General features: G+C 40.1%; 2 protein-coding genes and 1 long non-coding RNA gene across 3 annotated transcripts; 2 read left to right on the forward strand and 1 right to left on the reverse strand.

The window, feature by feature from the left end:
* Window positions 1–5,975: 5,975 nt before the first annotated feature.
* On the reverse strand, window positions 5,976–9,770 carry UTP23 (UTP23 small subunit processome component). Its single transcript, XM_065832046.2, has 3 exons — window positions 9,536–9,770; window positions 7,360–7,534; window positions 5,976–6,472 (listed from the first exon to the last, which is right to left on the reverse strand). Exons 1-3 carry the CDS (start codon window positions 9,721–9,723, stop codon window positions 6,089–6,091), a joined length of 747 nt encoding a protein of 248 aa, XP_065688118.1. The 5' UTR covers window positions 9,724–9,770; the 3' UTR covers window positions 5,976–6,088.
* An 87-nt stretch (window positions 9,771–9,857) lies between these two features.
* Window positions 9,858–16,093, forward strand: LOC139827337 (uncharacterized). Its single transcript, XR_011737851.1, has 3 exons — window positions 9,858–10,015; window positions 12,082–12,244; window positions 15,978–16,093. It is a non-coding gene; the product is annotated as an uncharacterized lncRNA (long non-coding RNA).
* A 4,079-nt stretch (window positions 16,094–20,172) lies between these two features.
* On the forward strand, window positions 20,173–107,495 carry EIF3H (eukaryotic translation initiation factor 3 subunit H). Its single transcript, XM_065831317.2, has 8 exons — window positions 20,173–20,329; window positions 40,698–40,854; window positions 90,472–90,639; window positions 92,134–92,233; window positions 93,630–93,779; window positions 101,745–101,865; window positions 104,473–104,605; window positions 107,235–107,495. Exons 1-8 carry the CDS (start codon window positions 20,210–20,212, stop codon window positions 107,330–107,332), a joined length of 1,047 nt encoding a protein of 348 aa, XP_065687389.1. The 5' UTR covers window positions 20,173–20,209; the 3' UTR covers window positions 107,333–107,495.
* Window positions 107,496–144,179: the final 36,684 nt, after the last annotated feature.

Here is a 144,179-nt window from a genome sequence, read left to right on the forward strand (position 1 = left end):
CTAGCATATGTTTCATAACAACATAGGAAATAATTTTTTTACAGAAGAAGAATAATTCACTGGAACAACTTCTCCAGTGACATGAAGTCCCCATCACACTATTCAAGATGTGATTGGACAGGGTGCTAGATAATCTCATCTAGATTTCTTTTCCCACGAAAGGCTGGACCAGATGATCTTTTGAGATCTCTTCCAACTTGGGCTGTCCTATAATTCTATCCAAATTATAATTTCCATCCGTAATGTAGGGTACAGGTTTGCAACCATAAATCTCGTGTGTGGCTGAGTTTTATTTAGCATTTACTGTGTATTAGGGTCTTACAACAGTGTCAGCCCAGCAGCCAGTTGACTTGTGCGTGCTAGTGATCCCAACCTCTGAACAGCTTGTGAGCTCAGGGAAATACTTACATCATCATTCCACAGGCAAGAAGCCAAGATGCATCCCAGGGCAATGGTATTTAGCTCAGGCAACCAGGGAGCTGGTGGCAAAACAAAAGCTGAATGTTCCTGTCCTGTGTCTTTTCTCACAAGCCTCTTCTTGTCTATGCTGTTCCTTGAAGAACATCCAGCAGAAAGCAGAGACACTCTGGTCTTCTCAAATGGGCTTGAGTAAGTTCAAATCTGTTTTCCTGTTAGGTGCTGCTATTTGGAATGCAGAAGACCTTTCAGTCTGGAAAACAGACAAATGAGGGGAAATATCACAGAAGTCTATGCAGTCACGAGGGGCATGGGAAGGGTGACTAAGGAATGACTGCTTAATGTTTCACCCATTACTAGCGCTAGCTGGTAGGTAGCACATTCAAAATGGACACATGAACGTATTTTTCATAAGATGTGTTCATGTTCAAGTTGTGCAACACATTACCACAGAGAATTAGAGGTCTCAAGGAGAGACTGGACAAATTAGTGAAGTGGAAAGTCATTGTGCACTGTTAAAAACAAAATGTTTTTCCTGGGTCAGGAACTCTAACAAATTGTCAGCAAGTTGGAAAGTAATCTAGGGAAGTACCAAAAAAATGTTTTGTCTATTTTCATCCCATTGCTGAGGAACAGCTTTCAGCCACTATTGGAGGCACGATGTTGGGCTAGACAGATTTTTGGACCATCCCAGAACAGCCCTGCTTGTATTCTCGGGAACTGACAGAGAGGTCTGGGGATGAAAGACGGAGCCAGGAATTCTAGAAAACTGCTCTCTTCATTTTTTCTGAAAACCTGCCTGTCGAAACGGGTGCCAATTCACAGAGTGAAAAATGTCCTCGGTGTTTCTCCAGGACGGTCTGAAAGAGTAACCGCCCTGAAGAGTCAAATCAGTCATAGCATCTTTGGCCCCAGAGGAATGAACATGGCAAAAAGATCATCCTGGATCAACTAGAAGTCAAGACTGCAACAAGAAACTTTGAAGTCCCCTACTGAGTTCCTGGAAGGAGATTAGACTTAAAAAACTCCACACCATGCTTCGGGTCATGATTTCCACAGCCAGAAGAGTCTCAGTTTATCCCAGGCTATTGCTGCGAGTACCTTCCGGAGCAATTAACTACATGGATTCACCCTATCAATAATAGCATGAGTAACGTTGCTCCTGGATGTAATATCTGCGTGCCGGGCAGCGAGCCACCTGCAATGTCAGGCGAGCTCTACAGAAAAAGGATTTGGCGGCAAACCTGCCAGTGCCGCAAAGTGTTTGATATTGAAAAACCATGAAGACAAGGAGTGTTTGGCATTGTGAGACCAACACTCTGCGGGATCTCTCGGGCTACCAATGCGGGATCTGTGAGCAGGTTAGTCAGTCTCCTGCTTTGGAAAGGCAGAAACTGAGCCAGAAAGGGCAGTGAAGTTTTCTTAAGGGAATCAGGAAGATTTTTTTATTATTTGTTTATGGTTATGGTTTATTATCCTGCTCCCTACTCGCCTTCACTGCTAAACTATTTCTGGTTCACCTTTTGCTACTGATCAATTCTTCCCTCTAGTTAACACCCAGAACCCACCCCAAATATTTTTCTCTCTTCCTTGGTTTCTTTTAAATCCCAGTGACTAATCTGCTATCTCTTTCTTTCTCCTAGCTTTTGGCTCTGGGTTGTTTTTAATTGGACCCTTGCTAACAGCTTTGTTGTTTCCCTGTATCTGTACAAGGAGTGCAGCTGCACGCTCTCCCTCTCCACTGCAGAAGAAATCAGAAAATAAAGTAAATAAAGTCCCTCCGAGAGAGCCCAGCCTGTCTGTTCTCTAACAAGCTGAAGCAACTTTTGCAAAATGACTGCCTCCGTGGGCAGACAGCTGAGCTCTCCAAGACAAATTTGGGGCTCAGAGTGCACAGACATAATAATTACCAGACATACATCACAAGACCCTCTCGCAGCGTTAGTTAGGCCCTGCCTAAATCACAAGGTGCAGTCTCTGTCTCACTCCTGACTCTCTGGGTACTCAAACTTTTACTTTCTGTCATTCTCTCTTGGTACACTGCAATCTTTCTCCCTGAAATTGTAAATGATAACACCTGCTGAGGCTCTTATTTGTTCATTCGCCGTATCTCCGTCTGCTCCCTGTGTGAGATATTACGCCCACACAGAGGTATGAAATATACAGTAGCTGCTTGTGAAAGTTCTATATGAAAGACGCAATGAGTATAAATAATGGTATTGTTCCGACGTTCTTCATCTTGGATCTGACAGAACATGTTCAAGAAACTCCAGGAACACTCTAATGCTGATGGAGAAGTCATTCCCACTGTATCAGTGTAGCTGAAAACAAATGAGCAGGACTGCCCTGGACATCCTATTTTCCTTTCACTACCAGAATGTATCTATTTTTCAAGTCATACCATATTCATATTTACTTTAATGATTCATAAACATCACAGGTTCCAGAAGCTTCTAATTAACTCATCTATTTAATGTTGTTAACAGATGCTCAGGGAGTGATTTATTGTACAATACCGGATCACACCAGTGTATAAATCCAGCCAATTCAATTGGCAGGCAGTCTGGGTAAATATCTTCTGCTGCTGGTGGATGAGACGCTGTCCTGAATTCAGCATTAATGCTCTGCAGACTGTGGCTGAAGCATTATTGTTTTCGTCTATTACTCTATACATAGAGCATACATTGTATGGTACAGCATGTGTTATTTCCCTCTTTTAAAAAAAGATTTAGTGAGGTACTGCATAGGATGCAGAATATATATTTATCCTGTCTGAGAAAAAAAGGAAATCAATAGCCTTTTAATTTACCTCTGGCTTTCTGTAGTTTCAAAACCAAGACCAGTCTCTTCATAACGCTACAGCAAAACGATCCTAAACTTAATTAGACAAGTCATGTCTGGAACCCTGTCTATACTAGAGATGTGGCCAGATCTCCAGACCATTAATTGATAAATAAGGGGCTGGCCACCACAGCTTTGGGCAGCACATGGAGCTGAACACCTACAACAGCAGACGTGCCTCCTGGCATCACTGATTTCACTATACCATGACAGCCTGGCAACTTTGGCCTGGCAGATTTATTTACTTGGAAACTAGGGCGTGTTTTTTTATATATATATATTTCAAAATGGTAACACCACAGGGCCTGATTGCCTCTGCTTGTTGCCTGGGCAGGAGCTCTCTTCCAAAACCGAGAGACAAGTTATTTCCCTCGCCGGAGGAGAGCTGCAGCTATGCTGCAGACAAATTTTACAGCTTTTCTCTTAAGAGCTCACTGCCTTTTCTTTCCAGTTTTTCCCAATGGCGACACTATGACTCAGTTTGTGGTAACAAAATACTAAGGAAACGCAGATAAATATTGTTTTAAATTCCTTAAGGTGGTTGCTACTAGAGGACTGTTAAAATATTCCTTTTCGCAGTAATTATGTTTCTGTCTATTGTCTTAAAAAAAAAAAAGAGATATATTTAAGCTTTGTGTCTCAACAGCACTGAAAGGGGCTATTTTAAATAATTTTCTGCTCTATTTTTGAAATATTTTTAGTAAAGTTACTGGGCTTTAACGTATTTCCGACTCTGAATGAAATTTTGAAGATGAACCACCTCTGCTGTCTGCTCCAAACTTTACTTACAGCAGTGCTTTCTGTGGGTGTGTTTGGGGAGGGGGCAGAAACATAAGCAATATTTAGAGGGAATGGGAAGAAAACTACATTAACATGGCATTGTGCCCAAGTAAGTGAAGGAGAAGGGAATAGGACAGCTTGAGAAAAGTGATATAAACAAATAGGCTGCATTAAGGAGTTACTAAATTTCTCCTCAGGACTCAGTATTAGCAATCAATGTAGGAAAAATACCACAATGAGCGGGACTGTTTTAAATTCTTAAGTAAAGCTTTGACCTGGAGCACAGTACCCTTCACTCTCACACTCAGTTCCCAAGGCACACGTGGTCTCCCTGATGGCACCATGAAGGCTCAGCACCCTCCCAGCAGCTGTGGTGCGAGCACTGCTGTCCACTGGGGGCTACATCAGCGTGTCCCACACTGCAAGTGCCGAGCACACCAACCTACCCCACCAGCAGATTCTACGGAACAACTCCACGGTTTCCACTAAGACTGGCTAACTCCATCACTCAAACCGTTTTCTCAGACTCTGTGAAACAATTCTCCTTATAGTTTGAAAAGCCAACAGAAAGCATCATACATTATAGCTGTGTATGTGCTCCAGATCTTCGAGAGCCTGTGCAGATAATGTCACTCACTTCTGCCTCCTAAAGCCACGAAACATGCAAGGTTCAGGAAACCACTACTAAAGAAAATCAGGTATCTGAGACATTTTTGGCAGTTCCCTCCTTCAACACAGTTCTATTCTGTTAATGATCTTGCAGAACAGTGACACAAGTCCCAATATCATCAGCTGGTGGTGGTTCAGGACTCCTCCCCAGCTGTGCTGTATTGTGATGGCATTAGGTGTCGGCCAGTGCTTTGATTTGGCATTTTCAGCTTGTGTTCTTCCTATTTAAAAGGAAGAGTAAACTGGAGATAAACAGGACACACCAGAGATGCCATTACCATGTCAGGAATATCAACACTATCACACACCTTTCAGGATCTTCTTAACAGATAACAATCATGAACAACAGACGTATTGGTTCACTTGGACTTCACAGAGTAACTTAGGCTGGAAGGGGCTTCTTGACAGCATCCAGTCAGTTTGCAACAGTTAACTTTTGAATACAAACAATACAGGTAAATAGGATACTCTGCTCTTTTAGGTCAGTTTCCCATTCTGTAATAGAATTGTCAAAACTCATTTTAGTAAGAATAGCAACCGAGATCGAGGAAGAAGTCTAGAACTGTGTTCAATTTTGCAGCCCTCACCACAGGAAAGACATTGAGTTGCTGGAGAGAGTTCAGAGAAGGGCAAGGAAGCTGGTGAGGGGACTGGAGCACAAGTCTGATGAGGAGCGGCTGAGGGAACTGAGGCTGTTCAGTCTGGAGAAAAGGAGGATGAGGGGAGACCTTATTGCTGTCTGCAACTACCTGAAAGGAGCTTGTAGCATGGAGGGGGTTGGTCTCTTCTCCCAAGTAACAAGTGATAGGGCAAGAGGAAACGGCCTCAAGTTGTGTCAGAGGAGGTTTAGACTGGATATTAGGAAAAAATTCTTCCTGGAAAGGGGTTGTCAGGCACTAGAACAGGCTGCCCAGGAAAGTGGTGGAGTCACCATCCTTGGAGGTGTTTAAAAGATGTGTAGATGTGGTACTTAAGGTACATGGTCTAGTGTCTGTGTTAGGTTAGCAGTTGGACTGAATGATCTTGAGGGTCTCTTCTGATCAAATGATTCTATGATCCCACCAAAACCCATACGAAACCCAAGAAGCATTTCTAGAAACTTTGCTACTGATCATGTGAACTCTCTGGCAGGAATCAAGATGCTGCAGAGAATAATGAAACATGAGGGTTCCCAAATATTTTGTCATAAACTCAATTACTAAGCAACAGAATAAATTATTAGGAGAATAACCTGCAAATATTGAGATGCAATAATAAGCAGCACCACCTCATAAAAATAACTTTTAATATTAACAACTTGATTTCACATGACTGCCTATTAATCTTTCTTTTTGCAAAGTTCAAACAATGTTCGAGTCCTGCATTGTTTACAAAGATGGGTTTATTTTTCTTCATTCTGCACTGACTGCACGGCTTCTGCTTTAACCCTAATTCGCTTTCTTTTTCTTCTCTTCTTCTTTTCAGCAGAAGGCTCCTGACCCTCTTGTGTTTTCTTCTTTTTCTTCTTCAGACAGCTGAGAGGATTGGGGCCACCTGCCCTTTTACGTTTTCTTCTCTTTTCACCTTTTTGCTTCACTAGCCCTTCTTTTTCTTTAAGCTCAACAATACTTTGTTTTTGGTGCTCTGGAACAAGCTGATTCATCTGTAACTTCTGAACAAACGCCAGAGATTTAGGAGAAGGTTTGTCTAGCACCATAGTGTTCTGAATAATAAACAGGAGAGGAATGCCAGCCTTCTTTTTCACTTTGTTTGCTAAATCCTGGTCCTGCAAAATTAAATACTTTAGTCAATATTTTGGGATTAAATCTTATTTGCAATTCAAATGCACCTACTTTTAACACAAAACTATGAAGATAAATTATATTATGAAAAAGATAAGAAACTTAATCTAGCAGATATACATGGCAGTGCCTATCAGAGCAATTTAAATTTCAATTTCTCTCTTTCTGATTAGCTGTACTTCTGATGGAAAATTTATTAATGCTTCCTTTTTTCATGCATGTATAATCATATATGCATTTTTTGAGGAAAAAGTCCCAGTGGATTGGTACGCAGTACACCACAAGAAGATAATTTTTTTCCATAGCAAGTAATTTTAAACTCCTTGTATCTTACTAAAACATCTTTTACTGTAAACCATTTTATATATTGTGTATATAATTCACACATACAGTGCCCAGAACAGACCTAAAAAATCCCTGCCTTCCTTATTTGTACACAAGTCCTAACTTGATTCTCTAGTTAAAACCTGTAAAATTTCTTAAAATTGAAGTTATACGGTCATTTAATACTTGATTTCACTTTTCACACTACTGTGCAAAACAGTTAAGGGCAGGGGATGCACACACAAGCAATATGCAAATTAACAGTCATCAGTTGTTTTCCTACATGTCAATAGGTAGTATGTTTTCTACACTTTCTGCTAAACTAAGCAATATCCTGCTAGGGTCAAAGATCCTACTTGTTCAAGTAAGACAAAAGATTCTCTATTTCATAATTAGCAAATACATTTAAGAATGAGTAAGGCTTTATCGGATTAATTTCCGCAGCTATTTAAAATCTCATAATTGAGGTTTCTGTAGGTTACCTTACCCTTAGGTATCAAAGGATCACTTCAAATGAAATAGAGTTATGTCCCCCATAAGCATTTACCTGTGTAGCAATGAAGAAGTGGTGAGGGTTGCCTTCTTCAACCATGGACAGTAAACAGGCCAAACCACTCACAGGATCCTTGCGGTGGGAACAGTTTCGAACTTCAAATCTTTGGGCAATTAATTTTGCTCCATACAATGCTTTCCCCAACGATTCCAGCTCTTTCAGAACACATCTGAAAACCAAAAGCAACAGTGGTTTCTAAACGAAGAAATAACTACATATCTTTTACAACGGCGAAAGGCTGATATGAGTTAATTAGGAATGAACAATGGCCAGTTGTTCAGGCTCCATGATTTGTAAATGGCACCTAGTAATCTGAAAGCAGTAGCCCATCCCCAGGTAACCCTTGACTTCAGCAAGATTTCCTCTGTTTCAAACAAGAATAAACAGTAACCACACAGTTATATCAAATGGATTTAAAAACATTTTGTATCAGTGACAATATTAAGTCATTACATTTATGCTTGGACATCACCTAGTATATGAACTACTACGTCACAATTACTCGATTTAGCAGAAACTGATTAATTCTTGCATTCAAGTTAAACCTTGTATTAGCATCCATCATATTACTTCAAACTTGTTATCAGAATCCAACCGACTCAAGCAAAAAAAGACAAAAGACTTCCAATACGACGAAAGATCTGGCAATTTATGGCTTAACAACATTCCAGTTAAACAGCAAAACACAAACCTAAAATCCTCCTCTTAGCAGCACTTAGAGCAGATGTTCAGTACAGCCTATGAGGATGCTAGCTCCGATACTCAGAGGTGAACAGGAGATGAGACCTAACTTAGTTCAGCCACTGAGTCTTACTGTTAAACGCGGACAGTGGTAGGAACGCATGGACTTGAAATACTGCTTCAAGGATATCGCAGTATGGTGATCAACCAGAAGTGAGCACGTCTAGAAATCTCTTCGGAAGTTTACTTATTTTAAAATTATCTCCAAAATAACTACAAGATATTAAACAAACTATTTTTCTTTTCCAGAGAAGAAAGTTTAGCCTTTGAGGACAGTCTCTGCCCAGACTTGTGACGGATCTTTTTGCAAGGACTCTCACAACAAGCCAGCTCATTTCCTCAGGGAAGCTCTGGTCGTGCCAAGAAGGTGCTGCTTCACCAACCTGCCATTCTGACAGCAGGAAAAATGAGTCGGTTCAGCTGCCTTAAATGAAAACAGGTCAAAAAGACCAATATTGCTGAAAGAAGGAAACAAAAAGTGACATTCAGACATGACTGGAATAGTTTGGATCAAAGCAATGTCTGAACCTTTCACAGGTAAAGTCATGACTCGGTACTTTCTCCTGTTTAGAAGTACAGGCCAGTTCTGTATGCTTTGCAATATGGCTCAGTGTTTAACTTTTGTAGCCCAGGGTATACATTACCCTGATACTTTGCCTCCAAGATGGGCAGTTGCTGTTTGGTCATTGCAGAAATCAAAGTGAGACTTTATCATGTGCAATATACAAAGTTAAGTTGAAAAAATGGCAATTTCAAGGCAATTTAGATATTTGGTGTGCACGCTTTAACTCCATGCTCTTGTCTAGCACATCCTTGTACTCCTCTGAGAACAGCGACTTTGGAAACTATCCCTTACTGACAGGCTGAAACTCCAAATACACAGTAACGCCCTCGCTGCCTGATAGATCTGAGATTGTCTCTGTTCACACCTCACCAAGAAGGCAGCAGGCACAGGCAGAGGTCCCTCTCACACCAGGGTCACCCCTCGACCCACCTCATCCCTCAACAGTTTCTCCCATCTCAGAAAAAGGCAGCTGGTATTGAAAGAAGCTCCTGTTCCTCATAGAACAATCTGGGTTGGTAAGGACCTTCCAAGTTCATCCAGTCCAACCTCCTGCCATGAGCAGCTACATCTTCACCCAGATCAGGTTGCTCAGAGCCCCGCCCAGCCTGGCCTGGGATGTCTCCAGGGATGGGGCATCTACCTCTGTGGGTAGTTAACTTTTGCAGGTTAACTACAGCCCACAGCACTCTCGCCTCACCACATCTACCGCCCTCAGCCCCTCAATCACGGCAGCACCCACCCCACGGCGGCTGAGGGGACCCTGAGGCACCATGCGGCCGCCAGGCGCCTGCGCACTGCAGCCCCTTCCTCCAACCCCCGTCTCCCCGCGCATGCGCATGCGCACTGCGGCTCCGCCGGCCCTACCGGGTGGTGCAAAACTGCACGGCGCCGCCCAGGTACCCGGGCAGTTGCTCGCGGATCTGGATCTTGTTGCGCAGCGCGGCCTGGCAGAACGTGCCGTCCAGCAGCACCTGTAAGGGCTCGCGGAAGTGGAATTTGTGCTTGTAGAAGCCCATGATCTTCTTGGCATGCTTCTGCCGCGTCACCTTCATGGCGCCGCCGCCCGCCCTCAACGCCGGTTCCCCCGGAAGCTGCGCCGGGCCCGGCAACCGCGGTGGGGCGGGGCTTGCAGCGAGCCCCGCCCCCGGAGGCCTGAGGGGCGGGGCCGGAGCAGCGGCCCGGCCGGGCTGGGGGCTCTGTGGCTGGCTGTGCTGCTGTCCCTGGGGACACCGCCTGGTCCCGTGTGCCCGGGTGGCCAAGAAGGTCAACAGCATCCTGGCTTGTGTCAGGAGTAGTGTGGCCATCGGGACAAGGGAAACGGTTGTCCCGCTGCACGCGGCACTGGTGAGGCTGCATCTCCAATCCTGTGTTAGGTTTTGGGCCCCTCACTGCAGGAAAGACACTGAGGTGTTGGAGAGTCCAGAGAAGGGCAACAAAGCTGGTGAGGGGCCTGGAGCACAAGTCTGATGAGGAGCAGCTGAGGGAACTGGGGCTGTGCAGCCTGGAGAAAAGGAGGCTGAGGCGGAGGCCTTATCACTGTCTACAACTACCTGAAAGGAGGTTGTAGTGTGGTGGGGGTTGGCCTCTTCTGAGTAACAGGCACTCGCCATCTAGCGCTTCACGCTGATCACCTGAACACCCGTTCATGACCCTGTGCTGGCTCCTGCCATTTGCTGAGATCAGAAATACACCGGAGATACCTTTTTCTTAACTCAGTATAATGGTTAAATTACAATTACTGTTCTGACACTTCATTGTCAGTACTGCTTATCATCCATCAGCATGTTTTCCTCAGGAAGGCTTATTCAATGCCTGATTTTATTGTTTGCCTGTATTAGGTACATCAACTTAAGCTCTACGTGCACAAAGTTCAACACAAAGTTGAAAATCATATATTCTACATTTTACTACTACTTTTTTTTTTCCCCTATGGCAAATAGAAAATTTAATTTCACTGTAGTCTGGTGAAATAGCTGTCATTCAGAAAGCTGAATTTCACGAACACCTCCCTGTTCATCAGAAAACCTGAGCACGCCAGACATCTGGCAGTTAAGAAACTGAACTTAATGCCTGTACTTTAGGCAGGCAAAGGGATGTGGTATCTTAACACCATCAAAATGGTAATTGGAGACATCTGTCTCACTGTGCAGGTGCAATGACACACATCTTTCTGCCAGGGACAACAGTATTGCAAGCAAAATTTGCAGCGACCTGCCTGTGAGCTCATTGTAATCAGGCAGACTGCTCTAAGGGCATTTAAGCAAATACTCACCTGTCATATTGGTCTTTCTGCTACCAAATAGACATGGGAAACATCTGCTTCAAAGCAGGTTAGCTAGTGGTAAGAGAAACTGAATAATAATGTATTTAATTGCTATTCTAGAAATTGAAATGTTTAAATGGGATGATATTTTAAAGTGGCTACAGGATGAAAAGTGGGAAGAACAGGTGACTATTTTCCATGGGATATGGCTGTGCTGTCGACAGTATATTTCTGTCATTAAGTAAATCCTTCTTTCCAGCTGCCTTCAGGGCACAGTTGTGTGTGCTCATGAGTGTCATGCACATATAAGGATACACGCTTTATTCCATGAGCTAAGTGATATGTTGAATTCATTGGTCTTTATTAAACCTCAGTCCTGTGGCCAATGTGTTCCAATACTGGCGTGGTGTCTCAGATCCCCTAACTTCATAGTTTCGTTATTTAAAAAATTAGACAAAACCACTCAGCAAGACTCCAAAGTAAAACCTTATTAGAATTTTTTTTTTTTTTTCAACATTAGCTGCCCAAAGACAGATAGTTATTTCTTATTAAGAACACTTTGCCAGCACATCTCACAGTGGACTTGCCAGCTAGAATGTGGAATCTGCAATGGTAAGAGCTGCTATTACAGAACAGAGATAAAAAGGAGAAAAAAGTAAATGAGAGCTTGAACTAGCCACCATTTTGAACTAAATGCAAAGTAAGATATAATCCAGAGTAGGTTGTTAAATGCCATTGTGATGAGATACACCTTTGCTTTTCATTTGTAATGCAGTTGTTCTGGTAAAATCTGTTCGGCAGGCTGGCTAGCAGGCAAAACAGCAGCACAGACTTCTCCTTCATGGTGCAGAAGATAGTGTTAATTGTATGATAAACTACTTGCAGTACCATTCTGTAAAATACATTTAACTTCTATGCAGTTCTTTTAAAAGTTTATTTTTAATAAATTTTAAATGTTACAAGTAATGTCTGTAAGAATAGTATAGCAGTGCAGAGAAGTAGAATTTTTTCAACATTTTCTTTGATGTTTTGATAGTATTTTACATATAATAAAATTCATAATTTTCCTTTTTAGTTCAATTATTTTACTATTCCCATGATCAATCTGTAGAATGTTTGTTGTTGCTGTTGCTGTTTTTCTTTTTAGATAAGTTTAAGAATCGTATGGGAGCTGCTGAATCCAGTGGTCCCCAGGACTGGCGGGTTGCTGAAGTCCATCCATGTACATGCTTTGGATCTGGGAGGGGTCTTAGGCTTGCATGTGTCCTGGACAAGCATATGCACAGACGCACACAGAGGGCACACGTACTGTAAGTATAGACAGTTAAGTGAACCACTGCCTGCTCAGGTGTGACCCCCCCCTCCTCCCATTTTCCTACATGTCCCCCTAGATCCACCTAATCCTTTCTTTCTCTGCCTTGGGCCAATTCTGTGAACATCCCATAGTAAGTTTTGCACAATCCCACAAGCTCCTGCTGTTATCCCATTAAAAGTTTTGCACAGTCTGATACATCCACTCAAAAATGTCACAGAATTCATTATAATCATGTTTTCTCCATTGTAGCAGGGACCAAGCTCAGGTTGATTGTCTTCAGGGTGGCTTCCTCAGGAGCTCCTCTAATGGCCTGAAGAGTTCTGCTTTTCACTGTTGTCTTTGTTACCACCTGCTCATTTGGCAAACTTTGTGTGTCTGTGTGTGTTTAATATATCACTTTCCTTCCTATTTCTTGTTTCTTTTATATAGAATAATCCTTAACCAGATGACTTTTAATTAGCCAAATGCTCTTACACTCCACATAGGCCTACAGAAACTGTCACACAGTAAAGCTTGTCATAAAGCTCAGAGGAAGATCCCTTTTTGAAATTACTTGCTATTATATTTTTAATGAAGAAGTTTCATCAGTTATCTGGCTGCATCACTAAAAGACTTTGAGTTTGTTTTTTTAAGTGACTGTTTTATTGAAGAACTAACACACCACTCACAGGATCAGTAGATTGCCCACCAGCAGTAGCGCTGTGGAAACGAACCTGAGGAGGAGAGTGGAAGGTGTTGAAGCACTAACTTTGTTAACCTGACTTGGTTTTCCAAAGACAGAAAGCAGAATTTGAAATGAGCGATTTATTTTTCTGAAACACAAGTTCCTGATCGCTGCTGGACAGGATACTGGTCTAGGGTACAGTTGGGATCTAACAAAACAGTTCCTGTGACTTTATTAATAATGTTAATGTCCTGTGAGTAAATATATGGTATTTATGAAAATAAGCTATCACAATGAAGGAGATCTTCTATATATCCAAAGTAAGTTAATACAGAACTTATCAAATCTGAGCAATGACAGGCATCTTAGGAACCTGGCTCTACTCACTCTGCTGCCCACAAAACTCGATTCAGCAGAGTATCAGCTTTTTGAGACGAGACATCTCTTGGCAAGTTCAGCTGCTTTTAAGATATTAGGTAAAGCAGCAACAGAATTAAATAACAGAAAATTGCTGTGACATGTGGATTACTTGAAGCAAAAACTGTTCTTTATCAAAAGAGCTTTGATGTTGGCCTAATAATGATTTTCCTTAATAGCTGGGACTTGGCAAATGCTTGTAGCTTGGTGAGAAAAAAATCTCAGCTCCTGATTCTCCCAAACTTGTCCTGTGTCAGACCTTTTTAATCTGTGTTGCTCCTGAGCAAATGTTGTGCTCTGTGGTTATCTCCAAAAAACCTTAGCAACAGACATGCTTAAATATAAAAATTGAACTGATTTACAAAATTTAAAATGGTAGGGTTTTAAATTACCAGGTTTGGAAACAAAACTCTAATTAATAAACACAGGACAGTAAAACATTATTGGAGTGTGACTGAAAATACTTTCCTGGGTGTATTTTAGAATTTTTCTGAAGTATGTATAGGCCACAGAATAAGATTCACCAGCATTTAATATGCTAAGTTAAATTTGTCAGGATGTCTATTATTAATTGCTGGCTTCTCCTTTCGTCGCTTTGGTGCTGGTTTTGAGCTTTTGAATTTTAGCCTTCATCATGTACATTCATCTTTTACAGAATGTATTTTTCTGTTACCTCACTGGAATGCAACATCTGGGTTTATAACAAACATGGCTGTGACAAGCCTTGTTTGTTCCTTATGGATTGGTACAAATTCAGAGGATGAGAATTTTGTATATGGTAAAGCTTTCTGCACCTTTCTGGCTCTACTAGTACCAACCTCCTTAGCTAGAAAATTATTTCAGGTTTAAATTCCATAACTGCTCATTGCAGTATATCCCACATTAACTGTCTTTTAAATTCTATATCATAAAAAGCACACATTTTATGTAGAAGTTAGGATATTTAGTTTCACTACATACTAGTGACTTCCATAGCAAGAAACAGAATACAATGGATTCATACAGGCTTTTAAGTGGCTGTTTGCAGGCAACTTTAGCTTTCTTAGTAGAGCTGAAAGAAATTATGGGACTGAAACCAATAAGATTCTTGACAGCTTCTCAAAAGTCATAGCAGCTTTTCTCTCTTTTTTTGACCTTGAGCTAAATTCACGCGAATGCTGAACAAAATCAGATCCTATCTAACTTGACTAAATCGTTTGTCTTTCTGGATAGATACACATCACTGATAGACATCATTTAGTTCATGCAGCATTTTTGGTTGATGCAGCTATATAAGATGGACTTGTTAAACAGCTGGTTTCATGCTGCTGAAAGGACAGACAAGGGCATCCTTTGGAGCTGTTTTCCAACAGGCAGATATCTTGCCAAAGAGTGATGGTGTGATAGCTGATGTACTGGGTGGATCGAGGGGAAGAACAGAATGAAGCTTTCCAGCTTGTCTCCCATTGTGCCTTTTCCTCCTTTTAGCATTTCTGATAGAAAGTAAATATATCAGCTCCGTTTTAGTTCATTTAATCAACTACATAGTTTTACTTTGGAGATTACAGGAAGGTGGAAGACATAAAATATTCTGGATTTTTGGCATGTTTGCTTCCACTTCTTTCCTCATTTCGTGTTCTCCTTAGAGAAGGTTGCTACCTTCCACATGTGATAGCTTGCTTGTCAACAATTAGAAGGTCCATTAGTTGATTATGAAGATAAGGCAGAACAAATCGAACAAATCGAACAAATTACTTTGGAAACATATTTCAGACAAGAAATTAACTTTATGGCCAAAATTCTGATTTGTGCAACATAATTCAGTTCAGTTGCCTGAGATACTACATATATCTTTTCACCTTTACATTGATTTCAGGGAGAAATCAGTAACTAGGAACCTTTACATTGTGGTAATAAATGATATATACTCTCTATGCTTACATAATTTTCTAACTTGATACTATAGCAAGAGTCTGTCTCTCCTTAGAAACATATAATAATTTTGTGCAAATAACTTCTCTTTGTTTTACAGGCCAAAATTAGCACTTTAAATGTCTCAATCTTTTTTATCAAATACATTTTCCATTAGGCAATTTTACTGTTAATTCCTGTGTCATTTTTTCCCTCCTAGTTGTATGCTAAAGGTTTTGAGGTACTATAGTAAATGATCCATTGATAATAGAAAATATGTCTAAACACCTGGAATGTAAAAACAGTAGATAAGAATAAAAGGCAATTGAAAACATTTATTGGAAAATAATTACGGAAAAAAGCAGAGAAAAAGCTGAGCAGTGAAAGTCTCCCCCTCATCCCGCTTTCCTAATAAAAGAGCTTATATTTTTAAAATGTTTCCTTAATGTGCAGAAATACCTTACTATGGTGGTGTCCATGATAGCTGCTCCATTTTTGTTACAGTAATGCTTTCACATTTCGTCAAGCAAATGCTAAAAGGTTGCCTGTCTAAGAGCATGGCTGAAACCACACACCTGGCCTCTGAAACTTCTGTTCTCAAGGAAAAGAAATTGGATTTTCTTTGCTCACATTCTGGTCCCATAGTTCCTTTATGGCATTCAGTGTGTGTCCCTGGGGGTTTCTATTCTGTTGCAGCTCCCACCTTTACATTTTTATATCATTTCTGCACCTTATTACTTTCCATTTCATGTTTCAGGTAAAAAAATCCAATAAACCCAGTTTCTTCTCTTTGATTCTCTTGAAGAAAAATAGAAAAAAATGTGGAATGAACTTCAGTATCAGCACCAATAACATCTGAAATCACAATTAGCCTCATGACAAATACTAGTAATTAAAAATTCTTTGGCACAAAATGCCTGTGCAGTTACGTAGCCTGATCTTGAATTTTCACACTGAGCTCCTCTGTGGAAAGCAGTAAGCACTGGATAAATACCTGACATTTCAGAAGATTATAATTTATCAGTGAAACAGAATCTTGTAGATGCTGTAGAAACAAGCATGCAAGGGGCCTGGCTTCAGTGACTTGCATCTGGTGAAGTGATCAGCAATATCTGAACAGAGCGGGTGTAGAACACTACCTTATTTATCACGGAGAACCTTCTTAACAAGGGTTGATAGGCCAGGGGCAGTTTAATTTCCTTTAGATATAAGATGCTGCAGTCAGCAGAACAGAAATGGCTGAAAACCCTGAATTACGCTGGGTTTATACACAGTTCTGCTTCCTGAAGCTGCAGTCAGCACTTGTGTTGCCTGCACATGGCAGGCAGTGCTACTGGATGTTACTGGAGTTGATGGAAGGAAGAGTAATGCATGCACTGGGTGAAACTACATCTAGTGGAGAGACCTGAAGGTTCCTGATACATCTTCTTCTGACCTCTTTTTTTTTTTTTTTTTTTTTTTTTTAGAAACAAAGGAAACAAAAGAATGAGCACCAAAAAGATTTTGTCTGTTCCATGGCTTCTAAAATACTACTCCCAAATGTTCTTGTCTTCCTCCCATTTTCTCCCTATCCAGTGGGAGAGGCAAGTGAACGAGAGGCTGGGTGGGTGTTTGGCAGTTGTCCGGGGTCAACCCACCGCAGACACACCTGACACAGAGGGACCTTCTCATCGGGAGGATTTTCACCCTCCCTGTGGGATATGGAAGTGGTATGTAAGTGAGAGGCTGCTACCAAAAGGTGTGATGTGAATTACAGAGGGAGTTCAAAAGGAGCAAAGAGCCCCTGCCATATATAGAATTACATGGAATAAGCTCTGTATTGAAATGCAGGGATTAAGCAGAGCCTTATATTCACTACAGTTCTCCCAAATACAAGGCTTACTTTACAAAGAAAAGATGTTACATACTTACTTCATTTTTAAGCTGTGCACCTACCTGCTAAGGCAGAGTAGGTTCATTACCTATAACGGCACACTGAAAAAGGTCAGTGATATATTCCTAGGGAGATGTGCCAAGTGCTTGTGTGTCTGAGGTTTCTGCGAGAAATCTGGGCTTTTCTGAACTTGAAACTTCTGTATGGTTGCAAGATATTACAAGGTAATTTTGAGTCTATGTTAGGTGAATCCATCAAGTTATGGAGATTATTTTACTGGAAACAATTTCTTTTTGTAGGTAATTAATGTTGTTTTAGGCAATTGTAATTATTAGTGCAACTTTGTATTTGGGGTGCTGTTGTGTCTCAGTGCAAGTACAGACTGCTCTATGTGTATCCAAAGTGATTCTTCCCTATTCCTCTATACTGTGCGATAATGAAATTAAGGTCTTCATTATGCTTAGAAATATTTGGAATTGCTGAGGGGGTAGAGAGGAAAAATACACAATTCAGACATGACCCACTTACCAGGTGGTAACAAGTCATTGCAGGTTAGCCCGTCTCTGGTAACTTTTCATGTGCATGGTCTCAGCCTGCAGCACACACAAATGCGATTCAAGCTGGTTTATTTAGCCCTTAAGGTAAAGTTGGTCTGACAATTTGGGAGGGATTACATCTTTGAACCCTTAATCAGATAATTTCCACTTAGCAACGCTACTTCTGCTCATAGCACTGGTAGGGTGCAGCAGCACTGTAGAGATAAACGACACATCTGAATTCTGCCAAGGTTTTTTACTTAAGCAGGACTGGGGAACAAAAGGGTTTTCTTTGGTTGCAGCTGTCTTTTGATTTAGAATATCGTTTAAAAATGATTAATGGAGTTTGTGCACTACTTGAATTTTCTGAAATATTTTGTGATGGAAGTCTTCTGTTTTGTGGTTTTCCTGAGTAGCCTGGGCAATGTTACTAAATTTTTTCAGTCTGACATCCTTTTTATGGCCTCCTTTTCAATAATTCAGTATTTCAATGGTGACATTTTCTATGGCCTCTTGCCTGGATCTGGTGAGTTCTGTAAAGTAGAAAGATGATATTTGTGTTTCATTTTTCATGTTCATCATAAGTAACCAAATTGACTGAATTATTCTGGCAGTGCATTAAGTAATGTGAACCCTATGCCAGTCCCTCAAATAAGGTTATTTTGGGTGCCCACAGCAACCTCTTTGAATATGCTGATGTTCTGTGCTATAGCTACTTTTTGTTTCTTTCTTTTTTTTTTCTTCCTTTTTCAATTACATTTAGTTTCTATTAAAAAACTGATAGGCAGGCATAACATGTCACATTTGTCTTACCCCAGGAGTTTTCATTCTCTTTCAGATCCCTAAGAATTGGCCAGTGGTAAAGCACTGTGCATTTACTGACAGAAGGCATGTTTTTTTTCTGTTTAAATACCTTTCACCAACACCTTTGAAGTAGCCCACAGATCTCCAGCAGTCCATGGAGCTGAAAACCACTGTATTACCATAATCCTGTTTCTTAATCTTAATTTTCTTTAATTAAAGCTGTTTGATCATATTTGCAAAGTTAAACTATATATGCATATGCATATGTATATAACATCGAAGTGAAATATTGACTCAAGCGACTTTGTTGTCTAGAAAATCTTCAAAACGCAATACTAGTGGGAGTGAGATGTTCAGTCATGGAAACCTGTGAAGAGTAGGATGCAGATTTGCAGCTCCTGTGTGATGGTTGAGCTCATTGGCCATGGCAATCCTGCCTTGAAACTCTGGCTCATTGTTGCATCAGCCTCTCTGCAAACCTATTTTTTAGAACAACTCCCTAATGTTGCTGCATATACACCCTTCAGTTTCTTTGGGGCACATTTGAACTCAGCAATGCTGCAATTGTGCGTTTCCCCTTCAACCTCCATTTAACAGGTTTTACCCAATGGAACATGTAAAGTGCAGTTAATCTCACCCAACTTCAGACATCTATTGCAAGCTGTTCTTAGCTAAGCTGGGTATCCAGGTTTCTTGTTGGTCAGTGCAGATCTAGTCAGTGAAATCAGTGGCATTTAGGATACGATTTGCATGGTGGTCATCATTATTGTACTCGATTCTTTGCTTGAATTTGTGCCAGCCCCGATGCAGGTGGCTGGTGGGGAATATACTAAGTGATGTTAAAGCCATTTGTAGGCACAGACAATGCTGGATGTGTGTCAGCGGGAAAATGCAGATACATCGTCGTATCAGCGCTGGTTGGTACGTTGTCCTCCCCTAGTTAGAAATTGTCAGCTACATTGTTGAAAAGGTAAATTTTTACGAGGTCACATATTAGGCATAGTGCTTGGACAGCTTTGGGGTGTTTGGTATGCCTGCCTTTCACAGCCCATTTCATTTTTCAGAAGAATGTGTAGAGTTTGAAATACTCTAAAAAACAAATGAGAGGAGAAAGACAAGAACAACAGTTAACTTTTAATACAACACTTAAACCTTTTCCCGGGAACATCATCAGTAGTTGATAGTTCAGCGTTTTGTTTGTATGTAATGATAAGATTTTGTATCGCCTCTCAGTGCTCTTGATCATAGAATCACAGAACAGTTCGGGTTGGACCTTCAAAGGTCACCAGTGCAACCCCTGCACTGACGGCTCCTTGTTCACGCTCAAGACGGACAATGTTCACTCCACACCACTCTGCTAAAATCCAAAGCTTTCAATTATCTGATCTCTTGTATCTAGCTCGTATCGAGCTGGTTTAGGAGGTGTAAAGCTCCACTGAGCGGGGCATCCCTTGGTCCCGCCGGGATCCGGGGTTCCCGGGCTCACACACAGTTCGCCAGCTGCCCCCGCCATGTGAGGAGGAGAGTCCGGGCCTGCTCAGCCCCTCTCCCGTCCGAGGTCGGGGGAGCTGTGGCGGTCACCGGCGCCTGGCACAAAGCATCGGGCTCCTTCCGCCGAGCCGGTGACGAGGTCGAGTGGGGGCCGCACCTGCACGTCAGGAGCCGCCGCGGTAGCACCGCGCATGCGCCTCCGGCGAGTTTCTGCCCGGAGCCCTTTCCCTGCGTCTCCACTTCCGGTGTTTCATTTTTCCCTTTCCGGCCGGTGCGAGGGGAAAGATGGCGTCGCGCAAGGAAGGCTCTGGGGCTGCCGGCAGCGGCTTTGGCGCCTCCAAAGGCAAAGGCAAGGCCGCCGCCACGGGGGACTCGGCCGTCAAGCAAGTGCAGATCGACGGGCTGGTAAGCGGAGGGGCCGGGGCTGCCGCTGGCGGAGGGGCGGGCGGGGCGGGGCGGCCGCGTGGAGCCGCCGGTGGGGCCGGTCCCGTGTGCGGGCGGTGCCGCGGCCGGGCCGGTGTCCGACCAGGGGACAGTGTCCGAACCGACAGGCAGGAGCGGTCCCGTCCTCGGCCCGAGCTCCCCACCCCACGACCGGGCTCCCCGCCGGCCCATCCCGGGAGCGGGTTGTGGCTCCCAACCGGTGTCAGCGCAGGGATTGGTTGTTTTCAAATATTCCCGTTTTCCTTCAGTTCCGCTGCCTGGTGCTCTGGTTTTCTGTTCCCATCTTTCATAGCTTAGACTATCGAAAACTGCACAGGTGTAAGAGGTGGTGAGCACGGTGGGATTTTCCTTCATCTGTTTTGCTTTTTATCTTCTCTGTTAGGGCTGTGAACACCTTTCGTTTTTTATTAATAAGAAATCGACGGATTGAAGAGGTTTAGCAGAAAACGAAGCCACCCTAATAGAGACGATCCATGCTGACCTTAAGTGAAATAGTGTCTCCTAAAGTGGGTTCTGGGCTTTGCTGCTGGATACACAAGTCTTATGAGGACTGGCTGATGGAGCTGGGGCTGTTCAGCCTGGAGAAAAGGAGGCTGAGGGGAGACCTTGTCACTGTCTACAACTACCTGAAAGGAGGTTGTAGCATGGGGGGGGTTGGTAACTCCTCCCAAGTAACAAATGATATGACAAGAGGAAATGGCCTGAAGTTGTGCCAGGGGAGGTTTAGATTGGATATTAGGAAAACATTATTCATGGAAAGGGTTGTCAGGCATTGGAACAGGCTGCCCGGGGAAGTGGTGGAGTCACCATCCCTGGAAGTGTTTAAAATGCGCATAGACGAGGTTCTTAGGGACATGGTTCAGTGCTAGAGTTAGGTTATTTTTGGACTCAATGATCCTGAGGGTCTCTTCCAACCAAAATGATTCTGTGGTTCTATGCATTTGAGTCAGTTCATGTCTCATACAATTGATACTACTCATAATGACACAGAGTGAAGATAAATAGTTACTTGAGTTTCTTAAGGACAGAATCATTGTTTGTTACTTCTTGTCTTTCCCAGCTGTCACTGGAACACTGTACAGCTGAAGCATGAAGGAGTCAGTGTACTGGTAATGAGAAGGAGGATCATAATTCTGCGGCAAGCTTTGAAGCCTACTCGGTGTTTATTAGTGATAGTCTCCAGTCATTATCCTGGAGTTACACAGTGTAGTAAATGTTTGGGAAGAGAAAGCATAACTTATTTGTCTGTAGTGGTTTTTATGAAAGAGTCTATTTGAATTCATTAGTGGATTTTTGCAGTATTCTGTTCAGCTGTCTGCATATCTGTGCCTTTGGTGCACATAGCATTTTCAAAGAGTGGTGAAAACTGACCAGTTTTGAAATGGAGCCGACAGCAGGCTGCTGCCGTTGCAAGCAGGCTAGAGCCAAATGGACAGTGGTATGTGTGTGACTTTTTATTAGCAAGTTTGAGGAAACAACGAAAAAGGGAATAGTTAAGAGCAGGATATAGGTTGACGCCTTTAATTCCATTTCTGTGGGTGTCAAACCTGTTTTATCAGTTTTGGACTTAGTAACAACTGTTAAATTGGATTCCTTTTGTTCCTACTTCAATGAAAGAAAGAGAGCAGATGTTTCAAAACTGTTCTCTACCAGATGTGTAATCTGCTTTGTGAACTACTATTCGTTCAGATCAACTGTGAGTGGCTCTGATGGGCCACTTCTGACAGTCCAACAAGTACCTGTGAATTCTTCTTGCTTTATGTTTTTTATGTTTGTTTTTTTTTTTTTTTTCTGCTTGTGTATTCTTCTGGTACAGCACACGCGTGCCTCTTGCATGGAGTCTGTGTGGAGGAGGGTAACTTACTGAAAACAGTGGAAAGCTTTCACCTTTCCACCTACCGAAGATGTCTGCCAATGGATCTTACGCAGAGTGTTCTCAGGACAGCCAGTGTGGTTCACAAACTTCCATGACAACTGTGGTGAAATGTTTACATAAATTTGCTTGCTTTGCGAAAGAAGTGACTCCCACTGCAAGTCCTTAGAATGTCTTACTGAAATTCTGCTGAGACATTCTAATATCTTGCTGATTTGAATATCTCATCTGTGCTCTCACAAAGTAACAAGACTTCATCAGTCAACTGGATGAGGACCAGGGTGATCATGTGCCAAAACTGGGGATGAATTTTGGTGGGTGTCAGGGCAGTTAGCGATCTCATTCTGTTCACTGGTGCCCATCTCTTGGCAGTGGCATAAGCAATCCTTTCAAATGGGACTGCTTTGAAAGCAAAGGTGTGCGATGGATGTTGCTTTTAGGTCTGTGTGCGCAAAATAGAAGATGCATCAGTCTTCTCTATGTGTGAGAATGTGAACCTACTTTTAGAAAGCTTGTTATTTCAGAGAAACAGTAAAATAAAATATTAGTAATGAAGAGAAGTTCTGAATGTCAGTATGTTAGCTTAAAACATATTGCATAATTCTGCAGCAATACCTGCTTTTCTGGCCTCCTTTTAAATTTGGTACAACTATAGAGCATCCTGCAGTTAACGTCTTTTAATCTTATTCCTAATTTTGTTACATAATGGTGTAATTTGGATTTAGATCAAGTACAATTTTACTTCATGTAACACAGTAGTAGAATAAAAAGCACTGCTATGGCAAGAGTAAAAGCTAACTTTTGCTTATGAATGAAACCCTAACTAATAAGACAGGCTAAATTCACATAACTTTGAAAAATGTTAGTATTATTGAGTATTCTACAAAAAATAATAACATCAAAGTTTAAGAAGATTGAGGAGAACTGTAGATATTTGGTAACTTGATTGATGTACCTGAATGCTTGTTTATAAAATGCTTCTGAAATTAAATGTGAACGTAGATTTCCGGTCTTCACAGTTTGACAAGAAAGAGGTGAAGATACAAGTCTGTACCTTTTTCTGCTAGCTTTTCTACTAGATAATTAAGGTATCAGTCATCAAATGATACGTATGGCTATCTACTCTGTCAGCACCATTATGTGATTCCAAGTATTCTATTCTTGATAGCTTCAGCATGGTTTTATTTTCTGAATAATTTTTGCGAGATCAGTAGCAGACAAATTATCAGTGTACACAGTTACATAGGCAGTTTCAAATTAACAATGTCTTTCATAAAATAAAATAACCAGAAGTGGGTAGTATCTTTCATCCAGCTCAAGAATACAAGGAACGACTGCAATATCAAAGAAAATTGACTCTGTCCAGTTACTTTTACAACACAGAAAGAGATGCTTATTGCACATGGATTCAGAGCCACTGATGTTGAGGAGATTTGTTAAATAAGGTATCTTTGAGGTGCTCCCTTCTTGGAAATGGTCATCTTCTGGATTATTGAACTGAGTGGGTATTGCAGTTTAGACTGTGATGAATAGAAATACAAGATTTCTGTTATTCCTTCTAAGACAATGTTGTGATCTGCTTTGGGTTTGTTTAATAATAAAGATGAGTAGTGGCAGCCTATGATTGTCCTACATGTCACTGTGTTTTGCTCATCCCTAGTGAGTAGGGATATGTACTCTATATAAGACTTTGTACCACTAAGGGATAACAGGCTTTTAGTTGCGTATTATGGAAAGTCCTAATATGTCACTGGTTTATGCCATCATAAAGTGTTTGTACTGATTCAGTTTGTGTTGGTTCAGCCAAAAAAGTATCCCATGTGTTTTAAGTTTTTACGTTGAGCTTTTGTTGATATAGCACTGTGACAGAAAAACTATATGTGAATAAATCTACAGTGAAAGCAGTTTCCAGTGTAGGTGGTCTAGTCTTTCTAAGAAATTAGAAATCAGAGGGTAAAAAAAATAATCCTCCAGAAACTCATATTTATAATGTGCTTTTTCTTTCAGATGAGATGTAAGTTTTCACGTATTTGTTTTTGGCCATCCTGATGAAAAGATCAGCAGATGAGTGCAATATGTCATATTTTGTTGTCTTTTCTTCCTGTTGTAGAAATTTGAATGGAGATTCCATTGTGTTCTCTCCACTCAAGTAGCCCAAAGAAAACTTCTGTTCACAGTAGTGGTAATCACATGCCTAGGATATTTGTCTTTTTTTTTTTTTTTGCCCCTGTATGGCTGTGGGTAAGCAGCCTTTTCATATTTCTGCTCTTTTTGAGAGGTTAGCACTTAACACGATCACTCAGATGTATGATGATTATGACTACAAGGAGCTTCATGAAGACTCTTAAATGCCTTCTGGAGTTCTTAGAAACAGTAATTGTAAATTTTATAGTGAGTGTCCACCTGTGATAAGCACAGAAGAACAAATTAGGATTTTAATATAAGAACAAAAAAAAAAGAATGAATGGATCTTTGCAGCTTGGTTTGCAGTAGATTTTTGGACCTAATTAGAGCTCATACCCTCTTAAAGCTGTTTGTCCATCTGGAGAACTGTAAGCTTTTTTACCTTGTGCGGTTTGCTTTCTGAAGACATTTTTAGAATGTGAGCGAGCTTAGCCTTCAAATAGTCTCTTTACTCAGCTATCTGCTTGCATGGAGGAAAGAAACAGAGTTCTCTTGAAATAAGTTAAGTTTCTTAAGTTTAGTAAAACCACCAGCAACTTTGGAAGTACAAGTGGAAGAACATATATGAGCATGGAAATCCTGTAAGTTTTCCTTCTGTAGGAAACTAGACTAATAATTCTACTGACTCAGTGTCTTACTGGAATGTACATTACTGATGTGGTCACCTCCAACTGTTTTGTAGTCGCATTTTAAGAGAAGTACGGGGTTAAGATCACTCTATGATCATCTTTTGCTGCTTGCGAATGTAAGTTTAAGGAGAATTCAGACCTATGAAGACTAAAAATTACTTTGGTTTATTGGTAGTTCTGGAGCTTCTGCTGACTCTCACCTACCTGGTGTTAGAGCAGGGCAGCTAGTTCCAGATATACTGGCTGCATTCCCAGTTGACTGCAACTGTATTTAAATAGAAAATTTGTGATCGTGACCAGACATCGAGGAATCTCTTGCAGACAATGAAATTTTGTCTCTGTTCACTTATTCGTGGAAAGGAAGGATATATAACATAGGCTTTTTCTAAGCTTCCTGTAGTGGGGAGAAAGGGTGGCACAGCTCTGGTGTGTGTGTGTGTGCGAGGAATGCACGGAAGGAAAGAACCTGGGACTTTCTTCCCAGTTGTTTGCGTGCAGCAGATTGTCCCATTGTTTTTTCCTGCTTGGTGGGGAAATATCAACAAATAGGACAAATGTTGTAAAGTGTAGCATTTACTACACTTGCTGGAGGCCCTTGTGATTTTTTTGTGTAGCTGGTGGGGTCCAGGTATGTAAGAGAAGCATATTATAGCTTCAACGATTTCTGACAATATCCATGGACGTAGTTTAGACTAGGTTGTGCATGGCTTTGTGCGATGTTTCTTCAACACTTATAAGCTTGCTGGATTTTCAGTTTCACAGTTGTATAACCCTCAAAAGCCACTCAGGATCTTCCCCAAAGGGGTAATAATTATCACATGCTGTCTGAAATAAATGTATAGCAATGCTGTAATTTGCTTACCTTTTTCTTTTTTTTGCAAGAGGTGTTGATGGGTTCTTGTTTGTTGTACTTCTAGGAATTCTTTAGTGGGGACTGAATCTTTTTGGAATTCAGCTGCTGAAATTAATCAGATTTGGTTCACTGACATAATGTATTTTTCCTTCAGGAAGGTACAATAAATTTCAGACTGCAAGCTGATAGATTTTTAGAACCTAAGCAGTAGTTATTCCTTTGAATGGAAAGAAATTTTCAGGTTAGCTGAATAGATGTGCCAATTCTGTGAGTAGCTACCTGTACAGTCAAGTGACCTGTGTTAATCTACATAAGGAAAGATACATGTATCTATGAACTAAAATGAAAAACTGGAGTTTCTCCATGTGGTGAACGATGGGTTGTTTTTGACCACTAGTATGTATGTAATGGGTATATGGAAACTTTTTTTGTGAAAATAATATAGCTGTGGGTTGGGAGACTGGGATCTTTTAGCAAGGCAGGTGCCTTGCCTTTGGCTGCTAGGCCAGATAAGTGTTTTTTATTAATCAAATTTGCCTTCGGAGTAGTCAGAAGGAAGCACGTTGTTACTGGGAAGCTGTTTAATTCTCTGCAAATCGTCTGCAGGAGGATGTTCTGGGAAGGAAAGTAAAAGTAAAGGAAAATAATTCCTTATCCAACTAAGTCCTTAAGCACCAATATATGACTATTTTTATTTTTTTTCTTTTTTAAAAACCTAACCCCTTGAATTTATGTGTGCATTTAAAAATTTATATCCAGTAATGCTTTGGAGAACACGGTGTTGACTGACTGAATAAAGTTTTCTTATGGATTGCTCTTGTATAACAACATACTTGGAGCTTTAACAACATGCTAAAGCATTAATATGCACATTGCTCGGATTATTTCATTACTGGGAATGATGTTTCCTTTTTTATTAAACCACTGCATATTAAGTCATTTTACACTTACACCCATTGCACACGAATTTTACATATTGTAGAAAGTAGTAAAAGCTATGTAGGCTTCTCAAAACGACTATAGGTTTCTATTCTTTATCTTCATAGCTGCTAATGTGGAAAGGCTCAATACTGGTAGCCAATTACCACCTCATAGTTAAAGGATATTGCTGGAGCTTCCAGCAGAAACCTTTATGGACAGCAGTGGATGAGGTTTACCTGAATCTTCAGGCCATCAAACTGAGGTGAGGGTTGGAGGGCATATTAATACTCAAGGTGATCTTCTAATGCCACGTAATATTTGTTTGAGGTACTTAATTCTGTGAGTCTTTGAATATGTGTTTAGGTGTACCTGTTAAAATTTGTGTCGAACTTATGGTAAACCTTAAGGTGTCCTTGTCAGTTTATTTATATTAAATACAAACATCAATTGGCTAAAACATGAATATGTCAAGAAGATGGTTAGATGTTGTAGGCCTTGTTTGCCTTTGTATTTGCACCAGTGTGCTATCGTGTAGATGCTTCTCTTGTGTCAGATATGACTGATTTAATCAAAGATTGTTATTCTCAGCTTGGTTACATCATCCCTGATTTGGTGGTGGTGTAGTGTGCCTAATGGTTTGTATTCTTATTTACGGCATGTAGAGGGCTTTTTTTTTTAACATAAACAAAAACATGCGAGTCTATGTTTTTAAAAACACCCTAACATGATTAATTGTTTTTCAATAGTTACTCTGCTCACAGTTATGGTATTTAAGTTGCTTGTGCCTTGTTTTCTTATTACCAGCCATTTTTGTCCTAAAGGCTTACAAGAGAGAGGACCATCTACCTGGCTGTTCATAGGGAAAGCTGGTTGGCTTCTTGGGTGTGGAGCTCTTTGGTACAATGAAATAAGGTACCATGTTTACTGACCATGAGTTCTTGAGACTCATCTTCCAAATGTTTGCTAAAACACTTTTTAAAATGACAACTTTTGGCACTCTTGGAAAGAAAGCAATCAATTTCCATGGTATTTGAGTAATTGGTAATAACAGCGAAGTCTGTATTGAATTGGCTGAAAATCTTTGACATTTCTTAAGTTGTGAAGATTGCACTTTTCCTAGCTTTTATTATAATTTCTTTGCTTCTCTTTTACTCTTTTTGAAGACTTCACAAGAGTGCTCAGGCTGTGTGTTCTGCCTGCTGTTCTCTGTACAGTTTCTTGACATTGCAGACCTGTAAAACAGGATTTCAGGATATAATATCCTTCAGGCTGTGCTTTGTGTGTCCTCTGGAGGAGTTCAAGTGGAACTTTAAGTTGAAGTTTAATCCATTTGACTTTTCTTTGACATGTTTCCCTAAAAATTTAGATCAGATTATACTGGCACTGAGAGTTAGTGTGGGAATTGAATCCTAGCTTGATGTGTTCATGGATACCTTGAACCATGGAGAAGACAGAAGCATTTTTTTAATAGCTGGGTGGTATGTATATACTTTCCGTTCATCATCATGTACTATGAGTTGCATGAATCTAACCTGACAGGAACTTCTGACATATAATCTGTGCTTGCATTCAGAAGAGAAAGCGTCGATGTGTATTAGCAAGTTGAAAGGGGAAGAACCTCCTTGGAATATAAGATTGCCTAAATTTCAGGCTTAGTGAGGTTGAGCCAGTGAAGTTCTGAGGCATCACACTGTGTTGGCTCTCTTACCCCAGCTGACTGCCTCGTTCGTGACACTTCAGCAGGACAGTTAATAGCACTTGATGGAAAATGTCCCCCAGTGCCTGACCTGCTGGATTTTATGACTTACCTTTGTCAGTTACCAGAGTAACAGTGGTACAAATCAATGTGGTAAAGAGTTGAATGAAGTGTTCCAAGTAAACAATCTGCTCTTCTGTGTTCTTTATGCCTCTTTTTACATTGGCACGTTTCTATTTAAAACAAAACAAAACAAAATATTTGTTTATTTATATATTTATTTTGTTGCTGCTGGTTTGCTAATCTAGGGTCCTCCCTGTTCTGGATCTGTAAGTGGAAGATACTTTTTTAAAAATTATTATTTTTAATTTTTTTTTTTTTATTTGTGAACTCTTATTCTTGCTGTTGATTTAATTCTTAAATATAGACGCTATCTCCTGTGAGCTTTCTTAACCTGAAATAGTTAAAAGTACCCACATCATGGTGGTTTTAGGATTAAAATGTCAGTGTGTCTCATCAATGGGTAGCAGGTATACTTGCTAACAGAACACAAACTTTAAATGATTTGTAAGAGTGCACTGGTGCATTCAGCATCTACTGAGTGTCATGATAAGTACGCTCTAGTGAGGCATTTAGAACTGGAACATCTGGTATCACTTCATACCATGAAACTAGTGTGCTGACAAAAGGAGTTAATCTCAGTGTGGAGGTGGTTTAATGTGTTGAACAGTGTTACACTTCAGGACTTGAAGGGGAAAATATTATTTCAAAACACCCTTTTTTGCTGTGGGCAAGGAGAAATGATGTGTTGCCTTCTACACTACTGTCATTAACGGTTACACTTCTCATTATTTTTTGTTCCTGTTATATGCGTATCAAACTGGTCTCTTGCCTTGTAATTATGTATGCATAGCTGTTGAAAACTGTAAATCATGCTCTTGTGGTATCTGTTTGGCTGTGTTAATATCAAGGAAAATAATATTTCCAACAAATAGCTTTCAAATAATTTACTACATTTTGATGATGTAAATGTTACATCAGAAGCAAATGAGATAATAAGCATCCCTTTTGTTTCTTATTTAGGTGTAGAATTTGACTCTTGTATCTACGAGTGTGGAGGTGACAGCCATTGGCTTTGCTGAGACAATGCTTTATGTCCTCTTGCACACTGAAGTGTTCTTAAATATTCTCCTTTGGTTTCCAGTTCATGGTAACAGAAGTAGAGCTTTGCAGCTGACGTGCAGCTTGGTGTGGGTTAGGGCAGCCTGCAGCAGGTCACAGGCAGAAAAATGACAGATACAGATACAAACACAACGGGCCTTTCAGTATAAAATGAACATTTTTTTATGCCCTATTATGTCTTGGGACTTCTTCTCCTGGCTTTTATCTAAATCTTACAGATTTTATGAGAGGCCTTGTAAGAAGAGGAACAAGTCTTTTGTTTTCTCTAGTCTTTAAAAAAAGATAATATATTTTCAACTTATTGTTGCTTTAGTATTTTTTTTTATTAATATTTCTTTGCCAGAGGCATTTTTTGGATATGATTACTTTGTGTTTTTTTCCCATATTTACACACATGCTCAAAATGTATTCTCAATGTACAGTTTTGAGCAGGCTGTTCTTTCATATTTGTTAATCTTCAGGCAGTGTTAAGATTACAGAGATGTAATACCTGCTTTAAAAATAATGCTTAGCAGTTATGTTACCGCATGTCAAGTGTATCATAATGGAAAGTAAATAGATTGTTAATGTAAGAAATTGGAAAATTTCATGTCTCTATATTAAGAAATCCTATTAGTATTTTGTAAGACTATCCAATAACCTGAAATCAACACTGAAAAACAAAGACGATATAACTGGTTTAGCTTTTATGTCTTTTGTAGCCTACATAGAAAAAGTTATTTTATGTGGGTGCATATTTAAAATAAGCATTTAATTCACTTTTTTTTTTTCCCTTGACTCAATCCAATTTTAAAGTTAATAGAGAGGTTTATTTACTCACTGGAGTTTGAAGATGCACCTCAATTTTGCTGCGTGCATGCAATAACAGGCTAATTCTCTTTTTGAATATTTGGTCTTTTACTGGAAAAGGGGGGTTAGGATGGCGCTTTGAGCGCATAAGGCTTGTCAGTCTCTGCCTTTGTTCTTCTGAAATGTTGTATCCTGCTTTGCAGGCCATTTGCTGCACATCCTTGCCATTCAGTGGAGCTCCATATTTGTGCAACAGGCGATATAGAGTATTTGTGTTAAGTGCAGTGCCCATGTGGTGTTTAGGATCTTAGTTGGAGGTGTAAGTCACTTCTTGTCAATATATATATATATTTTTTTTAATGCATACCTGAGAAAAACAAGCAATCTCATTGACAAAATTATTCGTTAACATAGGGCTGAGTTTTGAACACTTAAAGCTCAGTTATTTTTTATGATTACATTTTTATCAATGCAAAAACTGAACGTTTTTTTCAACTTTAGATGTCATATTGGGTATTTATTACAGCTATCATATTACTTTTTGGGAACAATCTGAAAGCCATGCTACCTTATTCATTGGCACTCTCAGTGATAAAATTAGAATAATTGTTTTTAATTTCACTGTCACAGTAGCTGTTATTAGAAATGGAGCTCTTCTGAAAGTGGTTTTCACATGACTATGTTCAGATTGGTGATACAAAGGCAAGTCTTTATTTGAAAGATGGAAAAGCTGAAGCTTACCAGCAGCAACTTAACTTTCATATTTTTTTCCTCAATTTTCTACTTTAAGTCAGCAGGAGAATAGACTCTGTCCAAGCTCAGTTCTCTGGATTGCACTACCTGTGAGGAGGAGGATCTGTCTCTGCCGCAGCCCCTTCACACATAACCAGGCATTTGCCAGAAAGGATAAGTGCTGGAGTGTGGAAAAAACTGTTGCACAAAGGGTTATAAATTATTAAAATGACATGGAAGTCATGTCCAGTAGGGATTTTACTGGTTACTTGGAAGCATCTGTTGACTGCATATGGAAGTCATGATGTGAAGACACACCCTGAAATAGTGTATGTATTCCAGTTCCATTGTGCAGGGTGTGGGCTTTGGAAAAGATCTGCAGTCTCAGATCAGCCCCCACTCCCTCCTCCCCATTTGGCTCTGCCCTATTGTACTAATTTTTGAAGGTCAAATAGATAAGTGTAGCTGTCTTGCAGTTTCTCTTCAGCTTCAAAATGATGATAGTTTGGCACAATCTGATTACAAAATAGGCTGTTAAATAGAATTTGCTGCTGCTGCATTTGGCTGTCATCTTTAAATCTTTCCAGAGGAAGCTGCTAGAAGTTGATGATGAAGAGAAAACCTTTTGCTTGCAAATACGCTACTAGCTCCATGAGCACGGCGAATATTTGAATGATGGTGATTCACTAATACACAGGACATACATATCAACTGTGTGTTGAAGTATAACCATAAAGCTCTGGTGTATCAAGTGGAAAATGTTGAAACTGTGCCTGCCTTTACTGCTTCTATATAATTTCCATATGTTGTACTCTAAAGGAGTATATTCATCTGATTTCATTCTTGAGATGACGGTTGGGTATTGAATTCATTAGAAATAATAAATATAAATTGTATCGACAATTTACAAAAATTGCCTAAAGTACTGAATGTTTTCAAAAGATTTGAGTTCAGTGAGATTTGTGAAATAGGAGAAATAATATACTAAGTAGTCCTGGGGAAATGCTCCATCTCACTTGTAGAAGAATTTTGGATGTTATCACAGCCCTATTGCTGCCTCCTGACAGTGTGCTAATAACATCTAAAGCGCTGCCGCTCGCAGGGCTGAAATCCTGGGGCTGCCTTACAGAAATGTTTCTAGAAGAAGTGAGTCTGCGGTGCCTGTGGCCCTCATGGTTTCCATGGGAATGAGCATGAATCCATGTACTGTGAAATGTGTTATGAAATTTTGTATTGCAGCAAAATACGTTGTACCAGTGTGTGAACAGGGCAATGGAGAATTTAAATACCGAAATGTAATGGTGTATTTTTACTTCAGGTTGAGGCAATATTTAAAGTGTGCTAATGGCTTGTGAACAACCATGGAGTTGGTTGTTAACCTGAACTGTTGTGCAGTCTAAAAATGAATGAAAATATAGTGGGACAAAAATCAGGAAGAGATTGGTCTGTTGGGTAAAACACACCTTGATTAACATTCATTTTTTTTCTGTGTTTTAATAAAGTTTTATTTTCTCCACTATTTAATGAGTTTTGGTGCACTACAGTTTGTGTTTAACTTATTCCCTTTGCAAAACAAGCAGCTCACTTGGACGTGAGTAAAGAAGTGATTTAAACAGATGTTTCATGGTACCTGTAAGACAGCAGTTGATTAACCTAAGTTCCTGATGCAGTCAAGGAAGACCACAGCCTGTGAAAAACTAACAGACCTTTAAGCAAAACCCAGTAATATCCCCTTCTAATGTATTTGTACAAAAACAGACTTCATGTCTGTGCTATTTCAGTTCTTCAGGCTGAGTTCCCACCTGCCTGTTTATGTCAGTAGCAAAATCTTTTCCATGTTATATTTTAGATAAGGTGTTTACTAGTTTTAGTTCTAGGTGTTAACTAATGTTTTTTTTCATGTTCTATGTCTGGTTTTATATAAATCAGTGATTTTTTAATAATTTGGAATAGAGTTAGGTGTGTGGTTTGTTTTGTTTTGTGTTTTTTTTTTTTTTTTTTTGTAGGCTTTATGAGTTTGTTTAAATCCCTACAGCTTTTGAAGTGTCCTAGTAATAAAATGAGTGAAAAGGGAACCCATGTGTACAACACTGATATGCTTCCAGTAAGTACCGTGTGTGTGTCAGTCACTTGGTGTCTGTATAAGCCTGGCCTTGTGCTCTGTGAGCCACCCCCTTTGCTGGAAGACGCTATCGCCAGAAAGGCCCTGTTCTTGTTAGACTGGGCTTTCTCGCTTGCTTGAAGGGAAATTCTAGAGCTCTTGAATCACAGCAGTTTGGAAGTAGTTCTTAAAAAGACAAATACCCAAGCAGAAAGAGCAGATACTTATGAAGTATTTAAATGGAGTATTTTCTGGTGGTGGTTTAAGCTTTGGATTCAGTTTGTATTGAACATGTTGCTGAGGTAGACAAAATCTGTGTAACAGAGTTACAGAAAGTGGAAAGCAAACCAAGTGTTTGCTTTTTCTAGAGTGAACTTCAGGGTAAGCAAGGTACAGCTCTTCGACCGTGCCCCAAAGAGTGCACAGAACCAGTTGATGTTCAGGAAAGAAAGATAAAATGGGCCTGTCACTGTCTTTGAGTTGTGCTTTGAGTCAGGCACTTACTGAGATAAAGTGGCAAGGTATATTCTGTTTGACTTAGTGTTGTGAATAAATGTTACCACTGTCTTTGTCCTCTTGGAAGACACAGGAAGGTGTTGAGTTAGATGGCTATAAGAACTTTATGAGGCAGAAGGTAATATGGAAAATGATAGAGATTCCTATAGTTATAGGACGGTATGTTTCCTAAACCAAGTAGAAGTGACAGAAAATACCAATGTTAAATCAATAATCTGTTATGATTTGAGTAGTTTTCTTCAGCTGAACGTGCATATTGTGGAGCTGAAGGTTACTGATGTTCTCTTTTGTAGTTAAATCATCTGAAATCTTCAGGTTTACAAACTAAGCTGTTGATATGGTACAAACTGGTGTAATAAGTCACCCAGGGAACAAAAAACTTTGGATGCTCTTCATATGCTTTCTCATACTCAAAAGTATTCAGATAATACAGGAGTATGTAACATCCTGCCTGCTCTGCACACCTCCCCTCCTACCCCAAAAAAAAAGCCCTACAGTTCAAGATGAAATATTTTCCATTCACTTTAGCATGGATTTCAAAAATGATTTGGTACTGAGGACCTACATGAGGCAAAACCAACAAAGTTCTATGATTTATAATTTCTGTGTGAAAATATAGGTAATATCCCCTGTTTGAGGACCACCTCAGATCAGTACACATTGGTCATAGTAGTTGAGTTCAGGCTTAGCTCCAGGAAGCATCCATCCTCCTGTAAAAAAGAGATACAGATATTTGTATGTGATTGAGATGGTATAAAATGTCATGCATCATTCTGTTATGCCTTCTACATAATTACTGTTTTTAAGCCCCAGATTTCTGTCAAGTTCAGAAATAAGATTTTAACATCTGGTGTTTATTAGCTGTTGAGTGACATAAAATGTAAACTTACTATTCCAAGAACTGTATTTTCAAAGGGTTTGTAGCTGTTGGTGTCAGGGCTCTCACCAGTCAAGATAAATGTAAAATGTTGTGGGGCATTTGAGACCTCCTGTCCAAAGGACGGTTATGGTACTTGCTAGACAGAATAGTGAGGGTTAGACTTGGTATTTCTGAACTTGCTCTTCAGAAACGACGTTTTTTAAAGTTACCTTGATTTTCAGGTCTACTCAGTCTTGTCCTCTTGGCCTTATGTTTTGTACATAATGTTCAACTGAAGTATCTTTTTGATTACTTGTCAGGGAATTAAAATATATATTTTGTTCTTTTGGCCACCAGTCATAGTTAGGATTTAAGATAGCTGTCAAAACTATTAAAAATGTTGAAGGTCTTAATAGAAAACAATTTTTTACTTGTGAGATAAAACTGGTCTAACAGTTTTAAGAGCTTTTATTCCAAAGTTAAGCATAAGGGAGAAAAGAACAAATGTTTAGACATCCATCATGTCATAAATGGTAAAAAAATCGGTACTGTTGAATAAGAAATCTAGAAGAATTCAGAAAATCTCTTCAGATTATCTCGAATATGCATCTACATGAATTCAGGTTTTGATTATCAGTAGAGATAGTCATATTTCTCAAGATCAGTATAATGTAGAAAATTCAGTTTCACTGCTAATCTTCAGTTCATCTCATGGCACGACTTTGTGTGGTGGCAGCCCTGGCGTCATGGAGCTTCATATCCAGCACCTGTTGACTTTGTACTTTTAATGTGCTATCTGTCCAACAGGGCTTTCTAGAACATGTTTCTGTGGACAACACTGATTAAGTTGGAATTTTTTATGTGCGTATGTAAACATCTGTCTGCTTAATCATCCAGAGGAGAGTGTTACGAGTATTAGACATATGTTTTCCTACTCTTAACTGTTGCAGTGGTATCTTTAATTTACTTCAGAGTTCCTTTTCTCCTGGCAGGAAAGTTGAGAGACTTTGTTACTGTGTTATCAAGTGGTGCTATAGCCAGGAGACAGATCAACTCAAAGCAAGTTTTTGCTTGGTCAGCTTCCAGAACTTGTCTTTTTTAAGTATAGGATAAGTACTTATCTGTAGTGTGCAAGAACCTCATCTGGAACTATTACAAAATGTTAACATTGCCCATGTTTCATTATATCTTACTCTAGTTCTACCTTTTTTTTTTTTTCCTAAGTATTTGTTTAAAAACAAGGCCATTCTGTGCTTACTGGAGGATTTCAGAACTGATTAATTAAATTTCATTTTTGCATAGCTAATTTGTTAAGTTTCAGCACAACACAGGTTGTAGATTTGCTTTTGGTGTAGTTTGAACTGGGGAAACAGGCAGGGCCACTAATTTAATGTGAAAATTTATGTGTAGAATTTGGTACGTCTTCATTTGGATATTACTAAACAGATCAACTATTTGCAGAGGTACCATATATGCATTTAATGTGTATCAGGTAGATGTCTTGATTCTTGAGTTTAGCACAATTCAAACTCCATTGCATGAGTTGCTAGTAATGATAGCTGAGATCTATCCATTTACACAACTGCATTAACAGTTCTCTCTTGAACTTAGTGGTAGGATTTTAGGTAAAATTGCTCATGCTGTAGTGCTTAAATGTAAACATTTGCGATGGTTTGAGTTTGAGAAAACTCCATATGTGATACGGATGTGTTTGAAATGTATTGGACGCTATTAGCGGTAATAGCTTTCAAATTTTTTTTTGCCAAGCTAAATATTAGAATCATAGAATCAGTCGTGTTTAATGTTGGGAGGATGTGGGCATCTCAGCACCTTCCACATTTGGTGCCCTTGTCGGTTGGCTGAAAAACATCCACATAACACAGAGTTATTTACACTCTGTCCCCATCCTCTACCCACATGCTGGCAATTGGTGCTAGTGGTTGTGCCGACAAAGCTTTCTTGGGTGGGAAAGAATGTTAAGCATTCCAAAAGGTTTAAATACTTGATCTAAGACTGTAAGTCAGCTTGTTACATCGTGTATCCAGTGGGCTCACAGAAGCTCCCTGTTGTTTGATGTCACATCTGTAAGACAGGTACTGAAAAATCTGCTTTCAGTGTGGTGACTGTCAGCTCTCTGGAACACGTTCATAAATGAATCTTCTGTGCTTTCATTTGCTGGTGTCTCTCTTAAGAGAAATACAGGGATGTGCGTCTTGGCATATTCGTGTTCTTACAGCAGAATCTTCCCAGGACTCCCCAAGGGCTTGTGATACTTTGTGTTATAGGTATTTCTGTAATGAAATACAAACTTTTGAAATTAACAGCAGTGATTTCACCATGTAGCCAAAGTTAAAATTTGGCATTATGCTCCTACAGCTACAGTATGTATCTTTGAAGTTTTTAATAATTTTAGAATGGTTCTTTTTTTTTCCAAAGTATGACTTCATTCTTAATGTTTGAGCAGTGCCTTGCAGATTTGAAGACTAGAAACACTGCTGGCCTGTGAACTTTTTTTTTGGTTAATTGAGGTTTAATGGCCATTAAAATCTGATAAGTGGCTATTCCAAGCGATTAAATCGATTTGGTATTTTGAACACTAAATTTACAAGACTGAGGACTCTTGAATTTGTATATACTTTTCTAAACAGCCTTTGTGTACCTAAATATTTTTTACATACCAATTGAGTTTACTAAATCAAGGTGCATGCTATTATTGACTTGTGTGTTCTGAGGTATCAGAATTTAGAAATCTGATTTTTATTTTTTTAAACGATAATTCAAATTACTTGATACATTTTTTCACTCGAGTAACATAGCCTTTCCTGGTTGGCCAGCTACATTACTTAAATAACAGTAACAGCTGAAATGTGGTTTTAGTTACTGTTAATTTCATGTAGCAACGATCTAACAGTGAAGGGTCTAAGTGCATTATAAACCAGTTATAGTTTGTACAAAGAGGCAGTGTCTCTTATTAGTTTAATAGGTGGGTTGTAGTTGTAAATAGTGTTTGGAAAGCGAATCAGCGTTCGATGAAAGATGGGTTATACTGGTACTCATTTACATTTCACTGGGATGTTTTTTACTGCGTCATGTGGAAAAATTGATTTGTATGTCTCAGTGTGTTGTGTTAGTTGCATTATTTACATTAACACTTATTTATTTTCAGACCAATAATGCTCCACTGATTCTGTTCTGATGCTTTATAAACATGACACCTTTTTTGGGAAATGTCTAGATACAAGTTAATGTTATTTTTTTATGTGTGTGTGGTTTATTTGGTATGAAGTATTGGTTTGTGCAGTCAGATCAGGAAATGTCTCGGCATTGCCATTTTTATAGTGATCAGCTCTTCCTGCTCTTCCTGTAGCAAACAAATGGAAATGACATTTCAAATGTTTGACACTGGTCTTATTATCACTAGAGAAATAATTGTACTTGATACTTGAAGGCTGTTTTTAGTACCAAAACACAGGTTCCAGTGCACGTTTTCCTCTTGGTCATATGGTAGTATTTTGATGGCAGGTTTTTCAATCCACTTTTAAGAGCCTGCTAAACTAGAGACTTGTGTATTATGTGCTAAATAAAACTCTCCAGAGCAAAGAACAAAATACAAACAAGAATCATGTGTCATTGGATGCATTGCTCAGACTTGTTCATTTATCTTTAATATAAGTGATTTCAGTAGCTAATGTATTTTCCAGTGCAGTCATAAACCTGAAGTTCTGCAGCTTTTGCTCCTCTATGTTTCACACCCGTTAGCGAGTTCATGACCTTCTCTGCTGTCTTTCTCAGACTCCGTATGAACACAAGCTTGGGGCTAGACCTGAACTGGGGCCTGTATCTATCTGAATAATATCTGCTGTGGTCTTCAGGCTGGAGACTGAAAACTGCAGACTTGTGTAATAACTTCATTCTGTATTGGGATATTTGATCAGCATTTAAGAGTGTTGAACTCCTGGTTTTATCTCTCTGAAAAATCATTGATGCTCCATGACAGCCCCATGCACATTTCATTTGCTGCTGCTTTCTGTGAGCAATTATCATCAGAAATGCCATGATAAAATTGGCACCATATCACAAATGGTCCTGGAACAGAACCAAGAGGCAAACAGGGTGCACACTCAGTGTGCATAGAAAACTCAAGAGTAAATGGGGAGAAAAATACTGGAAAAAGTGAAGCATACAAGACTTTATAACTGTTGAGAATAGCTGTGCTCTGATCTGTCCAGTTACTTACAGATTCCCTGACTGTAGAAGACAGAGCTTATGGCAAATATGTGATAAACCTTAACTTGACACACTAAATGGAGGCTGAATATTATTTACATGCTGGCTCTGTGCTAGAAGGCATCCGTCTTCTACATGTATGTGATTTCAAGCTGGTGTTTGCTGTACTGCTTTCAGCATTGTTAAATTCTGCTTCACTGCCCACTGATCTTAATTTCATTACTATTTTCACATGTAATGAGATTTATATAACCAAAGCATCTCTTTGTGTCTCTGCTCTGTAGACCTCTTTTAACAAATTGGATACAGAGTTATGGCTTTGAGGCACTAGAGGGACAGATGTGGATGTATATTGGGGTGAAACAGACTGAGAAGCTTCAGTGTGAGTGTATCTGGATGCAAGAGAATACAGCAGAAGTGAGTTGTGCTGTGAATAAACAAATCAGTAAATGTTAGTCCTGTTCAATACTTCTATCCAACTTACTTGGAAAAAAGGTGGTTATTTTCCATTCTCCTTCCACCCTTCATATACAAGCAGGATGTATATATGAAGCTCTTGTTTTCCCATTTTACCCCAAGAAGGCAGTGTGTCTGAAGGACTTATTTTCTAATCACTTTTTTGTTCCATTTAACCTATGTTGTGGTACTTTAATTCTTTAATGGAGTTTTAAAAATTGTGACAAAGTTCTGCTAATGAGCCAAGGACGAAACTAGGGACAAGTGTGTGTTTGTGAATATGAGCTTAACTTTTTGGCTTTTTCACCTGTGGAATGTTCACTGAATACCAGTATTTGTACCAAGTCTGTCCTCGAGGTGGTTGCGCTGAAACCCATTACACTGGTCTGTTTGCCAACAGACATTAGAGTCCTATTGCTTTAATGACAACATGGTCATCAGACATTTTCTGGTGCATTTTGCTTGGATGAATTAGGATTTAGTGAAATAAAACCCACTTATGCTGCGCACAGTGTAAGTCCTTTAAAGTATGTGTTTGTGGTTAGTGTCTTATCTTGGTCTGGTTCTTGTTAAGCATAAAATTTTACTTAAGTGTAAAGTTTTTCTGAAGTGTTTCTGGCAATGATTGGCTACTTTTGAGTGTCTTTGTTCATATTGTTCCAATTTACAGTATCACCTCATGAGAATTATTCAGATTCAGGGAAGGAAGTGAGAATTATATTAGAAATATGATGAATAATTTGTGGTCTGTTTTTTCTTTCTTTTATCATTCATTATTCTTAAATGTCCTATGACACATAGTTTACAAAAATATAAATGACATTATCATCTGAAGTAGAACTGCAATGAGATGTAATTTTGGAGGTTAATGCAACTGAAATTTGATGCATTTTGTACCTTTTAAAATTTTCCTACCAATTTCTGCATCATTACTTTAAAGATGTTTTGAGAGTTTCTTGTGCAATGTTTGCCTCAGGAGGGAGCTTATTGCCCCTACAAGATAGCTTTTAACAGTTACAGCAACAAGATAAACTAGAAAAGATCAATATTTCATTTTAGAAGGGTGTTTCAGAAAATTGGTTTAGAACTGCATTTTGACTGTTCATTTAATGGTCTTTTTTATTCTCCTGTAATAGTAGGATAGCCGCCTGTTTTTCAACCTGTATTAAAATTGCTGGTGTTTAAGCCAGTAGCGCACTTGGTTTGCAGCGCTCATTTATGTAACACTTCAACAATTTAAAAATTCCAATATATAGTATGAGGACAAAACAACCCATTACAAAGTCCAATTTTCTTGTGTTTGTGTTCTAGGTTGTGTTAAAGATCATTAAACATTACCAAGAAGAAGGACAGGGGAATGAAGTGGTCCAGGGAGTGCTGCTGGGTCTTGTGGTGGATGACAGACTTGAAATCACAAATTGCTTCCCTTTCCCTCAGCATACAGAAGATGATGCAGACTTTGATGAAGGTAATGATTGTAGTTTTGCAAAACTTTCGGTTAAAAAAAAAATCTGTATGTGCAAACCAGGATTTTTTTTCTTTCCACAATGACCAAAAGTTTGTATATGATCAGAGAGAGTTTTTGTTTGACTTGAGATAGCAGTGGGTTATCACAACGCCATCCTGCATATCCAACTGAAATCTTATCTATGTAAGGAAAGTTATAAATCCTGTATTATATGGACACACTTGTTTGAGAGTAAGACTTCCACACAGGAAGTTACATGAGTTTCCAGTCTGTGATTCATATAGACTTTAAAGCTTTTTATGAAAACGGCTGTGTGTATATATACATACATGTTTTTAAGTGTGTAGTGGGGCATATAGACTGCATCTCTGTAGACCTATTTGCATATCTTAAGTACTTATTAAAAGCCTGGAGAGCAGAGCTTTGTAAGTTTAAGAGGCACTTGTTAATGTGAAATCTGGGTGATATTTTTGCTTCTCCAAGTTAGGTACAAGTAGCATTGGTGGGTTCTGTCTATCTTGGTGTTTCCTTGCTGGTCCTGCTAATGTTTTGGTACTGCCACTGTAAGTCAGTATAATTGACTTGACACAGAATGGTATAAAATGTATAAAGTGAACTGGAAAGGCTTAAAATTGTAATCTTGGTAATATATATGTGTGTTTAATGGTGGTAGGAGAAACGCTTCTCTGTTGGGGCTTAAAGAGAGACAGTTTTATTTTAAGAGTAACTGAAGAGGCAACATAGTCAAAGTAGTTCCAGTTGGAAGCTTAATTTTATCTATTTTTGATAATTCAGTATGAGTGAGATTACTTCAAGGATAAACTACCTGTTCTTATTCATAGTGAAATTACTATTAAATAAATATTTAATCTTAGTATGAAAGAATATTGGTCTCTGCCTTTAGAAGAGATCATTTTAAGAAATCTTTGAAACTTGGTAAGTTTCTTAGCTGTTTGTTGCTTCAGTTGTGGGATTATACAATTTGCTGTATTAAAAAAAAAAGCAACACACAAGAGAATCTTAATTGTCCTACATTAACATAGTGCTTGAGTCAGAACTATATTTTATTAAAGCCTAAAAGATCATTTAAAGATTCCTTCTCTTCTGGAGCTCTTCAAAGGACTGGAGTAATCTAAATTTTTAATTGGAGCCCATGCTTCAATTTTTACTGTAGAAAATGGCTGAATTGTTTCCTTGCCACTGATAGGCAGGCAAGGAGTTAAATGAATTTCTTAGTTTCCAAGATGGATGTGACAACTACCATGCTGAAGCTGTAAGCCTGTGATCTTGTATGCAAGGTTCAACTCTTTCTGTTTGGGAAAAACTTTTTTCCAAAAGAGTGACTCTTGTTACCAGTCTTTCTTTTTACCTTTTTAGCACATAGGCCATAATCTTGGCATTAGGTAAGCTGCAAAAGGCAATGCTTGTGGGCATTCTCTCGCCTGGATGTCTTAACTTGTCCACCCTCTGTTCCCAGGCTGCGGGTGCAGAAAGCAGAGCAAACTCTGGCCCGAGTGGAAAGTGAACCTGTGACAGTGACGCTGATGTGTGTCTCTAGCAGGGATAGCGAATTTGCAGCCAGGTCAGGGAGCTTGTCTGTGCTGAATCATAGAATAATTTTGGTTGGAAAACACCTTTATGATCATGGAGTCCAGCCATTAACCTGATACTGCCAAGTGCCACTGCATCGTGTCCCTAAGCACCACATCTACATGGCTTTCAAATACCTCCCAGGATAGTGACTCCACCACTTCCCTGAGCAGCCTGTTCCAATACTTGACAACCCCTTCTGTGAGGAAATATTTCCTAATATCCAATCTAAACCTCCCCTGATGCAACTTGAGACCGCTTCCTCTTGTCCTCTCACTGGTTACTTGGGAGAAGAGACCAACACCCTCCATGCTACAACCTCCTTTCAGGTAGTTGAACTGTGTAAGTGAACCTCAAGAGCCATTTTCTATTGGTTTTCATCTTCCCCAGCCTCTGCCACCTGGGTCACAGAGAGGTTCTCTCAACATTCTTGTCAGTGAAATACACTTAAATAGACTGAACTGTTCAGGAAATGCACGGAGCACGTGTTTATGCTGTGTTCCCTTTACTGAAGGCTTGTTCAACTCTTTGACCTATGTGGTAGAGGTCATGGAAGATGAAAACCCAAACAAAATGGCTCTTGACATTGCCGGTGGAGCGTTAGGTACCTTTTAAAGCTGTATATTGAGTTGGTTTCTCTTTTGCCAATGTGGAAAACAATAATATTTTATAAATACTCCTTGTTTGTTTTCCCTGGAGCTGTGTTTCCCCATGCAAGCATCCTGCCAGATTTTCAAAAGATTGTTTTTCCTTCTAGATACAGATATTCCAGCAAAGAACTCTCTTGTTATATGCCAGAACCTTAATATTCAAGATGCTAGAAACCAAACCAAACAGGGCACCTCCCTCCCCCCAAGACTTGTATGTTACATCAGTATCACATCTGGCTTTATGTATATGCACAAAATCAGGTCCAGAGATATGGAAGGAAAGTACAATGGTCTTGGCACTTCAGTGCCTCCATCACCCAGGATGAAACCTAACATTCTCGTTGGTCAGAATAACATTGTATTATCTTCTTGGCTTAGTGTGTATATATTTTTTTAAATTATGTATTTCCCCCTTGTTTAAAATTCTGCAATAGGAACAATCCTATTGAGGTTCCAAGTTTCTGGGCCTGCAGAAAGCATTTCCTAGCGGACTTTGGTCACACTTGATCTTGTGTCATTGAAGGGACTGTTTTGCTGGCTGAAGGGCCATGCTACCCCAGCTGCCCTTCTCCTGAGGGGAAGAAATGGGGAGAAACCGTGGTATGGTTATCTCTTAGCAAACTCCTAATCTGCTGTGTTGAGAGTTGAATGAATACCCTGAAAAAATCCGTTCTTGTGTATCATTTTGCAGGAGCTTTATGAACAGGTCATCTGAAAAACACTTATTTGCCTTGTGGTCTTGAGGTGATCATTGTTAGGAGAACTGAACTTACGTACAGGAGGGTGATATTTGAGCAAACAAACTGTTGAATAATTGGCAAGAGACATTTAAGCTAACGTTTTCCTTTTTAATCGAAGCAAATGTAATATAAACCACATTTTTGAGCGTGCTAAGAAAATGTCCTTAATTTGGATTTGAAATAGATATGCATGACATTTAAGAATCATTTTGATAAACGTGGGTTTCTAACCTTTTAGCAACAGCCTTTCTTCAGATATGCTTAGATACACTTTTGTTATGGTGCCATTTTGTCTCTTGCTGCTAATGCCTGAGATAATGCTAAGTTTTGAGTGTTTGCTGCAACAGAATTCCTGCAAAAATGCAATTTTTGATTTAAAAGAAAAAACATGCCCAATCCTGTTCTTGTAGTGCAAGAACATTTTTTAGTGCAGTTTGACTTGGACTATTTCTAGAAACTACAGAAAACATGAGGTTTTTTTTTTTCGCTTCAAGTAATTCTTATTATATATCTGGAAGGATTGTCTACCATTTATGAATCCACAGGTGTTTTTCATCTTAGAAAGTTTCTCCTGCGGTGTTGTCTTCCTGCGATTCTTTTTACAAAGTGTAATTTTTTGGTAAGATTTTCCTGTCAGGGAAGTCTTAAACACCTAGGCTGGCCTGCTGCAGCACGAGAGTTTTGGAGGGGTGAGAGGGTTTAACCCAGCTCAGTGTTAGAAATCTGTGGGTGAAGTTGAGTTGATGATGTGTGAGCTAATGGAGGGAAATTGCCGAACAAGGGTATGTTATAGTTGAGTCTTCAGCAAGAGATTCTTCAACAGGAATGTTTGATATTCTGGGACTGCACTCTGGATTTTGCGCAGGCGTTTACTTTTTAGATAACTGTATTTCCTTATTACTAGTGCACTTAAATCCCCATAGGTGCTGAATATTTCTTTAAACACAGATCTTTAATTTTAAGAAGATAGTTTCAGTTATCTGCATGTACAGCCCCTATTCCTGTGCCCCTGCTCACTCTCATCCTCAGTCTGATGGATTCGACTCTGGGTTAGGGAAAATCAGATTTCTGCTGTAAGGATTTTTGGCTTAGGGATCGCTCTGAAATGTGGCCGTACCCCAGCTCACCTTTGTGAGGATAGTTTCCTGATACCTTCACTTTAGGGCATTCCTAGGCTTTTGTCTGAGCATAGTTTTGCTTTATTTTAGTTAAGGTTTACCAAAAAAGTGTAATGCATGAGGTATATTTTATTCTTAAGAAATAAATGTATTATTTTTGATTATATATTGTGTCTCTAAGCAACATGTTCTGTTCGGTCCTTTGCACTTCATTGTTTTTATCACTGCTATGCATTGAGTAGCTCTTTTTCCTGTTTGAAGGGAATTTATCTTCCTTTCATGGAAAGCAATAGTTAAAAATGTAGCATACATCTCGTAATAAATCATAGATCATGTAAGATGTTACTTTGATAAAGTATTTTGAAACATTTTATTTCAACCTGTACTTCACTTACAAAACCGAGATAGTAAATTAAGTGCTGTGGTAATAGTGCCAATAGAAACTTTGAGACAGTTACATAATTATACACCATAATAAGTTCTAGAAGGTTGTAACGTTTTTGGTTTTGGTAACTATACAGAGTTTTCATTAGATTCCCTCTGAAATGCTGCAGGTGAAAAGGTGATGCCCCCTTCCTCACACCCACCACCCCCAGCATGACTTATGCTTTCTTAACGGAGAAGGTTAATTCTGGTTTTCGGTTTTCAAGTTGGAAGTATCTGGATGATTAAAGATTCTAATACCTGTACTTTTCTGTGCTGTAGGCTGTATTTCATTGTATCATCAGTCAATAACAACTAGAAGTAACACAGTGCAGCATTTCCATAAAACCACCATTTTTCGTGGCTTCCATTTAGCCTCAAGTGAAGGCAGTTGCAAATCAAGAAACATGTTGTAGCTCCTACATAGTCCTTTTTCAGGGTTTTAATTGGCCAGATAGCAACAGTTCATCCTCCTGATCCTCATCTCCAGTGTTGCCAGTACAGTGACCTGCCCTGTGTGATCCTTGCAGAAGCAGAGGGCTTCAGGTAGCTAAAATGAACATGCTTAAAAAAAGTAAATTTAAGATAAAGCAGTGGACCAAGGTTGTGCTTCTGAACTGTTGCCTCCTGTGGTGGAAATGAGGAGAGCGTTGGCTGCGTTAAGGCCCTTCCTGTGTCATCGGAAGATTTGTCCTTGAGGTGAAGCCCATGGTCTACTACGTGGTGTGACATTCTAGGGGCTTCAGGTCCAAAGGTAGGTTTGTTCTTGTGCTTCCAGCATTCTTTGTCTCAGTGCACAAGCATGGTGGTGTTCGGTGGAGTGTTTTGGCTTTTTAAGACACATTTTACCAGTAAAGGCTTCTGTCTTGTAGAATTATGTTTTCTCTTTTATTAGGATGATTGTGTAGCTACACAAACAGCTTTGAGTACAACTGGCGAGGTAGTGAGAACTCTTAAGGTGCTTGAAACTGCTTTATGGTCAAACCAGAATCTCCCAGAGAGTACATATATACCTATAGGGACCAGATGGACTATGTGAAGGGTCATTTCTTTTGCTAGGATGGCTGTAGAAGTTCCAACATCGTTAAAACACAGCCCCCTATTTGTGTTGATTCATCTCCTTTCTGCCAATACTTCTGCCAAGGCTAAATTTTGTCAGTTTTTCTTGTGAAAGCAGCTTCCAGTTATTCCCATTTAAAATCTGCTAGTATTATAACTCAAAGGTCTATCATTGTTGGTATATATTTTGTTTCTCTTGTATTGTTGCAGGGCAGAACGTGAGCATTCTGTAACTGTGTTCTGAATAGGCAGATGCAATTTTAGCTGAATTTTTTTTTCTGTATGTTTTTGATTTAGGTTTATTCTCTATTGATATAACAGTTGGTAAAAATAGAGAAGATAATACGTATTGTCTTTTATTGTAAGAAAACGGAATGTTTAGGAAATGCAGAAATCCAGATATATGGAATTTAAGTTTCATTTCGCTAAGGACAAGAACAGATGACCCAAAAGCTCTTAAATCAGAGTCTTGGTTCTGGCTCCAGCTGTAGTCCATTTATCTGAATTCCTCAACTGTGTTTTTCCAAAGTTCCAATAGTAATTTAAGAAGAAAGCTATACTATGTAAATGTTGTCTTTTCAATTACTAAGTGCTGGCAAAAGCCCATCTGATTTGTCTGTGCATTTATGAAGTTTCACTTTGTGCTCTATGTAAAAAGAATATTGAATTGTAAGTTGGATTTTTTTCGTTATCATTTGGATGTAAACATTCATTAAATAGTCTGTGGACTTTGTAAGGATTAATTTATATAAGGAACTCAAATGATTATGATAGCGAGTGGATGGTCACTTATTAAACATGCAAAACAGTCTTGTCTTCCATGTTTTGGTTTTTTTCTTGTGGGTTGCCAGAATGATATTGGAATATACCGATTCACAGAGAGGCTGGTTATTAAATGTACTTAATTGTCATGTAATAAGATGTATCATGTAGTCAGGGTTCTTCAACAAAGCTGCTAATCACACCTGAGTTATTTCATACTTTACCTGTCACTGGTGCAAGTTCTTGATTTGTTTCCCAAGAAGAAACAAACCCTGGCAGTGTTCTCGTAGTTGTAATGGTTCAGTGCAGTAGCAGGCATGCAGCATATTAAATGTTTTGCATAAGCTTTCATACTGTGCAGACTTCTTTTGCTGGAGGTTTTTGTCTTTATTGGGCAAAGAAGAAGGAATTCAGATAAAAGGCCACTTTTCAAGGCACAGTCCAGAGCTCCCTGTGTGTGTGGCTACATGGACTTGTCTGCATCAGATGCAGCAACATACCCCAAAGTATGTTTTTGTAATAGAAAGTCCTACGAAAAATTGCTTTTAATTATCTGGAATGCCACAGGGGAATGCGAAGGGTACGTGTGCGAGTCCCCATCTGGATTTTGAGGCAGTTTTTGGGCTGCAGGGCGGGTGCAGCCCCCGTTAGAGGGCACTCGTCCCCAGCGCACGGCGCTGCCGCAGACCTGGGGCTGCGCACAGCAGGGACAGAAAATATTTACATCTATCTGATAAGGTTCATGTAATGTTTTATACAAACGAATTCCAAAAATGTCTTACAAAGGGCACTGAATTAAATACAGCTCTACTGACTCCATGCTTTTTTGTTTCTTAAATCAGCCAAAATGTGCTGGCTGTTCCAAGAAACTATGTAGGTTGGTAGAATTTGATTCAGAGACTTTTGTGTGTGTACGTGTATCCTAAGAGCTGGGCAAGAGGTTTCTTGTTTTGCAGGTTCTCTTCTTCACTTCCCAATTCTACCATGTATAACTAAGAAAGAGGAGAGAGGACTTGTGAGGGATCTTCTTAGACAGTTATTGGGTGGGCTTATACTGCTGGACTGTGTTAAAAACTACAGATAAACTATTCCTGTTCTGATATTATTGCGTGAAATGCCTGAAAAACTTTGTTCTTTGCATTTCTGGATTTTCAAGTTGATTTTTCCTGTAGAGGCAATGCTTTCAAGTCATAGGTAAATATTTTTGTTCAGTGTCTAATTTTGAATCAAGAAAGAAAAATTGTTTTGCTCTTTAAAGCACAAGGCATACTGAAGATATATTTAAATCCAGTTCTGTTAAGATTTCACTGCAAAAGAAGTTAGTGTAATTTGCTTTTAAAAGCAGAAATGCTGTACTTTTTATTTCCTAAGAAAACAAATTTCATGTCATTTTTCTTGAGTAATTTTAAACCTAAAAACCTTGTGGCTGCCTGCATTCTGAAAGACTCAGTCCTAGTGTTTGTGTGGCGTTTTTTTTTTTGTTTTTTTTATAATCCACTATTGCAGTGCTTATTAACGTATCTAATAAACTTTTGTGCTGAACTTTACTAAAAATTATGCTTAAGAATAATAATTTAGTAATCCTAAAAATGAAGGTAAGGAAGCATCTATTTTAAGTGATAGGTAGTTTGCTGTATGTAACTACCTTTTAGCAGCATTAGAAGGAGCTGGATGATCCTGGATCCAGCTCAGTTTTGCATTCAGCCATTTCACTATATGCAAGTTTTGAACTTGAAGCCAGGAGATTTTTACTTCGTGTTCTATCTTAACTGTATTCTTTATTTATGATAGTGATAATATGATCATTAAGTTTGCTATATGGATATTTCACGTAGTTTTGTAAAATTTGCAGAAACTCATTTATTTTTATGTAATCAGCAATATGAAACCCCAATTTCTTTTTTCATTTTCTCCAATTTAGGTAAAATATTAGAAGTGAGCTATTCTGAATTTTATTTTTCTTACTAATACAATCAGCTCAACTCTGACAACTGACCTTAATGTGCACAGGATGACCAATTATTAAATAGCTGAATATCTTTTATTATTTATCTGTTCTTTGATTTCAGGCATCAATCTCTGAATTTTCTACCTATGTTATAGTTTATGATAGTGATTTGGAAACATTAAGCCTTATTCTTAGTGTTTTAGGGGAGCGAAAATGTACAGGTACTTTTGAGTACTCAAAAGTTTTAAAACCAATATTTGTGATTTAGAATCTGAAGGTTATTTGATTTTTACAGATTAATTTAATGTATTTGTTTGGGTTTGGGAATATGAAAGAACTCTGAAACATGAAAATATTCTGTATCCCCCCACAGTTTGAATGACAAAGATGCAAATGACCTCCTGTTTATATTTTGTCATTAACTTGTGGAACTATTATGGTAAACATAATGTGCTAGTTTCTATTAAAAGCAGAGACTGACAAGAAGTTCTTTTAGCCTCTCTACTACAGACTAGTTTATGAAAAGATATTACTGTGAAGATGTGGCAAAGGTGAAACTTGCTGGCTTTGTTGTTTTGTTTTTCCTTCAGAAATACTCTGTTTACTGAGCATTTGAATTGCAGTGTACTACAGCCTAGGAGGAAAGTCTGGATATAGCCATTTGTATTTTAAGGAAAGAGTTTTATCAGGCAATGGCTGGAAGGTCTGATGGATGTCCTGGTGTGTCCTGTGTTCTCTCCCCCAGCGGGGGCAGGTGCTGGCAAAGCAGCAGCTTGGGGCTGCCTCTGTGTTTGGAGGGAGCAAAGCTTCATCCAGCGGAAAACCCAAACCCTGGAAAGATGGTGGTGTCAGTTCTGCTAAAACCTTTCGGCTTCTTCATCCTTGGTTATGACCGTGGCCGTTTCTACTGGGCTGCTCAGATCTCTCTCTGCTTTTAGTGTGTTTTGTTTTGATCTGTAGTGTGTCCCTTCTTAAGAGACCGATTCCTTGTGGTCCTTGTGTTCCCCTGTAGCTTTGGACAGTTATTTTAGCTCTTTTTTTTTCTTTTGGTAACACTTCTCCCAGTGTGGCTGAACCAAGAGGAAGAGAGTGCTCTTTTAACACCTTCTTATTACCTCTTTCCATTCCCCCTCCTTTCCTTTTTTGCTAATGCAAGTATTTAGCCATTTCCTTCCCTGAAGAATGCTGCAATAAACTTGAGGGAGCTGAAGAAAAGCCCAGCAAAATGAACAAATCTCACATGCTAATGTTTTATTTTGAGAGCCAAAATGGAGGAAATGCCTATAGTTCTAACGAACAACAATTCAAATAAGTAAGTCTGGGTAAAAAATAGTACAAACTGATGGAAATAAGAAGTAAATCAAGAAAAATCTTCTTGGTTCTTGTTTCTGGCTCTGTAATGCTTTGTAGATTTCTCAACTGCATAATCTTGAAAAATCCTGTAGCAATATTCTCTTCTAGAAGAAAATTATACATACGCGAGGTGTAGAACAAATTAAACCCAAGTTGCACCTTTATGTTTATAGCGTTTATTTTATTGATGGAAAGACAGACGTGTTGCTGGCTCGAGGATCTGTACTGAATATTGAATTGAATACTTGAGGAACAGACTCGAAATCTATTTTGCTAATAGGAACCCTACTGCAGCAGTGGAGTTGAAGGGATAAGAAATTGCTTTATAAATATTACTAAATTTAAAAGATTTTCTTGAGAAATACCAGTCTTTGATAGAAAAGAGAAAGATCCTTAGTACACTTAAGCTTTAGATCTATATTTTAGCATTATTTATTTATGATTAATATATGTTGTTAAATCCAGTGGTGAACTGAAAAAGCTCAAACCAAGCAAATCTTTCATTTTACTGTAGTGTGGTGAGCCAGTGTATGGAATCTTGATAAAGGCAAAATGTAAGGAAATAAAAACTTCTTGAAAGCTCTACTGAAAGTAAGCAGGATGTGCACAGCTGCACATGTAATAGTGTGTAGTAGGTTAAATTTATATAATTCTTTATCAGCTGTATCTAAAAATGTATTTATTGCAGATAAGGTTGTTCCCACCCATCTAACTTCAAGACTTTTACGATGTTTTGGTTTTTGGTGTGTGGATCGAGAAGTTGCTGGAGTATGCAGCTTCTCTTTTGTTTCGCTGTTTGCTGAATACACAGTTTGATTTCTTTTATTGGATTACATGCTTCAGCTCAGCGTAAATTCGTGCAGTAGAAAAACACACATTAAAATAGATTGTTTACTCTTCAGTAAAATGCTCGTATGTTTTTGTAGGTTTAGTGTGATAAATCCTTGATGCACATATTTATAGCCAACATGCAGCATTGTGGAGTTTTATTCAATAAAAGAAATGGAAAGATTTCTTCAAACTTTTAGAAAATAAGACAGGCATGTTCTTTGTGCGATATATTTAGGTCATAAGGGACATCTGCTAAGGATAATTTTTTAACACTTGCTAACAATCCTAATATAATATGGCCTATTCATCAGTCATATTGTTCCTGACTTGGCTAGTGTAGATTTTAGTGATTCCCGATGTGCATTCAGACTCTCTTAATTGCTAGTTTCTTGCTGTTCTCTCGTATTGTTTTGTAGGACAATGCATAAGCGGGCACAGAATAATCAAAATTGTTTCCCTGGCGATATTAAGCACCTACCAGAGATATATTTGCTGTGCAATGTGTGCATGTTTTTGCAAGTGGAAGTCTTGTTGAAACAAAATAAATCTTAACGGAGAAAAAACTCAGCAAGATTTGAACATGCTATTCAATATGTGTATGTGAATATATATATGCGTGTATGTGTATTTTTTTCTATATAAAAACCTAATCCATGCAATACATGTTGAAGCTTTTGCAGTGTGCATATTTGCAGCAGAGAAATGAGAGTGGTAAGTGAGGGAGGCACTGCAGACACTGAAGGTGAGGATTTCAGAGTTCTCGATCAACTGTTGTATTGTGCCAGCTTTGTGCCTCTGGTTTAGAAAGAAGAGCTGGTTTGGAGATCTCTGCAGTATAGCTGAGATCTGATCTTTTACATTCTCACAAATGTCACTGGGCTGTCAGGTGTTTGACTCCTGAAGAGGCGCATGGGCTGTTCCTCAAACCAGCAGATAGTGAGATGGGCATCACCAGGCTTGGCTGTGGAGAGGAGAGAGATTATGGTGAGTATTAGGTTTTGATACTGGTAAAACAAGAAAACTGACCAGCTGAAGTCTAGCAAAATTACTGAAAGGGATATTTGCAATTTGACTTTTTTCGCCCCTCCTTTATTTTTTTAAGCAGTTTGTACTGCCTCATACTGTGTTCTTACCTACTGATAGAGTAATACCTGTTTAATGCTTTTGGATAATTGTTCTAATCATTAAGTGTTTTATCTTAATCCAGTTTGTGCATCTCGGAACTGTTTGTGATTGTGAAAGAAAAAAAAATAGTAATTGTAGCTTTTGCAGCAGGTTGGGGGCAGCTTGCTTGCAGCTTCCTCCAGGTGTTGGATCTTGTTTAAACCAAAGTCTTATCCCTCTGATCAATTTGGGGAGGAAACAAAAGGACGTTATTTGCTGGATTTGTTACTCTCATTTTTACTCAGTTGTCTTAGCCAAGCACAACAGATGATCTTTAAAATCCCGTGTAGCTGCAAAACATGAAAATACTTTTTCTTTTTTTTTTTCCTGATTCTTTAAGGAATTTTTAGTTCCGCTCTAACAAATCGTGTTTAGGAAAATTGGTGTGGGCTATTAAAGCAATACCAGTTATCGGGAATAAATCAGCTTGTGGCTGTTAAGGCAGTTGTTGAGTACAGTTGAAAGACCATAGTCTGCACAAATGTTGATTTCATTCAGGGTTTAAATTTGTAGCTCTGTGGCTTAACTGAAGAATTTTATCGGACTTCATAGTTGTTCTCCACGTTAAATAGTTGAAAATTTGATTCATGTATGCACTGTTGATTAAAACAACTTGGCAAAAGCTTTATGTAAACTGCTTTACTTCAAGGATGCTTTATGAAAATGACATTTAGAGCACAGAGCTGGTGATTTTTCTGTGGCTGCAGCCTGGGAGGAAGCACGGAGGGAAGCGCGGTGGAGAAGGGAACTGGAGCCGCTGCTGCAGGGATGCAGTTTGGACACTGGGTGCCACTCCTGGTACGCACTGCGGCTCCAACGCCGTTCTCACGGGGGAACAACGAGCGCTCTCAAAAATGGAGCTCTTTGTTACTCAGGAAATTCTGGAGTTCTCTGTCCCCTGAGCCAAGTGGTTCTTCTGGTTGAAAAACATATTCCTGAGTCCTACAAGGAGTAACTAAAGCTACAAGGGCACGCTTTTTTTTTAATATTATTTTGATTTATTGAGAGTCATTTTCTAAACTTGATATGTTGTTCTCTAGGTATGTAGCTCTCATCACAAACAAGAAAGACAAGGTCGCAGCACCAAGTATTCAGGAACTAGACCAAATGTGGCAATTCTCCTCAGGAATAGGAAGAAAGATTTTGAAACAAACAAACAAAAAGGAATGAAATGTCTCTTTGCACGTCTTGTTTGTTTGGTGTGGGTTTTTTTTTTTTTCTGGGGGGATGTGGGGGGTGTCTTTTGGTCATGTGCTTGTTAGAATAGTACAGTGTCAAAAATCACTGAATGCTGTGGTAGTGACGGAAACCGGGTGAAAAGATGGTTGGGGATTTATCGACTTAAGGAAACTAGAACTGGAGGCGTATAGCGATGGATTCCAATAGGTACCAAGTACTGAAGATAAAAGAAATGCCGAGCAGACAGAGTAAAGAGCAGGAGTAAGAAGTGTTTAGGTGTAAATTGGACCATCCTGAGAGCTGTGTAACTATTGAACTGGGATGCACGGTGGGATTTGTGCTTCATTGTGCTCATGCCTGGAGGCATCAGCTGGCTCTGGGTGTCCTAAACATTGTACAAACATTGCTCAAGCACTTTAGAAATGGCACAGGAGGTTAGGTGTCCAGGTCTTAATGGCTTTCAGTGGAATATTGGCATCTTTACCTATCTAATTTGGAAACTGAAATTTTGGTTGTAACTGAAAGACAAATGGGGCTTTGGAGGGCTAAATGCCATAGCATTTAAAAGAATGCAAGACTTCCAAACCTGATTTCCATGCAAAAAATGTCTCCACTCTGTTTGAAAGGGAATTGAAATAGTGGGTCAGAAATTAAAATGTGCTTGGAGCGGGGGCAAAGCAAGACACTGCTTGAAATAATAAATGGCAGGGTGAGGGATTACAGAGTTCCTTGTAAAATTCTTCTTTGATGCAATGGTGTAGAATTAAAAACAAAAAGTCTCTCCATACTCAAATGCAGAAATTTGAGCTCTTGGTTTTACTTTTTAAAATGACATTTGAAAATGGGTTCTTGTTATTCAGTGCTCCATTCTGTGACGTTTGACTGAGTCTTCCAAGCCACTTTTCTTATAACAATGTTTGAAGTAAAAAATTAGTTGATGTATTTGGATGCATAAAGCACGAAGTTAAAACAAAGAATAAATGTCAAATGATATTTTTTAATTTTTGTCTGCTTGCTGTCAGAGCTTATACTCAAAGGTAAAAAAAAAATGAAAAGTAGTTAAAAATATTTACTATTTTAATTGAAACTTGCAGGCTAAGTCTGTTGAAGTTGCCATTATTTTTTTTTTTTTGACTCTCCAGGACAAATGCACTGACCTACAAAAAGCTGTGCCAAACATGAGACATTTGGTATCTCTCTTGTAATTAGCTAAGCTTTATGTAGATAGTGTATAATACAAAGCCACATTGATTTCTGAGATTTTGCCAACTGTGGCAAAAAGCCTGACTCTTAAAATAAGTATTTTTAATTTCTTTTTTTTAATTAGACTTTGTTATCAAAAGGCACCAGATATATAAGCAGAGCCAGAAATGAAAGAACTGGTAAGAAGCTTTGTTTTGTTGTCACCTGGAAGTCTGTTAAATGGGCCACTTGAAATAATGAGTATGGCATATGATAAGCTGGAGCCACCTGGGTTTTATTAGGCTACTTGATGCTTTGATCACAACTTTATTTCAAGAGTTGTCTGTTTATAGTGTCAATGTTCCTTGTCATTGCTGTGATTTAGATTTTAATCTGACACTATACAAAGAAGGGTTGCCAAAACCAAGGCAGTACTCAAATCAGAAGTTGGTATGGGAGAGATGCGAATCCGATTTACCAACTTTGGAACAAGAGCACCTGTTAAATGAGCCCTGTAAGCTGAATGTAGAGCAGTAGATGATTTTAAGCAGATGTGGGACACATCTGCATGATGCTGTGGAGAGCTGTGGTGATGACTTGGGTTTGCTGGGAGCAGGTTTTCACATGGAGCAGAGCAGAGCTCTGCTGTTCTGGATGGAGGGACGAGGGTGGACTCCATGGGACTGTGTGTGTGTGTGCTGGTGTTGCTGCTGCCGTGTCCCTCAGGAGCTTCAAGCACGGCTGCAGCGCCATCCACACAGCTCTGTGTTGCCTGTGGAGTGGCCGGGTTCTGGTCCAGCTTCATGTTCCCAGTGCTGCCCTTTGTATGATGCAGACACACTCCTTATGATTTTCATTTGCTTTCCTTTCGCACGTTTGAGTGACTTCAACAGGAAAGAAGGAATGCTTGGGTCTGACATCTAATCCTGCTCTTTCTTGCTAAAAAATTAATAAATTCTGATCCATCTTAATAACTGGAACATGGGAAGTATCTGTCTTTATTCTTAATAAAATTTTGATGAGTCCAGAGAAGGGCAGCAAAGCTGGTGAGAGGCCTGGAGCACGAGCCTGATGAGGAGCAGCTGAGGGAACTGGGGCTGTTCAGCCTGGAGAAAAGGAGGCTGAGGGGAGACCTTATCACTGTCTACAACTACATGAAAGGAGTTTGTAACATGGAGGGATGGAGGGGGTTGGCCTCTTCTCCTGAGTAACATGTGATAGGACGAGAGGTAAATGGCCTCAAGTTGCTCTAGGGGAGGTTTAGATTGGATTTTAGGAAAAGTTTCTTCATGGAAAAGGTTGTCAGGCATTGGAACAGGCTGCCCAGGGAAGTGGTTGAGTCACCACCCCTGGAGGTGTTTAAAAGATGTGACACTTAAGGACATGATTTAGTGGTGGACTTGGCAGTGCTGGGTTAATGGTCGGACTCAGTGATCATAAAGGTGTTTTCTATGATTCTATAATGCAGTTTTGCAGAGATGAAATAAAATCACTACATACAAAATGTCTAGGTTGTAACTTTTTGAGGCTTTGCAGATTGGCAGAGTTAAGAGAACTGCTTGTTTGATAGTGTCTGTGTATTTGGTTTAGTCGTGGATACTTAAGCATATTACTCAGCCTCTAACAATACTGCTTTTTGTGCTGAGTTTATCAGTTACTCAGCACTGCTGCTGAACATAACATAGATTATAACAGGATAACAGCTGAATTTTAGTAATAAGGATGGCAGTAGTTCTCCATTAGGATTTTCTTCATTTTTCTTATGTGTTTGGGAGTTCTTCAGAGTAGGATGAAGGGACATTTCATTAAGTCTCCTTTAAGAAAAAGGTTTCTCCAGGAGAACAACTGCGGTATGTTGTGGGGTTTTGTGTGTGTGTGTGTGTGTGTGTCTAAGATGGCAAAGAAGCAGCAGTGGGTTTAATTTTTACCAAGGGAGGGTTATGTGAGTGACGAGCAGCAGCTCTGTGCGGGTGGTGGTGTACGCATGGCAGGGTGAGGGAAGCCTGGGGAGGTCTCCAAGGACACGTTAGCCCAACGCTGGCTACGCACAGCGTGTAATGGGAGGAAACAGCTATCAAATGACTTCTAGCCCTGTCGCTGTGAGTTTGATATCCTATTTATCCTGAATTCGAAAAAGACTTAAATTACCAAAATCTATGTGTTTCACCATCTGTGATGTGATCGAGTTGTGTGGTAATATTTTCCCTGCACACGCACCCCACCCTCCATATGTGGAAGTTTTAATTTGTGAAGGCATTGCTGCGAAGGTGGTTTGATTTCACTGAAACGAGTTACAAGATGGAAAACTGGATTTTATATGAAAACGTCTTAAGCATTGTAGTTCAAGTATCTCAGAACACTATAAAGGAGAAATAATGTTTTACTTTTCATTATTTGACATTTGACTTCATTGTATGTGTTGCATTTTTTTCACTTTTGACAGGAAGGAAGGTAGTTGATGTGAACACAGTAAGCACAGTGTAATGTCCAAATGTCTTTGAGATCCAGCGCGTGATAAAAAAAGAACGTGTTGTTTGAGGAGAATGGCAGGGTGGATGGGAAATAGCGCAAATCCTTCCCACTTTTGATTATTTTTTTTCTTGTTTCCAGATTACATTCAAAAGTTAAAGCCTTTGTATATATTTTTTCCTGTAAAATCTGTTTTTTCCTTGATATTTTTTAGGAATTTTCATGTAAAATTTGAAGTTCATTAAATATATACAAGCAACTGTTTAATCCATATTTCTCAGAACAAATAAAGTTTAATAATTAAGCGAAATATTTAATTAGTTTTAATGTAGACTTTTTATTTTGCATAAAAAGAAATGCTGCGATCTTCGTTAAAAGAGCAGCAGGTTTGTATTTTCAGGTCATATGCATACTGTGTGTATATATCGTTCTGGTCTATTTCACATCTCCTTTCTTCAGAAGTTCTCTTCTTTGTGTCACTGTCCTTCAACTCGCTTCAGAGCTTAAGCAAACCTTTTCAAGCAGGTCCATGGGACTTGTGTGGAGCTCAGCTGCCCGTTGTGCTCCTGTGAGGGATGTGGGGATGGATCCGCCACTGCCTGTGGTTACCTGCACCTAGCCTGTGCATTTTAGAGACTTCCACATATCTTACAGAATGAGTTTATTGCCATCTGGATCAATTTTCAGATGTGGTCCTATGCTTAATGTTAAAAAGGTATTGGCCAAATAATGCAAAGAGTAGTGGTCAGTATTTATATTCAAGCATGAAAGCATCCTGTTAGTGTACACTCCCAATCCCCATTAACTGTGGGCTTTTTTTTAGGTTAGCTGAAATAGTGACACAGTTTCCACGATACTCTAAGGCTTTGTGCCAAATGTATGTGTTTAAGTATGGAAACTAGTTGATCAAATGACTTGTTTATTGTAAATATGCATTAAAATTGTGGCAGTTACTTTTAACAGCATGCTTTTGTATGAACCGCTGTTAGGAAACGTACTGCTGAGTTCTGGGCCTTTGGCTCAGGTAGACTTTGTTTAATTTCCTCACAAGGTCTTGCAGACCTTTGGCTCAGCTAAAGGCCCATCCTCATTTCTTTAAAAGCTCTTGTAGCAGTAAAGTAACACAACTTCTACTCTCATGAAAGATCACCGTCATATCTTGATAAAAATGAGATCACCATCCTTGTTTTATCAAGAAATGGCTGAAAGTGTTAAGAGAATTGCAGATGTGGTTGAATAGCTAAAGCTTTCGCTCAAGTTTGCTCATGCTAACTGTATTTTGTCTATAAATCCATTCAGACTCTTACAAGTTAATGAAAACCCCCATTTTTTATGTAGGAATGGAATTAATATCTTGTGACATGAGCAACATAATTGATCAGGTGTTTTTAAACACTTCAGCAGTCTTTTAATTTAAAAAGTATTAAATCCTTAGAAGCACCGTTGGTATTTTTTTTTCCCAGAATACTTTTCTTCTCCAGTCAGGACTTCTGTAAATGTATATGCGTGCCTCTTTTTGTCTCGGTATAGCAGAAAGGTGTATAGCGCACTGAACATCTATAAAACACTATTGCTGTTGGCTCGGTGAAAAGGGAAAAATATTCAAAGGAGACTTGGAAGAAGAGAATGGAAAAGGACCTCGGTTTCAGGCCTGGGGAACGGCAAAGCACTTCTGAGCTGCTGGAAGGAGAAAAAAAAAAGGCTTTGTTTATACTAGTAAATCATAATGAGAAGCTATAGTAAATGCAGAACTCGAGTGGATATAGCCAGTGCTGTGTAACTTTGATCATCATTATGGTTTGTTTTGCATTTCCTCCGTAGTGTCCCACCAGGCTGTCTTTGAATCGGCTTGGCTGTCACCATGTCACCCACACGTGCACACTCCGAAACTGCTGTTCTTCCGTCCTATCTGGAGCACTGCAAATGCTGTATTTTCCTTAACTTTCTGAAGTGTTTTGCTTTTTCTTCCGTCTTTTGTATGGAATACAGCCTTATGGTAAATTAATTTTTACTGTCACCTCTAAAGTCCCTCTCATCTCCCATCCAGATTATGGCATTAGAGTAACAGTTGATTTATGACTATTTTCATCGCTTTTCCTTGATCTTTCTCTTTCTTTCCCCCAGCTTGTCCTGTTAACATAGAGCAGATCTGCCCTTGCTTGCTCCACTGTTCTTTTTGCCTGCCCTTCCTGCTTTGAAACCTTTTCTCTACTTGATCTTCTGACCTGCAGACCAGGCTGATAAAAGCACAGTCTCTTTGCTGCACTGTCATTTTTGCTGTGTCTGCTGGATCCGTATCACCAGCAAATCGTGACTGCGAATTTTCCAGTGTTTATGTTACTGCATGCTCTGAAGTTAAGATTGTTTTATTAATTTAGAGGGAAATCTTCATCTAATATATTATTTAAATAACATTATGACGAATGAAGTGTAAGCGTTAAAACTGGTTATAGATCCAGTGCACATTTTGAAAAGCACGCAGTGAAAAGTTAAGCTTACAAAGATGGCCAGTGATCCTTTCGCTCCTGCTATGCTACAGCGTTTGTGTAAGTTCGATGGTATCTGACAACATATCTGTTACATGCAGCTGACAGAAGTTTCATGGATCTTGTGGAACCGCAGCCAAAACCTCGGTGTCTGTAGGCAGCTCGCAGGCTGTGTATTTGGGCAGTCTACCTGAAGCTGCAGATGTCTTGAACCAAATGCCCTGTTTTATGCAGGAAAGTGTAGGTAGCCGAACCACAAAAGTGCACTGTGTCTGCCATGTCTGCTGTGGGGAGCCCAGCCAACCTATGGAGCAGAGAGTTTACATGGTTGTAAAGCTGCCAACACCAGGTAGAAGGTGGGATAAGAGAATGATTTGTACCTGGAGTGTGAGATTAATACCCTGCACTTGCATAGCACCTTTCATTTGAGGATCTTGGCACACTTTATGATCAGTTAATTGCCTCATAACCTCTCTGTGAGGTAAACTATCACCAGTTTACAGTTAAAGAAACTGATGCATAGAAGAACTTAAGTAACTTCTTTGGGATGGCTGGGTAGTGGTGGGAGAAACCTGTGAAGTTTGTCTCATGCTAATTTTGGAATGCCTAACCTCACTACACTTAATTTCCCTAAACAAAGGGTAGTCACTGATTTCTTGCCCTTTCTTGCTCCTCCAGCTCTTCAGTTGTGTGGGTTCCTTTCCTGTGTTTTTTTCCCGTGTTCCTTTGAACTGTGGCCTTACAGGTGGCGGCTGTAGGAACTGCTGGAAGGGGAAGCAAAGTTCCCTCGTAACTGTGAGTTGCGGGTGCTGCAACTTGTCTCTCTTTTAGATTCTGCAGAGCAGAATTTTGCCATGAAGAGCACTTAAGTTTTTTGACTTTCTTCCCATTCCCCTCAACTTAGAGCTGTCTTAAAGCTTCTCCCTATATTACCTGTTGTTCTTGTCAGAGAAATCACAAACCAGTAATCCCATAGTGCCCATTACCATGCTCGTTTGCTTAATGTGTGTAACTGGACTGGGGACGGTCTGGCAGTGCTGGCAAGCTAGACATGACTAACTAGTAATGCTGGGGCAAGGCATGGCTTTGTCTCTGTTAGAACTTACAAGCATTACATAAAATTCCATTTCTGTTTTAGCATATGAACGTGCCTCTCTGTGGCTCGAAGAAAACTTTCACAGTGTATTCCTAATTGACCTTTTTTCACGTTAGGGATAAAATAATCAGAGCTACTTTTTAATTATTTTAACCATGACTGTATAAAATTCCTCCTTGTCTATACTGTTGTAAAGACAGGAGTATGTAGAATTTAATATATGCCAAGAAAGGGTACATTGGGTATTTGGTTGAAGAGGTTTTGAAGTATGAACATTAAATTTATCTTTTAGGGAAACAGTGCTACAGGCTGCATCTTTCTTAGTGGTATATATATATAAAGCTATTTTAGAAAGGCAACTGAGAGTAGTAATTCTTAAGATAGAAAAGTGCTTCAAATATTTTTGGAACTACGACAATATATATTCTGGTTTGAAGTACACATGGATGAAAATGGACACTGTCTACACACCCTAAACCCTCAAACTTCATGAAATGTGACTTCCTTGTTATGTGTACCAGTTCTTGTTAGTAGTGACTTTCTTCTGGTTTAAAGACACTGGACAGTGAGAGGTGGCAAAAGAACGCTGGTATTAGCCATGTGCTGAATCAGCAAAACACATTTTTGTCCTCAGCTTTGGAGAAGAAAAAGAAAAAAGTGACCAGGACATTACCTTAAGATATTGCAGACTTGGCAAGACTGATAATTGGTTTTAATCTTTCACTTTAGCTACTGTTGCCTCACAAGATAAAGCATTTTTTCCTCTGCTGCTTAATAGGCATTAATATAGCTCATACTGCAAGGCAAAATCATCAAGTTGAGCATTCTAGGTAGACAGTATTTTTGTTATTGACTTGATTTTTTACCCCAAACCTACTGTTTAATTGTTCTACCTTTCTGATCTGCATCTCATTTTAGTACTTCTTCCTTACAATAAGAGCAACTAGAGCTGCACATAATTTCACGAGTTTCATAAAGAGAGATCTTTTGGAACAGATGTACAAAGCCTGTATTTGTTACAGGAGACAATTTTAGAAACTGTTTATATGGCATAAGGGGGACTGTTGTGATGGGAAAGGTTATGGGTTGTTTCCAGGGAGAAAATTTACCATCTTTAACTTAAAAAAAACCCAAGTTGAGTGGTTTTGAGCTAGATGCATCTACTGATGCTGTTTTTTTTTAAAAAGAAATGCTTTTACTCCTGTAATGTGTCACATATATGTAATATTAACTGGATCACTCTGGCTTATCATCCCAACTCCAAGAAAGTTAATTAGGGTCACATTAGGTATGGTATGGCATGTTGGTAAGTGTTCAAACTGGCGTGATAGACAGCTGAGCAGGCTTAATCCCTTGTCTCCTACTTGCAAACCTCTGACCATGGCAGGTTTCTTCTGGTGTTTAATGGTCCTTGTTCTGTATTGGGGATGTAATTAAAGAGCAGGTGTTACTGGAGTACCTGTTGTTGTAGCCGCAGTGAAGTTATGGTCGCCTTAAAGAGAAGCAAACACCTTTGGTTTCTTTTCTATGTAATACAAAATGTATGGTGGCGTGGGGCTTTTATTCATTTACGTGCTTCTTCCGTGTGGGGTTTCTCTCCCAGCTGACTTACATGCATTTTTCTGTGTTGAAACGGTGCTTTCGTTGTTGAAATGGTACTGTCACCCATTTTCAGTGCTCAGTTAATTTGTCACGCAGAAGATAACTGCTGGCCATAAAACTTGTTTTATTGCCAATACATTTAAACACTTCTGATTAACTTTTATTGGGGTCATTTTATTAAATTTGATGCCTGCGAGGATCATGCTGAGGTAAAGATTGCTACTTCGGATGCCACGAATTTTATTAAATTGTTATCTGAGAGCATGGTGGTTCTTTGTTCCTGGCCCGGACATGAAGTTGATTTGGAATCTGGCAAAAGAACACATTGTTTCCTTCTTTTAAATTGGTATCATGCTAAGCAGGAGGGCCTCCCAAATGCTTTACACAATTATTTTTAAAAGGTGCAGAAAACCCCAGAAATGTGAAGAGACTTCCTTTAAAAGCCTGGATGGCGCATTTGTAGGAGAGATTTATTTATGTGCTTTGCCTCTTCTACAAAAGATTTCACAAAATAATAATGCCCAAGAAAAAGTACCTCTTTGCAGGTGTGGTGGTTTTTTTTTTTGTCTTTATGGAAAATAACCCAGCTGACCAATTTGAAACACATATTTGCTGTTTCCCTTCACAGTAGGTTGGAAATTAAGTTTTTAGTATTTAATGATTCAGCCCTGGAGGAGATTTTTTTTTTTTTTTTAAATATAAACTGAACTGGCTACTTTTAGTGCAAGTTAATTAGATTTTACTCACAAGAAGAGTAAGACAGTAGTAATCTCACTGCAGCTCAGTATTGATTTGAAGATTACATTTCATTAATTTATATGATAAAATAAATACATTTTCATTATTTAAGAAATGTTGCTGTTAGAAGTAGATGCTCTTATTTTTATTGATAATAAATAATTTTTATATAATGCAATGGAAGTTATATGATTCTATATAATGAAGACTTTATGTGGTAATTAATTGATAGCATGGCAGTCAAACAGAATTACAAGTTCATTCTGCTGAGGAATAGAGACACAGCAAACAGTTACCTACTGGGACTTGAACACACCAAGTACGTTATTAATTTTACGTAGTAAATGGGCTACTAGGTAATGTTTACCTCCAATTTATACTGGGAAAAATAATGCCTTTAATAGGCTTTTGGAGAAAATTTTAGATGGATTAGCCCCAGTACCCCATGGTAAATAAAAAGGCAGAGAAAGATTGGCAAAACATATGGGAGAGTAATGCTTAAGAGAAATGCAGAAGATGGTAGCTTGCCACTTTTATGTTTACCAGATAATAATTTACTACTTTTGTTTTTACTCAATGAGTTTTGCTTAAGTAAACAGGAAAGCTTAAGCAGCAGGGACAATGGAAAGAAATTTGGGCTTTAAATGGGGTAGGAGAGAGATCACAGCAATGAGTGGACAGAGATGAGAATTTATATGTGAAGAAATAATGTATTTACTGTGGTATGAGTTGTAATTTGGTGTTACTGAGAGTGAAATGGTGATGGGAAGTAGAAGTTATAAGGCAAAGCATTCGTATTTCTTTTTGAGCACAGTCTCTCTTTTCATAAAGATAAGGCTAAAATGGGTGGTGTGCTTCCTACGCTGTAAAAACCCAAGGATTTGATTCAGTGCATAAAAACAGCATTGGGGAAATTTGATGAACTGTGTGTTAAGTGATTATTTTACCTCCACGAGAGACCCTGAGGACCTGCAAGTTTTTGACATTGAGGGAAAAGTGTAATTCTTTAGAATAACTCCTGCTGCTAACCTAAGTAAAGAGAGAGCTTTCGTGTGGAAACCTAATATATGTGTTCTCTTAGTCATGCCAGAAATGCAGATATGGGGTTTCATGTGAGCTTTTCTGTGGCTCCCAGTAACACAACTGCTGAAAATTGAACAGGAATGAATGCATTTCACCATAAATTGGTAATAATTTGTGCTTTGGATAGAAGGGGATAGTAATCTTTTGCCTTGCATCACCTAATGTGATTTTCAGCTCTTTAGTTACATAAACACTACAAAACTGAAATGTGTGCTTCTGTTCTAGAACATTTAGTGATTTCATGTTTAATAGTGATTTCTATTTTCAGTTTGTGTCTTCTGTTAAAATACTTCTAATTTTTTTTTCTCAGACTTTCATGGACTAATTCTTTCCCTTCATCTTAAACTATGGCTTTCTTTTTCTAAAACTGAAGGAAATAGCTGTGAAATGTCCCATTTCTTGAGCATTAAGTAGTTCTTCATGTGAAGAGCTAGAGCATACCAACCACGTCCCTTTTGTTCAGACCAGGGTGCTTTGTATGCTTTTTAAAAATTAATAAAAATACTTTATCATTGTATGTTCCACCATGGTAGACTGTATTTAATGATAAACACATACGAAGTACAGATTACAAAAACTCAGTGTACTGCATAGATGTTACGGAAGGTGATCTGTCTATGTACTAGGAAAGATGTTTGCCTCTACTCGACAAAACCAGATTATTTTCTTAAGCAAGAGAGCTGTTTATACAAAATATTGTCACTTCAGGATACATATGAAGTTAATGACTAGATGAATCTGTTTGAGGTGCCATCAGATGGTGGTATGTGTTTTTGGCACACCATACTTACTAGTATTCTGATGTTCAGGCCAGATTTTATTTTAAACATTATTTATCTGGAAACTGGGCATGTATATAGCGTTCTTCCCCTCTCCCCCCGCCCCGAAGCACGCTTTTAAAAAATTTTGTCTGAGATGTTTAACTATGTTGTAAAACCAACTGCAGAACAAGACCTGAACAGATATCAGTCACAGTATGTAAAGTTTTCTCTGTCTGCTGTAGGAATAGTTTTGTAGGAATAGTTTTTCTTCACAAGTAAGAAGAGAATAACTTGCAGTAAATTACTATAGCTGGATGGCCTTCATGCAAGTTGAAAAAGGAAGAAAAACAACTGACCTGCTAATAGATTGTGTAATTTTTATGGAAAAAAAATGATGCTTCACAGCTATTAGAAGACAGTGGACAATATAACCAGCTAGAAGAAAATGGGTTAGAAGTCATTCTGAAATAAATGAAGATTGTGGTTCTTACTGTGATACTGAAGGGCACGGGGGGAGTAAAATCTTTAGAAATATTTTAATATCTTATTTTTTCTATGTTATTTGTATAAATCAATCACAGCTAATGGAAAACAAAAAATAAAACCAGCAGATTTTCGGTTATTTGGTATCAAATTCCCCAAAAGATGATGAATGAAATCTGGTAACTGCTCCTTGCAGTGGTCAGATTGAAGCAGGATTTTTAAGCATTTCTTTAGAACAAGACATCTACCTACCCAGTTCTGAAAATTTTACTAGTCTCAGATAATTGAGCGAAAGGACACTGACAAATGGAGCTGTCCCTAATCAAGTCACAACGCTGCGGACAAGAGGAATGCTCCTGTTTTTTGGACTCCTTTTTTGACTGTCTTAAATTACTTTTAAGTAACATGCAGGTTTTTGTGGTACTTCTAGGCTTTTGGGTGTCTTGGTAGTGATAGCTGCTGTGGAAGTGACGGGTGAATGCAGACCAAGGGAGCAGGGGCAGAGGTGGAGGAAGGTTGGGGCAGCAGCTTGGGAATGTCCCTTGACAATATCTCAGGGACCAAATTTATTCTGTTGAGACAGATCTCCATAGGCTTGCTTTTCATTTGTGAGAGGGATAATCTCAAAGCGAGTGTCCAGTTTGGTGGCAGGGAAGATCTCAGCTGACGTTTTACCTCAGAATGAGGAGGTGAATATGTGATCTGGCCATAATAAAGGCACTTCACTGAATGGAATTAAACAACAAATGATAGAAACAAATATTTAAAGCAGCATATAACCTGTTAAATGTTGACATTATTTGCTGAAGGAGATGATAGTTTTTCTTTCCAAGTTTATAAGGCAGCACTATCTCCCTCAGCCTGCAGGCCACGCTTCCTGGGCTGCACCAAAAGGCGCATGGCCAGCAGGTGGAGGGAGGTGATTCTGCCCCTCTGCTCCGCTCTGGTGAGACCCCACCTGGAGTCCTGTGTCCAGCTCTGGAGCCCTCAGCACAGGACAGACATGGACCTGTTGGAGAGGGGCCGGAGGAGCCACAGAAATGGTCAGAGGGCTGGAACAGCTCTGCTGTGAGGACAGGATGAGAGTTGGGGCTGTTCAGCCTGGGGAAGGCTTCAGGGAGACCTTATAGCAACCTTCCAGTACCTAGAGGGGGCCTACAAGAAAGGTGGAGAGGGACTTTTTACAAGAGCATGCAGTGGTAGGACAAGGAGTAATGGCTTTGAACTGAAAGAGGGGAGATACCGATTAGACAGAAGAAAAAAATTCTTCTCCATGAGGGTGGTGAGAGACACTGGCACAGGCTGCTCAGGGAAGTTGTAGATGCCCCATCCCTGGAAGTGTTCAAGGTCAGGGTGGATGGGACATTGTGCAAGCTGGTCTAGTGAAGGTGTCCCCGCCCATGGCAGTGGCGTTGGAACTAGGTGATCAGTAAGGTCTTTTCCAGACCATTCTATGATTCTATGTTACATCCTCACAGAAACATGCAAGCGAAGTCAAAATGAAGTAGGATAAATGGTACTTTAATAAAGACAGGAATTATTTTTTGAAAGTATAACAAACTCTCAGTGTAGCACCATTTATTTTAAAACAAGGTACTAGCTTTTAATCAAGTTTTTCTTGTGCTTTAGTTGATACCTTTTTTTTTTTTTCCCCAAATCCCTCATGAGTTCATGAGTTTTAAACTGTAATTGCACTTAATGTTATGGTGAGGTGGAGGAGACTGTGTCAGGGAGTGTTGTGTGTTTGTTTTTTAACTGTATACTGAAACAGTTTTTAAAAATTATTCCACTATTTGTGTCCTTCCCAGTGTCCAGTTTAATGAACTGTCTCCATTCAAACACAAGTATGTTTTCTCTGCTGTTTCTTATGTGCCTAAAAGCTGGGTGTCTCAGAGGTTTTTTAGAGTAATTCATAAAATACTCACTAATTTTTCACAGAATTCAGTCTTTTTCCCATAAATTACATGTAAATGACTCAGGAGGTGTAAATAGGTCCTTCAGCTCTTAGGTGAATAGGAAGGTGCACTCCTCCCTGCAACATCCATTCAGTGTTAAAACCTATATTAAAAAGGTGGCCACAAAGGGGCTGCTGTACAATTGCTTATTTGTATTAAGATATTTGTCAAACCAAAATGTGGTCACGCTGCATTTGTGTGATGCACCAATTGCTGTGTTTCCATGCTGGGAAGCATTAGTGACTTCAGCACAGGAATTAAAATAGACCTGATAAATTAATAGACTTTTATCAAAATTTCTTAAGCATCGTGACAGAGGAGGGGTTTCTCAAAGAATAGTGAGAAGGTTTTGCAGCTGGTTTTGTACAGCTCTTCGTAAGCAGAAAGGGCACTGTTCGTGCTTTTCTTCCTAAGTTTAATTGAAATACTGTGGAAAGGTAGTGGGGATAAGCATAGGGGGTGTGGAACAGCAAAAGGGAAATGAGCCTTTCAGTAATGAATGAGCATTTACATGCAACAAATGGAAAGGCAGAGAAAAGCCTTAAAAATTGAGAGATCAGCTTAAACATTTGTTGTAACTGTAACACCTCTTCCCTTCTGTTCCATTTTCCATAATGCTGTACTAGACTGTTAATGGCATTGCATAGAACGGTCTGTATCAGCTTTGTGAATTGGTACAAATTGATTATTAGTATACTGGTCAAAGCCAAAGGAACACAGATGTCAGATTTATAATCAAGAAAGTATTGAGACTGGATCATTTAATTGTCCATTTGTTGTTCCTGTGCATAGGAATGACTGTTTTAAGTTGTGATTGACTGCTCTTAAGGATGGGTCTAGGATAGACCTTGAGAGGATCCCCATGTGCTGACTGTAAACAGTGTATTTAATGAGCTTAGGTATCAATAAAAGACATTTTCCAAGGTGGGATTTTTTCAATAAAGTAAAATTTGCTTGGATTGACAAGAAAATGATCAGTAGGGTATGTCAATCTACGGAAGGAGGCCAGCTAAGGAAGAAGAAGAAAGTATACTGGCTAGTTTTTGTCAGGTGTCCTATTTAGAGAGAAAATTGAGAGTTTTTGAGAAATGGGGGCAAAGGTGACTCACACTGTTGGTACAAAGCCTGAGCTGGTGAAGCAGAATTCATTCAAGAGGAAGGTGCTCAAAGACGTCACTTGTTTAGAAAGGACACGAAGCTGTTTGCTGGTGCTGTGGGAAAACTCACGCTGTTGTGATCTAATCTGAAGGATCAAACTCAATTTGAGGACTTGATCCTGTGTTTACTGCAAAATTAAACATATGCTTCAATCCTTTTAATTGTTCTGCTATTTTACTGGGCTCCCAAGAATAGAAATCTCTATTTTCTCTGCATCACAAGAAATGCATTTCACAGTTGGAGTTTGAATAATATTCTTTGTGATTCATCTTGTCGGTATAGAGTTCTGCAGAGGGGAAGACATTTTCTTTGATGGTTCCTGTCTTGACTTATTTCATGTAGTTGTTGTTATAATTTGTCATAGAGTGCAATACAATGTGTACCATTATTTCTTCTGCATAATTTGATCCTACTCAACCTGCCGACAGCACCACAGAGCTGCGTGTATGGGGGGAATGGTTTTTCCTGCGCTGCGGGGTGGGGAAGAAAGCGCAGAATGACTTAAAGCAAGATATGTTAACATTTCCAAGCTCTGTAACTCTACTTGACCATATAACTTTTCAGAGGAACTATTTTCTAATAATTTAATTTTATATAAAAATACTCAAATCAGTAATTCTAACTCTGAGCAGCCAGTAGACCTTGAATATTAATGCACTGTTCTATGCCATGTTTTTCTATTTCAAGCTGGTTTGGAGCTTTCCTTTATCATTAGAGTACTTTTTGTATTGATACACGCTACCCTGAAAATATCTGTTTTAGTTGACAAAGCATGTACTTACCCTTTACACAGCTTTTTATATACAAGACTTTTTTTTTTAAGAAAAGATTTATTTTGATATTCCGACACTCCTTTTTAATAATTCACTGCATAAATCCTATATCCATACATAGGGCGTTCTGAGTATGGATTTGTCTCACTTTGAGCCTTACAATATTTTTTTTCAGTTTCTCATATGCGAAAAACATAGTAAGGCTGTACATATGTATTATTTGCTAAATTCTTTAAGTTCTGGATGACTTTAAATCATTTTAATGCTGTTTAAGTTGATTCCTTGTAATTCTCCGAATTAGTTACTGCTCTTGTTAGGGTGCTCATTGCTAGGAACAGACTATTTTTGCTGAAGCAAATGACCGTTGTTACAGGGAGACTTTTGTAGGTAGTGTTTAATTTGAATATGTTCTTACAGCAGTCTCTTGGCTGTTAGATTTTGTAATTCAAGCACCTGTCATTCACAGCTCACTCCCGGGCAAAGCAAATTTTAGGTAACAGAGACATTTGTATTGTGGCCTGAAAGCAGCAGCGTATTGATTAAGTTGGATGGTTTCAAGAATGGTAAATTAGTTGTACCATGTAATTTAGCCCTTCTTTGTTATTTCAGTAGGACAGGTTTTTTGAATCATGTCTAACAAAAAAAAAAAAAAAAAAAACTATCAGGTGTTTCTAGTTACGATGCTGCTTGTTCTCAAAGTGATTTGTTGTCTGCAGGTGAATTTTCATAATCCGTGTAATCTAATCCAGCAGCCAAGGACTGTGGGGGCTCCCGGCTGTTCCTCGTGTTCCTGCTGCCCCCCGAGTGCAGGATCCAGCGATTGCGGGACCACGGTGTGAATTGGATCAGTTTGTTGATCCCCTGGAGAGGGAATCCAACAAGTTGGTGCAGCTCATGTAGCTGGAGGAAGAGGAAGAATGAGCAGGGATCACCCCTTTCAGCAGCATTTTGGGGTAAAAGATTGAGTGTAACATGGAACAGCATCATTTTTGTTCCCATCTTGTTTACTTTGTTGTCTGTTAACGCAGTGGACTTCATCATAAAATGATCAAGAGCTGTAAACATAATTGGAGTGACTCTTTTTACTCTTTGCTAAATATCAGAATTACATGTTAGCCACAGTAATTCTGAAATAAGCCTGAGCAGAATATTATCTGTATCCCAGCTGTAGACTTATTTGTCAAATCACGTAGAAAATCTGAGCAACTGTTGTGTTTCTCATTAAGGGAAGACATAAATTTGAGCTCACAAAGACAGGTTAGCTGACTATTTGTCCGTTATTGATACCTTGCTTGAGACTCCTCCAAACTGCTGTATGCGGATTAGGTAGTGTAAACAGATAATGATTTATAGACCCTAGCATACAAATTTCATAGGAATATCCATCTAGAATAACATTTTAGTGATTTGTACTGGTTTTGATTTTTGTTTTGTTTTTGGTTCGGGTGTTGTTCGTGTTTCTCCCCTGCCCCCTCCAATTCCCAGCTGGTTTGAGTTACGAAAGGCTTTTGCATCACACTTGTCTTCAAGTATTTTGAAGTTATATTGCAAGGTAGACTATTTGCAGCATTGATTTGGAACAGAAGTTGAAGCTTGCTTGCTTTTTCTGAAAACCGAACAAGCATAAGTGCCTCCCCCCGCAGCCTCTCAGTTCACATTGTACCAGAGGTGGTCCCTTTCTTCATCCATTCTTCTCCTGGAACCTTTCGTCACTTTTCTACAGGGTGTCAAGGAGCAGGACACAAGCCTAATATCAACACCTAATAATTTATTATGCTTGATATCACAATTTGATTTCTGCATGATAGATTCTTGGTATCATGCGTGATTTATATCATGACACTGCTCGCTTAACCACATTTTCCGTGGCCAGTTCTTAATCTGTTTTCCCTAGTTGGCTATATTAAATTCATCTGTTCCCGGTTTTTGTCTCATGTCTTGCATTAAGTGCATGTAAAACTTTTTTTATTATTATAATAAAGGCTATTATGCAAAGGTAAGTGGGAGAAAAGGGCCCCGGACTGAGGGCGTTCTTTGCAACACAGTTTGTGTTAACGTGTGGTCTGCTCCGTGGAGAAGTTTCAGGGTTCCTGTGATGGCATTAACCATTTTAATCACTTTCTGTTCTGCCATGAAATTTTTATCCAAGAAAAATAACTTTGGCTCTGGATATCACTTCTTCCTTGACTAACCAAGTGCCCACTAGGGTTATTTATTCTTCTGATTTTTGTCCCAGGTTTGATGTTAGAATTGTTTAGTGACCAAGTTCTGTTTGCACTGTCAGTAATGTTCCTACCATTTATAACACTGTGTAAAATCCAGTCTCTCTTTCATCAGTACTAATGGAAGTGAATGATAGTATGAGGTGATGGAAACATTTTATTTCCTAAACACTTCGCAGTTTGCCGTTGATTTCGGTTACTCTGGAGGACTGATCTTTCGCAGCTGTTGCAAAATGTAAGTGGGTTTTTTTCCCTGCTGTGCAGATATCTGCCTTTTTCTAAACTCTCTGTGGCACAAAAGGGTCTTTTTAAAATGTCACAAATACAAAGCAATTTGTGTTGGCATTAAATGTAAACATTTTGCTGTCATTGTTTATGAAAGAAATTGAAAGCTGAGGAGCGAATGGGTAAAAAAAGATAAATATTGAGCAACCTTCTTACAGAAACAGAAATGCGAGTTACAGATAGTTTATTCCTTAGGAAATATCTTACATTTGTTTGTACCAGTTACTGCTTGAAAATACTCAGGGTTTCACTTTTATATAATTACAGTAACTATGCCTTTTACTGTCTACTCCTATTTTTTTATAAATAAGTTTTGTCAAATGTAATGACATGGATGAGTCAGTTGTTGTAAGTTTGCTCGTGGTCTAAGACTCATGAAAACTATATGTATGTATATCTAGCTTTGCCTAGATATACATACATGTATATGCGTACATAAATATGCCTAGATAAATGGTTGCACGTGCGTAAAACTGCCTAACACCCCCCATAGTATAAAATAATAGGATAGGTTTTAAATGAGACAACTTTTAGAAATTATTTTCCGCTGAGGGTTAGCGCTGGACCTTAATGCATACATATGGAAGCACAATGTTGATTCAGATGGAAGAGGAAATATCAATTTAGATTGAGGAATGTGCTCCCTATAATCCTCCCTGTTCTCAGTTATTCTTATAGAGCTTTGCGTAGAGTTTGTAGCTGTGGTGCGGGAATACTAACTTCAGTAGCAGATGTGAGCCTGAAGCTTATTACATGTTTCACCAGATGTTTCATTTATCTTTAGGGCAACCTTCTGGTTTGTTTTTTATATCAAACACTGTGAGAAATCAAAATTCTGAACGTATTTTAAACATGTTATGGGTATTTGGAGATAAAGGAACCCTTTTATAACCTGAAGAAGCACTGCAGTGTCTCATATTGAATGTATTTTTCTTTTGAACTATATTTCAACAAGATAATTTATAATTTCATGTATTGATCTATTTTTATTTACACTAAGCATGCTTGTAAAGATAATGTACCCCAAACTGGGCAGCTTTTGTTTGTTTATGTAAGCTCATTGCCTACTTTTCTGTTTCTTTATTAACAATTCATGCAATTTAATACCTTACATATTTGTTGTTTAAAATTTGTTTACACCTTAAAATGATCTTTTGGTTGAAGAAGCCTCAGCATTTTCAGCAATAATTGTGAATCGCAAGAAGATATCCCTTAGAGAGGCCGATTTGGGTGGTAGTTGTGGAAGGGCACTGATCTTTGGGACACTTTTGTGGCTTCTCCGTCCCTGCCTCTGTGGCCGTCGCCTCTGTGCAGGACGGGGGGTCAGAAATTCACCTCCTGTGTTCCTGCACCTGCTCACGGGCTTAAAACCATGTGCTGTCCTTGCCATGTTTGACTTACAACGTTGTCCCAAAGCTGGTGTGTGTTTGGTATCTGTTAACAAAAATTTCAGTACTTGTGACTCATGGTTCAGGAGTATAACAAAAGCACATTTTGGGAAGTTTTATTAGTGAAAATTGTAGGGAACAGCAAGTGATACATCTCTTAGAGTCTGTTTAGTGGTCTTTTTTTTTGTTCATCAGGCACATTTTATGGTGTCGCTCATCAGGAACCAATTGTTAGTGAACTTCAACTAGAAAATAAGTAGGAACCAAGTAAACACTTAAATCTGGCTTTGTTCTGCAAATCTAAATATCTCACTTGAGTCCTGGAGAATAATTGTCCAACTTTGCAAAATCAAGCAAAGATGGAATATGCCTCTCGCACTTGAAATACAGCATTGGAAAACAAATTCCTTATTGCTCTTGTCCTTGAAAGGAGAAGTAAAAGAGACAGTCATTTTATAAACACATTGGATGGAGAGTTTGTGAACTCTTGTGTAACATGGAGCAGGTCTTAACAAAGCCTGTTCTGTTTACGTACTCTTCCGTTTGTAGATCTCTCCTTTGTGGCTGTGCAAACATCTCTCCCCTTTGGGACTTAATTACAATTACATAGCCTCCTTGTAACAGTTACAATTGCTTGCACAGAAAAGTAATATCAGGAGAGTATTTCATTTATTTATAGCTATCTTTTAAAACAACAGCTGGCTACCAGAGCCAGTGTGACGTGATCAGCAATTGCTTTCCAAAACAGAATTTGCAAGTCTATTTTAAAAGCTAATTGGCATATCTTTTAGTCTGGGATAGTGTTTCTGTTCCTTCTTGTGCTTCCAAAGTAATGCCTAAGAAAGGAGGCCTTGAGGAGAGCCTTGCATTGCCATGTGGCCTTGTGGTGACAGGAGTAGAGAAGGGAGAACAGCCCAGGCTTTGCGTCGCCTTTAAAAGACAAGAGGGGAACGGGCAAAGTTTGGCTTGTGTTGGCGTGGTCATGCAGCTAATCTAGCCACCTGCCTAAAAACCTCACTGAAGGGCTGTCTGTTGTAGAAGTGCTGTAGTTTCCGCTGGACTGGGTTATGCTGAGTCCCCACTAAAGTCTGGGTTTGTGAAATCTCCGTGGATTCAGCTCTCCCACGCGGAGTTTTTGTTCGCGCAGTTGTCACTTTGTTGAGTGTTTCTAATTCGCAGGTCTCCGTTAAGGCCATTGGGACATGGTTTCCAACACCCCTCAGCTCTAAGTGTAAGAACTCAAGACTATTTGTAGAAAAAAAGAATTAGACTCTTAGGCTAAACAGGAACTGAAATAATTTACTATACAGAAAAAAATCTTTTTTACTATGCTACCAACCAACATATTGTATTTGGTGTTTTATGGGTGAGGACTGTGCACACCCACAACAAGCTCTGTGTCTATTAATGCTCTCTTGTAAGCAGCACTGGGGCTCACAGTCTTCCCACAGAAAGGATTCCCCCTCCCCCACTTTGAGTATATTCTTATAATAAAATACAGAGATGATGTTGGAAACGCAAACTGCAGCTTTTAAGTAGTTGTTTGGAGACTAAGGACACTATAAACATCTTTCTTCTGAGGCAAAGAAAACTTTTGACAAAGTTTGCAATATTTCATGGTGACACCTGATACCATGATTTGTGATACAAAAAAAATAAAATAAATGGGGAAGTTTAAAGTAATTGTTTTAAGTAAACAGATACCGAGCTTATTGCCAGATACCTCAGTTGCCACTGTTCAGCTCATTAAACCTCTGTTATTCAGAACTCTTTTCTGATACCAAAGTATAGCTGGCACATGTAGATTTTTGTTTTTCAGAAAATAGCATTCTTTCTAATATCTTGCAGAGAAAGGATCTTCACCAGTTCATCTAGATTTTATTCTAGTTATATTATTATTCAGACTTTATTATGACTTTACTGTTGACGGCTACAACAATATTTCTCAATTTTCTTCATTTAAATGCAGTTTGAAACAGAAGAGATCATGGTCGCTGTACCAAGATGCTTTTTAATTTGTGTTTTTGTTTCTACCATGTTTCCTCATCTGTTGAACAACATAAATTCTCTAGGCCTCTTGACATTGCAGTTCAGTGTTATTCAGTCCTCGGCTTTGTTTCCTTTCTGTCCTTTGACAGTTCTGTATTTTAATATTTACTTACCATATTGAACTGCAGTCGCAAATCTAAGCACAGTTTGTGAAACAAAATATTTTCAGACTGGCTTACCCATGTTAATTTTTTGAAACCATTTCTGTCACATTTTTTTTTTACATTCAATGTGAGTGGCCTAAATAAATAATAGTCTGTGGTTGTTAACCAGAGATTTTGTACCTATTATGACTAGTGTCTTGTTTGCATTTGAAAAAGTATTTAGGCAGAGTCCTTTGAGAATTATATAGTGCTCTGCATAATTGCTTTTAACGTTTTCAATAACTAACAAAAAGATGAATGCAGAATGAAAATAACTGCTTTTGAAACACAAAAAGTCTCCTTTGATGAAATTTCTCACTATGGTTGGTTGTTTCTAAAAGCCTGTATTTTACTCACACTAAACTTGGATTACTTAGATTGCCATAATTCTTCTTCAGTGTGCAGCAGAACTTTTGGGATCTTGGCCCATTTAAAGAAAAAAACAACTATCCAATAATTTTTTTATGTGATTTGTATTAACGTTTGGTGTTTTTTTTCTTTATTGCATTGTAACTTATTAAACCATCTTTTCCAGTCATAGTCATTCATCGAACAGCTGAGGTTGGAAGGAGTGTCTGGAGGTCTCTGGTCCAATCCCTCTGCTCAAAGCAGGGTCAGCTACAACAGGTTGTCCACTTGGTTTTGATAATCACCAAGGAGGGAGGCTCCACAGCTTTGCCTGTTGTGGAGTTTGCCCATCCTCACAGTATTTAAAAAAAAAAAAAAAAAAGGTATTTTGTCTTACGTTTAAGTTGGATTTCCTAAGTATTTATGAACGTGGATAAGATCCCTTTGAGCCTTCTCCAGGCTGAACAGCCCCAACTCTCTCAACCTCTCTTTGTATCTCTCCTTGTATGACAGATGCCCCCAGTCTCTTCATGTCCTGAACTCTCTCCAGTATGTCCGTGTCTCTCTTGTACTGGGAAGCCCAGCACTGGCCACAGCACCCAGTTGTGTCTCAGCAGGGTGAGCAGAGGGAATGGTCACATCCCTTGACCTGCTGGCACCGCTCTGCCCGATACAGCCCAGGAGAGCGTTTGGCTTTCTTTGCTGCAAGGGGACGTTGCTGGCTCATGGTCAGCTTGGTGTCCATCAGGAACCCCTGGGCCTTTTCTGCAAAGTTTCTGTCCAGCCAGTCAGCCCCAGCATTTGCTGGTGCCCGTGGTTGTTCCTCCCCAGGGACAGGACTCTGTAGTTCCCTCTCCTGAACTTTGAGATTCCTGTCAGCCCCTTTCTCCAGCCTGTTGAAGTCCCTTTGGATGTCAGGACAAACCTCTGGTGCATCAACATTCACTGCAGTTTTGTATCATTGTAAACTTGCTGAGAGTGCACTCTGTCCCATCACCCAGGTGATGATAGAAGAGTACTGGACCCAGTATAGACCCCTGGGGCACACCACTGATGACTGGCTTCCAGATGGACTTTGTGCTACTGATCCCAACCCTGCACGGCTCATCATCACTGTGTCTTTTAGCTGAAGTCTGTTTGGGTAGTATTAATCTTTATTATCTTTTTTTCCTCCAGCTATACTTTAGGTTTGTAAATATAATTTAGTTATGAGGGCATTTTGGCACTCGGTGAAATATAGGTACCACCAAGTGATTTGATGATTCATCTTTTCCTCAAATGAGGCTGTTTTGCTTTGGGGCTATGTTCAGAGTAAATGGTGAATGCCATCCCAAGGGTTTATAATCTTCAGAGAAGATGAAGGAATGGAAGTAATTGACTTGTCCAGCCCCCATCAGGGAGTCCTTCAGCTGAGCAGCAGTAGAACTGCAGCAGCTGCCTCCATCTCCCATGCACCGCACATTACACTGAGCTTTGTCTCCTCTTCGTTAGAGAATTGATTGCAGTGAATCTGTCAGAGGGACAGAGTTGGGCTTCCCAACTTGTTTCCCATGTACAAAACTTGCTTTAAGTTTATAACTTCCTCCTTGGCACATAGCACTTTTTCTGCCTGTTTAAACAGGGTGTGAGTTTAGTTCCTGGCTACTTTAAAAGAACAAGCCACACTTAGATATAAAAGTTGCAAGTGCTATGTTACTGAAATATTAGCTTTGGCTTGCAGAATCCTGCCATATGATGTTATAAGCCCTAGAGAGCAGAGAAATTCTTCCCAACTCTGCCTTGTGTAGCTTGATCTAAAAGCCATGAGCTTGCTTTTCTGCATTTAATATTCCTGAACTGTTGAGGGGTTTAGTTTTGCTTAAATTGTTTGCTATCTTTTGCATTCGAACACAGTGCATAATCTCAAGTTGTTTAGATGCCAAAGGCTGCTTATGAGAAGGCATGACTGTCTTCCACCTCAAATATCTAACCACTCCTGTTTTTATTGTTCGTCTTGCTGTGCAATGGAAATGACTCTTAGAAGTGGCCTGAATTCATTGTTTCTTTGGGGACGCATTGAAGAAGTTACACTAACGACAGGCGTTGCTAGGGCTTTAGAAACTCTGCTGAGCAATACCAGTGGTGATGCCATTCAGTGTTACAGCTCCTCACTGCAGCACTAATGCACAATGAAATGGGGGTTTCTGTTTTGAGTTACCGTGGTCTGAATTCCCTAACTGCTAGGTTATTATGTGGATTATTTTTTTCCTGTGAGTATGGAGTGAGTAGAGATCATAGAATCATTGAATGGTTTGGGTTAGAAAGGGACCTGAAAGATCCTCTAGTTCCAACCTCCTCACCATGGATTGAAGCTCGCCTTCCACTAGAGCAGATTGCTCGAAGCCCCATCCAGCCTGGTCTTGAACACTCCCAGGGATCCACAGCTTCTCTGGGCAACCTGTCCCTGTGCCTCACCACTCTCATGGTGAAGAATTTCTTCCTTCTATCTAATCTAATTCTACCCTCTTTCAGTTTAAAGTCATTACCCCTTGTCCTGTCACTACATGCCCTTATAGAAAGTCCCGCTCCAGCTTTCTCGTAGGCCCACTCTGGGTACTGGAGGGCTGTTTCTGTGCCTCATTTGTTACTGAGAAGTTGCATTTCCATTACTTATTGTTGAATTTGCTTTACAACACCCTCTTTTGGTGTATGTAAAAGTAGGGCCATGTGCTTTAACATTTACCATGGTATCCACCCTAATTCTTGGGAAAATGCGTATTTAAATGTAGGAGGTGTTATTTTCTCTCTTCCCTCTGTTCCCAGTGCTGTGTGTATATGTATACATACATACACACATAAGCGAAAACAAGGAAGCAGTAAGTGATGTTGAGAAATCTGATTTCCTTGTGAAGAAAATGGGACCTGTAATAGCTAACTATTCAGATTGTTGAAGACAAAGTTGGAAGTCTGACATAAAAATAGTTTTAGGATTTGGAGATTGTTAATGCATCAGCACAGTTGGGCTGGATCTGTCTTGGCCAGGTGAAATGTCGATTTGTTGTTTACTTTACTCACATCTGTCTGGAAAGCCTCTGAAGACTAAACAATGCTTAAGTACTTCAGTAGATTCTTGTGTGTTAAAACAAGGACTGGTGTTTCCCTCCCTCCCAAGTGTTGCATGCTAAATTGTATTTTTCTTCCCAAATTAAGGAGTAAGCATTCTGGTAGAAAGTTAGTGGGAATTGGGAAAAAAAAAAATAAATTAGTTTAATGGTTCTTGTGTCAAAATGGTGTGATTGCTTCCAGGAAACCTTTTAAACTGCCTGCTGGCTTTCCATGGCACCTGTGTTGTAAGTTGCTAATCCTATGCTAAAGCATCATATTGGAATTATTTAGGAATCTGTACTGTTACGCCTGAAACCATGCGCTTTTAAAACATTACCTTAATACTGTTTTACTAATTAAATGTTGCATATGCTACTTAATCAATAGCTATTGTGGTAACAGTCAGGTAAGGAAACAGTACAACAATATAGTAGTGATTTTCTTGAACATATCTGTTGGATTTGATGGAAGAACAATCTTTCACCTAATGAAGTGTGACATACTTCCTCGATTGATTAGCTCCAAAATTCTTAACACATTGTTTTTCCTCTCACAGCGGTGCTTAGCTGTATGAGATGAGATGTGTTGAAAATTTGGATGCCATTGGTTCTGGATGATGATTTTCTGGTCAGAATGTCGTATCTCTCATCACAGTAAGCCCTTGCTGCCTGCTGGCATCCATGACCACTAAATAACTTTTTGCATTTCCAATACCCTGCTAATGCTATCACCTGTCATGTTGACATTTATATAATATTATTTGGCTTCAGGAATCAAGGGAGGTTGGTTTTCATATGCAGGAAGGGACTGGCTCTGTCAGAATTTGATTTAACCTGCTGCTTCTTGGTGCAGCCAGCAGCTTCCAAAGTGATTGTGCCATGACCATTGGCAGGGAGGATCTAATAAAAAGGCATAGGTTTTCATGAGGTGTGAAAATGTCTTGTCATCTAATTGCAATAGTTTAGTAGTCTTCTGGGCAAATCCTCTCCCAGGATTTGTGCCACTGGTCCTATTCTTCTTCCAAAACTGAGTGTTTTCCTTCGAGCTCTCGAGGAAATGTTAATCAGGGTCTTCTACTCTTGAGCCGACCTACAATCAGTTTCCTTCATATTGTTTCACGAACCCTAAAACTATCATAAGAGATAATTGAGAACAGCTCTTGGTAACCAACATGCTACAATAAAATTCTAGTGTAATGTGTATCCCTTATGAATATGTTAATATATTTTTAAAAAAAGAGTTGTTTTAGATACTCAGTTCTGGCTCTCATTAGGCATCAACTCAGTGTGGATCCACAGCCTTCACATGTGCAACACAAGCCTTTCACGTCATCTATAGAAATGTTTAGGTGGAGGGATCATTTAGTTATCCTTTTAGAAACCTGCATGTTAAGAATTTTTTGTGTTAGCACTAGGACAGTAAAAGTTGATTTTTTTCCCTGTGTTTCAAAGAGTTGCCCAGTGATAGTAAGTGATGTTGAATATGTCTGTCTCCTCTGCAGTGGCTGGATCTGTAGCTCGAGAACCAAACCATCAGGGAACCCGTCACTCTCAGATCTTTCTGACTGCAGGCTAAAGAAGGGTAAAGATTTGTGTTGTGGCAGAGGTCTCAAGCAAGAGGACTTGACTCATTTATCTGAAAGTCAGCAAAGTGAATGGCTGACTCTGGATCTCATAATGGAGAGGTGCTTTCGTCTATTGACTGGGTAGGACTTTGCCTGGATTCTGACTTGCTCATACCTCGTGTGAATTAAAGTTACGTTGGTCATGGCTTGAGGACTGGCTGGCAGTGTTGGGAGTGCGTAGACACGGTGATACCGCGCAGATCCACATGAAACTGCCCTTGGTTGGAGCTTACACATGGTTTAGCCATTGCTCTCTGAGCTGGTCAGATGGGATGTCTGAGTCTTCCTTTGTGTCACAGACAGCTAAATGGCTGCCTGCTCAATGGGCTATGCTACAGACAGGTGGTGTAAGTGTTCTAGGAGTTACACTGAAATGTTCTGGTGACACTGCATTCATGTAGGCATTATGCAAAGCTCCTAGTTATTGCTTTAAATGAGTGAGAGTTAAGTGCTGTTCTTATTGAACAGAAGGAAATTAATATGGCATTTTACTGCTCTTTTATCAGTGAGTAACAGCACCTGGGCTAGATAAAACTGGCAGACTTTGTCAAACTAATATGAATTTTGAGGGTTGTGTTGAGTCCTACTATCTTCCTTAAAGGAGCAGAAGATGTTGTAATAACTGCTTCCTTCCTGCTGCACAGGAAGATCTTGCGCAGCACTAATAGGCCCTGATGGAAGAAGCTGTAAGCCTGAGGCTGAAGACATGCTTGTCGTTATTTTATTTTATTTTTTAACAGGTGCGCTTAATGCATTTGAAAGCTAGATATTTATGTGGTTTTGATTCAAAAGATGTGTTTATGAGAGTAGCTACTGCAATCATCTTCAGTTTTGCCAAAAAATTAGGACTTTTCTTGACTGAGTCGCCCTGCCAAATGTTTAATAGTGTTATCCCTACATGATGGGCTGATGGAGATCACAGAAAACAAATAGCTTGTGTAACTTTCAACTGAAGAAACAGTCCGTAACAATCATTTTTCTTTTAATGAATCCTGATTTATTATAAAGACAATTCAGGAACATTGTTCTGTGCGGGTTGTGTCTGCTGCAGTGTTCGGGTAACATTTTGTGAGCTTAAAACTTACGGACAGTGTGCAAGATTCTTCAAAACAGACATGTGGATATTTAATCCCAAGGTATCAGAAAACCACTTGCTTCACTGGATCTGGTAAGACAAGATGGGTCTTTTGGCTTTAAGTGAGCTGTTGAAGATGCCCTTTCTCGTCCCCCTGCCCTTTGAATTTTTGCAATGCAAACACTAAGAGTGATACAAAGTACCCACATGTTGAAGTTTTACAAAAAAGAAGAATCTTCTTCTGGTTTTCAAGTGGAAAGAAGTTCAGAAATCCATTATGTGAAGTCATCCTTGTTTTAGTTCACTTACTGAAAAGTTATTAACAAAATGAGAACGACTTTTTTGTAATGTGTACTCTTCGACATTACTGAATTTTTTAAATGCAGAGGTTGCTCAGATGTTTCCATTTCAGTGTCTGTCCCCATTCCGCTTTCGAATCGTTGAATATGAAAACCTGTGTTAAATTAAGAAAGTAAAAATGACCGTGTAATTCCTTAATCTTCGGACATTTCCAGGTTTTTTTTTTTTCCAGATAATTTAATAACCTCTCTCAGCATGTATGTAATATAAAATTCCATAAAAATATAGTAATCTGGTAGATATTTATGTAGGAATGGAATTAACCTTTCAACACACATTCTTGTTTTATTGTGTGTTTAATTGCTTTGTAACTTGTAGTGCTAAGGTAGATATGTCAATAGTATTTTGCAAAAAAAGAGCTTTTACCTGTTAATGTAGCCTCACTAGAGTAAACAAGCAAAAATCCATGGCCAGTAAAGAAACTGAAGGAAATCTTACTAAGGTTTTTAATATTTTTGTTTGTTTGGCGTTAGTTTGTTTTTAAAGGTGGTGCTTAGTCAAATATGAGGTTACTCTAACATACAGTCAGTTTTTGACTGTTCTGGTTCCTTTTTGTGCCTTTAATCCTTCTTTGCATTTAAGTTGCTAGAATGATGTTCACTGGACAAAATTTTTTAAGTAAAGGCTTGAAGGTGCTGAAGTTCATGAGAATGCATTCCTAATAGAAAACATTTGATGCTTTCATTAGGCGTTTGATGTTTATTAGGAAATGAGATAGCATCTTCTTGCTCTTTTACAAGGAAAACAATAATTAAGTTGCCCAGATGGCATTTTTAGTAGTTTAATTTACTGCTGTCATGACAGTGTAGGCTGACTGAAACTTTTTCCTTGATAAAGATTTTAATCTTGTATCAAATCCATCTTCAGTCAACATAAAAGCAGTAGTGTAGTAAGCCAAATGAATGCTTAGATATGGGTAATGTTTACCTGCCATATAGGAGTAGATGGAGGATTAGAGTGGCGAGTGTTTGTAAGATACTGTGAAGATGGAACTTTCTATATAAATTTCAAGAAAACTACTGCAAATATATGGCACAAAACCTTCAAAATATGTTGCATTTTCTTCTGATAGTCTCTTCTTAAAGATCATTGCCAACAAAATAGTGAAATTATATTGTATGATTTCAACTTTAATTTCTAGATGCCAGTGTAAATTGGACCTCTGATTTTAAAAATGCTTTTAGAAGACTCAAGTGTTTTAATATTTCTGGAAGATAGTATTATAATGCTTTTACCCTTTACAATAATGTTGCATAGCTTATAAGACAATTCTGCAAGTTTTGACAGTCCTGCCCATCTTCTTTAGACTATTCTTGAGGCTTGGGTGTGTTTATTTAAAATCAGCGCCAGTTTCCATTATCTTGAGTTGTGTAGAGAATAGTGTGGTCAGTGAGGTTTATTTAGTTTGTCCAAAGGCTCATCTGAGTGTTTGCTCATGTGTTAATAAAATAAAATGACAGCTTGATTGCTCTGATTGCCTCCAAATTCAGAGGACATGTGCTTAGACCCGAGCCCCACGGTCTCTGTCAGCAGACACTGGGTGGGTGCCAGCACATGTGCAGGAAGTGGCGGCTTCCACTTGCTGCTTCCCCTGGTCCCGTCACGCACATCCCCGTGCTCCCCATCCCCTTGTTTTACTCCTTGTCTCTGAAAGCTTGTCTTCATCCTCCCTTATTCCCACCAGCCAGAGAGCTTCCCTTGTCCTGCATTGGTAGGACATATGTCCTTGTGCTGCCCCATGGCTTGGAACCACCTCTGTGCAGCACCAAGGTGGCGATGGGCCGTCACTGCCTGCGCTGGCGTGTCCCACAGTCCAGGATGGTGACTCTGCCCATACTGCCAAACCTCTGGTCAGCAACTCTGGTGGAAACTCCGTATGGGCAACTGCTGTCTCAACTGATAATACCATAAAGAGCAGTCTGGAGATACCTGCTTACACCTTGGGTAAGCGTCTCCAGACAGAAGCACTCCAAACATGTTGGTTTATTTTTATTATGTTCCTGTTAGTTTTCACTGTTCACCTGCTGCTTGTGATACCTCCTCTGGGTGTCCCATACTTTTTCTGCAGAGCACTATTAATCTTACACAGTGCTGTAGTAAAACTAACATTGAATTGTGATCAGGGTTAAAAATTAATGAGTTCACTGAGCATACACAATGAATAGTTACATTAGAGTTTTCCTTCTACTCTTTCTCCCCTTCTTACTCATAAAATGAAGGACTTTTTGCCTTAGAAATCATTCGGACACCAGCAAAGCCTCAGTTGCTGCGGTGAGCATCTACTCAGAGAAGCTGGTTGGGCTTGATCTTCCTAGAGCAATAGCATCGGTGGCATAGATGGAGGTGATTGCTACAGATTATTTTTTAATATAGCACATGGTCTATATAGAAAAGCCAGATTTGTAAAGCGTGCTTTTCAGCTGGTGTGTGTTTCTTTCACCACAGTTGCTAACTGATTAAAATACAGCAATTCCTTAAGAAAAATGTAATCCACTTTGGACAAATGTGTTCTGCCCTTTTTTTTTTGTCCTTGAATTTAGTAATTAAAATGGTGTTGAATTAAGTAATTTGACTAATTTTTAGTTTTGTGGTCTTATGATTGACTATGACTCTTGGACTTTTGCCTGTTTTCAGGTGATTTTTCTTTTTTTTCCCCATCCAGCTCCTCACAGGCCCTGCTCTGCTTAACTTCCAACTTTAGTGGAGATCAGGTGCTTTCAGCCCAGTATAGCAAAAGCGCATAAAATAAGAGTACTGTTTTGTAACCCTGACTTGATATTTCAGAGGAGGAAATGAATATTATTGAGGAAGGCAATATTTACTTTTTAATTTTTTTCTCCCTGAATAGGAGAATTGTTGAGTTACTGAGCTTGTGCATTTGTCTTGGGAAAAGTGTGTGGGGGGGTTGGATATAGATAAAAATTTGCAAATATGTGCGTGCATATGTGTTGCACAGTTAAAACTTAAGAAACGTATTTCAGCAGTGTCTAAAGGCTTTTTCAGATAAAACTGTGAATTCTTGTTCCTCTTTACCCATTGTTTTTATTTGTAGTTTTTGACCAGAATAAGTTGCTTGTGGTACTAATTATATTTGTATCTTCACAATTGGAATTGTTATCAATAGATGCAGTCATTGTGATTCGTAGTTTTTTAGGCAATTAATTGTGATTGTGTGTGTGGAGGAAAACGAATTAAATTCTTGTCTCTATAATTCTCTGTTCTCTAATTAAATTAAATAAATCAATTCTCCTTCTTTTCAAATGCATACGCTGGTTCCTTGAACTAACATCTGCTAACTTGTTTGAGTCATTGAAGATACTGTCTGAAGCATATATGTGGTTTGGCAAAGCTTAATATGTATAGAAAAAGCAGAATTTTTTTGTGCTGCTAAATAGTCCCATGTAGTGTACAGCACTTGTTCAGTACGCATGCTACCACATGGTAGCCCTTCAAAAGAGACAAATTATTGCCTTAAAAATACTATGCACATTAGTAGTGGTGCTGTAAAAGGAGTATTTTAGCTGTTTTTCAATATTGTTTCACCCGAATAAACAAAATTTACCATGTTGCTAGTTAAATTCAGAGGAATGTTAGTGCAGACACTGGATCCTGTTTTTCTGATGGATTTCTGTGCCCCTTGAAAAATATACCCCATTAGAGTAAATTTTAATTAGTGACAACTGTACATTTTAGGTCATTTTTCTTCTGGATACCCAAGATTCTGTGAGGAAACAATATGAAACCTCAGATACTCCAGAGTCTTTTTGAGAAGGCTGTTGTGGGCGAGGGAGCAGTGAAGGCCTTACCTTGTTCTGGGATCAGTCACCTGTCCCCATGAGGACATGTGTCACTTCTGCTGTCTGAGCTCATAGTTTAAGGACAAATTTGTGAAACATGAGTCAAGACGAACCTTTAATAGTAAAATCCAGACTGAAGGCTGTGCAGATATTAGTGGTTTATAGCACGGAGTGGTTTGTTACCTCCTTTGGTCCTCCTGTGTCAGCAACATAAAACCAGTCTGGCATGGGATACTGGGTACAAAGTTCCTCCATTGTGGTGGGGCTTGGCTTTTAGGGAGACATGTTGGTTGTTGCTCTTAAAACCAGATTACTTAGGGCATACCAATTTAAGATTGGAAATTAAGGCCTTGAGCATCTGAGGTGGCATCAAATGTATTGCCTCCAGGCCACCTTTGATCAGGGTTTCATGTGTCATGACGTTTACCGGCAGCCTAAATGTGGCCAGGCTGAAATGCATCTCATCTGATGGTTACTCTTTAAGGACTACATTTTGGCAACATGTGCATTGATATGTGACCTCCTGAGAGCTATATTTAATGAACTGCTTATAAAGAATTAAAAATAATAATACAGTTTTAGCGATAAATTGTGTCATGTATCAGGGTGCTACAAGAATGCTTGTTTTGGAAGCATTTCAGAAATATGCTGTAATTTCAAGAAGGATGTGAATTTGCGATTTGTAAACTCTGGTGTCTTAGATTTATTTGCATTTTAAAATCATTACAAGGACCTTTTTTTCCCCCTTTTTTTTTTTTTTGCAGTGCTTCAGTTGATTTGTCATATTGTTAAATTAGGTTTTCAAACAGTAAAGTTATTGACTGAGGATATTTTAAGGTATTTAGACAATATGGCTGAGTTGTTCTAGTGTTGAATGGGTCATCACATTAGTGTTCAGTTCTTGGCATTGTCTCTGATTTATTATATAATTTTGGGTATGTTATTTTCTTCTTGAAAAGCTAGGGGATGTACCTCCTATATGTTTAAGCCCAGATAAAGTTTCTAATGTTGCTGATACTTTTTGCAAAATGAAAAAAATATATGTTATTTTAGTATTTTCTTTGATCTTTTACAAGTTTGTTAAGACATCGTCCAATTCAGGAGGAAAAAATGCCCACCAAACTGTTGTAATAGGGTTTACTGTTTTCATTCAAGGGATTTTGTTAGTACAAGTCCACACAAGTCAGTCATATTCAAGCAGAACACCCATACTGTATAGTTTTGCATGTTTTCGGCTTTAGACAAACTATATTAACACATTCTAGCTGCTGTTAGGGAAGCAGTTTGTGTGTTTATCTGCAAATGAATAAAACAATTACTCTTTTAGAGGAAGGAGTTTTTTTTAATGCTCAGGAGACACGTGCTGGCTCAGGAGACAGAGGCTGTGAGTCCCAGCAGCACACTGAGGAGTGCAAGTATGACTGTTGGCTTTCCTCATCATGAGAACACTCCTGAACAAATAATTTGCTTAAAAATACAGGTACACTGTTTAAATGTGGGAGAGAGTGGGGGAGCATTGTCATCTGGCTGTTCCCTGCACTTTACCTTGCTCAGCTCAGTTCTGGGCACTCTCAGACTTGGTGACTCTTTTGAGTGGCAACCTTTGCCATGTGGCTTGGGGAGGACTGTGACTTGGGACAGTGAGCTCCTCATTGGAAAGAGATGTGTGACCATCCCAAGTCCTGGCAGATTGAGGAGTGGGTAGAGGAGAGAGCTCTTGCCTAGTCTGTGCTAAACTTCTAGGTAGAAAGCTGTTCTGTAGACTCGGCAAAAGATGTAAAGAAGCAGTGGTGACGATACCAACAAAAGCAGCTTAGGGGCTGTTATCCATTTGTGCAAGTTGGCAGCTTGTTGGAGCTATCTAGCTACTAATACATGTTATAATAGATATATGTTTGGTTAAAAGAGTTTCCATTTCTCCCTGGTGGGGACTGCATCATGTTTTAATTTCTGCAGTTGTTTTCCCAAAGCAGAGATGTTAGCTATTGATGCTTCATTGGTTCTTTGAGATTTTTCCGCTGTTGCCTTCATTATCATCTAACTGCTAACAGTCATGAGAGGAGGAATTGCTGACTTGAAATCTGGATGGTTTTCAGTGAGTCCTTTTTCTTCTAGATGATATTGCTTACACTTAGAACCAGCAATGTGTAACTGACACACACTGTGTTTAAGAAAAGAAGTTGTCCTGGAACTCAGTTACCAGTTACCTCTTGTGTGAACACTTCTAAGAGTGTGACATACCTTTATTCGAGTTTGTAAAAGATCTAAATGTTTTCTTAGGGTATTCCTTTTCTTTAACATTGCCTCTCTTGGGGGAGAAATTATCTGAGGGGGTCAGCCTCATGATTTCATAAGAATCTATATATATCTTTTTCCCATCCTTGCATGACCACCTCTACTTTGACAGTGTCCTCAATTGCAAGAGAACTACCACTGCGAGGACAAGTCTAGTTCATCTATCTAAAAACCCACATTTAACTTAGTTTTCAAAAAATGTTTTATCTCTTGCCGCTGCTTTTGAGAATCCCTTTCTAGTTTTTCCTTTTCATGACTTCATTTGGCTAGAGAGGATCTAACCATAATTTCATGCTTTAGCATGTTGTAGCACATCATGTCAAGAGCCAGTCTTACTTGTTTTCCACACAGATATATCTTTTAAAAGTGTCTTTTAACCAAAATAGTTTATTCTAGCTACATTTAATAGATGGATCAGATGATTTTTCAGTTCAAAATCATGGTCAAAGCAGGAGTCTGTTAGGTAGTTCCATGGGAGGTTTGTGTTCTTTCTGGTTTAATTGTAAAATTTAGAAACATAATATCCTTTCCTGCCCCCAAAACAACAAAACCTTTAAGCATGGGGCTTCTTTGAAAAACTAGATCTTAGCTTTCCTTTTATGAGAAACATTGAGATGCTACCTAAAGCATTTGGGTTACTGTGTAGGGAGTATGCTTGAAACTGGCCCCTACTTCTGGAAGTTGTGCACTAAAAGTGAGATTAAAATCCATTTTGATCTGACAAGGGGGAAAGTTTTCATACTGACTTTAAACCAGCTGTTTGATCACTTCTGCTGTCTGTCTGTCCTGAAGAGTGCAGTGGTGGCTTTAGATTGGCCTTGGTTTTGAGGCAGCCAAGTGGTGCCTTTTCCTGGCTCGTGTTATGGCATTTGCAGTGTTAGGGCTGGGGTGCTGTGTTATCATGGTATCCTGGATGGAACACAAATCGCAAGCCGTTTCTATTAAGATATTATGAAATAGGGTGCAATCACCAACATATGCCAGTGGAAAAAGTCTGCAAGGGTTTATATAAATGTACATAGATTACTTTAAAAATCCAATCAGTAAGATACGGCAATTTAATGAAAAGGGCCAGCAGACTGCAGAATGTAGTTCGTGCTTTAAGCGTGATAAGTTTGGAAAAATATTTGTCCAATCTTGAAAAATGTCTCCTCATATCTTGAAAGAATGCGGTTGGATTTTTTTTCTTCTTGAAAAGATACAAAGTGGGGTCTGAAAATGTAGCATATTCTGTTCTCGAATCAATTGATGTTACTGTCTTTTATAATGAATATAATATTTTCATCTGCTTGATGAGAAGCCTTGAAAAATAAAAATTAACAAAAATGAATGCATAGGATTGTTTATCTTTGCGGATTTTGCAGCTGCAGGCAAAACTTAGGGATTGTGCAGTGTTGTTGCATTTGATGTCCTGTCACTGGCTGTGAGTGTTGGTTCATCTGATAATCGCACTGAAATATGTTTCCTTAAATTTAACCAGCAGACACAGTGTCCATCTGTTTAAAAGGTCTGATAAGTGATAAGGTGTGTTGATCTGCTTGATGACATTATGTTAAACATTCCCAAATAGAATTCTGTTCCGTCAAGGAAATCTGTTTGAATGAAGCATTTAGTAGAAACAGCATTTATGCGTTGGTACAATGAAACATTACAGCTGTTGGTGTAAAAAGCCCGACAAAAAATATTCTCTACTGTTTAAGGTAACTTACTGTATATAAGCGTGTGTGAATTATGTGTAAGATATACATACATGCATACTTACGCATTCATGTACGTCTAAAAAGAAGCAGTGTTGAAAAATTGAAGACAAATGCAGTCAAAACTGACAGCTCTAGCTTGTCCCCCAGACTCTAATATAAAAATGTACTTTTACGCTGTGAAAAAGACATAGTTTATCTTCTGTTTCATATACTCATTAAATAATTCTCTTTTCGATTCCAAAAGTTATATAATTCTGGACGCTATTGCAACTTAAATCACAGTATTTCTTTGTTACTAAATGGTAAAAAGTTACTGCTTAATGAAAGCCAGTATCGGATTTTTTTTTTTTTATGAATGAGCAAGGTAACGCACACTGTAAATGACGTGTAGCAGTTTGTTGATCACTTTAGCAATTAACTGCAGCTGAAAAAAGTCTGCTTACTCAGGCTAGTGTTACTCTCACTCTCTGAGGAAGCTCTGGATTTTAACGACCACAGTCCAGCAGCGAATAAACAAACTTCTGCACAGTTGCAAAAAGGAAAATAAAAGAAAACTCAATTTACTCATTTAATATCAAGCTCGCTCTCAAAATAGCACAGATTGTGTAAGTTTACTTTTGAAACGTATTTTTTGTTGAATCTAGTTCAATACCAGATGGAAATGATGCGAAGCCTTCGCCACGTAAACATTGATCATCTCCACGTTGGCTGGTACCAGTCCACGTACTATGGCTCTTTTGTCACCCGTGCCCTCCTGGACTCCCAGTTCAGTTACCAGCACGCAATTGAGGAGTCTGTAGTTCTCATTTACGGTTAGTATGAGGTTTCCTTTATTATTCTTTTCCCCTCTTAATATTATTACTACTATTTTTGTATTCTGTCTTTTGCCTGTAAGAGTAGCCTGGCAGGCCTTTTCGAGTAAATACCAACCCTGTGTCTACGGCAGCCTCAGCAGCAGCTAAGTCTAGACAGGGTTTCCTTCTTTCTGTTTATTTTTCTTGCTATCAGAGCCCTGATGTGTACGTTTTGGAATGCTGGAGTAGCTGCTTCATTTTTATTCCTTCATCTCCCCTCCCTGGTGGAAGGGGCTGGTGGAACCCGACCAGATGTCTAACAAACCCCGCTTGCTGGCGTGTCTGGCTCTGTACGTGACTGACCAATCATCGCACGGATTGCCAAGTTTTTTTTATGCCTCTGACAGAAGCATACAAAACCTGGACTGTTTCTTAGCACAAAGATTTTTTTCTTTTCTGCCTATTTAATGGTGTTTCCTCAAGCTCTCCAGACCAGATGTTCTGTGCTGTATCAGAACTGTAGGCAATTTAACAGCTTTATAGCCTCCCCCTCCCCAAACACTCACAGTTTGCCGTATCTGGCAGACTTGCATATAGTTTCCAGCTGAGAAGTAAATGTAACGTCCTGAGTATCTGTCAGAAAAAATACTAATGAATACGATCAATCTTATGAGCTGCCCCGAAATTGTTTCAGTATGTTAACAATTGGATTACAGTAAAGAACAAGTTGTTAAAGTATACTTATATTGGCTGGAAACATTGCATCATCAGACCTTGATGAATTTTCCACTTGTTTCAGTCTATTTTGGTTCTCATTTTATCACCGATTGCTAAAAGTTTTACTGTGTTAAGTTTCAGACAACATGAATGTTAACACAGCTTTTATGCTCATGTTGGCATCCTTCAGCCGTTATCATGCAGCAAGTGTTAAGCTTCTTTGTCCTAGGAATGTAACAGTTTGTTTAGAAAATTTCCCCCTAAATTCAGCAGAGTATGTCAAGGCAAAACTAACCTTTTTATTTACCAGTTACATTGTTATGCATGAAGCAGCAGGGCAACTCGATCTGAATTCAGCTTATTGCTACTCTAAAATTATTATTTTTTTTTGCATAAAATGTAGTTTAATGAATATTTTAATTTACTGCATAATGGCTGGAGGGGAAAATCTTTATTTAAATGAGGTAGATCTTACATAAGTTCTGTGGATAGTTCATGTGAAAGAAAAGAAAATGTGAATTAGACCTTTAATGTGGAAATAATGTTGTGAGTAGAATGGGTCTAGATCCCTCCATATTCTCCAAGCTTAATTAATTAGCTTCACTCTCTGTAGTTGGGTATATTTTACATTTTAGTTCGACAGGGTTACTTTTGCTATAGTGTCTTGTGTTGGTTATCTTCATTTTTTTGGTAAGACTACTTAGTTATTTTCCTCCTGTTTATGTCATTCACACACTAAAAGAAAATGGCAGTCTGGGGTTAGTAATAATATGCTTCCTCCATTTCTAATTATAGATCCCATTAAGACTGCCCAAGGGTCTTTGTCACTAAAGGCTTATAGACTGACTCCCAAACTGATGGAAGTTTGCAAAGAAAAAGACTTCTCTCCAGAGGCGTAAGTAACTTAAAACAGTGTTTTCTTAAAGGCTTGCTGGGTTATTTGGGAGGCAGAAGGGTACACAGGATGATGAAATACTGTATTTTAAAATCTCGTGTAATAGTTTGTACTGGGGAAACTGGATGTATCTGGGTAGCGATAGATGTGCAGGAGGCTGAGAAGGCGTCAAAGTCTGTCTTTGGGCATCTAAATAAGGGCTGAAGTGGTAGAACTTGAGTTGATTTTGAAGGTGGTCAGTGTGCTGGCTGTAGGGACCACGGTGAACACAGCAGTACCTGGGAACAGAGTCAAAAATATAAAAAAAGACACAGAGAAGGGGAATTAGCTGGTCTGTCTTTAAGCTCTCTTTTTCCAGAAGGAAAATGGAACAGGTATTCTGAAATAGCTGTTCTTCTGTATTTGTTCCAAATTAACTCCCCCATGTGGACGCAGACTTCTGGAGTAAAGTAGGATAATTACTCTGTTTCAGAAGATTAGCTGCTTGTAATAGACGTAGGCCTTTGCTGTCATCTTTTTCCTCAAACAGATTGGTCTTCCACGGCACAAACACATGCACTTGTTGAAGTTGTTCCTTGAGGAAGAATGGAAGCATTTCATTGCTTGGTGTCTAAACATAACATTTCCATGATGGACAAAAAGATTTGTGCTTGGTCAGAAAAAAAAAGGGGGAGAGAAGGCAAAAAGCAAAAATTTTTATTCCAAAATCCAATAGGCATACAAAGAAGTTAAGGATATATTTCCTTAGCAGCTTAGGGATCATACCTTTATTTCCAGATTTTATGAAGGGTATTACTGTGTACTTTATTATAAAGCAATAACAATAGTTTTTGTATGTATATTATAAAAAATATACACTGGGAATTTATATTTTAATATCCACTGTAGAATTTAATTATTCCAAAACACACACTGTTTCGTCAATCTCCCTTTTGCTCAATAAAAATTTTAATTGTTCAACTATTGGGGAATTTTTTTTTCATTGTAGTATTTATGATTTTAAAGATTTTTAAAAGATATGTCATTTGGTAAGTAACTATTCACTTCTATTTAAGAAACACTGATGGCAGGGAAATCAGTAGAATATTTTGGAAGGGGCAGAGTTAATCCTGTCAGTGCAGTCTTTTGCTGGAGGCTTTTTCATGTAAGTAATGTATTAGCAGGCGAAGCGGCTGCTTGACTTCTGAGAATTTTTCCTAGAGCAGCTTTTCCTGGTCTTTGTAAATGTGAGGTTTTGCCATGCAAATGCTCTCTTACCAAAACTTGACTCTTGTTTGCTTGTGGAACTAGGAAAATCAAGAGTTTTTATAGAATTGCCAGTTGTTGGAGCAACGATTCAACAAAAAGAACAAGAGTTCTGGTTATATTGATAGATATTTTTTAATTTTTTTCACAGTTTGAAAAAAGCAAATATTTGTTATGAAAACATGTTTGAAGAAGTGCCCATTGTAATTAAGAATTCATACCTGATCAATGTGATGCTGTGGGAACTGGAAAAGAAGTCCGCAGTAGCCGATAGACATGAATTGCTCAGTCTGGCTAGCAGGTAAGTACTTGTTACAATAATGGATGTATTTTTATTCGCTTTCCCAAACCACAGTTTAACACCTTGGGTGAAATCCCAGTCTCATTACAGTCCATGGAAGCTTTGCCTTGACTTTTAATGGGGTTAAGACTTCACCCTTCATGTTCTTTTGCTGAAGGAAAAACTGCGTGGTAAAACTATAACATTAGACTCAAGGACTAAAGTCAGACTGTAATCCACATATACCTGTACTGCTTGGAGCGTGTAATCTTTTCAGTAGTGTATATTCCTTCAAGAAAATACTGAGGTTCAGAAAATTCAGGCAAACCGATCTGGAAATAAAAATTGGTTTTGTTGAATGTGCCTTAAGTAACTCTATAAATTATTTTAATAAAAAATAAATCACATTTGTTCTGCTTTGGTAGCAGGATGCATTAGAAAATAAAATAAAGCCTCTATCTGAGAAACTGGCAAAAATGCTCCAAGTGATTGTCACGACAGCCAGCATTCGTGGTGTTAGAAATTGTATAAGAGTTTCTAGAATGATCTTCCTATAACTTTATCGAAGAATAACCTTCTGTTCTTGTAGCACTTTGCCCTGAGAATGCATTTATTATAACAAAACAGGCATGACCTCTAGCATTATGATCAGAAATTGAATCTTAACACAGTACAGTTAATTGGATTATTATTGGGCTGACAAAAAAAATATATAGAGAAAAACGATGCAGTTTCTCATATGTAAAAACTGGGATGTATTCACTGATAGGTTTTTGGGGTGTAACACTTTCTTTTTACATCAAGGTATCATCTGCCAAGGTTCTGATCCCCCCTGACTCCGACAGCCAAGTTAGCTTGTGGCCTCTTTTCTTTTTCTTTGCCGTCTTCCATCATGTAATGCTGTTGTTAATGGGTCCATATTGCTAGTGGTCCGTATGTTGCCTGAATTAGCAGAAATTTTCCCCTCTGTTTTCTTTACTTGAGCTTATGTGGTTGTATTGAGAGGGCTGGTCACTTTTAAAGAAATCCGTCAAGAGAGAACAGGTTGAAGTCTGCCAGGGAATTTACACGTGTTGCAAAAGATACTTAGTCAATAATTTTATCCAGTAAAGTTGTGACTTTGCACCTTGGAATTAACAAAGTGAAGAATTATTGCTGGGCTGTCCAGTCTGCTTGACTTTGTAGCCTTTCTGCAAGGCTCTTTCCCTGGGCAAAGATCACAAAGCTTCTGCACCCGAGGAACGAGAGTCACTGGGTGCAGGAGGTGGCAGTGATTCCTCATCAGCTCTACCACTTTCCTGTCAAAAGGAGGACTGTGCTGATGTTACAGCTGATTTCCAGGGGACCTGACAGCATTGCCCACGATTGTTTCTCTGGGTTTGCTCCTGTAAAAAAAATGTTGGTATTACCCAGTGTGGGCTGCTGCTAGGCACGCAATACAGTTCTGGAAGTGGAAATTAATATGAAGAGATCACAAACCACACTTCAAGTTTTTCATCAGCTTTACATCTTACATAGTAACTGTTCCGCACCACTGCCCTGACTCGAGATAAAAGATAAGAACTGTACAAATTAATTTCCCTTCTGGAATGATGGTGTTAATAGCCTGGTGCAAGACAGGCTTTTGTGTGGTGGTCATATCAGCAAATGGGATAAGAAGTGAAGAAGAAAAACATGATTCCAAAAGAAAAAGGAAAATTCATCATTTGTGTTTAGGATTCCTTCACAACAGGCAAAAAGGGATGCGTTTTTTAGTGAACCAAAGCTTCTTTTCAGTGGGTGTTGAAGCAGCACGGCGCTGCTCTTGACAATGACACAGGTAGAACTAGATTCTTGATAAACCTGGTTAAAAGTGCCTTTTCACTTAAGCATGTTTCTTTGAACATACCCAGTTACTGTCCTGTATACAGGCAGCAATTTCTTGAGCTTACTGAAGTCTAGAATTTCCCACTACTGGGGAATTAATTCCACAGATTCATGAGTTTTCAGAGGTGTTTCTGAATTATATCTCCAATAGCCTTCTTCTGGCTCACCTGGTCTGTTTGAGGAACTTAAGATGCTTAATTTGGTTTGAGGGAGATAAAGTTTTGGAAACTGCCCTAGTGGGTTTATTTGGAGGTTTTTGTATGTGTCTTTTAAAAAATATTTCATAGCTGCTTTTGGTTACCAGGCAGGATATGTTCAGTGGTATCTTACATTGGTATAACTCAGCAACTGGCAAATTAAAACATTTTAATTCTTGTTTATTCAAGGTAGGGTGACTTATGCTGCCTGCTGAAATATTTAACTAGTTTTTACTTGAATTAAAGTATGAAGATTTCTCTGTCAAATAATACGTTGCCTGAAGTAGGGGAGTTCAAACCCCCACTGCTCTGGAGTTTTATTTTTCACCTTGCATTTCCTTCTTTTTGTCTTTGAATAGTTGTGGCTAAAACATTTCAGATATCAACCTTTAATTTTGGTGCATATCCTCCTCACTTAACTTTGCTGTTGTAGAATTAGTTGGCAGCAACTTTTAGGCTACTGTTGCTTTTTTTTAGTTATTATTTTTTTTATTTTGAAGGGTTTGGGGTTGTTTGGGTTTTATTGAGGGTTTTTTTTTTGGTCCTTTGGGAGCATCCCTGAACCCTTTTTAATCTTCTGAAGCAATGGTTTTGGCAATGAAATGATATACCCGGTGTTCTCCTCCGGAGAGTTTGTTTCATCAAGGTTCTCACATGTTCAGCCACCCACCTTGTCTGAGTTTGAAGCGGTACCTATTTGAGGTACTTTGCACCTTAATATCTTTCTCCTTTTGAAGTACATTTGTGATAATTGTGTAGAGTGGTTTACTTTTGGGGGGCATACATTTGTGCTTCTCTTGTGAAATGTGAATTGACTGGACTATTCTAGGGAATGAAGTTGAAGGCAGACTAGCACAAGGCTAGCAAGTAATAGCAAGCAAAGGCCTTTTGCTCAGGCTGTTATCCCCCTGCTACCCTTAAGGACCAAAATGTCTTGAAGACCTTGGAGTACTGCCAGTCTTTTGATAGAGACTCAAGAATTAAAATCCTGTCAGATAGTGTTCCAGATCTTCAGAGGAATAATTGCAACCAACTTTCCCATTCTCATCCATCTCTTCCCTATTCTATTGATGATCTAGTTTTAAATTAGAAAAAGCTTTTTTGTGGTCTAGCTTCATAATAGGGTTGTTCTATAATATCTGAATTTGTCTCGAGCAATTTTTCTAATAGTGTGCGTCAGTAGAAGCAAACATGTGCTGAACATTTACGGCAATAACATCTACTTGGCAGATATATTTTTCAAACGTCAGATGCAGTATTTTTGCAAAAATGACATAAGGGTTACTTTGGCTTTTGAAAACAATATTAACCTTTATACACTGTACTGCTTATTCAGAAATCTCAATGTGCTTAACGGATTATTAAGATAATTATGCAAGTCTCTAATTTGCAGATGGGAGAAGCTGACACAGAGAGGGTAAGTGTGTTGCCCAAAGGCACACATCAAAGTCGGAGTAGAAAAGGGAATGGAGCTCAAGACTCCTCTGACTTACATATCTCATTCAAACAAAATCCTCTTAAAAAGAGCACAGGTTGAACTTGGGCTGAAATGCTGAGATGTAAACAAGTTCTGCTAAGCAGTGGGAATGTTTCGTAGAAATATTTAATCAAAAAGATGTGCTTTGCCCAACAGTACCTCTCTAATCCACCCAAAGCTGTTCCCACCAGGAGGAGAAACCTTTCCCGAAATACAGCGACTCTGAGAGGGTCCTCGGTAGAGCTGATGGAAAGTGGAAAAACAAGCAGCAGATACAGCGCTTTCTAACGATTCCTCTAGCTGCTCCCTGTTCTCGTATTCCTTAGCTCGAGCGCAAGCAAAATAATATTAAATAAATGAAGTGGTCCATTTATGGTGATTGTAGGCAAGTTTAGGGGACCACCTTTTTGTTTGTTTGTTTGTTTTTTCAGACACTTCCAGCTTCAAATTGTTATACCCCAAAATTAGGTGCCTTGGTAGAACATGGGGGTTCTGATCTTGGAGTCTGGGTGCCCCTGGTCCCTCCTGGGCCAGTGCAGGTCGAGGCTGCTCCAGAAGTGCAAGTTGAGGCCCATGAGCTCCGTGTAGACAGTTCAAACTGAGGGGCAGGACACGGGAAGCTGAGAATGATGTGAATTGCTGCTTCCCTTTGAAGCTTCGGTGCCTGACTCAAGACTGCATTTTGGATGTTTAAGACCTTTAGCGGGTGTGTGTCTGGAGTCCTTTCCTGATTAAAGATGCTGAAGTAAATGTGGGCTTCATGTGTAGTTCCCCGTGATGGATCCTACAGAAGCGGAGCCAGTTTGAGGTTCCAGCCCCAGCTGCTTGCATCATTCCTCCCCACTACCCCCATTTCATCTCTACACCCTTCCCACCCTCAAAGATTTGTATTCCCTCATCTGTTTCGGAATATGGCTGTACAAATAGCTTTGTGGAATAGTCTGATGGAAAAAGTCAGGCTCTCACTCCTCCCTTCCAGCCTTTCCCTCAGCTTTCCTGAAGAAAAAAAGAAACCCCATCACGGGATGTTTTTGCACGTACAGTAGACTATTTCACTGAAAGGGTTTGAAGTGTGCCCACGCAAACAGCTGAATCCATACAGCTGAGAGTGCTGTAATCCCTGGGCAAAGAGGGAGGGGAAGGCAGGAAGATGCTCATGCTGGAACCTCTTAAACTGGCTTTGCTGGCAACAGCAAACTGCACCTTTGCCTTCCTTAAAATATATTCCTAAAGGGAGGCTCCAGTGGTCCAAGCATTCCCTCAGGAAGGGGGAGGCAGAACCGTATCCCAGCAGGATGCCCCCGCGTAGCCAGTGATCCGTGAGTTTAGTTAATGTCGAGCTGTTCCTTTCTCCTTTTGTGGTGCCAGACCCCAGCTCAGGGCCCACCAGCGGGAAGACACGACAGGAAGGACCAGGACTGTTACCTGCAGCTTGGGTTACTCTGTTCGCAGGTTTCTGCTTCTAACCCTCAGAATTATTTGACTTTTGTATTTAATAACTGCTAAACAGGGAATCAGAAGTAATCCGTGTGTCAAGGACTTCATTTCATATCTGCCCTTGTGGGTGAAGGATCAAGTATACTTTCTAATCTGTTTTTATGTTTAAGCAGGCTTTGACAGTTTCACTATGACAGTTTGTATGTATTCATCCTTTTTTGGTATTTTTGACTATGTCATATGACTTCCTCATGCTTAGCATTATAGCAGTTCTACAGCTGATATTTTCCCCATGAAGATTCACTGGTAGCTGAGGTGTGGTGACCTCTGGGGCCATCATAAGGTGGAGCTATGTCTTGTAGTTCAATTCAAGAGTGTCCACAGGTCATCAACACTGAGTGATCTCAGACTGGACTCGTTTCAGGTGAAACTAAACTGAAAATAGGCTTTAGGAGGGTGCCCGCTGTGCTTCAGTCACTAATGGGCTTTCAGACCACAGGGCCACATCAGAACTAGAGATAAGAAACCCCCTGAAACATGTGAAGCGTGGACATTGGTTTCTCAGCACCAGCTGTTTTGCTTTATAGGACTGTTGCTGTTGATCTACACTATTTGCTAATCTAAATGTACACTGGATTTATTTTACTCTTTTGCTGAATTAGCTGGCTGAAATGAATCTGTTGAAAATGCAGTTGCTTTATTACTGACACCACGTTTTCTACATTTAACTACCACAGAGCCTTGTAGGATAGTGGGTATTGATGGGGATGTAAGCTGTATTTACTGGCACTGCTTTGAAAAAAAAAGGAAAATACATTAAATGTTAATTTTTTCAGTTCCATTGGTGCTTAGGGGGCATTTAGGTACCAAGCAGTGCAATCTTTGATATATTCTGTAGGGGAGTGCACAAAGTAAGGAGGTACCTGATAGAGCCTTTGGGCTAAGTCTGTGATGAGTCTTACACAATTTAACTTCCTAAATCTCACCAGAATAAACTTCAGCTGAATAAAACTTACTTAAACATTTCATATATATTTACAAATTTCTTCCTATCAATCTGTCTGCCTTTTTTTTTTTTTAATTATTTTTAAGAGATGGAGCAAAAAAAGGGTATAAACCACATGAGAACTGAGGAAGAAGCTGGTCCTGTATTTGCAGCATACTTATCACTTCATGCCTTAGTTCACATCTGCTTAAGTTATCTGGTTTTAGCTTTTTGTTTCCCTGGCAATGAGAGCTAACACTATATTACTGCGACTTTTAACAATAACTCTCTGTTGCTTTATTCTGCTATACTAAGTTGATCCCAAAGAGATTCACATAAAATCATTCTTTGTAACCAGCTATATTTCGTATGGACACTATCTGTAAAATAATGTCCACATACCGTATAAGGCTATTAGTGTGTACCTACATAGGCATTTCTGATAATATCCAGTTCTACCACTAACTGTATAATATAAACTCTATAAAAAACTGAAAATATGTACACCCCTGGCCATGGCATTATTCCACAATCATAAACATCATGTGCTTGAAATGTTCAACCAAAAAAACCGCAAGAATTTTAAAAGTAATTATCATAGTGGTACCTTTTTTGCTGCTGTCTAGCTGAAGTCCTCCTCACCATCTGCCCCTGTATGCAGCTGAGATTTAAAACTCTATCTTGTAAATAAGTTGTGATCTGAAGTTAGTGAAACAGCCCTCCTAGTACTCAGAGGTCAGAGTGTCTACAGCCAGCTTCTCAGCAGGTGTGCTCTAGTGCCTCAGTGCCTTACCAGCTTCTGTCTCCAGCTGTGAATTCTGTGGATTTGGGGAATAATTTATACTTAAACAGGGTTATGCATAGTATTATGCTATGTGGTTCCCTTTTCACTTTATGCCCATCTCTTCCAGTTAATAGTTTCCCCAGTCCATAGGCTGTAGGATGGTGGGAATGTGTTGTAAAAGGCAGAAAGAATTTCAGATAATGTGGAGAAGCGGTGACTGAAGGACATGATTCTGACATAGAAGTGCCCCAAACTTTTTATTTGAAAGAAATTTTCATGAATAGTGGTGCATTTCAGTTGAGGAGGAGAAGAATGGAGAATTAGCTTTTTGAGTCGTTGATCTTCAGCCAAGTAGGACTGGGTAAGGCATAGATCAGAGCCAACAAACTTGCTTCTGATCAAAGGGATCAACAGAGAGCAGCGAGTGTCCTCCTTTCGCTGCACTACCCTGTAAACACCATTTCGGATGAATACCGTCTCCATGGGCACCAACCTAAAAACTTCCAAAACTTTAACTTGGAAGCTATACCTTACGTTGAACGCTCCTGCAAAATACAGAATCCATTGCTAAAAATGGTTACAATAAAAGTTATTTAACAGACTGCGTTTGTCTGGCCAAGGCAGTGGATCGCGTAACCGGAGCTGGACGCGCCCAGCGCGGCGGCTTCCCCGGTGCCTACGGTACGGAATGTGGAGCTGGCTGGGCTGGACACAGCGCTCTCTCAACACCAAGATCGAGCTGTGTCTGCTGAGCTTCCAGGCGTGGTTTGATAGGATAGTTAACGAGATGGAGTTCTGAAGAATATTTAACTATCTCTGCAGAGGAATAGTTAAATATTTGTGAAAAAGCTAGCAGTAACTTGAAACCAAACTCTTTGAACACATCTCCTGGAACGTTGTTCAGGGTCTCATGTCACAAAAGCATCAGACTTTTTTTTTTAAATGTTTGACCTGCATCTGTAATATCAGTAAATTCATACAGGGCATTGCTTTTTCCTAGCTCTCAGGTTCCCTGCAAAGATGAAAACACTCAAATATAATATTTGCAATGTGGCAAAGATGCTAGAGGACAAGAAGCCATGTAAAGTGTCATCAAATAGATATTTGAGCAAAGATAACCAGGAACTTAAAAATTTGCAAACTGTGCCATTAGTGCAAAAATGCTGGTCAAATGACTTGAAGGTTTTTTTTGCTTGTTTTTAATAATTTCAGTCTTTCATGAATGTTTCTTGTATTTCAGTAATCACCTAGGGAAGAGTCTGCAGCTGCTGATGGACAGAGTGGATGAGATGAGTCAGGACATTGTTAAATACAATACCTACTTGAGGAATGTAAGCAAACAGCAGCAGCAGAAACACCAGGTTAGTAACATGGGAAACTTGAATGAGAGGATTTTGTTCCACAAAATACGATTTGGGTGGTGTTATCTAAAGCAGATAGATTTGGATTTAAGCAAGATAAAATTTTTATAGAAACATAACCATTAAGTAGATTTATAAAATGTGCTAGTCAGTGGGGAATTAATCAAATGCATTAACTTTTGCTGACATGTAACGTGGAGTGGTCTGTCTTTGTTATTTTACATGGTTTTAGTGATTTATGATAAACCAAAATCATTGATAAATATGCTGTGGACACAGGGATTAGAGGTTTAGTAAATGAAATGAAAGAGCTGAAACTACAAGTGAGTTGTTCCAAAACAAACTCTGTTTTCATAGCATCACATGTAGCCATGCTTCTAGAAATAAAGGAACATAGTCCATATGTAAAAGACAACACACTCTTCTCTGATTGGAAATGACATTTTAGTCATATTTTGTGTCAGTAAATAGTGATACTGTTCAGATGGTGCTGACTTTTAGTTCCTGATACCAAAGGGCCTCTTTAAAATCCAAAATAGTCTGATTAGAGAATACTGAGTATGGAGCTTGGCTGTAGGTGGCCCTGCTTGAGCAGGGGGGTTGGACAAGGTGACCTCCAGCGGTCCCTTCCAGCCTCAACCCCTCTGTGATCTGGTCTTACTTTATTTGGTGTTGCTGTATTTGATAAAGGAATACTGTGTCTAATTATAGAAGAATGCTGGTAAATTAGAAGAAAGCACTGTGAGAATGATTTAAAAGCTTGGAGAGCAGATCTTGGTGGACGCAATTCACTTCACGTGATAAATTAACGAGTGACTTGTACTCAAGAAGTACCGGCATGAAAAATAAATTTGAACTCTTTAATCTAGCAGACAGAGATATGACAAGATTTAATACTGGCCAACTGAAAATGGGCCAGGCCACTTAAAAATACTGCAGGTATTGCTACACAAAGTAGCTAATTATTAAAAAGAGCACCTGTGGTTCATATGAAATGCTTCATCACTGACTATTTTAAAGTTTAATTGGTTTTTTTCACTTAAGTGTAGCTTGAACAGGGAGCACTTTAGGGAAGCAACACAGTGGTGCAGCACTGGGCTTTCCGGGCTTTGTAATTCACGAGGACATAGAAGCATCATGCGTGTTATCTTCAGAAAATTTATTTTCCTTTGCTGCCTAATTTGCGTAGAAAGATGGCATCCACTTCAAAGGCTTTTGTTATTAACAAGGGGATCTATTTATTTTCAAAAGCAGAGCAAAGTAGGTTCCATGGTGTCTCACTTCATTTCTTTACTAACTATAGCTGCTTTAGTAGTGGCTCATTGCAGCATAGTTAGTGGTCTTAACTTCATTTTTAAAGTGGAGCAATTGTGATTGAGAGCAAACCATTTCAATAGAGAATAATAGGCAGACTGCTGAGAAGTGAATGGGGTAATGCAAAGAAAGAAGAAACTACATGCAATTCACATACAAATATGGGCATTTAAGATTTTATTTTTAACCTTGTCCAAAAACATGTATTTGTCACTACTACTGGAAAAAAAATTACTTCATTTGAGTATGCCACCAAGTGGGAACTGTTTTCAGACTCTTATGCACTGATACATCTAAGTAAGTCAGAGAAAACACCCTGTACTCTTTGGCCTCTTTATGTTCAAGATTTGTTTTGTGTGGGGTATGAAGGCTTCAATAGACAAACCTTACAACTGATCTGTGGCTGTGACATACGGTACAAAAGCTCACATACGTGCTTTGGGAAAGTATGTACTTCTGCAAGAACAAATGTTTATTCAATAGCAGAAGAAATGGTCTGCCTTATCTTTTTTTGGGTAATCTACATGGCAAAGGGAAGCACTGAAAAGAAATCTGTTTGGTGTTTTTGTTGTTGTTTTTGTTTGGGTTTTTTGTTTGTTTTTGTCTTATTTGCTTTAAAAAAAAAAATAGAATAATTTCTACGAACTACTACTCTAGTATATGCTCTGGTAACCCACAAAGAAATGGCATCAAAGTGGCAGAATATCTAAATAGCTGGAAGGGATAAATGAACCATTATGCTTTGTTTCAGCCACCACTTTGTTCTCCGTTTAGAGTTAATATTTTTTGGCTTAAAATACCTTGTTCACATTATACCCCTTTCACATTAATATTGTCTTGACCTTTAACTAGCATAAAATTGAGTATCTCTGGTTTGTATAACTATTTAACTATTCGAGCTAATGGCTTTACATACCTACATATTCGAACTTGGTTTTCCTTTTTAGCATGGGGAAATGGAGGCCTTTATCTACATGCAGTATTCTTTCTATCAGATACAGTATCTATCTCTATGAAAAAAAACATAAATTAAAAAATAACCCTAGTACCACATAATTTTCCAGTGCCTCAGTTATTTTCGGTGCCAACTTGGGGAGAGAAATGCTTGTTACCAGTGAATTGAAAGAAACTGTGAATTGCATTCGCGTTATTTGAAATTAACAGTATTGTACTGAATAAGTACAATTTTTAAAACGTTCTTGTGGGTTAGGTAAAGAGCATCTGAAAAGAAAAACTTTTTGCTGCTTTGGAAGTTCTGTTTCGTTCTGTTTCATTCTGTTTCTTTATTTTCAGTACCAGCAGAGACGTCAGCAGGAAAATTCGCAGCGTCAAAGCCGAGGAGAACCCCCTCTTCCCGAGGAGGACATCAATAAACTTTTTAAACCACCGCAGCCACCTCCAAGAATGGAGTCACTCCTTATTGCAGGTAACGTTCTAGCAGCCTCTTCAACTCATCTTCTCGTATATGAATAGCTTCGGGAAAAGTGCGGTTTACCGTAGCATCTTAATTTTTCATTACCTTTGCCATTATAGTGTGACATTTTGGCATTGGTAGTATTCCAAATACTGTCCTTCATTTGGTCAAAGGCAGTGGTTTCAACCCGTGAGGTACAACCCTAGTGTCTGAAGTTGAAAACAAAAATAGCTAAGAAAAGACACACTAGTATGCAACCCATGCTTCTGTTAGAAAGTCAGCTTGCACACCTAGAAGAATTTGGAGCCATCTAGGTAAGTAACAGAGCCATGTTACCAAGGCAGAGATGAACATATGTAATTTTTTGGAAGCAAGTCACTGTGTTTAACCAGAATGGCTGCATGGAGCTTTAAACTTTCTGTATGGAGACTTTCTCCCTTTATTTCATATTTTACCATGGTACCGAGCTCCTGCCTGACCATCTATGCCTCCTGGCTTGGTGGGAAATGGTGGGAGCAGCAGCCAGAGCCTCATCTGGCTCCGTTCTGAGAAGGTGAGATGGGAATTTTAAGGCAAGCGGGAGCAATTCCCCAGGGCGCTGGTTTTCTGCAGGACTGGCTGTAGGGATGCTGGCAGCCACTGAGCTGCTCCCTGCACCCCTACCCCAGCCTGTCCTACAGCCCCAAGATCACAGCATCAAAGAACAGTTTGAGTTGGAAGGGACCTTCAAAGCTCATCCAGTCCAACCCCCTGCAATGAGCAGGGACATCTTCAACCAGATCACGTTGCTCAGAGCCCCGTCCAGCCTGGCCTGGGATGTCTCCAGGGATGGGGCATCTACCACCTCTTTGGGCAACCTGGGCCAGCAGCCCAAGGCAGGGACAGGCTGTTTGGGCTGGAACCTCCGATTCTGAGCAGAGCGGTTCTCCACAGCCCCGAGTTATGAAGAACATCCCGAGCAGCTGAACTGACTGTTGCAGCAGCCGAGGAGATTTTAATTTCGCACAGGATTGAGATAATGTCTTTGATTTGTACAGCCAGAATTTTAGGGAAAATATCCCCATTTCCCTGCAGCCGAAGGTGAATGAAAATGTAAATGAGAATGAAGCATAGATATAGATCCCACCTTCCAGCTGCTGCAGTTTGCTGGTACGCTGCAGTACGTAGCCACAGTTTGGTACAGAAGTCAGTGCCTGTCCTGAGCCTCCTGGGAGGATAAAAATATCTGGGACCTCAAAATGGCAACACAAAGCAGAAACCTTAGATGCCCTGCTAAATAGTCTAAATTTGGAAAATGTCAGGAAAAAGCAAATTGTTTAACTGTACCAGGCTTTTTGGATCTGTTAGCTATCACCTTGTTTTGCACTGCGAGAAAATTAAACCAAAGTCCTGATAATTTAGTGTACAGAAAAGAGTGCTTTGACATTTAAAAAAAATAGAAGTAAATTTGAACTACCACACTCAAATTTTGGAGTGACCGAGAGATTATTATTTTAATATTAATATTGTTTCACACTGCTAATAAGTGCTGGGTTTAGAAGAAATGTTTTTGATTTATTATTCCTTCTAGACTCTTTAAAAAAAATATTGGCTTGATAGTTTTAACCAGTTAATGACTCCTAGTAGCATTAAAATATTTGAACATTTAACTTTAGCATAGCTTAAAAATACAACAGAAATGTATATGCTTGTACATGTGTGGTTTATGAAAGTGATAGTTTAGGATGAATCATCTCTTATAAGAGCAGGAATTGAAAACTATTATACCTAAAGGGAAAAAAGAAATTTGACCAACGCACTCTCTTCCTTTTTTATTTTACCATAATCAAGGGGAGAATTGAAAGCATCCACTTCAACTTAACTTCATCTAAGTGTGTGGATAAAGAGTAAAACTTCAGCCTTTTGTTTCTGAGGCATTTAAAAACTTTTCAAATAGAGCGTTAAATTGAGAGTTTATTTGCCTTCTAAACAGTCTTGATTTTGATTAAACTGACTTCATGTTTTGCTATTCCCAGCTAACAAGGGAAATAACTTGTAGCATTATGTGTATAAAAATACTTTGATGGGCACATTTGATTTGTAAAGCACTGACGAGTCTTCATACCCCGATGATTTTTGAAATAGCTAGTAAGATTAGGTGGAAGAAAAAGCTAGCAAAGTGTCCAACAGGAATGCCATGATTTTTAGTCTGCTACTGAAAAATACTTGTTACAAATATTTTAATGGGGACAGCAGATCCATAAGAATAGAACTGAAATTCGGTCTTGTAGTATTTTTAGAGCTACTAAATTGAACAGTTAATTTGCTTAAGCTTCCAATACAGCAGCAAGAATTGTTTATTCTCTTTATTGTTACATGTCTTTTCAGAAATGGTACATAATAGAATTGTAAGAAAATTAAGGGGTTTTTTGAGCATACCAGTTTACCTATTCTGCTCATTTCGTTTCCTCTTCTTCCCAAAGCTATTTGGGAATACTCAAAGTGTGAAACTCCTAAGTGTAGAGTAGTTGAGCTGTTTTGCTTGCTCCTCTGTATAAATCCTGACTGATTCATGTACATTTGACTTTTTAAAAATGATGTTCTAGGATGTCTTTCTGAATTTCAGAACTAACAAGCATTTACTCTTCTTTCTTGTTGACAGGTCAAATTAATACCTACTGCCAGAATATTAAGGAGTTCAATGCACAGAACCTGGGCAAGCTTTTCATGGCTCAGGCTCTCCAAGATTACAACAACTGAAGAAACTTTGCCGCAACCATCAACAGGAAAAGTTATTTACAGTTTTATGCCGTTCATGATCCTCTTGAAAATTTAGTGTATTGGGAAAAGAGTCTTGTAAAACAGTCACCTTGGTTTGTGTAGAATTTTCCTGTAAGAAAAATAAAGGCAAATTTTAATGATATTTTAGTATTTCCTTATTTGTTGGCCCTATTGGACTGGAATTTTCTGTGGTCGCTCAGGGTTTCTAAATGTTGGACAATTATACATGTTTAGTCATAGCAAATAATACAGGTTTTATTTAACTTGGGATCTGAAATAAAAACAAATGATTACAAATGTTCAGTATAGCTGACTTCACAGAAGGAATTCAACATTTCCCAGTTTTGATTGAGAACTTAAAACCATAAGGTGCGAGTCACCTGGAGCAGTTACTCAGTTTTAATTTGTTTGGACAGTTTGGTGCGATGGACCTTCCATATCACAAATATTTCATAGGCTTCACATTCAGAACATAAAAAACTGGTGCTAAGTGGAGACTGGTCCCCACCATGTCATGCAAAGCTGTGTTCCTGTTTTTTGTTGCTGCCACCAACTGGATTGGAATCCAGTGATGCTACTGAAGTCTTAGTGACAGAAGCTGTAGCAGTAGCTAAACCTGGCGCAGCTGGTGGGTTGCAAACGGCCACCATACCTGCTCTGCATTAACTTTGCCATCTGGATGTGCCTTTGTTCCTGAACTCAGGCTACTTATCTTTTTAACAAGGATGTCAATCTGAAGGCTTAATACATCACAATCCACACATTACTGAGATTGATTAGTTTGTTGATTTGTTTTTTTTCTTGAGTTCTTTCTTGCATGTCATTGTGTGATGAGTTCTGAGCCTAAAATGGGTACAGGAGTGTGGTTTGGTCTTTTAAAATAAATAACATCCTCTAAATATGGACCTAGCATGGGATATTTCAGCCTCTAAGGTGAATGTTTTGGAAAGTCAGAAGTGTGTGAAAACTGGAGTTAGACTAAAAACGTATTCATTTCCAGTCTAAACTATAGTGATTGTGGTTATTATGTAAATATGGATGCAAATTTTGTTCAGCCCTCACATATCTGGCAAATTGCCAGTCTCATCTTTTGCCTTGGAAACTTTGGGCACCTTTGTGTTAGCTTTCATAGGGCGAACTGCTCTGAAATCAAAGATTAGTGAAGTATCCTGCTGCAGTGCCACATGATTGAGTTTCATTTCCTATACAAATAATATTCAAACTGTGTTAATTTTCTAGTTTTCTGAAGGACCAAAATAAGCACCAGGGAACAGAAGTAGGAGCAGATATTTAGACTAAGATGAGACATTTGAGATAGAAAAAAAGATCTTCTGGATAACTGGGAACAGAAGACCAACTTTGTAGTGACTGTGTATTGAAGGAAGCAGCAGTAACTTTATACATACTAGAAGGTCTGCGGAGGAGGTGTTAGCAAAATAAATACTTGGAACAGGTTAAAAACAGGCTGTGTGTTTTGGATTAGTTCTTTAAGGTTGAGGGTGGAAATGTGAGAAAGAGGGCAGTAATATTCTGCTGTTGTGAAGTTTACCAAGATTGGTGAATTTTATATAGATAGATCGAATGTGCTAAGTGTCAAAGTCCATGAAGAGTAGAGATTTGTATCTTTTAAAGGTATGGATCTGAGTCAGATGGGAACAAGATACAAAAGTAGGTGAGGTGTCTCTCTTTGGAGATAATTTGAATATTCTGTTCTGAATTACATTTTGGTCTTCTATCATGTTAGAAATAATTAAAGGGAGCCTCCCCAAAGCTCAGTTGAAGCTGTTGGTCTCTAAATGAGAATCAACAGCTGTGGAGATCAGGAATTAAAGGGATGGAGCTGTGGCTCAATGCTGGGCTCGGTGTGAGCTTTCCCCAGTACCTTTGTGCTCCTGAACTTCACTTTTACATGTGGGTGAGCTGGCAGCTCGTTCACCGTAAGATGTGTCCTTTCCATTTCTAATGGTGATAGCACTACCTATTTTTTCTCCTTTCTTGGCTGTATACTAATTAAAAAGTAGTGACACTGGAGTAGTTAAAATTCACCTCTAGAGAAGTTGGTTTTGGTCAGTGAGCTTGTTGTCACTGTAGAGGAAAGCAAGGTCTCTGCCCTGCGGTTCCATCACGTGTCCACAGGTAATGTGTGCAGACAGGAGACAAAATGTGCACGTGAGGGAAAACCAGTTATTCACAGTTATTCACCAGTTAATTCGCAGTCCACATCGAGCTGTCGTCTCTCCTGTCTCGCTTCCAGCCTTGCCCGTCTGTGTTGAGCTAACTGCTTTGTAATGCTTGTTTATTTGTGCAGAACTGTAATTCTTGTAAGAGAAAATGTTACTTTGGAATCCAGCTCTAAATTGGCATTGTGCCAGGCTTTCGAAAGTCAGGTTTGAAAGGAGGCAAAAATGGGACAATTATTTTTGTTGTGATGCTGAAGGTGGAAGAGTATTTCTCCTAGTTTGTCGATGCTTTGGAATCTTCACCAGTGACATTTACTGTCTCTGTTCCAGTACTACTTGTAAAACATGCTGAAATGTGTCTGGTTGTACTGACAGCCCTGAGGTTGTGTTCAGGACGGGCGATAGGAAGGGATATGAAACTTTAGACCATCTACTTGCTTAACTGAAAATACTAAGTGTTATTCCTCAGACACGGTTAACTGACTGCCACGGTTGTTGTCAGACTAATCTTTAATATTAATATTTAAGGAAAATGAACCCAAATGGGAGAGATTTTCTGTAATCCAAACATACGCGGTATGCCCGTATCTCAACATCAAGGTACAATGCGCTATTGCCATTCTCTTTTTGGTGTTTACAAAGTTGGACCAAACTCCATCTAAACTGTTAACGTTCTGTTGCTGACTGCCCATGTGGAGGAAAGCTCGGCTGCTGTCCCCCCTTCTACACAGTCTGTCGTGTCCTTTTTCTTCTCAGCTCCACACAATGTTCCCCCAAATACTTAAACATTTGAGAGGCTGGATTTCTACTCCTCCGCATCCTGTCAAAGCTTGGGCTTCTGTGCAGGTAGGAATGGGCAGCGTTTGTGCAGGTGTGAGCAAGTACACAGAGTACAGAGCAGAGAAGGTCTGGGTGAGGTTGCAGATGCCCTTGTTGGTGCCAGAAGAGATGTTGGATAGGATTGGCGTGGAAACCAGTAATACTCATAAAGAACATTGAACATTGTTGTGTTTTTGCTCTTCATGCTTTGCAAATTCCTGAGCACGGAGTCATTCATCTTCTTGTTGGTCAGTCTTGGCTGATTTTTTGCCCTCTGATAACTCTCTGATATGGCAGATTGCTGGTGACAATCTGAGACATCTTTAAGAAGTGAGCACTATTTAATGGTTCTCACTGGATAGTCAAAGGAGTCCTGGTGCTCTATTAAGAAGTCGTTAGGAGCTAGTGATGCAAATAATATCACCAGCCAAAATATGTGCAATGTGTGCAGTGAGAGGAACTGAATTGCTCTCTGTAGAACTGCTTCTCATCCAGTTTGCCAGCCCTGGGGTGAGAGATATGTTCCTCATGATTTTCCATGCCTGTGCATTCCTTCCCCTGTGTTTTATACTTCCTTTTAGTTTTCTTCAGGTTTTGCCCAGAGCTCGTTGATTTTTAAGAATAAAAAAAGAAAAAACAACACACTGCTCTAAATCCAGTGCTTTCTGTCATTGTGTGCTTTTTCATCTAGAAAACTTTGTCTGCAGCTGGAAAGATATTTCAAATTTAGTGAACTGAACATTGGATTCATGGTGAAAGTTTTGGTTGCTCTGGTGTCAGGTATGGTCCTTGTCTTTCTTCTGGCCCTGGTCTTCAGTTGCTGGGACTGAACACATGGACACTGCTCAGGAGACCTGGGGCTGCTCTTTGAGATGAGTCCAGACAGAAAGACACAGAAGCTTTACAACTGGAAAGAGGTTTACACAAAGTTGGGTCTGTGTTTTATTTTTTGATCTTTTAATTGACGGACCAGATTGCTCTTGACACAACTCACCATACGCTGAGGGGCAGCGAATCGCACAGAGGGTGGCTTTAAAAACAGCTTTGGCAAAAAGCTCCTTAGTGAGAGAAAAGTCCATGTCTTATTTCAATTAAGGCTAACATTTATATGTGGGAAAAATGGCCAGATCCATTTTACAATTATATTAAAAGGCATTACGGTGTCAGTAAAATAAACAAGGAAGGCTAGCAATGTCTTTATCCAGCAGAAACACAGTTTAAGTCTTCAAAAGCTTTTGAAGATGTAAAGAATGTGTACAATGAGGATTTCCATTCTGGTTTAAATGATCAATTTATTCATCTGTCACTATTGCTGAGGATGGTGTTCCTTAAATATCGTACAATACATCAATCTTCCGATCTTTCTTTTCTGGATTGGAGCAATATGCGTTTAGTCTTACATGAAAAAAACATCCTGTTTTCATCATTTAGTGTGTGATTTCATCTTTTGTTGCTCAGTAAAACTGATGGAGTGAGACTCGTATCCAACAGGTTAGAAAACCAGTTGAAGGATTCAGAAGTTTCATCCCATGTGCAATGTTTGCTTGCTCCTGATGTTTCAAAACAAAACACTGAAGGGTTTAAAGTAGTTTTTGTCTCTCTCAAAATTGGTTATGTTTTTTTGTTGTTGTTCACAAGTCTTTCACTTGGCTTCTATAACATTAGCAAATCTAATTAGTAGCTTGCAGATTGCATCTAAGGCAGGAAAATATATAACTGGAACGCACCAGTGGCAACAGGCTTCTTTCTTTCAGGCTGTGGTAATAAATATGCCTGAAAGTGAAGTCTAATAATGACTAATATATATATTTTAAGATAAATAGCAATATGATGATCAAGGCTGGTTTGTCTTACAACAGATTTTAACACTTGAGCAGTTCTACTTTGGACCAAATATGTGTCTTCCACACAGAGTTTTAATTTTTTTAATGTTTTTTTTTAGTGTACCTTGCACGAAAAGCGTGGTCGTGTTAATTGCTGTAATATTTAACAGTAGTCAGGCATATCTGTTGTTACTAGCTATGAAAAAAACAGGTCCAAAAGGATTAACAATTATGAGCTCCAATGATGTTAACAACTTGTTTACATGGACTGCAAGGTTGTATTTGATTTAATAATTTTTAACATGACTCCTGAGGTCACATTCTAAGACAATCTAGGTTTCTATTGTAATTAAGCTCTCGATTTGGGGGGGCGGGGAAAGCCCTATGAGTTTATAGAACAGCTCTTTTTATAGTTATATAAGTGAGCACAAGTAGTCATGGACTTCGTTTCTTGTGGCTTTTTTGGTCTTTTTAGTTCAACCACAAATAGCTGTTCTCAATGACTCCTACACATGACTACCACGTTACATCTCCAGCTCCCTCCAGGACGTTCTCCCTCTGTGGAGGGGCAGCTGGTCCAGGCCTCTGCCCAGCTCGTGCCAGGCTGTTCCAGGGCTCCATTGCTGCTCGTTGAACTTGGCCGATGAGTTTAGAGATTACCAGAGTCAAGCTTAAGCAACAACATAACTGTATAAGCCCTGTTTCTTTAGAAAAACTAAACATAACCCTTTACTTATGCTGATATCAACAGCTGTGCATGTTGCAGGGTGTGTGTGAAGAGGAAGGTTTGCGTGGACCACCAGCATCTGTTCTGGGTGGATAACATAGATGGCAATTGAGTAAAGCAACTTGGAAGTGAACAACCCTCCACTAACTGATTTTCATAAGACTTCAATGAATCTTTAATGAATCCCCACTCTGAAAGGAAAATTGCCTACTTGGGAAGGAGACCCAGACATTTTAATTTTATGTATCCGTAGAAGGGAAATAATGCAATTTATGAGAAGAAAAGAGGCTTCTGAATTGAGCAGTAGCCTAGTTACGTGGTCACAAAGTCACTGCATTGTGGCTGCTTGCACATGCACTGTCTTAAAAGTCAAATTCTACAGCATTTGTTGGTGTAAATATTTCTTAAATAATAAAAATTTTCATTACATCACAACATTATTAGAAGAGACTCTTTTTGTATATTTACGGTATTTTTCAGCTATCTTTAAATAAATAACTGAAGTGGTACAAATCTGGCATCTATCTGAGATTTCTCATCCCTTTCGTAGGCGGCTGCTGTTTCCTCTCCTGGGACAACCCAAGTTTTACTTTTCTCCTACAAAGCATGGGAGGACTTTCCTTGTTGAAAGAGGTGAAAGGGGATTTGGGCTGTGGTCTGAGCAGTCCTGAAGGAGGAAACCACCATGCCTGAAGGGAAGCTTGTCCCTGCCTTGTGGCCCTCTAGCCATGAGCTCCCTCGCCACCATCTCTGCCTGCGCCCAGGCCGTGACTGAACTTACTACTCCTGGTACTGGTAGAAGAAGTGACGTTGGTAGATATAGGTGAATAATTTCCTTATGTAAACAGCAGCTCTTCTTGACAGGAAGCACATGAGCTGTTTCATCATTGACAGCAGTTTGGCAATGTAGACATGAGCCCAGTGGGGAATCCTGTGCCTGAACCTGGATTTGGCCTTTCAATACTTAAAGAGGCCTATAAGAAAGGTGGTGACAGACTTTTTAGAAGGGCCTCTTCTGATAGGATAAGGGATGGTGGTTTTTAACTAAAAGAAGGGAGGTTCAGGCTAGACATAAGGAAGAAATTTTTTACAATAAGGGTGGTGAAACACTGACCCAGGTTGCCCAGAGAGGTGGTAGATGCCCCATCCCTGGAGACATTCGAGGCCAGGCTGGATGGAGCTCTGAGCAACCTGATCTGGTTGCAGATGTCCCTGCTCATGGCAGGGGGTTGGACTGGATGGCCTTTGAAGGTCCTTTCCAACCCAAACTGTTTTATGATTCAGCAGATCTGGATAAACCCCTTGAGTGGGTCCTTGAGTCCCAGCCCAATAAGCAGTGATCCTCTCTTATGTATGTCAGAGTGTATCTCCTTAAGACAGATGCCACGTCTGTCATATGTATTTCAAGTGTTTGATGTGCTCAATCCAGCACATGCTCAGCAGGTCCTTGATATCATTTGGAGAATCTAAGTATAATTGCCTGATTATGTTGTATGCTGACTAACAGGATGAAGATGGCACTGACAATTCAAGTTTTTCCCGTCTCTTGAGGGCTCAGATTTCCAAAGTTTAGTAAAGAAGATTTTGTCGTATGAATGTGTGTAGGCTGCCATGGAAGCACAGTTCCCCTCTCTCAGAGCAAAGAAAGTAGAAAGCAACAAGCACAATGCGGTTACCTGCTGTACGTACGTGACAGCAGAGAGGTGCTCATGGGTTTCTTTGCTATTTACCAGACACTAAAGCAGTGTTGAGGCCAAAATGCGCAGATGCGATGAACACTCCTGTCCTCATCACCCTACCAGCCAGATAAGGTTGTTCTGTCTAGTCCTTTCTTAGCACGTGCTTTTAATTTACTCTATCTCCTAATCCTGTAATTAGCTTATCACGTTCTTTATTTTCAGCCATGCTCTGTGCTCTTTTTCAGTTTTCCTCCTTGGTTATTCTTTGAATTATCTGCAGGGTAATGATCAAATCTCTTGTTCTACATTATGGAAGCACAAGAGCTTTTCATGTGAAACTGTAGTTTTTTTCTCCCCCACCCCCCCCTTTTTTTTCCCTGTAACCTCAGTCTTGGAAACAACTGAATCCCTTGAGCAAAAGCTTCCCAAAAAAAGATCCTATTAGTCAGACAGCTAACATTAGGAATGTTTAGCCTGAATTGTTCAAAGTTCTCCTAAAGCAGAGTATTACAATGGAAAATGTTAAGTAGCTTCCACGTAAATGTGGCTACTTGTGCTACCATTAATAGCCTTGGCCTTGTAGAGAATGTTCTTGTGCTAGCTAAATTAGATTAACCAGTAAATTTCCTCCATCTTTAATGTTTATCACATTTATGACTTCTGGGCTTAAGGCTGCTGCCACTAAAGCTGATGGTGGAACTGTTGGATTCTGTGTGAACATGGGCTTTTTAGGAACGATGTCAGAATTTTGTACTGTTGAAATCTGTGGATATTAAGACTACAAGAATAAAGACATTACAATACAAAACTAAAGTGAATAGCTTTCAGAACAGACTTAAGTGTGAACAAGAAAGTGTATGGCATTTCAGTTAGTTTTAACATTAGCTTGTAAAAATCTTGAAGTATATTAAGAACACAGGAGTCCCCATGGCTTCTGGTAAAATTACATTGTTAATGTTGTAGAAAAAAAATGTGTAATGAAGGTTTCAATTCCATTTTTCTGAATGTTTCTTGTATCCAAAGAATTACAACTCTCGAGAGAGCATAATATAATATCTAAAGTCATATTGGTATTGAATGTTTTATCATTGTAGTTCTGATTGCAGTCTCTGCACCTTATTCCATCACCCTCAGATATGCTGTGTTGTTATTCAGATTTAAATAGCTTTTACCACTCGCTGACAAGAAAGCCTTTCCAAGAATGTTGTCTGCATTGCTTGCTAAAAAACAGGATAATATAAATCTCCTGCACTGGTAATGTCTGTCTGGTGCCACTATTAAATAGAAGAAAACAGGTAGCATCCCACGGTCTCAGCTGGCGTGTTGCCACTTGGGTGTAGTAACATGTGTTCTGTGCCTAAGTACAGGTGAGACATTTACGACTTAAAATACTGAGCTATTTTGTCTTATATTTTCTACGCACTGCCAATTATTTTGGCCTCATTTAAGTCTGGAGTATCTTCAATGCTGTTTCCTGCTGGTTTACAAATTCCCAGAGTTTTTTTTTTCAGAGCTAACTACTGCTGTACCAGGGCACGGACCAGGCCAGAGCAAGTGGTTCAGTGGGATGAAGTAACTCGCCTCACTGGGCTGCTGTCACATCCCAACTACCTGGAGTAGTTTTGTGCTGTTCTGCCGTGCATAGAATCATAGAATAGTTCACGTTGGAAGGAACCTTCAAAGCTCATCTAGTCCAACCCCCCTGCCATGACCACAAACATCTTCAACCAGATTGGGCTGCTCCGAGCCCCATCCAGCCTGGCCTGGGATGTCTCCAGGGATGGGGCATCTACCACCTCTCTGGGTAACCTTGACCAGTGTTTTGCCACCGTTATAAATAAACAGCCTTCAGTCCGAGATCCCTGCAGACAAAATGTGAGGTATCTGTGAGCTGAGCCGCTCTGCTCAGCCTGTGCTTCGTTCCCCACAAGGTGCCAGGGACTGGAGAGGGAAGTGGGAGGTTTCAGTACATCTCAGGTGGGAAATCTGTGCTGCGTCCTCCCCAATTTGAAAGTGAGAGGTCATGGTGACTGAAACCAAGAGTTTTACTGACCATGCCTGGAGAGCAGGCGCTTATTCCTGGCAGAGGAAGAGGAAAGCTGATGTCCCAGAAAATATTCAGGGACAGGAGTGATATCTGACCCAAAAAAGACAGACCTTCCACATGCTCGTATCCATTGTACAGAGAATTCACAGTGTGGGCTCTTACTTGACCATCCTGTAAAGTGATCAGATCAGCTACAAATGAGCTTGTCTCTCTTGGAGTGCTCTGCTGAGCTAAACAGGAGGACGTCTCTGAGGCTTTTTTGTGGCTGATTTTAATAGCAGCAGTCTCATCATGGTGTGTGGGGCTTTAATTGTGCACGTCCCATTAGTGCTAATGGAGTTACGCACCTGAAGTCCTGCGCACGGAGATGAGACTATAAATCTAGGATTACAACCTCATTAAAGTTGTTTATTTCAAGTGTAATAGCCCTTTTGCCACCAGGATGCCTTAATTCACTACTCTATTTGTCCCTTTGAATGAAGTCTTCGCATCTCAAGATCATAACTGCCTCTTCTGTGCCATGCCCTGAGATGACCACTCACACTCTTCTCCATCTCTGTTGCTCAGCATGGCAAAAAAATATGGCAGGGCCCATCTCCTGAGAGTCATTAGAAGCCTGATACAGATCACCTCTTCTTATTTTTTTTCATCTTTTAGGCCTCACCAATTTCTGTATTGTTTCTCACTAAGAGATCTAGTAGGTGCTGTGGGGCTATCCTGTTTCTCAGCACAACTTACCATCACTTTTGGAAACTCAACTGTACTCAGCACTTCCCCTGGGCAGGGAGTCCAGGGGCTGAGGGTGGCACCTGAAGAAAGGTGTGTGTGCACATCATGGAATGAGCTGTTGTGGCACATGGAGAAAAGGATCTTTAAATATTAGCAGGGGAAAGAGTGATGGTGGGAAAACCAGGAGAGGACTGGGCTTATAGAAGTGAAGAGAGCTCACTTTCCTGAAGAACAGGGGCCAACAACTGATGGGATAAAAAGATGGGTTTCCCAAGTGTCAAAAGTGGGGTGAGGTCAGGCAGCTTGTAAAAGAGGGTGGTTTTTGAAGGGCAGACTGTGCTGATGGCAAGCAGAGAGACGGTGGCCAGAGATGTCCTCTCCCATCCCACAAGAGGAGAAACCTCTTGACAAATATATACCTTGTCTCTTGTGTCCATCTTATGAAGATGAATACCTTGGTCTTCTGTTGTCTTGTGGTCTTTTCAGCCCTGAATTCTGTTTGTCTCTGAAGGGCGATATGTACAGGAATAACAGGGCCTTTCCTAATCCTTCACAAGTAGCAGATGACAAAAAAACCCACAAAGAAACAAACAAAAAAAAAATCCCAAATCTTTCATTTAATGGCCTTTGTTTTGAACTTCTAATTTTTTCAGCAAGGGGTGATTTTGTCCATATTGGTCTTGAACCTACTGTGGTTAATAAGCCGAATGCACATCACGGGTTGCCTTGAGAAGACTGGTTTGCCAAAGACATGAAGTGAAAACTCTGTACATTATAAAAAACGGTATAAGAAGGTTAATGATTATTTGATAATATCAGTCTTTTCTGACATGGAAGGATTGAAAAACCTGCTTTAGGCCCATGTTTCTGGATTTGGATTTTCATGAGTATTGTGCTTATGGCACGAGGACACAGGGGGTACTGGGAGGACTTTGGGAAGCCAGCACCCATGCTTCGGCCAGGCAGACAGAGGGCAGCAGAGGTGGGGGTGCAGGGGCCTACTCAGAAACAGGTTATGTTTCAAAGGCACAGGTAGGAAGGTGATCATTAAGAGGATAAGTAAAGAATAGATAATTTCAGAAAGCCTTTTGGTGGGGGAGAGGGAAGGGGAGGAATGAGTAAGGCACAGATTGCCCTAGCAAATTGACTGACTTGAAGAAATGCTCATATGTGAGAAAGACATTAAAGGTAGATGCAAATGTGGATTTTCACATTGAGTGGGAGGTGTACTGCATGGAGGAAGCTGAAACTTGGTAGCAAAATCATAAATGTGAGCAGACTGGAGCCAAAGATGAGCAGTCTACTGCAAGCAGTTGAACAATGTTGGTGAGCTGAGAAGAGAAAGTAGAGATCTGAGCAGAGGTGACACTAAATGGAGATAAAATTGATGGGATAGGAAACTTTTCCGCAGGTAGTAGCTATTTAATTCACAGATGACTGTTTCTTCTGGAGAACTGGAGTGTGTTCTCACCAGTCAGATCTGCAAAACCAGAGCCCAGCCCCTTCTCCAAGCTGCCATATTCATCACATCTCCTGGTACCATCCTGTCTTGACCACTGGTTGCTGTTCCTGTTCGCATGTGCAAGTCCCTTTCTGAATAAGCTTTAAAAGCATTGCAGAGCTTCCACTTCACTTTTGTGTTCAATTTTCACTATACAATTCAACGAGTTAATTTGCGAAGGTAGTTATCACAGTTTGAAACACCTCATTTGGAGATGGATTCAGATTTGACAGCAGCAGGTATTGAACTCCATGTTGTGTGTTGAAATAATAACCAAAATGGATCTTTCCCTTGTTCTTTCCATTTCCATTTTATTTTCTTATTCATTTGGGTGAGTAAGGTTGCCCCCAAGTACCTGTTTCAACTGATGCGGCACAGTACACTGCAGCTGGACCCACAGGAACCACCTTAGAAGCATTTTAAATTCATTTAAAGACTTAGTTGAGACAGCTCTGAGATTTCAGGTGTACTGAATGTTTTTGTCTGCTTCGCTGTGCAATTGACACACAGTCATAGAATGGTTTTGGGTGGAAGGGACCTTAAAGATCGCTTAGTTCCAACTCCCCTGTCATAGGCAGGGGCACCTTCACTAGACCAGGTTGCTCAAAGCCCCATCCAGCCTGACCTTGAGCATTCCCAGGGACGAGGCATCCACAGCTTCTCTGGGCAGCCTGTTCCAGTGTCTCACCATTCTCACAGTGAAGAATTTCTTCTTTATATCTAATCTAAAGCCATTACCCCTTGTCCTATCACTATATGCCCTTGTAAAAAGGCCCTCTCCATCTTTTGTAACTTTTCAAGCTCTGGCATCACAGAATCAGTTATTGTCAGGCAGAGCTGTCCTTTTCCCCATCTATAACTGAGACCATCACTTCTCAGCCATCCCTTGGTGCCGCACTGGCAAGGCAGGCAGCTGAACTGGCTTTGCAGTCGTTCAGTTTCTGCAAGCCTAGGGGGACAGTGAGGACCCTTCAGTTGAGGACTCTTCAGTGAAACTGCTGGCTCTACCCCGTTTGTGATAATCATAGGCATTTATCTATTAAAAGAAACAAATTCAGACACTGTCAGTTTGTACCAACTTTTGTTCTTCTGCACTTGGCTGGTTTGTTGTTCTAGAGCTGTGCAGTTTGTTGTTGTTTTTAAGGGGCTTTAATTTTTATCCAGATCAGCACAAAGTAGTAATGGCAGCAAATATCAGATCATTTTATTTTAACATCTGGCTTTGAGTCATGTTTAATGTTGGCAGGCGATTAATAAAAGCATTCTGTTGTTTCCCTGTGAAACAAGATTTTTTTTTTTTCCTGGCATCTAGGTATGTACTGTGCTCTGCAGAAAGTGCATCTCACAGTTCCTCAAAAAAACTTCCTAATTGTAGACCGGGTAGGATAAATATTTAGCAATCGACTTGGCAGGGGAAGTGTTGCCAGGAGACACCACCCAGGGAGCACTCCACCACCTACTCCTTGACCATATCCAGCAGTACCGGTACCAACAGGATCCGGGCTGCCATGCCACCCAGCTTGCTGATTGCTGGCCTGGGCAACCACTTTGATGAGGCCAAACGCTTTCATCTAGAGGGTGCCACCTGCAAAGGGTGCTTGTGTATCACTCACCCACGGTGCAAATTATCTCAAGTGGCTTCTGCTGCTTGTGTTGGACCTGATCGTTTGGGTATCTCTCAGTGAAGAGTGCAGTGATCAGGGGACCAGATGTCAGCACCTGCTTCTGAATGAGATGTTTCTGTCCTGAGCTCTGCTGACTGCAGAGGAGGCACAGGGTTACATGTTCAGGTGGAGTCAGACTTTTAGTCAAATGAATGTAGCCTCTGGTATTTCCAACAAGATGACATTAGCATTGAGGGTCCCACCTGGTTTATCCTGGCTCATCCATATCTTCTGTATGCCCTTTATGTGCAGATGAGATCCGTCTCCTCATCCTGGGCATGTGCTACTCTGAATTTCCACCTGGAGATGGGAACAGAGCAAGTCAACATGTGAGGAGTGTCCCCACTGAGCTGTGCCACCCTTATCTGCATTTGCCAGCAGGTGCTTTACATGTGCTCCTGCGTGCTCTGAAAATCGAGTACCCACTGATAATCCAGCTTTGAAATATGGAACATGCCTGTCCTAGGGAGAGAATCGTGTTGGTTGCATGAATTGTATCATGTTGCTGGCTTTGTCGGTATTTTTGTATAGCTACAAATATTTTCTATCAAGTTTTATTAAGTGAGACCCACATACTTCTTCCAGCTGTGACCATGCGGTCTGTTCCTGTAGAGCTGTTTACCCCGCCCTTGCTCAGTAACGCTTCACAGTCCTGCTGTGGTGCAGATGAAGAATTCGGGTTTGAAGCTGACAATCTGATTCCCATTAAAGCTATATGGAAATTTGCCACACACCTGCCTAAGAAGCTGGAATAAATAATTCAGTGCTGCACACTGATACCTAATGGCAAGCGGATAACCCAAATAACCTTGTACTGAGCTAAGCTCCTCAGTGTTCTGTCCTTTCATGACAAGAGAAGGAAAAAACCCCAAGACAGACATGGGGAGGTTGAAAGGGGCTGTGGACTTTCTCTCTCTTGGAATGGGCTTTCAGCCCTTCCAAAAGGAAGGGACTGACATCTGGTATAGCTGAGGAACACAACGACAAGAGCAAACTGAGACCCAGTAACACTCACTGGGGACCGTCAGCAGCCACGAGAATGCGACAGAGTTTGCTGCATGTTAATAACCATACAAGGCAAAAAAAAAGAGTGTGTAAATCTTTGTGTCTGCCTCCCATTTTCAGAAATACCTTTTGACTTTAGGAGCAAGCATCGTAAGCAGAATTCAGACTCTTCATAGCACAGATCACTTTTGCAAGGAAGGCCATGTTCATTAACCATTAACTGTGGGAGCAACTCTCCTACAAGCGTGACTGATTTGCCCTCACTTGGATGCAACTACAGAAAGTTATTTTGAAAGCTAGGCACACAGGAGCTGTGGGCAAACACTTCTAGGTATAGGTCCTGTGCTACTTAGGAAGCCAGGTGGTCATATTGGTTTCTTTGTGCTTTCTCACTTTTTTTTGCTGTCTACATGCCCATGGGTACCTAGTGACTAACATCTGGAGCAAGCATCATCAGATCAAACTACTGTTGTTCAATTTTATATTTTATGTCTCTAAAAAGGCTAGGCATCTCACATGAGAGGTGAAGGCATCTTGTTTTTCTTTTGGAGTTCACGAGGTAATTTATGGTAAAATAATCTTAACAAATATTGGTTTACATTCTAAAAAAACTTGATTTGCATAAAATCATATTAGCTTTTTGTCTGCAACACCTTTTAATTTTCATTGTTTCTTATTCTCGAAAGCAAAATAATCCCTGCATCCAGGCTGTTGGTGATCTCTAAGTTACACTAGAAGACAATATATCTCATTCAGCAACAATGATACGCTAACTCCTATACACGGTGCAGCCTGTTCAAAAAGATAGTTTAATCTTGCTAAATACATTAATATGTTATGTAATAACTTTAACAACTGAAGTTTGTGACTGTGGAGTCACGGGTTTCAATGACAGCTCTCTCCGTCCTGCCCTGTTTCCAAGTGTAAAACTGCACCTGATGTGCAGCAGATGCTTCTGTTCGTTGCACCTGAAGCTCCATCAATTGCATAGACATCAGTTAATCGTCTGCAAACTTTTTACCTGCAAACTTGCCATTGCAGGCCTGGTCTTGAGTAAAAAAAGCCCAACAAAATCTTGGACGTCATCAGGTGCGCCACCCCATTCTGAGGAGGTGCCTCACTGCAGACCTGTTTGCCTGGCCCTGGCAGCAGTGATGGGCTCCTGTCCCCACTGTGCTGCCCCAGACCTTTGTGGAGAGCAACCCCCTGGGAGGAGGGATAACCTGCAGCTGCAAACACAGCCTTGCTTTCAAAGCAAGCAGGAGAACATCCGTAGATGCAGATAGGGAGAATATTTGCTCAACAGAAAGGTGTCATTCTCATAGCATTGCTTTCCAGTGTTGTAAACTCTCTGGGTTGATGTAAATAATATCAGTGGATTAAACAGAAGTGGTTTCTACTATTACGTAGTTACTGTAATTATTTCCAAGCTGTATGGCAAAGAGATTTTTTTTCTGGCATGTCTGTGCTTGGAGGCAAACTGTAGGTGGGTCTGCATGCTCAATTTCAGCATTTAATCTTGGGACAAGTAGGTTAACAAGTAGTCTCTCAATGACATTACAGTATATTGTGTTTACGATGTCAAACTAAGGCCATTCTCATTTTTTGACTTCTATAAAACACCCCATATACTGCACTAGGAAATAGTCACTTTCTTACATATGATGTGCCAGGTTGGTGTAGTGAGACAGTTTTGGTACATTTCCAAAGAAACTAGACTTCTGGGATTTTTTATTTCATTCCACCCAATGCAATCTGATCTACTGTGGGTCCCATGTGAAGTCAGTTTATGTACCTTTGGCCACACAACCCCGCATGATTACTAACTGACTTTCTTGGCTCTAAGAAAAACTGTCAGGCAATTTTTTGATGTTAGCTCCAAACAAGGAGAATCAGGGAGCTTGCTGGTTCTGGTTCTGCACACAAATGAGGAAAAAAGACACATATTTTATTTAAATGAATGGACATTTAAAAGAACAAAACAAATTCCTGAACTACATTTTTTCTCTGAGCAATTATTAGATGCTGGTTTCTTTAATGAGGAGAAACAACATTCTTGTACCCCTAATTGCAGACTGGAACAGATCTTGAAACAGAAAAATCTGCTTTACTAATAAAATCTATCAATCAGCTAAACTTGCATACCCAATAATTCCTTGCAGGTCATGCTAATTGCTCACCGAAAAACTGTGGGGTCTGTAGTACTTGAAAATATCTTTTACATGTTATTATTTCTCAATCTTTGTTTGCATTTGGTGATGTCAGGATGCCAAATTTATAAATAATGGGGTTCTTTCACCTTTTACTTAACCACTGGACGAGCCAGATCCCCCTGGTTGCAGCTATGGTTTAACTCTGTTGCACTCCAGGGCTGGGATGGTGGGTGGGTTGGTCCCATGGTGGGGATGAAGCAGCATTGCTGCCCATCAGACAGCTCAGCACAGTGGGTCCCATCCTGCCCCAGCTAGTGCTGCTGATCAGGGCATGTGGGAGCAGGGTGGGGAGGAGGTTTGGAGAAATTTGACTCAAGATGCAGCTTGGAGCTGCTTTTATTGCTGGCCAGGGAAAATGCTGCTGGTAGTTTCTGTGTGATGGAGGGAGAGCAGGAGGAGGTGGCACGTTCCTGACTGCAGCAGGAGAAGACGCAGGCTCTGGGAGCTGAAGTCACAGCTCTGCCCTATTTCACAGTAGCTAAATGAGCATTTCTCAATCTTTTACAATCAAAGGACCAACAAGCCTTTTTGATCTGAGCACCAGCAGCCAGGGAACGAGCAGTGCCTGTGGGCAGGCACTGACATAAGCACCTGCTAACTGTGTGGGATTGCGTGTGTGTATTTTGGTTTAGTTTCTTAATTATTTTCCTGCAATCAGTTCATGGGCCACCTTCTGGTTCCTTATGTATCGTGGGTTGCCCATGGGCCCCTCGGTGCAATACTGAGCTGAGTTACTTATGAACTTGGGCTGCACTTGAGGCATTAGAGATGAAAGATTTATGTGCTATTACATATATTCTCTGAAATAATTGCCTCTGTCTCAAGCACTTTGATATTGATAAGTGACTGAAATGGAATCTGTGGTTCCTATCTAGTCCTACATGCCTTGTTTTGAATTATCCACCTTCACTGAACAGTTTCCTCGTATAAGCTTAAATTTAGCTTTTTTTTTTTTTTTGCAATGATCTACATTAATGCAGGCATTGCATCCAAGGGTTTAATCTAACATGTGCCTTTTAGGTGAAACATTAGAAATCTTCCAGCATCTGTAATAATTTTGTGTATTAATTGAAGGAATTTTCCAATCTAAATTTCAAAAAGTATGCTTAAATAATGTGGGCCAGCTTCTAAGTGGCTACAGAGAGGAAACTGGAAGATGGATGCTCCCTTTCTAGCCCATGTGGACTTCAAGACCAGCTCAGTATAGTCTTGGTTTGCTGAGCTTACTGCTCTATAAGAAGCATGAGGCCCTTCCTGGGGATGGATGAAACTCTGGCAGGAGACAGGTGAACATGTCTGTGTGGCTCTGTCCTGCAGGGACCTGCGTGCTGCTGCCCCACAGTATGTCTCAGGGTCAGCTGGGGTCCTTCTGAAGGAAGTTTGTTTGTGTCGTGTCAAATCAGTGAGAGTCTGTGGACATTGGAGTCAGCTGGTATTAGCTGGTGGTCACCAGCTTAATCTTCCCCTGATTAGGAGCTGGCAGATACTCTGGGGTCTGGTGGGAGGACATGTGGCTGGGGTGGAGAGCAGGAAGGGCTCAATTTAGATCACTTCATTAACCCCTGTTAATTCCTGTGATCGAGACCTTGAGCAAATCTGAAGAAAACATTGTTTTTGCCTCAAAGAGGTGTCATGTAACCATGTTTCATGCACAGATCATGACTTCAGGCTGAGACCTGGTGGTCCTGCAGCAGCGGTCTGTTCCTGCTCCTGGCACCCACCTACATGTGGGGTAGATCCCAAAGGAACAGAGGATGAAGGTAGCCCAGAAAGGTGGGTAACAATATGATAATGATAATGAAAAGGTAAATCAATTATTATGTATGAAAAGGGTAATTAGTGAGCAGGTTACTGCATAGCAGCTGAACTCTTAATCTGTTTGATCAGGCCAAGTTTTTCAGGAGTAGCCGATGGGCTGTAATTCTGGATCTCTGGGGTATGTACATCTCCTTCTGTGGGGAAGTGGCTGGAGTGATAAATCTGGCTATGCTGCAGTAGAGCTTAACCCCGCTTGTGAACAGCCACTGTAAAAACATTTGGGGCGTGTGCTGTATTTTAAACATTGATGTCGTGGCCGTTTTTGTTGCTGTTTCAAAACACTGGAAGAGACAAGGCAACAGGATTATATAGTTCTCGAGCTCTGTTTTGTTTGTTCCTAATCTTAAAGTGATTTTTTTTCGGTCACAAAGAGCATTCTTTTAATTTTCTTTTAATTTTGTCTGCCGCTTTGGATGTCAGATCTGGTTTATATACTCAGCGTACACACACATTCCTTAAAATAGAGGGATCCTGCTATTTTGCCTCAGGCACCTTGCAACCCATTCCTGGTTATAGCAACAGCAAATCTGTTTGAAGAGCAATACCCTTCTGCCCTGCCAAGTCCATGAACTGGCAACATTGGACCTCTGTGCTCTCCTCATACCCTGCCGAACTAAATGTTCCCTCATAGCTAAGAAATTAGGATTTTTTTTTTGGCCAAAGGAGGGGATGAGGAGGGGAAAACCCCTCACCTGTCCTGTAGGAACATGGACTCTCCTGCAGTCAGTTGGAAAAATGATGGTGCAACAATTTTCTTGTGTGGCTCTTGATGCTGATCATTTTCTTTAAGCATCATTTCCTGTGCAGCAGAATCTCAGGTTTCATTTTGTATTAGAAGAAGGTAATTTTCTAAGTAATGCTTTAAGTTTGTTGATTAAAAGCTTGAGAGAAAGACTTCAAGGCTCAAAACCCAAAAGGTGAACAAGAAGAAACCCACAGGGTATTATTATTAAGACAAACAAACACGCCAACCAACTAACCTACCCAACAAATAAAGACCGTCTGGCCTGTTTTCTGATTGGGGCTGGCAGTGTTGTCCACGTCTGTCTGTTGTACTGACGTTTTCAATGCTCCCTCTGTTCCTCCTCCTCTCCCTGGGCTTCTAATTTTGTGAATGATATTTTTATAAATGCTTCTTCTTGGGTGTATTTGGTGCTGGTAAAGGGAGAGATCCGGAGAAATGCCATAATCTGATCTGCTTTGGCCTTGGTTCTGTTTTTCTGTGCATGTTTCTTGCTTGCTGGCCATGCTGGGTGCCTCCCTGATTGCCTCTGTTCTGGGTCAGTGGGTGTCAGTGGCTTGGGAGGGCGCCAGGTCCTCCTAAGGCTGATCTGCTTGGTCAGGACACTTTTACAAATATGCCTTACATCGATCTAATTGTCCTTTGCCCTGACAGAGCTGACAGCCTTCAGACCTCCCAGGATGTCCCCTCCCCTGCTTTTTGGCTTTCTCTCCATCGTTTTCCATACCATGTCTATCTCCTTCACTGCTAGAAGAGCTGAAGACTGAGCTGGAAATGGAGATAGTGTGGCTTTATTAAGAAGATCTGTTATTGTTATTTATTTTCCCCATGGTTCCTATACTAATGGCCATTGCAGCTCATGTTTTATTTCAGTCTGACATTTGACAATTTATTTAAGAATAATGGACCCTTAATTTCAGACTTTGCCTGAAAATATCCACAAGGCTTACATTAGGATCTGCCAAAACCAGTAGCCCCATAGAATGGAGGATGCAGCAGCACCATGTCTCCTAATCCAGCCAGCAGCAAGACTGAGCACGTGTTCCCAGTGGGCACATGTGTGCACATCTACGTGCACTGCTTAGAAGTAGCATAAAATAAAGAAAACAGATATAAGCAAACACAGATGGCACAAATGACCTGATTCTGTCCCCTTCTCTGGCTCAGCAGGATGGAAGTCCAGTCATAGATATGTACAGATATTAATGTCTACAAGGTAGATCCCTCCAGCAGCTGGGGTCAGACTGGTTTTCAGTCTCCCCAATTTCTGACACCCACATAAGTGAGGTCCCACGGACACAGCTCCACTTCAGTTGCTGCGTTCAGACCCCTTTATGCACACATGCGTGCAGAAGAGAGAGCCTTTCTTCCAGAAAAGAGGTAGAAATTGAGTTGTTTAAGAACATAAGACAGATTGCTGCATGGCCAGACAAACATATTGACCAGACATCTTTTTATGTGCAGCTGGCTCCTTTTACATCCTTTTCCCTCTGTTTTCCCACATTTATTCCTCCCCAAACCACATCACTCCCACCCTTTCCCAGCCTTTGATCCCTCCCCTAAACATCCCATAATAAGTCTTGTACAACTCTAGCATGCAATTCCCCACATCCCCTAATGAGTCCTGTCCCGCAGGGCAGGGACCCCCTAGTCTGTGTGGTACCCCAAAGTGCTGCCCCTGGGGACTCACAGTGCTGGGTCTCAGCCCGTGGGGCTGATGCTCGTCTGGGACAGCCCTGGGGTGGTTGAGACACATTTTTTTGTCTCTGACTGGGGCTTCCCTGGTGCCCCTGTGCTCTTCTGTGTGGGTGGGGGTGAGCCTTTCATCATATAATTTAACAGGTTATTTCTGGAACAAGAAATTGTCCAGAAACACTGAGATTACCCCTAGGTCAGCCAAGACTTAGGCATGTTCAGAAATGCCTGAGTGACTTAGCAGTCTCACGTCCTTCCTTGATACTTAGGAACGTAAAACTCCTTAAAAAAAGGTTGCTGTTTGTGGTCACAACTTGCTTCTGAACAGGGGGCTGAGGCTTTTCTCTCCAATATTTTCTTCCGTTTTGACTAGTATTGCACAAGCCATAGATTTTGTAGTACGAAAACTGCTCCTAATGTAACAATTGATGGTGAAACTGCAGCACATATTTTAGTAAATAAAGACTTTGAGTCAGGACTGGATAAATAATAGAAAATGCATCATACTATTTAGCAACTTTTTCCAATAGCGATTTTGTTCTAAGAGACAGTGATTTGTCAAATCCACTGTCTAAACCCTAATTGAAATGTGTTGTACTGATTGACAGAGCGATAGTCAACAACATTCAATGTAGAAATAAGCAGGATATTTTCTTCCCTGTGTGCTTGTTAGATTAAAGAGCTCTCAAGGATCAGAAGACGTGTCTCTGTCTAAGGAGCAGAGGCATCTGTGAATGGTAGGGGTGTAATTTCCTACCCACCTCCAATTACTCTCTCTTGTGATCCATCTGTCTGGGAAGCTATCAGGTATTGTGTTTTATAATTACTGCTTGTTAAAAATATCATCTTTGTTGGAAGTTTAAAAAAAGAAATCTCAAAGGACCCTCAAAATGGAAAGCAAAGCTACTTTTAGGAAAAAAATAGTTCTAATGAGAAAGAGATTAAAAATGGGAACACTTTACACAAGGATCTGAATTGGAAAAACTCAAACAACCCATGTAGAGCATTTGAATGATAAAAGAAATGTACATATTTATGAAAATGTTTCCTGTCAAGAAAGCACATTAAAATACTTAGATGAGGGTGTCTCAGTATAATTGTAGAATTGCATTGAGAGGTGTCTTTTGCCTGTTCAGGTGCAAGACTGAATTCTGAGTTTGATCTTCAAGGTAATGACTGTCCTCAACTTCCTTCATCTGGGAACAAAGTGGTACATCTAATTGACAGGAGAGTTCGATGTATTTGCTAATGGGATCTGGCTCTCCTTAAATAACTGTCTGATTTCCCCATAGAGCTGAATTGAGGCAGGAAGAGCAGGTGCCTCACAGCGCCAGTTTTCCCTTTGACTAGATGAGAAGGGACACTGCTGGCCCCCTTCCTACCTACATACCTGAATTTCCTTCCCACAGAAACAAAAGGTTGTGACTGAGTTACATGTCTGGACCTAGAACCTGGAAGCTCTTCCTAGGCCATTGTTTTAGATATAGGCAGGGCTCACACTCTAGAGGTCTCTGAAGGCACTTCATTTCTATAATGAATGTATAAGGAATTAGGAGAACCATTGCATTAAATATTAGAGGAGCCTTAACTAAGTGGATTTGTTCCCACCTGGACCAATCTTCACCTCAGTGCCCCTGGGAATTGTTTAAACAAGAAAGAGCTTTATCAGGGAGTGTAGACTGAAAACTCATGTATATTCCTAGTAATTGCCACGCACAACTCAGTATATATGCTGATTTAATGACAGAATTTGGCCTCTATTTATTGATGAAATTATGGCATTTGATCCGTATCCAATTCCTTATCCTTGATCTGATATCACCATTTGCTTTTATGGAGAACTAGATGTCCCCAGCCCAGCTGAACCACATTTCTGAGAAAACCAGTTCAGTTGATACTGTCTACTCTTTTCAATTTATTCCTAGTTGCTTTCTGCTTCCCTTTTTTCATTCCTGGTCACCCAGATTAGGAATTAGTCATCTGGAGCTGCAGAATTACAACATTTGTTTGTGTGCTCTTTATTACAGGAGCTGACACATCTATACCAATAACAGCCTGGGAGGCCATTTAAATCCAACTGGACTTGCCCCTTCCTGTGGTGGTATATGCCAAGGATGCTCATTGGGGCAAGCAAGATCACTCCTCATGTCTAGACATATACAGACAGACTGGAAGATGCTGGACTGACCTAAACTGCAGTGATATGGGGTCTCGGATTTATGCAACCAAAACTGAGAGACAAGAAAGAGAAATGACCAACTACGGTTCATGAACACGGACTAATTGCTATTTTGGAACTAAGGCTGTAAGCCCTGACTTTGCATATCTTCAGCATGGCACCTTCAATGAAGCCGCACCAATTTCCGTGGGCTGACGATTTAGCTTAGAAACTGTGGCTATTCCCTCCTCTGCAGGTGGTCACCAGGGGAAGCAGAATGTGGGGTGGATTCTCAGACTGCAGTTCAAATTGACTAGTCAGGATTAGGGAGAATAACGCTCAGCCTGCACAGGCTGGGGAAGAGTTAAAAAACGGAATTCCACTTCAAACATTGAGGGGAATCATGACTTTCACTACAACCCTCTGCCCAGCAAGTATAGTAACAAACTGGGTGGATGAGGATCTCTCTCTGTTTGTACAGACTGAAAATTATGGTATTTGCACAGCAATAAACTGTTGTGGGAATAAAAACAGCTCTCAGATGTTTACTGCTGGCAAACAGGGGGATCCTGAAAAAAGGATCACGTAAGGATTTCTGTTTTGTGGTGGAGACACTGGCAGTAAAATACATTTTTAAAAAAGCCAGTGTACTTACCTGATACCATGGGCAGGATCTGATTCTTCATGGTTTCAGCCTGCCGGACTGTATTTGACACTCTGCAGAGGCAGCACACTTTCTTTGCAGATTGAGAGTGTGACAACTCCTCTCCCATCCTTTGCCCTGGAGGCTTGTTAGAAGCAGGGACAATAAGTGCATCTGGAAAGTGACTGACTAAATTACTCAGGAGCCAAAGAACTGGGAAGGTGTGTGTGCGTTAAAGTACAGTTTGTGAGTTGCTCTAGCTAATATCTCAAATTGTTCATCCCATGGAGTTATGATGGGGTAACTAGAAGGGTACTCTATCTTTAGTCACAATTCAGGTGCTGCTCCTGGACATCCCTGTGCACTGAATAGACTCTTTTTCCTAAGGAAAGCCTATAATTAAAATACTCCTCAAGCTCTCTTGTATGTACCTTGAGTCCTTGTGGAACCTCCAGAGGCAAGTGCCTGACTGTAAAACTCCTGGGATTTCCTCCACTGGGCCATGTGCACGTGTTTCTTCCAGGGCCATATGAGGTCTTTCAGGTAACAAGTGGTCTGAGCTGGGGGTGCCAGGGGACTGGGATGAGCGGGACAGGCACACTGCCCTGTGGGGACGCTGGCCACAACATGGCCCATAGCCACCATGCCTTTCTGGTGGTCTGGACACCCGAGGAGGGGTTGTAAGACCTCCCTGTGGCAGCGTCTGGAAGCAGAGGGGGAATTTCTGCGTCCAGAAGGGAGCCAGCTTTGCATAAGGAAATAATCTCATACGACAGAGTGATGAATTTGTGTGCATGTATATCCCTGCTCACTGCTGGAGGCTGTCCAAGCTACGTGTCTGTGTGCCATAGGCCCTTGGCGGCTCAGAGCAAACAGAGGATCCCTTTCAGCCTACGTGGTGGGGAACCGTCCTCCTGGCATGAGGCATCCCCGGATCATGGGTCATTTCTCAAGCTGGTCATTTCAGCTTAACAATGCTCAGGAAAGAGACTTTGATTTTTGTTGTTTTATACTAGTGAAAGCTCTAGAAAAAGTATGGTTGATTTTGTGCTGTTATGCTTAATTAATTTAGTTTGGTAATGGCAGAAGGACTTTATTGATGAAAGCCATCTTTCTCTAGTGTAACCCAGAGAACATATCCATGCTGTTCTCCCCCCGCAAGCCCTCTCCTATGCAGGGAAGACCTGATGTGAAGGGATGCTCAGAACCCAGCTTGTGCCCTGTGCTCTTGCAGAGAGGGGTCTGACAGAAAAGGTCCATCCATTTCAGGCCAGAAACGCACCACGAGGAGAAGGAGGTTGTGGAGCACATGGGCAACCCTGCCGATGGCCGGTTACAGCAGGGCTGAAGCCGGAGGAGAGTGGCCCCTCACCAACAGAGCTGGCGTGGGTGATGGGGCGGGTGGAGGGATCTCTGTTCCCCCACGCCGCAGCCACCCCGGCCTCCCCCTTTCCCAGTACTTACGTCAGAGCCTGTGCACTTTGCCAGTAAGTTTGATACGACTGACTAAAAGCACCATTTTCCTGGTAAAACAAACACAGGCTCCTTTTTAAAAACACCTTTTGATACTTTATGAGTGGGGCTGGTATATGTAACCTATCAAGCCCAACATATGGCTTATTATGACATTTAGCTGATTAAAATAGTCTAGACATAAACTTGAGATTTCAGAAATGTTTAAGCTAAGTCCGAAATACATTTTAATGTACAGTAGATGTATACTGCAATTTGGGCCACCTGTGTCCCTGTAGGAATTATGGAGCAGGAAGTACTTTTGACTCAAGAAGTGTGTCTGAAAATTGAGGCTGTAAATTAACAACAGCTTGTCTATTAGATTATTTCACCCATAAAGGAGTCTGTATATTTCTAAATGCCTCGTGATTTTCAATACCTTGCTGTTGTTACTTTTATTAAAGAAGGAGGTTGGCAACAGCCTGGGCTTCTAGGTCGAGGTACATTTTTAGAAAATTGTGGAATAAATAGCAGCAGCCAGACAGCCGGTGGTGGAACATACCTGTGGCCGCCAGAGGAGGAAACCCCAGGTTGTCCTGTTAGTGGGCATGGTGATGTCGGTGTCCCCTGGCATCCAGGAGGCGCAGCCGGGTCTCCTGCTTGTTGGCCATTTCGAAGCTGAAGGCAGGGCACTGTGTGCACACCTCTGTCAGCTGTCCCTGCAAAAGGCCACATAATTTACCTCTTTGTCAGCTTCCCGGTCGCGTTGCCTAACTTCACGTCATCATCTGAATCACTTGCCTCTCTTCTTTATTTTTCCTCCCTTCCAAGAGTTTGGTCTATTTACGGTTGTTCAGCTGCCTCTGGAAAGGCCAGAATGGGAAACTAAGGGGAAAAATAATACGAATCCTGCCACATGATCTGTTCCAAACTTCCCCGAGTGGCTCTCAAAGTGGGGAGAAAAGAATCCTGAAGGCTGTGGAGATGGGGCCATCTCTGCAGAATTTTAGCAAGGGGCATGAGAGTAAGGCTGAATAGAGGTAAGAGCATTGGTAGTGGAGTGGTAGGGCTGTGGCAGAAGGAGAAATACCTACAGGAAAGTTTCTATGAGGAAGAAGTTATTTGACAGAATATGCATCCTAGGCCCTATAAATCGCTTTATAATTCCCATTTTGCTGAGCAGTTCTGCCACATAAGTTAGGCCTAATGACTTGCACAGAGCATGAGAGTGTGGCCTACATGGGGGTGATTATTTTGGCAAAGAGCTATGCTATGTTCAGTCTGTTCAGTCCAGATACATTGCCCCTCTGCGGTTCATCCTCAGGAGAAGACTGTGCCTCCTGCATGGATACGCTCCCTCCCGCTGAATGGAATAATACTTTGGCTGAGGTATGGGATCCTGTTACATAAACAAATGTTTGGCCCACAAGAAAAGTGAAACTACAGGTGACAACCCATGGAAACTCCTGGTTCACGTGGAGAGCAGAGGGCCGTGGTCTGGTAGCTAGTACTTCCACGGTCTTTCAACGTCCCATCTGCAAGGTGGGTTGGTAGGCAAGCGGCAGATGAAGGCAGTGGAGGATGTGTCCTTGCTCTGGCTCTGAGCTAAGATACAAGTGTCATTTGACTGGCCAGAGCTACGTGAGGATGGAAGGGTCTTGTTCTACCTGCAGAGAGGTCTTCTTGTTGTACTACAGCTAGTGGCAAGGGTTCAGGCTGCCTGGAACTCTGACACCCTGTCTGGCAGCCCTTGTGATATGAAAGAACACACTGAGTACAGAGCCCAGGTTAACTGAGGGGATCCGGACGGAAACCTACTGAAAGCTGAGTCAAGGCAAACACACATGCACAAAACCAAAACATCCTCTGAATCTTCCCTCCTCTTCCCTGGTTTCTCCCTTTTGGAACCCCATTGCCTTGTTGGCTTGGCTTTGCCCCCATCCCTGCTCTTCCAAACTTGGTCCATCTGGCACGCTGGTTGCTAAATCACTGGTGGGCAGGCTTGCCAGGACGCCTGGCTCCAGCTGACTGCCCAAAGGCCTCTCACTTGCCTTCTAATCCATGAATGAAAGCCAGGCGGATGGGAATATTCTGGCTTTGCCGCAGGGCTCTTGGTGTGACTGTCTCAAGCACATAACGTAGTTTCTTCTTTCCATGAGCAGAGTTGGGTCGAACGGGCTGGCGGGGGCTGCAGTCAGAGCCTGCTGGACCACAGCCCTGGTGGGGAGTGGACAGCGAGTGGGGGCTGTGGGGGCTGAGGGACTCCCGTGCCCGTGGGTGAGGGTGGGGAGTGGGGCCGCAGCGGTGCTGGGGGAGAGGGAGCAGTTGTCACTCTGGATCAGCTTCTCCCATCCCAGAATGCAGCATATTAAAGCAATTAAGAAAAGCTCTGCTCAGTGCAGGGATTTTGAGGGGAAATATGAATGTAAGGATACAGCATTCCTCGATCAGAGGGGAGAAATAGAAGAGGGTAAATTAAACACAGCTGGAATGAGCATGAGAAATAGATTAATTCCACGAGATTTTTTTTTTTTCTTTCCGTTCTTTACAAATTATAGCAGCTAGGAAAACTAGCGCTTCTTAATTCCACTTGGTATGCAACCCTTTAATCCTCTAGCCTGTCAGCCAGCATGCACTGAATCCAAGTGCAAGCCATTCATCCCAGAAACTCTTAACTGGGGACACCTCTGCTTTTCCCCACACCCTCTGCATATATCTTTCCCATCTCCCCTTGTGCTGCTGTGAGAACAAATATTATGAGCAGGGGAACACTGGCAAATATGTCGAGAAATTATATTTGTTGTTATGTTGTGATACTGGTTCAAAGCACTGAACAGTGCTCATTTGTGAAAGCAACATCAGGTTTTCCTCCCAATATGCTGGTGTCTTGGTCCATGGCACGATGAGGTCTTGGTTCGTGGCTCAGGTGTTTAGGTTAACAGAATTTATATGGTAAATAATAGTGGGGTTTGTGGACTGAGGCTCGCAAGCTGCTGCTGCTGTGGCAAGTGCTCCACTCATCTTGGTTTTGAACACCTTACAACAAGGTTGGGCAGGGACCTGTGGAATCCTGACTTTTGCCTAAGTGCTCCTGACTTATAGGGGAAGAGAAAAATCAGAGCAAAAAGGAAAAAAGGAAGTCAGACCAGAAAGGAAAAATGAAAGTTTGTTGGTGCCAGTATTGCCCAACATTGGTGTCCTGATGGATTCTAAGTAAAGTGGCTGGGGAAGCCCAGCTGACCATGCTTCAGGACAGGGATTAGTTTCACATTAGTGTCTATAGCGCCTGCTGAGAGGGTAGCTGAGTCCAGGGATATGAGTCCTGGGATATGAGTCCCAGAGATGTGGAGGGGAGAGGGCTGGTGCCCAGAGCTACCCAAAGCTGCAGGAGTATGCCAGGATGCTCACTGACCCCTATACTACCACTCTATCCCCCCATCTTTTTGAGGTTTGCCTCTCCTGGAAAAGCCTATTCTAGGGTTTGGGGCTGGTCTGGTTGATATCACCCCACCACAGAGGGGCCTGGGAGGGTTCAGCCCCACAACTCTGCCTGTGGCACCCTCCCAGGGATGGCTGGGCTGCAGTGGCTTTTGCTTAAAAAAGGCAGACAATAAAAGGAAGAGAATACTGCTGGGTTCTCATTGTGGGCCCTGCAAAAGCAGGAAAGGATTTGACAGAACAGATGAAGCCTGTTCACATAACGTACAAATTGGTAGATTAACTAGCGCTGGACAAGAAATGCAAGTTATGGCTGGCACTTGGCTCTTACCTCATATAGCTGCTGGGTAAAAGCATGGAGGTTAGCCTTGACTTTGCATCTCTTGGCTTCTCTTAACTTGTATTGCAACCTTAATATTAAGTAAAGACCTGTTTTCTTCTCGGAAGATATCGTCTTTTTTTTCTTAACAATGACAGTTTTTGTTATTTTTTATTTAATAAAATAACATATGGTCATAAATTGCGTATCATTTACCTCAACTACATGGATTATTTTATTGGAACTTGTCCAGTCTTTGGTTAAAGATATATTTAAACAGGTTTAAAATACAGTATGTATTTAAAATGAGGTGAATAATCCTTTAGGCATTTTGAAAACGGTGTTTAAGAAGAGTCTGTTCACAGTGCATTTTCATATCTTCCCCCTCCCTACCCCACAGTTAAATATAATATCTTCAGTGACGCACTCAGGCTATCATAAACTTTAAACTCAGCAGGTATATACGGAGTCCTGTGCAAGAGCACAGTGTGGATAAAACAACCCCTGGAAGGTCTGAGAGCCACGTCTGTGCTTCCCTGGACTCCCAGGAACCTCCTGAGCCCTGCTGCGTTTCTGGAGCAGCATTCTCTGAGCTATGTTGGGGTGCCCAGGCACCCTCATGCTCTCCATGCTGCCCTATTCATAGGTGCCTCTCCCCCGCCTTGTCCTCTGTCCCAGCCTTCCCACCTCTCTCCTTCCTTCCCTTCAGGGCCACTGCCTTGAGAGGGCCAGAGCAATTACACCATTCCCAAGCCAGCTGGCAAGATGTTTTATTATAGATGATATTTTCTAGCAGAAGGGCTTTAGTGTCTTAAAGCACTTTTGTTATTCTTGTTGTTGTTATATCAGCTGAGCAGTATAAAGAAGCCTTAAAGGAGGAGAAGAATTGAGACTACACTTTGGAAGTGAATGGATATAAATGTAATGTAACACAGTACACATCCCATAGATGAAACTGCTGAATTTTGGCACATTAGTCTCTGTCTATTCCACTTCCCTGAAGACATTGATTTTATTGCTTCCTGTTCAGTAAGGCTGGTGCCCCAAAAAAACATCCAGAGAAATCAGAGGAAGATTTTGCAAGAGCAACGGGAAGTTTAAGGGATGTTCAAAGCACGCATTATAGACTTCAAACAAAGCTGTGGAGATAATTTAGGATGCAGGACTGTAATTAGATAGAGGAAAATGTATGCTGTGATAAACCCAGCTGCTCTTCTCATAGCATGTGATTGATATAGTGGGCACAAGGCCAGGACCAGAATAGGTCATAGCCACGGTTAAAATGCTGCCTTCTAAAATGTATCAGATCTGGTGTTCTTCTTCAGGACAATGAAATGCTGATTCAGATTCTCCTCTCATCTCATTTGCGGAGGCCAGGGAAGATCTGCCTCAAACAGGCTGCTAGTTCCCCTTGCAAAACCCAGTCAGAGACTCTTCAAGATCATGACTGACTACAAGTTTTGCAAAACACGGATAATGAAAAGAGGTTCTAATGAGGTGAGCCATTTGTACCAGCATAAATTCTGCACATTTTATCCAAAGGAACCTTCTTTGGTGGCTAATATCATTGCATGGATCTTCATCAATGGCACTTCTAAAGCCTGGATCTTGTAACTCCTTCATGACCTTTGTGATCTAACAAGGTGACCTCCAAAAAGATGGGATATGTCCAATAATTAAGACATTGCATAATCTACACTCTTGTCAAGAACAGGCAAAAACTCCAGCCCTGACAGGAGTTTGGTGTAAAATAAATGTAAGAGTCACAGTGAGATAACTGAGAGATATTCAATTTGAAGATCTTATTTCCCCAGTCAGACTTAAAATCATTGCCATGTTGCAGTAAAATAGATTAAAAAGCTTGACATTTAGCATCAGAACTGAAAATGAAGCAGTCATGCTCTCGTCTTATCTCTGACATAGGCTTGTCTTGGCAAACTTGACTTGTCATCTAATGTGTTGATGTCTTCATTTTGCCATGTGTAAAATGGTGATATCTATTCTGTTTCCAGAAGGAGTGTGGGGGATGTATGTTTAGCAGCTGATAAATGTAAAATTTTTATTTGGAAGAAATATTATATTTGTATAAAAATACAGTGATAAATCAATGAATTTTAAAAATCTGATTGCCAGGAAGGCAGGGGCTGAGTGAGACCTGCAGATCTGTAGTTCAGCAGTGAAATGTGATGGTAGCACTTTATTTCTGTTTTTTAAACTGTTTTTTCTCCTCTCATATTCTCATTTTTTAAAAAAACCTAAATTATATCTTAGGGTTTTGAAATAGCATCAAAGGCATAACTGGAATGCTTATAAATAGCTGTATCTTTTCTTGAAGGTGTGGTGTCCAAGTTTATTTCAGGTTTTGAGGTAGGGAAGTGCTACAGGCTGTGGACACTGCATGGCCATGGCTCCCTGGCAAGGCCTGTATTTACCCTTCTCGCTCACTCATGTACTCAGACTTGGCTCCTCCATGGCCACCCCGCTTGATGTTTCACCCCCCTGGTACCTGTGCTTCCCACCCTCAGGGATGCTGATTTACGTGCTGGCTTGTACCAGTGCCTCCCACGTTGCCATCCACCATTTGCCTCCCCAAGCCCTCCCGTCCTTCCTCTTAATCACTCTCCACGTCCTTCAGGCTGTCCCTTTTCCCTGACTTTGGACACACAGGCAGAGCACAATTCCCTCTCCCTTGTCTCCTTAGGAAAAACCTAATAACATGTCCTCCCACTGTGGGGGTCTGGAGGCCCTGTAACCATGTCCCCGAGCACCGCCACTGGTGTGGCAGCCACCTCCATGGCCGGCACACTGCCTCTGTGTCACACGCCAGGTTGTGGTGAGCTACGAGCAGAGGGGATGTGTTGTGTCTGACAGCAGGGCAAAGCCTCTCCTTTGAAGAAAAACACTGGAGAGCCATGGATGTGGCCCTTCAGAAGGGCCTCAGACCCTCCCTACAGCCTGGGAGAAGGCGGCTCCCCGGGGACGGAACAGGAAGAGCCACGGGATGGCATCTTGCAGCGTGGCTGCACAGGGGATGGGCTGCTGGGAGTAAAATCCAGTGTTTCTTGGCTCAGAGTGCATGGAATGAACTGTAACCACCAGCCTATAAATGAGAACATCCAAACAAACAAACAGAAATAAGACCAAACGCAAAAAAAAGAAAGAAAAAAAAAAATCCAGGATGGTGCTGCTTTGACTCTGAGCCCTGTCGTCTTCTAGGACTGATGAAGCGACTGGGTGGTTCTTCAGATTCCTGTGGTCTGAACACACACCCTAGTCATCACTGAGATGAGTTCGGAAAAAAACAGTAATGAAAGAGGGCTCTGATTTATTTCCTGATAAAATAACCTTTGCTCTCAAAGGCTAACATTTCAGCTCCAGCTTGCAGAGAATGATCTTTTATTTCCATCCATCAAAGCCTACATCGTGCTGGATATCCAGAGAGTATTCTTCACACACAGCCGTGTGTTGGCCAATGAAGGAAAATTACTACCTATAATTTTTTTTTTTCTCTAAGGGAGGAGAAAAAGAAGGGGGGCTGAAGTCTGTATTAAAGACTGGAATAATTACTATTCATTGCAACTCTGTGACTAAAGTATGAGGAAAATTGCTTAAAAGTACTGTATAAGCCAAAGTTTTTCTTTGCGGTATAAAGAATCTCTGCATTTTTTTGTGGCATTTGATCTGAATTCTCATCCAAATAATTCTTGTTTATTTTCGCCCAGGTAGACACCTTGAATGGGTATATAGGGGCTTTCTTCTCTGCCACTGTGTTAGATCTATACCAGTCCATCATACTTTTTGTCCATTACAGGTGTAATTTCAGTGTGAGGTAAGAGCCTGCAATCTTGACTGAGACAGACAAGAGTAAAATATAAGATTTTCGGTTCATATGGACAATATTTCACACTACATTGTGCTGCAAAGGGCTATGGGGAACAGTCAGTGTGGCTCAAAAGCAAGGTAGATATTTATTTGCAATCAAAACATTAGCTGAGTTAGGTAGATTAAGAGGCAGAGGCATCTGCTCTGGAGATGAAGTGGTTGAAATTATGTGGTTTTTTGCCTGATTCAGCTCATTTTTCCAAACGTATATCTTATATCAGTGGGCTGTACTTGAGTAGAGCAAAGTAAAGGGTCTTGCAGTTTTAGTGTGATCACCAGAAACAGCAGTGCTGAGCAGCAAGCCCCAACGCCTGGTGGATTTGAGCTCACACAGGCGAACACCTCGGTACTGCCTACATGTGAGAGAACTGGCTGGCAGTACTGGCTCAGATGTTAGCCCAGGGTTTTCTCTGGGTTGTAATAGTGGACTTGTGGAGGATTTGGAGCCCTCCGAGAAGATACCTCTCACAGAGTTTTTTGAGCCCTGAGTCGTTGGTGGGTTGGCATATCCCCCCTGCCACCCGGGTTTGCGGGTGTTTACAAAGCTCTGTGAAGAGGTGGTGTTGCAAGAAGAAGCTTGTGTGGGTGTAGAAAGCAGCAAGGGACTGTTTTTCTGTGAAACTGGACAGCGGATGGCCATGGGTGCATGCACTGTGTGCCATCAAGTGTGTGGGAACAAATGTTTTTACATACAGAGATCAGCACACAGAAGTGAAAGGCAGGAGGAGTGCAAAGGCCATGACCCAAAGTCTATGGAAGTCAGCAGGGACTTCTTTTTCTTGCTAGGATTTGAGCTTTGCTTTTTCCTGGGAGAGTTCATGCTATCACAAGCTCACAGGGGAGACTGAGAAAAGATGGGAGGGGGAGAGGGAAGGGGAGGTGGAGAGAAAAGATCTTTACGCAGATGAATGATGCTGCTATAGGTCAGCAACAGAGACTGACTACCACCAGTGCAGAAAGTACAAACTTATTTCATTTGAGCTAAAAAGAGCAGCATTTCATAGCAGGCAAGGATTGTGCTTCCCAAGAGGACGAGCCAGTACAAAGAGAGGTGAGCAGAATTACCCTGCAATAGGACTAAAGGTCAGCCTCCTGCGTGGGTGCCTCCAGCAACAGTCAATGGGAGTTTTAAGGGCTGAATACCCTCACTGCAGTCCGTTAAGGCTTTGATAAGGCAAGTTCATGTTGGTTTTATTATGAGACAATATAATAATGGAATGGGCCATCCAAGCATTAGCGTATCTACCTCGGCTATAGGGAAACATTATGGCCCAATACAGGAGCTGGAAAAATATTGCAGAATAGCAGTAAAGAGCCTTAATTCCCTAATTTTCAAGTTTTGGTGTTAAGGACCTACAGGATTATTCCCCAGTTCTCAGCTAACCAGTCCTTGCTCTTGGTTTAAGCAGTTTTCACAGAGCCTGACTTTCCCTCCAAGTGTACCCTTCATCCACAAGGACCCCATAAAAGGTATTAGGCAAAGATTAAACATTATAAGTACATAACCAGCTCATAAAATGAGTTTTAAATGCTAAGCACGAAAGGGTGAACTTGCCTAAGGGGTCTGCTCAGAGCTATATTGGCTCAGGGAAACTTGTTCCTCAAGAGACGTATTTATCACTAGGGTTTATTTGTATTACAAGAGGCACCACTGAAGACTGGGGACTTCACTGAGTGAAGCTCAGACATCCAGTAGGAATCAATTCCCCCTGAATATTTTATATCAAAATTGGTAGGGGAGGCTTATGCCAATGATGAGAGAAAGTTTTCTATCCCTATTTCATGTCTGGGAAACCAAGAATCTGCAGGATGAAAGGTTTTGCCCAGTGCGTGGTGATGGTCATGTGAAAGCAAAGGAGCTCAGCCCAACCCTACAGCATGTCCTACTCTAAATCCTCAGCAGGATGAGCCCCCAACCCGCTCTTGCAGCTGATCAGGACAAGGTCTGAGTCTTCTCAACTGTTCCCACTTCATGCCTTCCTATGACAGAGCCTTTTAGGATCAAGATCAAATGGGGACAATGTAGAATAAAGCTCCTGTAATATATTCTCCTTTCACAAGTGCAGTCGATGACCAAGCCATTAGCTAGAGAAGTAAAAACAGTTGTTTCTGTGACTTACACAGCCAGGATAGAAAAGAGGCCACAAAGAGGCTACAGGAAGAAGATGCATTTTTGCATAGATGATTTGAGATCAAGGACAGTATGGAAAAAAATCCAAAGTGGACACAGGGTTATGTTTATAGTCCTTAATAACTGACTTGATTTTTCAGGCCTGCCAAACATGTGGGAGCTTTCCCAGAATAATGTTTTACACCCAAGTCCTCAACAAATAGTCTTTATGTCTGGAGAGTTCACAACCAAAGTAGCACTGAAAATTGCATGTGTCAAAAGAAGAGTTAAATTTTGCATTAAATTCCAAGCCTTTCCTTTCCTCTATCTAGCTAACATTTCCTATCATCATCTAACCAGAGTTTGTTTTCATGTCTCATTTTCTTTTTCTATTGATGTATTAGTCTGGTAGGCTGAGTTTTCTCAGAGGGTGGACTTTGTGCAAGTTTCACTAAAAATATTTCACAATATCTCTGGAAAATGTGATCTGTGCTTTTGTGCTGATTGAAAATGGTACAGCAGATTGTTAAACCATATTCTTCTGTACGTTTTAAATGGAAATCTCAATTGTTATGTTTCTCTGTGGAGATTAAAGTGAGGTTTTCAAACTGTCAATACCATTGCTTTGAACCTGATTCTGTTGTCAGATGTACCTTAGTAAATAAGGAGAAATTCTTCTGAAATCAGTGGAATTATTCCAGTGTAAAACTTCAATGCATGATCTAGCGAAGGCCTTGGCTTCTATTATATATCAGCTAAGCTGTCTGAGATGTCCCAGAACTACCCATTAGTAACATATATTTAACTAGAATATTAATGCAGGGAAAAGCCCAAGTATTTGTGGTTAATGTATTTCTTCAGAACTTCACAATAGGAAACAACATGTTTCACATTACCACTTACCTCCTTTAAGGCAAGAGTTGTTCCAATGGGTGGACTGTGTGAGAAATTATGTTACATACCACCACGGAGCCTCATGTATCTCTAACCAATCTGAAATTCTTTAAATATGCAAATCAAAATGCTGCTGTGTATTATAACAAGCTGTGCTGTGCCATACCATCTCCTCTCAAGTCACAGGAAGAGATGAATAATTCAGTAGGGTGTTTTTTCATTTCTAAAATAAATACTTTAATGCTGTTCTTTTTAATAGATATTGCAGAAGGTGACTGTTGTTGCAGAATCCAAATGTTCTTATCATTGCATCAGAGTAAACGCTTTGTACTTTTTGTCTCCCCAATTTGTGTTGTTTGGTTTTGGTTTCTGAAGCTGTCCAGAATCTTGAGATTTGTTACGCTTGTCTGCTGCCGCATCGCCTCAAGCTCTCATCTTTTTCTTTCTGTCCGATAAGCAGACTTGGGCCTGCTCAATACGTGTATGCGGAATCTCTGAAAACACGTGAGGCAGGAGATAGTGTCAAATATTCAGGTCCTGACTCCCCTCTTCCTGATTTAACCTGGAACTGGAAGCCTCTTGTAATGCTTAGAGAAAATTTTCACTGCTGGACTTTTCTGAGGAGCTGTGTTGCTTATTCCAGCTTCTTGATTAACTCATAATTATGGTGATTATGCTACGCTCATTGAAAACTCTCCTGTGTGGGAGCTTAATTTAAAAACAGTTGGCTTTCCTCTCTTTTACCAACATGCAAGTATTAGAATAACCCACAGGTGCAAACTTTTGCTGGACCGAGCTTAAAGGAGGTGAGAAATTAAAAGATGATGCAAAGTCTTCTCTGTCCATTTCTCCTGGGTTGTGTAAACAGCAGAGAACAAAGGCTTCAGGCTCATTATCTTTGTCCTGATCTCTTCACCGAGTAGAGCTGGTTGGAAAACAGAATGTTTTTTCACAGGAAAAGTGAATCTTCCAGATTTGTTTTTGTTGTCAATGGGAAAGCAAGCTCTCCATTTTCTCACAGATCATACATTAAGGGGAAAAAAATACTAATAAAAAAGAAAAATTAGAAAATGTCACGTTATTTTATTTTCATTATGGGAGATGTATTTTGTTTTGGTAATATGGATTTTGTTTTGACATGTTGAAAACTTTTGTTTTTTCAGGAAAAAAAATAGTAGAGAGGCTGACTTCTTTCTTTCTGATTTCTTTGCAGATTTTTTAATTTGTCAAAATGATTTTTTATTTTTGTTAAAATAAAGCCCAATTTTCCAAAGAAAACTGTTCTGTG

The sequence above is a fragment of the Patagioenas fasciata genome, chromosome 2 (assembly GCF_037038585.1).
Source record: "Patagioenas fasciata isolate bPatFas1 chromosome 2, bPatFas1.hap1, whole genome shotgun sequence".
Classification (NCBI taxonomy): Eukaryota; Metazoa; Chordata; class Aves; order Columbiformes; family Columbidae; genus Patagioenas; species Patagioenas fasciata.

Excerpts from the sequence above, each read along its gene's own strand:
- UTP23 (XM_065832046.2), bottom strand. The coding sequence starts at position 9,723 with ATGAAGGTGACGCGGCAGAAGCATGCCAAGAAGATCATGGGCTTCTAC. Across the intron at positions 7,535-9,535 it reads GTGCAGTTTTGCACCACCCG|ATGTGTTCTGAAAGAGCTGG; the intron begins GTAGGGCCGGCG and ends TTTGGTTTTCAG. Across the intron at positions 6,473-7,359 it reads ACTTCTTCATTGCTACACAG|GACCAGGATTTAGCAAACAA; the intron begins GTAAATGCTTAT and ends TTAATTTTGCAG.
- EIF3H (XM_065831317.2), top strand. The coding sequence starts at position 20,210 with ATGGCGTCGCGCAAGGAAGGCTCTGGGGCTGCCGGCAGCGGCTTTGGC. Across the intron at positions 90,640-92,133 it reads GTCTGTAGTTCTCATTTACG|ATCCCATTAAGACTGCCCAA; the intron begins GTTAGTATGAGG and ends TTCTAATTATAG. Across the intron at positions 93,780-101,744 it reads TTGCTCAGTCTGGCTAGCAG|TAATCACCTAGGGAAGAGTC; the intron begins GTAAGTACTTGT and ends CTTGTATTTCAG.